This window comes from Mauremys mutica, chromosome 8, assembly GCF_020497125.1.
Source record: "Mauremys mutica isolate MM-2020 ecotype Southern chromosome 8, ASM2049712v1, whole genome shotgun sequence".
NCBI lineage: Eukaryota > Metazoa > Chordata > Testudines > Geoemydidae > Mauremys > Mauremys mutica.
The window spans coordinates 63,354,059-63,485,328 of NC_059079.1; the positions used below are offsets into that span (position 1 = coordinate 63,354,059).

General features: G+C 47.0%; 1 protein-coding gene across 3 annotated transcripts; it reads right to left on the reverse strand.

Annotated features, from left to right (window-relative positions):
• Positions 1 to 8,237: 8,237 nt before the first annotated feature.
• On the reverse strand, positions 8,238 to 119,502 carry RXRG (retinoid X receptor gamma). Of its 3 annotated transcripts, none has more exons than XM_045028129.1 (10): positions 119,343 to 119,502; positions 41,652 to 41,911; positions 28,989 to 29,133; positions 28,051 to 28,230; positions 18,169 to 18,329; positions 16,514 to 16,643; positions 15,052 to 15,184; positions 14,484 to 14,575; positions 10,701 to 10,806; positions 8,238 to 8,719 (listed from the first exon to the last, which is right to left on the reverse strand). In XM_045028129.1, the coding sequence occupies exons 1-10, from the start codon at positions 119,386 to 119,388 to the stop codon at positions 8,572 to 8,574; spliced, it is 1,401 nt and encodes a 466-aa protein (XP_044884064.1). In that variant the 5' UTR covers positions 119,389 to 119,502; the 3' UTR covers positions 8,238 to 8,571. The 3 variants fall into 3 exon arrangements, with proteins under 3 accessions (XP_044884064.1, XP_044884065.1, XP_044884063.1); XM_045028130.1 differs by lacking the exon at positions 119,343 to 119,502 and adding an exon at positions 115,364 to 115,472; XM_045028128.1 differs by lacking the exon at positions 119,343 to 119,502 and adding an exon at positions 63,840 to 64,160.
• Between the last annotated feature and the right edge of the window lie 11,768 nt (positions 119,503 to 131,270).

The window sequence follows — 131,270 nt, forward strand, 5'->3', positions numbered from 1 at the left end:
GCATCATCCACAGATAGCTTAAGGAAGGGGCAGACTTCCACATGTCTGAGAAGTGGCCACGTCCTCTTGCTAAGTCAGGTATAGATAATGCCTCCAAAACATCCCTGTTACTTGCTTTAAGCAATCAAGATGGAGAAAGATCTGAACCACTATTGGTGGGTTTTAGGAAATCCAGAAGACATGGACTTCATAATCAAAACCAGCACAATGGTTGGGAGACAGTCCATTGGAAGCCAACGGTTCTTGAAGTGAAAAGGCCAGAAAAGATGAGCCAGGAGCTGGAGGTTTTTAAGAACTGATTTGACAAACACCTGACAGGGATAGTCTAGATAATATTGTCCTGCCTCAATACAGGGGAGTGGACTAGATGACCTATCTATGATACTCTCTTCCCTGTTTAATGAACCAGTCACAGTGAGCAACAGAAGAGAGAGCTGGTTGAGCACAGCAGTCTTGATCAATAATGCTGAATGGCCAACCTTCCAGGATTGTCCTGGAGTCTCCAGGAATTAAAGATTAGGTCATGTGATGACACCTCTAGGAATATGTCCAACCAAAACTGGCAACTCAGAAAGAGTTCAGCTGGCTGGTTCTTTGTGTTGTCTACAGGTGAGGATAAGTAACATCCCAGAGTCTCAGTCATAGCTCTTATGTAGAGCTGGTTGAAGTTCGTGCTAAACTTTTATTTTTAATTTTTAAAAAGGTCTTCTTTAAAACTGAAAACTTTGGTGAAAAGTTCTTGGTTATTTTGAAATTTTGGGGGGGGGTCCATCTAAACTGAAATTTCTGCTTGTTGGGTTTTCTGCTTGTTGGGTTTTCCCTCCCTCACCCTGTTTTTGCCACTGAATGCAGTAGACTGATTGGTGTCTAATTCCCCCCACACACACTTTTTTTTTCTTTTTCCTTTATCTTTTTGCCATTGTAACTTTTCAAAACTTCCACAACTTTTGACAAGTTTGAGTTTCAGATTTAAAGTTCCATTTACTGTCACCTAGGTCCCTGCTCTAATCTCTAGACCCCCAATGCCTCTCAATGATCTTTGGGCAGGGCAGGATACAAAGGGGGAATTAATTAACCAGTACATATATTTATTATTGTTTAAGCTATATATGAATTTATAGGTTTCCTAAATTATTCTGCAAGGATAAACTCCACTTAGAGAATGAATTCATTTCTTTAACTCATTTATGCTAATTAACTCATTTAGAAAGAAACCCCCAGTGCTACCCCTTTTGGGGAGGGGGGTGCGGTAGTGCAGTTTTTAAGTGGCATTTGTTAGCTTTTCTTAGACTCTTTCCCAGTGCAAGTTTCACAATATTCAGTCTTTTTTTATTTCTTAAATCCCCAGCTCCTGGAGGCATGGGATTATGAGAATCTTTTTTAAAGGTCAATTTCTAGGCCTCCTGGTTGCAAAGAAGAGCTTGAAAATGTGACCCCTAATGGGTCAGGAAAGAGAAGGCAAAGGATACGAATCCCAAATGTATTTGTTTTTAAAAACTTGTGATTTTTAAGTCAATCTCATGATATTTTAGGGCTGACTAGATTAGATGATTAACTCTTTGGGGCAGAAACTGTCTTTGTTCTGTGTCTGTACAGCACCTAGCACAATGGGGTCATGATCCATGACTGGGGTTCCCAGGCATTATTGCAATGATATAATAACAATGATGATGATGGTTTTTGATTGGTTGGCCCTGGCAATACTGTGTACTAGAATCACTGATGCTTGACTAGGGTAACATTTGGCAAAACCAGGGGTCGGCAACCTTTCAGAAGTAGTGTGTCGAGTCTTCATTTATTCACTTAATGTAAGGTTTTGCGTGCCAGTAATACATTTTAACGTTTTTAGAAGGTCTCTTTCTATAAGTCTATAATATATAACTAAACTATTGTTGTATATAAAGTAAATAAGGTTTTTTTAATGTTTAAGAAGCTTCATTTAAAATTAAATTAAAATGCAGAGTCCCCTGGACTGGTGGCCAGGACCCAGGCAGTGTGAGTGCCACTGAAAATCAGCTCAAGTGCCGCCTTCGGCACACGTGCCATAGATTGCCTACCTCTGGTCAAAACTAAGGTCAAAAAGTGTCTATAAGCCATGGCCCACACCAAGTAAGGAGGGGGTCTCCACTAGGGGGCGTTACCTTGCCAGCTGACTGGAGGTGGGGTAACAACTCCATCTCTCTTGTCCACTAGGGGGTGCTGTTCCCAAACCAGTCACAATGCTCCAGGGAATGCTGGGGGAGTGGGTGCCAGTGCAGGCCTTGTTCCCACCTTTCCCATAGCACTGTACCACTGCCCCCTGCCCCAGACCAGCCAGGCACCACTGGTCGGTGCAATGGGGGCAGGGCCAAGTGCCTGCCCACTTCTGGGGTGTAGCCTGTGCACATGAGACTCCCCCCACCCTTTCAAATGTGGAGCCCAAGAATCAGGTTGTGCTGGGTTCTAGTGCACAAGGGAAGGGAGAAAATTTCCTTGTGCTTTCATCTCCCTCATCTCTTGTGCCCCTCCCCCCCATACAGGGCCAGACCACGAGCAGGTGTAAACAGACTTCATCAGCACTACACCAATCTACACCAGCCGAGAATCTGACCCAACACCTCAGCAAGCTTTTCTCTTCGCCCTCAGCTCTCCTCCTCCTCCTCAAGCGTTGTTGGCGATGGCAATTAGAAAGGGCTCAGCAGCCATTCCATTGCCGTGTAATGCTTCTAAAGGCCAGAAATCGGATTAGGGGACTCAGCTGCAGCAGGAGTGAAGGCTGACCCCTGCCTCTGCTGAAGGTAGCCAGCTTAGTGAGGGCTGCCTGCTAGTACAAGCTGATTTCAGTGCCTGAAAAATCAAACCGGGAAAGATGTGTCCTAGGGAGCCCCCTAGTGGAAAACAACTGAAAGTATTTAAAACTAAATGTATTTGATGCTAGGACTTCAATAACTCAGACATAGCTTAGGGGTTTGTTATAGAAGTGGATGGGTGAGATTGTGTGGCCTGCATTGTGCATTGTGCAGGAGGTCAGACTAGATGATCATAATGGTCCCTTCTGACCTTAAAGTCTATGAGTCTATGAGGAGAGATCAGTATTGAAGGTTGATATTAAATAATTACCAGACAGTTAATAACATTGCCCTACTATACTAGCCACTTTCCAGTCACCCAGGAAGACACAGTCCCTGCAGAGCTGGCAATTAGTATTTGTCTCTCAGCTCCCTCGTTGGGTATGTCTACACTGCACACACTTAAACCCATGCTTGTGGTCTCTGTGTTTCCAAGCCCAGATTTACACTGCCGGGCCTGGCTCTCACAGCTGTGCCAATGCGTCCATATGGCACTACACAGACCTTCTGACTCAGGCCTGTGGCTTCACCTGCATCCACACTGCAAAAATGACAGGGCTCGGAGTGAGTCATTGCTGAACTTGGGCTCTGACCTACCCCTGTAGCAGGGTCCTAGGATCTGGGTCCTGAGTGCTTGCTGACCAGAGTCAGACTGATCTGTGTGTGGACAGAAGGGAAGCTTGGGCTCATACCTGAATCAGAACCAAGGTTTAATGTGCAGTGTAGACATGACCTCAGGGCGGTTCTTTGTAAGCCTGTCTATCATGGAGCACAGTGACCATTGTGGAAGCTCAGGGGAAAAGTCTCACATTCTTGTCTTCCTTTGGCAGCGTTTACCTGATGGGTAAGAAGTTCTCCCAGGAGCAGATCGCGCCAAAGTACAATAGACTGGGGAGGACGTACTGTGTGTCTGGAGGAAGCAAAAGGAGCCAAGGGGCAGTGTAGAGTTTTTGTTCTGTGTTTGTGCTGGGCCTCTGCCTAGGGCTCCTCAAGGCCACAGTCATAAAACTAAGAGACTAGTCACTGATGCTTCCCAGATCAGGCTCGGAGTCTTTAACAGCACAGCGATCTCCCTGGGGATAATCGTTACTAGACTAGGAGGAGCACATCAGAACAGATCAGTTCTCAGCTGTCCCAGAGCTCATGGTTCAGGCTGGTTGCAGACAGGCAAGTATCACTCCCCCATTTTATTTGTGGAAGGTTTTCTTCACAAGGGCTAGAAACTTGGGGCTTTTCTTCACTGCAGTGTTTGCTGGACTCTTAACCTAACTTCTGGCCACACACCAGAATGGCTAGTTCAATTTCCATGGTGCTTTCAGTTCAAACTAGCTGGCCCAGCACAGATTGAACCTTAATTGCTGCCAATGCTCCAGCTAGTACAGCTGTGTGGGGATGCAGCCGCTGGAGCTCCTCAGCAGCTAATCCAGTAGGCTCTGCTAGGCTAGCTTGGGTGAAATAACTCCAGTGTGTTAACTGGTGTGGCAAAGTCTAGTCCTTTGATTCAGTTTCCTCAGGTGGAGGAGGGGTTGGTGGGAGGCTGAGTCAGGATTGCAGTGATTTTATTGTACGTCTCACAGTATTTGGTGTTTTAAAGCCCCAGCTCCTGAAGTCCTGGGATTATGTGAGACTCTCAGCTTCCATTTAAACTAAAAAAGCAAGTTTCTAGCCCTCATGGTTGCAGAGAAACACTTTAAAACCAGACCCCAAAGGTAAATACAGAGACTCAACATTTTGTTTCAATCTCATGATTTCTGAGGCCCTGGCTTGTGATTTTTTAATTCTGAGGGTTGGCAATACTCGTGCTGGGATGATGGGGGTGGGTTCAGGTCTCATCTAAATATTAGGATCCCCACAAACAAATATCCTGTAGCTCTAAATGCCAGTACATTTGTTGGATGGACTAATAGCCATGTGAATGAATGGCCTAGCATTACTGCAAGGTGGTCCCAGCGCGCTGGTTTTTCCTTTACTGATTATTCCCTTGGCAGCACGGCTGCCTGGAGTCTGGGGAGCATAAGCCCAGCTCATGTTGGTAGGATTACATGTTGGTGATAGTAGGAGGTATATGGTCAAGGGTGGACCAGGGCTCTGGTGGCTTCTTGCACTGAGGCCCTCTGCTATGTGGACCCAGGAGGTTGCCAGCCAAGCCCACCTGCATTTCTCTCCATTAGCCACTGGGTTTCCAGCACTTGATCCTTACACCAGGTCACATTTAAAGCCAGGCGAATTATTCTGATCTGTGCTGAGCTTTTCCTGGGTTGGGGGAGGTGTGGGGAATGGGGCCATTGCTCTAACAACAGCATTTTTAGTCACGATTGAAGATGCTGCTAAGGGATGGACAGCTGTGCAGCTTGGGGGACTGGCTGTCTTAGGAACCACTCAGCATGCAGCTCTGTTCACCCCCACTGGGAGCCAGGGCTGCTCTGCGCACTCAGAAGCCAGGCCCAATGGCTCTTAGGCTGGACCTGCAGAAACCAGAGCACCCACTGGTGGAGGCAAAGCCCATCTTTCAGAACACCAGGCTGCTGCACATCCCAGGTAGCTCTTATTTCTTTGGCATTACCCCAGTGTCTGTCTCTCCAGGTACCCAGCAGGCCCCCATCACCCTAGTGCCTAAGCACCTCATCATATTTACCGTCACACACCCGCTGCGAGGCAGGGCAGGGCTAACATCCCCACTGTACAGTGGGGCACAGAGAAGCTAAGTGAGATGCCCAAAGTCATCTTAGCAGACCAGGTAATCAAACCCATGGGTCCCATGTCAGTGCCCTAATCACTGGGCTGTCCTCCTGCCACAGGAAGCTGGGGCTTTGGCTCCAATTGTTAAGCCTGGCCCTGGACTGGGGCTGCCCTGGTTACACACTTCGGCTGAGTGAAAAGCCATTAGATGGATGCTATCAGCCAGCGCTAGGCAAGGACACTGGAGCAGCACCCACGGAACTGGTCCAGCATGGGCAGTGACCCTGCATGTTCCATGTGTACCCCCCTGACCCTAGCATGGAGGGACCCCACTCAGGCGAGGGGGTAGATCAGGCCTCAGGGTTTGGACTGCCCACAAAAGGTGCCCATTAGTAGTGCTACCTGGGCGCTGTGAACATCCGTCGCCAAGGAACAAGGCTCATCTCCAGAGACCGCTGCGGCCAACCCCCCTGCAGAAAATAACAGCGCTCCCACAACAGTAAGGGCTTGGGCCTGCAAGCCACTGGGTGCTCAACTGTGGGGCCTGTTCCCTCCCTCTCCCCACGTTGCCATACAACTCCTGTACACTGGCCTAGGGCAGCCAGGGCACTCAGCACCTTGCAGCCTGAGCCCTACATTTGCCTGCATTTGAACCAGCCTCCTCATGAGGAAAATGGCTGCATAGCCCATGACTGCCCCCTCCTCCCCCCACCCAATCCACCCACCCTCATTGCAGCCAACTGGTTGCTTTGTGCGCTTTAATTCGGACCAGTTTCCAGCCGAGAAAGGCCGAGCCCCTTTTCAGCCGCTTACAATAGCTTAACAATGGCCAGCCAGAGCGAGTGATGTTCATGACTGGAGTACAACGGGGGCAAGCCCTACCCTGAGGGCTGGAGCCCCCTAAGCTGGCCGTGACGAATGGGCTCAGGGCTAGTCTCCGCTGGGTAATTACCTTCACTGGGGCCCTGGCAAGCCAGTCTCGCTGTGGTAGGGTGACCAGACAGCAAGTGTGAAAAATCGGGACAGGGGGTTGGGGGGTAATAGGCACCTATATAAGACAAAGCCCCAAATATCGGGACTGTCCCTATAAAATCGGGACATCTGGTCACTCTACGCTGTGGTGGCAGCAGCGCTTCTGACACAAGGCGGGCTGGGGAGTGGTTAGAACTCCCCTCTATGCCTCCGCCAGGGCGTGGGTGAGAATTGCAGGTTGCACAGTCCACCTTTACTGTGCATTGCACTCGCCATCTCCCTGGCTGACTCCACGTACTGTCTCCTCCCTCCCGAGATAGGGGAATTGCTGCTCTCCATTGCCTATTACTGTCTTCTCCCAGCCTCTTCTCTGCCACCTGCTCCCTTCCCCCTCCATCACTGCCCCCAGGAGGGCTGCCATCCAACCCTTTCCCCCATCACTTTCTTTCCACTTGCTTCCACCCCTCACATTGCCTAAATCTGCCTCCTGCTTCTCCCAGTGCCCTGCCGCCCCCCCTCCTTTCACCCACCTTTGCCAGTGTCTCTCCTGTCCCTCCTAGGCCCTGCGTCTCATCCTGGCTCCTGAGCCATCGAGTGGCAGCCATTTTGCCCATGGGCATGGCTTCTGGTCCCGTTGCACTCAGCTGGGTGTGGGTCAGGCACTGGCGTTTTGCAGCAGAGGGCTTAAAGGCTCAGGCTTTGCACAGGCCCCCAGCTAGGGAATGGTGCTTTAAGGCGAGCCCTGTCTGCGCTCACCTGCTGCAGCCTGGTTCCTGGCTCATGGGACGTGGCAGGCCTGTATGGGGAGGAGAGGGTGCAGCTGTGGGGGTTTTGCGACATGAGCACAGAGAGTAGGGTCACATGTGATGGCGTCCTTCCTGGGCTCATGTGCAATTTGGCACCAGACGAGTTGAAGTTCTGGACTCAGGTACTGCACTGGTGGATGCTGCAGCAAAGCCTGGCTGAGCTAGTAGGCAGAAGGGGCATCAGCTGTGCAGGCTCCCTCCACCCCAGCCCATGAGGGTCCCACCACACCCGCCTGACAAAACGAGCCATTTCTGAGGAGGAGAGGGAAGATCCCTCTCCAGGTACCAAATGCTGGAAGAGAGGGAGGACAGTTTTGTACCCAGAGTGCTGCACTGGGGCTCAAGAGAGCTGAGTTTAATTCCTGGCTCTGCCACAGATGCCGTGTGACCTTGGGCAAGTCACTGAATCTCTCTGGGCCCCAGTTCCCCATCTATAAAAATGGGATTTTCTCCCCCCTTGTAAGACCTGTGTCTGGTCCCCAATCTCCATGGCCATCTCTAGGTGCTGCTACAATAAAATCCTTAGCATAGCTGCTCAGATGACCCCTGCAGCTAGTGCTTTTGTGGTGGAGACCCCCCCTCTCTGCTAGGAACTAATCTGGGACTCCCCAGAGAAGCTGTGATGCCTGGAGCCCCCAGCCAAGCTCAGAACCTCCTGGGGCTAGGCCCCACACACATCCCAAAGATCTTACAAGCTAGACAAAGGGTGGGTGGGGAAATGGAGGTAGACAAGGCCCTACAGCAAGTTGGTAGTAGAGCTAGGAACAGAACCTACATCCCCAGAGTCCTAGCCTGGTAGGCTATCCACTGGACCACACCAGTAACTGCTTCTTAGTGTGTTGCTTCAGATCTAGCCCATGCCTAAGCCCCTGGGTTATCCATCCCCTTCCCTCTCCCAAACTCTGTGTCAAATGCATCCCAGCGTGACAGAATAACACACTCTCGGCTCTGATCCAGGCCGATCTCGTATATATTATTTTAATTTATTTTTTTGCTTTTATTGCAAGTGAAAAAATAATTTAAACCGATTACATGTACAGGGGGGAAGGGTCTTGTTAGCGCTCTGATAAACTGCAGCGATTCCACAGCTGGCAAGGAGAGGGTCTGATGAGTCAATTCGTCTCTGTACAAATATTCCCACCTAAAAAGATCTGAGGGTTTATAAAGCCTCTCTCTTGATTACAAGCTGTCGCAGTACAGGGCAGGGGCAAGAAGACTGGGCAGGAGCTGATGTGGGTCCACGATATCCTAAACTGTCCTCTACCATCTCCCTCCCAGGAACAGGGTCAGGTGATCTGGAGTGGGGTCTCGAGCATCTCCATGAGAAAGGTGTCGATGGGCGTGTCCCCGATCAGCTTGAAGAAGAAGAGGTGCTCGAGGCATTTCAGCCCGATGGATCTCAGCGCTGGCAGCCGGAGGAGAAGTTTGGCAAATCTGGAAGAATAGCCCACGGAATGACAGAAGTTAGAGATGGGAAAGGACTATTGTCATTATTATTCCAGTAGAGTGTAACCAAGATCAAGGCACCATTGTGCGGGGGCTGCACAAACTCACAGTAAGGAGCAGCGCCTGCTCTGAAGCACTTACAATCTAAATAGACAAGATCTGTGAAGGAAAGGAAACAAAGAGGTGAAGGCCTTTCACCCAAGGTCAGTAGCAGAGCCAAGAACAGAATCCATGTCTCCTGATTCCCAGCCAGTGCCCTATCCATTAGCTCACATTGCCTCTTCTACATGTACCTCTACAGTCATAGCACTGTATCCCTGTCAATGCAGGATTGTCCCCCACACTGCTACACAGAACTGAGCAAATAACTGATTTTTTTCCATTTCAGGGACTGAACTGAAAAATCCAGGAGAAAAATTCAGTTAGGTTCAAACAAGAAACTGATTTTCTTTTTCAGTTTCTCTCTCCAAAATCGGTGGGGGGCGAGGGGGGTCCCCAAACAATACCTTTTTTCTGACCTGAAATGATTTTGTTGTTTTTCTTGGTTTTTTTGTTTTGGGTGCTTTTCACCATTTTTTAAAATAGTGAAATTTCAAAATGAAATGCTATTTTGAACCAAAAAGTCAAAACAAAACGTTTTGATTTTTCTTACATTTTTTTCAGCCAAAAACGATTCACCGATTTGACCTGAATTTGCAAGGAGTTTCAGTGCCCCCCAAAATGCAATCTACTATTCACCGAAAATATTTTGCTACATGGTCTAGTGTTCTGTCCAGTCTAGTTTTAAATAAGACAGGGATTCTATGACGTCCCTTGGGAGATTATTTCACAAGCCACATACATCTGGAAGCTGTCTGATGCTCACCCTACATTTTCCTTCTCATAATTTCATCTCACAGTGGGAAAGCCTGTCACTTAATTCAGCTGCTGGTTCCTTTGCTCCTCTGTTTAATCTGATCAGAATCCCAGGGACTCAACTCAACTGTGTTAAAAGCACTACAAACCCCTCTCTTTATTTGGAACATTTGGGGCAAATTTCAGCAGCTGAGCAGGATACATGGGGACAGCTGGATGGTAAAAACCAGCAGGTCTTTGGAGAACAAAAGAGGGAGAATTTTTTATCCCACATTTTCAAACCTCCAAGGCCAAAAACAGTTTGGAGTCTCCCCCAGCCAGGGCTTGAAGTAGTGATCTAGAGCTAAAACATGCCACTAAAATCATTGTTGAACTGTTTAAAAATGGATTGCCCCTAAAAAACCTTCATAGCCTATTATCAACCTCCTCTGCCCACCCGCTTCCATTGTATTATGGACCAAACGTGGCCACATTTACAGCTGACTGAACTTTATCCACGTCCCACTTCCTGTCTGTAGCACACAAATCTGTAGCCAAAAATCGCAATGCTGGCAGCACCTTGCTTCTTAGGTGGCTTAAATAGCAATATGATGTTATGTGCGCCAGCATTTCTAGAAACTAGCCAGAAGAGGGTAGTGTTGTACAACCCAGGAGAACGAATTGCAATGGGCTCCTGTAGTGGCAAGAGGACACTGCTGGTGTAGAGGACCAGAGATAGGATCAGGTGGGTTACAGAAATGTCTTCTTTCCTTGAACCAGCTATAATTTGTCATCAGAGAAACAACAAATTTCAGCCAAAACCAGACCTTTTTTTTTGGTTTTCAGCCTAAAATTCTCCAGTTTGGGGCTGCAATTTTGCTGACACAAAGTCATTTTATTCTACTGAAAGTGTTGGTAAAATGGAACAATTTTTACTGTTCATCCAAATTTCCAGCAGGGAAAAAACATTTTCTAGCCAGCTCTCCACAGATTCCTGCACTCCTAGCAGAGGCGGAACAAAGAATTGCTTCAGAACTGTGATTGGTGCAAATCTCACTATTCCACACCCCTCAGGGAGTGTGCCACATGTGTCTGCTAGAGACAGAGATGCAGCACTGTGCTACTCAATATTTACCTTCCAGGTTGTTCAGGGTACTTCTGCTTTGTATATGCTTCGAGCGTGGCATAGACCTTTTCTCGTAGGGACTCCACCTCGAAGGGACTGGACAAGCCCTTGGCATCTGGACCAGGGAGAAACCCAAAGCAAGAAGGAAATCATTGCAGAGTTGACGTTTCACACTTTGTTTGGTTCACAGCTGAACAAGATGATCAATCACTAGAAAAGAGCTGGAGATGGCTCCTGTGAGCTGGCAGCAGTCTCTCCCCTCCGGCAGACTTTCTTCATTAACATTATCTGTCATATTATACAGTGGCACCTAACAGCTTCCCCAGGATGTTAGGTGTTGTACATACACATAGTTAGGGACAGTCTCTGAGTGTGCATTATGATACAGTCTTTAATGATATGATCTCATACTGCCTCATTCCGCACACAGGCTGGACAGAATCAAGGCTGTGTGTGAAAAACTGTAAATCGGATATTTCCTAACTTTCAAGTACTTCCCTTTTGCACCCTAAATCATGTTCTTTTTATGTAGATTTTAGCATATTTACATATATTTGTACACACACACACACACACACACACACACAAAGACAATATCTGTCTATCTATTCCCCACCACACTGAAAGGATCTTAATCGGTTTGGGGATTGAACCTGCCATTCTTTTCCATACAAAATAGAAGTTGCTCTGGAACGTGAAGTGCTCTGAAGTATGGCTGTAATTTCCAAAGTGATGAGCCCACCCCAGGCTGCCCTGTGCTACTCCAACAGAGCCTGCAAGTGGACATAACTGGTCTCTGCAGGTAGCACAGTTGGTTCTGTTACCGGGTACTGAGATGGCCAAGGGAACAGAGGGCAACCATTCCAGTAGCACAGGACCCCGGCCACCACACTGGGGGGAGAACTGTGGTCTGATGGAGAAAGCACTGAACTGACAGTGATGAGAGCTGGCTTCCATACCTGGATCTGCAACCTTGGACAACTCTCTGGTTCTCCTCTTGTCTCTCTAGAGTCTCAGCTCTCCCATGTGTATGCATACAGCACCTAGCACAGTGGGACCCCACTCTAGCTTGGTGAGCTATTGCAGGAAAGGAAGATAAGAGTGCTACCTACCGAATTCCCAGTACCCTGGCATGGAATTCGGCCTCCTCTTCCACAGCTACAGAATGTGCAATATCACGGAAAGGTTCCTTTCTGAGCAACGCTTCGGATGCACTACTGAGGTAGGGCACAATCTAGGTTTCACCCAGGGCCAGGATGCTCTTTGTCAGTGATTAGTTCCAGAGTTGGATTACCCTTTAGTGGGCCCCGCCCCCCACTCCGCCCTGAGGCCCCACCCCCGCTTGGCCTCTTCCCCCTGAGGCTCTGCCTGCCACTCACATGGGGTGGGAGGGGGAAGAGGCAGAGAGGATGGGGCCATGGTTCAGGCGCCGACCCTCTTCTGAGTGTGGGCCTGGCACCCTGGCACCATTGTAAACCTGGTAATGATTAGTTCTTTTTCTTTACTGATTCAGTGAAGCTGGATGTCGCTCATAAGGCTACTACAGTGATTCATTGATACTGAGACTTAAGCACATTCTTTCCAGGCACCTGGTAACCCAGGACACAACATTTTTCTGGATTTTCAGGACTAGATGCTTGTTTTTGTCAGCAGTCCAAGGAACTAACTGGTAGCAACTTGCAGGGAGGGTGACATGAGATGTGTTCTTTACAATACAGGGGTTAAAAAGCCAGCTCCTGAGCAACCACTGGAGCTAGCAAACGGGAGTTATGAGATGCAGATACACATAATAAACATACTGTAAGGTTAGGCCAATGCCCATCCCCCAAAACAAAACAAATCCCTGCAAGAGTACAAAGACTGCAGGGAGACATCCAGCAGCAGAGTGGGCTATCCAGTGTATGGCACTGGATGTAGCAGGTATGATATCTGCCTTGTGGGCAAGTGGGGTGTGTGTGCATTTGGTGCAAGCAGCTCATGGCCCTCAGAAACTGAGTACAGGCTCTGGAGACCAGAGTGATTGAACTGGGGGAGCTAAGGGAGACAGATAGGTACACAGAGGAAACTTTCAGGGTCACAGTACAACGGTCCCACCCCCAGTCTGACAGCCTCTGTGCTGTTGAGGAAGGTGAAAGTCTTGGGGAAGGAAAACATAAAGATGGAGCAAAGGGAAATAATCCCATAGTTGGGACCCTCCTTTCAGGTGATGTCATGGTACCCTCTTACACTGAATATACCCCTCGGGAGGAGGGGACCCCTGTTATTAGGAACATACAGGTAATAGTAATGGGTAGGGTGACCAGATGTCCCAATTTGATAGGGACAGTCCCAATTTTGGGGTCTTTTCCTTATATAGGCTCCTATTACCTCACGCCCCCTGTTCCGATTTTCACACTTGCTGTCTGGTCACCCTAGTAATTGGGGTATTTTATTATTAGAAATATCGATAGTTCAGTTTGTGAGGACCAGGAGAGCCGCACGATGAATTGCCTGCTGGGTTTGAATTGTACTCATGTCTGTATGTATACTCATCTTTTAACCAATACTCACTCTTTTCTTTTTGAATAAATTTTAGTTTAGTTGATAAGAATTGTATTTGGGTAAGATCTGAAATATTAATTAACCTGGGAGGTAATGTGTCCAATCCTTTGGGATTGGTAGAACTTTTTTATATGATAAATAAGATTTTCAGTAATCCTCATCATATTTGACTTGGGTGTCTGGGTGTCGGCCTAAGGTTGGGTTGCTTTATGGGAACTGTTGTTGGCTTCTGGGTAACCAGTGAAGCTGTTTTGTTCTGGCCTGGTAAATCTAAGTTTTGGAATATCCACCAGCTTTGGGGATTGTCTGCCCCATTCTTTGCAGTTCACCCTAATTGAGTGACTTCAGTTGGCTCCCCTGGGACTCCATCACACCTGTCCATGACTTTTACTAAAAATACCCATGACTAAATCTTAGCCTTAACTCACCAATCTATCAGAATTCTTTGAGCGGGTCAAGAAACATGTGGCCAAGCATGATCCAGTGGATATAGTGTACTTGGACGATCAGAAAGCTTTTGACAAGGTTCCTCACCAAAGCCTCTTAAGCAAAGTACACAGTCATGGGATAAGAGGGAAGGTCCTCTCATGGATCAGTAACACTCACTTTTGTCTAGCCATATTAGGGCTTACATCTCCTGGAGGTTGCAGCAGCCAGATGACAACATGATCTTAACATGCTCTAAAGAAATCAGAGCAGTAGCCAGGAGCGGCTCCAGGCCCCAGCACGCCAAGGACGTGCTTGGGGCGGCATGCTGCGGGGGGTGCTCTGCTGGTCGCCGGGAGGGCAGCAGGTGGCTCCAGTGGACCTCCCACAGACGTGCCTGCGGAGGGTCCGCTGGTCCCGCGGCTTCGGTGGAGCATCCACAGGCACGTCTGCGGGAGGTCCACTGGAGCCGCGGGACCAGCAACCGGCAGGGCGTGCCGCCGTGCTTGGGGCGGCAAAATGGCTAGAGTCGCCCCTGGCAGTAGCATATGCACCATATTTAGCCACTAGAGGATGACATATTCCTACACCCTTGAGAGAGTCTGACCTTCCTCCTAGTAGATGGTAATGGTGAACGCACACCTTGTGTTGGGACACACTCACAGACACAGCATAGTATGAATGACCATAACAATAAGAGGATGCATAATAATCCAGAAAGCATCTCCCCTGGATGTTGCTGAATGCCAATAAGAATTATTAGAGGGGGCCTTTGAGGGTGGTACCTGAAAGAGCCTTGAAGCATCCATTACCACCAAGACTTACCTGGGTTAAACAGGACAATGGCTCGCAGGCATCCCAGCTCAGACTTATCCATCTGCATGTCTTTCATTTTAGACACTAATTCTGTCAGAACTCTGCACATTGAAGACACAAGCAGACAGACAGAGACCGTATGGATGGCAAGGTCTGCATCTAGCATTAAATGCAACACCATGGCAATCTGGGGTGGAATGCTCCATAGATCAGCGCTTGCAAAGCACTCAGATGACTCTTGTGAGATTACAGGTTTATTGGCATAACCATTGTCTAGGCTGGTGCATTCAGGCATGGCCCAGCTGTGGGGTCTGCATTAGCAGCAGCTGAATAGGAGCCTAAGAAAATGGTGATCTAGCTTGGAATGGAAGCTGCTATCTTTATTATGGGGGGGGGGGACCATGGAGATGACATGGGGGCAATGCTGCGTACATGGCTTGTGAAACACCTGGGGGCAAAGGCCCAGTGTCAAGGGGAGATGTTAGCAGGAATACGTGGCAGGTCTCCCTTAGGCATGACCTTGCATGGAGGGGAACAGATGTCACTCTAGGTGATAGCAGAGAAACGGAGGCAATACCTGTCGAAAATGGAGCCCACGCCGGCACTGTGTGCACTGCTGCGGTGCACGTGTAAGCCTGTGGCGAGCAGGATGCCGTCTTGCACGGTCACCGAGCGATGGGAGAACGAGGCAATGAGCAGCTCATTCCAACCTGCAAGAGCAAGAGACAGGTGAATGTGCGATGCCAGCAGCTCCCCACTGAAACACAGGGCACCGTCCCTTTAAATCAGGGCTGCATGCAGGGACCAGTGCAGGCTCCATTACACCAGCCCCTCTGCAGAGATGTAATGGGAGAGGTGTCTTCAGCCCCATGGCATCTTAGGAAATTCCAGCCCTCCCGTGTTATTAACAAAGGGCTGAAAGGGAGGCTGGAGGCAGGCAGTGAGGAGTAGGATGCTGGGACGTGTGGGGGGCTGGAGACAGTGGGGGATCCCAGAGGGGCAATGTGAGGCCAGGAAGCTGACAGAGAGGAGTTGGGAGGGACGGACAGGAGTGTGATAAGGAGATTCTCCACCCGCAGCGCTTAGGAGAGGACTAGAACAGCAGCTCCCTCAGGGCAAGCAGAGCCCCCTCTGAGCAGCCAGCGTTTCTGCACACACAGGTAGGGATGAACTGGACCCTGAAATGATCACACCCAAAATGAAGATAGGAGGCATCTCCCGAGAGGCGCATGACTCAGAACCCAGGTGAAGCCAATGGCTTTCAGGGTGACAGGGTGGGGGGAATCTGACTCATGATTTCTGAGTCCAATGGCTGGCGAAAGGGCAGCCAGGAGGGGATGGGGCAGGTTTCCCAACAGCCCAGAAAACACAGGAGAAGCAACAACAGAAAACGTTTGGGGAAAAAAAAATCTGCTTCTTCCTAAAATCGTGTCCCTCCAATTTTCTCTTACCCTTGTACTAGAAGCAGTTTTTTCGTACAGGAGAAGGACACATTCCGTAGCTCCATTAGCCAAACAAAATACACTTTCATGAACAAGGAAAGAGAAGGACTGAGCCATATTCTGTTAGCAGCCAGTCTTTCCCAGATGACATTAGTAAGTTACTGGGGCCCGATCCAAAGCCCCTGAAATCAATGGGAAGACTCCAATGGGCTTTGGATCAGAGCCTTTGCACACCCCTTTAGCACCTCACAATGCCTGCACCACTAGCCCCAAGGCTGGTGGTTCATTGCTAAGGCCCAATTTTTCCAAGCTCTGCCAGTTTGGCTCATGGCACAATTAAGGAGCCCCTGTTTTATTATGGACCTTGCAACATTGCTATGTAGCACCAATACATGAGGCCACTGACACCAGAACATGAGGATACTGTCACCATGGTGTTTGGTGCAGCGTCTTAACACAATTATTTTGTTCCCCAGGACTTTGCACCCCAAAGAAATCAGCAGACATCTCCAGGATGCTGTAGGGAGAAACAAAGGAATAATGCAAGATTCAGATAAACAGGAGCATTTGGAGATTCTGAGAACCAAAGAATTTTACCTGCCCGCAGAAGAATCACTTGGTCTTCCAGTGTCAGCTCTGAGAAGTGGGGGATTCGCTTGGCCCATTCAACTAAGGTGAAGAGCTGCTTGTCCGCTGCATGGCATATATTGGTGACAGGGTCATTTGTCTAAGAAAGGAAAGATATAAAGAGAGAGAATGTGCCACTGAGAATTTCAGCAAATCAGTGACAATAATCTTGTTCCCTGCAGCCAGTATTGTGTCAGGTTAATATTACTCGGAATCACCATCCAGGTGATCAAATCCTTTGCCAGCTACAATTCAAAATGTGCATTTAACATTCTGGTTTATTGCTAGGCTTGGCAGAATGCGATTTTTATTTTTTATAATTCTGACTCATAATATCGATGTTTATTTGTAAGCATTTTTTATTATTTTTATCTATTTAAATTTTCGCAGTTGTGCAAACTTATGGGTTACAAGCATTTTTTTCCAATTTTTATCTACTTAAATTTTCACAGTTGCAGTAAATTATGGGGCATCAGACAATGAGGGGGGTTAGACAATAATTATTTAATATAGTCAACACTGATTTAAAAAGTTAAAGCTTTATAACCTTTAAAACACAAATTGTCAACATCACGTCAAAATATACTACGTAAATATCCTTAAATGAAACTCTAATGTTTTCAAGCAGCTTTTTCCTTCCTTTGCCGATCTGAAATGTTGAGCATCATCGATGGAAATATTTTTTTGTCTGTGTGTGTGTGTGTGTGAGTGTATGTGTCTGTATGGCAAAATTAACCTTTATTGACATTGATAAAAATTGAATCCTTCCAATTTTTACCTACATTTCTAGGGTGTCAGTTCAAATCCAGCCGAAGTTAGTAGCTGATTACAAAATGTTCCCTGTTTGTTCAGTGTCCTTTGTGAAATAAGACACTGAATCTCAGTCTAGGTCTCACCATACCATCCAGTTCACCCCACCATTGGCAGTCCTGGCCAGTGGCTGAACAAGCTCAACCGTCCTGTTCTACTCAGAAAAATGAGTCAATAAAATCCGACACCTTTCATCCAAATTCCACCCGCCACCTCACAGATGCCAATTTAACAGAACACCTGTGTTCCAGACACCGCAGTGCCCAGTCCAGCAGGGCGCACCAGAGCACGGTAGTCTTCAAGATCGGCCTTACTCATTATTAAATGCTGAGTTGGTTGAAAAAACAGGGGGGAAAATTCACACCCATGGTTTGTGACTTTCTTTCCACATGATTTTTTGTAAATAGCTGGTCAATGACTGTGGCTGATTCTGTAAAAACCTTCTTGGAAAATTTCTGCCATTTTTTTTTAATCAGAATTAAAATTTTTAATAAAAACTTCCATTGAGAAACTTTAATTTTTGGCCAGTCCTACTAAACAGTCTGTCAGCCACAGCAGCTCACTAATGGCCATTGGAAAGTGACTCTGCTGCAGATCCCAGAATCAGTTAACAATCACGTTGCTTTGATCTGGAGCTGCCACAAACAAGATGCGGGTCTCACTCCCAGCAGTGGTTCCTTCCTGGATATACAGCCCCATCAATCAGTTATCTGCTGTCAGTTGTAAATACAGGGTAGAACGCTGTCATCACAAGCTGCAAGTGGCTTCATCAAACCTGACCCACATGCAAAGGCCTGACTTAAGCAGACACTTACCGAGTTCTCAGCATTCACGTCGCTGTACAATTCCGTCTTTGGTTCAACAGCCAGTTCAGCTTCTAAAATCCTCTCCACAGGCATATCCTCATTGCCATTGCTCGTGGACTCGGCTTCATTCTCGCTGCGCTCTCGGCTTCTCTGTCTCTCCTCTTGCACAGCTGGAACACAGAACAGTCCTCTGTACCATGCGGGAGCTTGGGAACGCTTCCCATCTTTCTAACTCAGCAACAGCAGGGGGACTGATCCCTCAGATAAAACCCCGCTCACTACTGAAGACCTTGGTGAGGAGGATAGGAAACAAAACAGAGGCAGCAAGATGCAAGGCTCTGTTGACATGGTAATACTGGAAGCAGACTTTAAGGGCCTGATTGATCATTACCACGCACCTTGTGATCATTAACACCAGTGCAACACAACCGCAAAATATGACCACTCTGACATGAGTGGTGTGTTACACCTGCCTTGCAATGGTTTAGAATGACTGTGCAATGTGCCAGGCACCACTCAGTCATGCTCTTTTGGTGGACAGAACCAGGAGAGGTTTTAATTTGGCAAGCCTGCATCATGTCCGGATTTGGTTTTGCAAACCCCAAGCCAGGCATGATTTGAACAAAAGGCCCAATTTTATCTAAAATCTCAAAGTTGTTGGGGGTTGTGAGGATAGGGGAGAGTTCAGCGAAATGACTCTCGCTTGGGGCCATCGCTGTTCACTAGAACGTTGCATTGGAAAAGCAGCCCACAAAAGTCACAAAGAAGCAATTGTTCGAGAAGTGACACGCTGCTATTCCTGCAGGGCCGTGTGAGAGCAGCAACCCTCCATGGAGCAAAAGCAGAAGATGATGCATTTGCAAATGTCAAGGATCCAATGGGGAAGTTTGTCAGGGCAACTGCCTCAGTTGGTTGCAATACGTCAGGCACTTGGAATCCATCATTTAAAAGAGTGGGGCTCAACCTTTAGCAGTCAAAGAGCAACTTGGTCACTGACTAGAGTGAAGCAGGTTGAGACTGCAACCCACAAACAGGGGCGGCTCTAGGCATTGTGCCGCCCCAAGCACGGCAGGCAGGCTGCCTTCAGTGGCTTGCCTGCGGAGAGTCCGCTGGTCCCGCGGCTTCGGCGGACCTCCCGCAGGCGTGGGAGGTCCGCCGAAGCCGCGGGACCAGCGGACCCTCCGCAGGCAAGCCGCCAAAGGCAGCCTGCCTGCCGCCCTCGCGGCGCCGGCAGAGTGCCCCCTGCGGCTTGCCGCCCCAAGCACGCGCTTGGCGTGCTGGGGCCTGGAGCCGCCCCTGCCCACAAACATACGTTACACGTTTACTGTAACTCAGCAAACAATACACTCATCAAACCTGCCAAGTAAAGGTGACACAGCACTTTTCACTTAATTTAGCCGCTGATGCTAATACAGATTCAACCTGCCTGTCTACGTGTCTCTTTTTCTGGATTTAAATTGCCACACCTGCCATTACACACTAATTTACACAACAGCTAAGGATGAGCCCCAATACTGAACAACCCAGAGCTTTAGAGAAGAGCAGATCCAGGTTCAAATTTTGCTCATGGCCTCTCTCTAGTGAGCTGCACTGAACGTCCCTGAAATTTGGGGCCTTAGCTCCAAAATGTGTGACGCAGGGAGACCCTCTGCTAGGACCAGTGTCCTCCAAACTGGAACTCAGGTGCACATTTTTAACGCTTAGAGTCATTTACCACTGGGACAATTTACTAAGGGTTGTGGTGGATTCTCCATCACTGGCAATTTTTAAATCAAGATGGGATGTTTTTTCTAAAAGATCTGCTCTAGGATTATTGTGGGGGCACGTCTCTGGCCTGTGTTACACAGGAGATCAGACCAGATAATCACAATGGCCTCTGTTGGCCTTGGAATCTATAAATGAAACTGGCAGAAAATGGGAAAATTTATTTCTAGATAATTATATCATCTCACAAACATTGTACTGAGTGAGCATTAGCATGGACAGCAGCGGTTCTCAAACGGCTCTCCAGGGGTCTCATTCACAGGGCCACCAGAAATCCCAGGAGTGACTGCCAAGGAGAAGGTGGAGCTTGTGAAGAAGCGTGGGAAAGGAGGTACTCCATGAATGTCCATCTTATGAAAAATGAATTCCATCTCTCAGTTGAGGGCAACTGCACATGTATTGCCCCCTAGTGGTTCAGCAAGGGAACCCACTCTCAGGTTTCTGGCTCCTTTGGCTGTCAGCTCTCTTGGGCAGAGACACGCATCTCACTCCCTCCTGATTAGGGTATGTCTAGGCTGAACTACTCTGTGAATTCAACCAACAAAGACAGTCTTCCTCTACAGACCTACTCACTTCCTCTTGCGGGGTCTGATAACAGTGTAATGCCACAGGTATAAGTTACTCCCACTGCACTTCCTATGTATGTCCATTTTATTCTTAACATAAAAGCACCACAGAATCCAAACATGAGAAGTGGAGGTTCTCTTTTCTGATATTCCCCCACCCCACTCTAGGAGATGCTAAGAGATGGGGCTTCCCAAGGACTATCACAGAGTCTGGTCTGTTTCTACGGTTGTCACTCAGTGTTAATTTCCATCACGTTTGTCCTGTTGCATCAGCTGTAAACATGGCTTAAACCTGACACCACGTGGTCCAGTGTGTCAGGAAAGATCTCCTTGGAAGCATCTGAAGGTCTCCCTGTGGGTAAAGGGAAAAGTTGCCCAAGGATATTTCCAATAAAGTGCCTGATAATGGATGACCCTCAAAACGTTCATTGGACCAGGATGGTTTTGAAAAATACCTCAAAATCTGAGTGCTCAGCCAAGCATTATTCACACTCTTTGCCTCTCCTGGGTCTGCATAATTGGGCTGGGAATTTCGTAAGAGATGTCTTTCTGAGATAACCCTTTTCCATCTCAGCTGAACATTCAGAAATGCACAAATATTTTTATTAAAGGCATTTTTCAAATTAAATGTATGAAATATTTTAAAAAATCTTTAAAGTTAGATATTCAGCCTGTGTAAATTGACATAATTACAGTGAGGACAGCTGTGGAAAACCTGTGGTCTAAGATTTGGTGAAAGATTGAGGCAAAGGTTTGCCTCAGTTCTTATTTATCCAAATCAGTTCTATCTTAGATATTTATATGACCCCCATCCCCACAGTACCTGAGCACTTCACAATCTTTAATGTACTTTTTCTCCCAACACCCATTGTATTATATTCCTGTTTTACAGACAGACAGACTGACTTGCCCAACTAAAGTATTTCTCTTGAGCAGTCTAATCTCAATGTCCGTTGGGCAGGGACACGAATGCCTTTACTCTAAAGGAGATTGACGTAATCGGTATGACATAAAACAATGTTAATGATAATTAAATGGCGCCTTGGCTTTGATTTTGATGTGTGCGCACTGGAAGAGGAGATCTTTTCACATGTGACCCTGTAGGCGGTTGTAGCAAGAGCATCAGTGTGGGGCAGAGCAGGGCTGGGCTGGGAATCTGGGTAGCTGTCATGTTATGACCAGATTATTATGTTAACATACCACATTTTTCTGCACAATTACTTTTCTGCAGAGATAAGGCTAATGAGGAGAATTCTTGCAATGGGCTTTAGCGAGGTCTCCTCCAGCACTCATGGGTGAGGTGGTGATGCATAGCACCCATTCCTCACCCCTTTTGGGGAGAACAAATGAGATGTAACCACTAATCTGCATGGCACGGGTTCCGACAGAAGTGGTGCTGTCACTTGGAATCAGCTCTGCCCTGACCTTCTCCTATGCATAATTGGCAGGTGTGCTATCCAATCACATGGCTCTGGCACGCCATGGGATGGTAAAGTAGCCATGGTGTGGTAAAGCTGGTTTCAGAAAAGCTTGATTCTGCTGGCTTTCCCTTTTCCAGCTGAAGGTGGGTCAATGGACTCAAGATTCTCCCTTTAACCCAGCAGGAGGGGAGTCCTGGATGAGGGGCTACATGAATAACTGGAGTGGCCCGAGGAATGAGAGTGTAAGGTCCAGCTGGTATAAACCAGCATAACTCCTCTATAGCCAGTGGAGCTCCAGGCTTCCCAAGTAGCTCAGTGGGAATAAAAGCCCTGTCTCAGCTCTCTACCTTGCTCTGAAACAATCTGTGGCTCTCTTTGTTTTTTATTCCCGTGTGATTTTGCACTCCTGGGTTCACGCACCAAGGTACCATGAAAAAGCCCATTCTCACAGCATTTCTCACCCAACCAGGAAGAGGAAGGATATGAAGGTTCACCAGAAAGTCTGTTCTCGTGAGATCTGTAATCGGCTGCGGAGGCCTAGGAGGTTAGCCAACTAGGATGTAATTCTGGCCCTGTTGATGTTAATGGCAAAACTCTCATTCACCTCAATGAGGTCTATTTATCTAAAATGCTTATATGGCCCTTGTCACCAGAGTATCTGAATGCCTCTGTCTCTAATGTATTTATCTCTACAACATCCCTGTGCAGTTGGGCAGTACTGTTTTCCTCACTGTACAGATGGGAAACTGAGGCACAGAGCGATCAAGGCCTTGTGTACACAGGGAAATTTACCAGCATAATTATACTGCCATAGTTATACTGGTATAACTGGCATAATGCCCTTGGTGGATACTCCTATTCCAGAATAGCGGTATAATTGTACTGGTAAATTTCCCCTAGACAAGAACCTAGCGGCTTGCCCTTGGGCACACAGAATGGCTCTGGTGGAGCAAGAACAGAACCACAGTCTAACTGCCCAGGCCAGAACTCTAACCATTGAACCATCCTTCCTCACTCAGGTCAAGCTCTCACTCCTGATGTGTTGTGATTGCTGCTTATTACTCTAGTCGTAATGGTCTCCCTCTTCCCTTGTGCTTCCCCCATCTGCTTGCTTGGCCCATCCACCTGTGGTCCTAGGTTGTAAACTCTCTGGAGCGGGGCCGTGTGTACCCAGCGGCTAGCAGAGCAGGGCCCCAACTCCTGAGAGAGTTTGGGAAAGGTTCTGATCAGCTTCTGATCTTTTGGATGCTTGGCCAAACTCTGACCTTCCTGAGGTTCACCCATCAATATCTTCCAGTTCTGCTAGGCAGCGCTTGTCTCTGTCTCATGGGAAGCTGCCGTTGCCCCATGAACACCGACACTTCGGGATCCCGTATTCAACTTCTTCCTGTCCTGTAGGTCCTGGAACCTGTCTGAAGCCCCAGTGACTATTGCAGAAACCCCCCAGCAATCTCATAGATCCTCCAGAGGCTCCTTCTCATGCTGTCTGTCTGTGGAGTTTATTCCCCCGGCTTGCAGCCTGCTGTTAGCAATATAATTACTTTAAAAGAAAGCAGCAGCAATTTCTAACTCCTTGAAATCACTTGGCACCTGGCTGGTGCGGACAGCTGTGCTTGGAATTAGGTTTTGTTTCACAACTGGCAGCGTAACCTCCCACTGGCAGTGGCTGCACTAAGCCGCTGAGATAGAGCATCATTAATCACCCTGCAACTAGAGGAGTGGCCTAAAGACTGAGGGCAAAGCTCCAGTTCAGCCTTACCCTCCGTCTGGCTTTCAGGCCACCTGGGCAAGGCTTAGATTGTCCCTCCCCTTGCAGGGGGAAGTGGGGCGAGAGCGAGGACTCTTCTGTGTGCTCCCTTGCGCTAGCTCAGCTGGCTACACTGATTTTCAGCACAGGCATCCTCCAGCGTAAAGAATCACAGGGGGTACTAGAGAGAGGAGGTGGTCAGGGGTGTGGGCCTGCCCTCACACTTACCATGACAACAGCAGCTGGGAGAAGTGCAGTGACAGAAAACTCATCCCCAGAAGGAAAGGAGCATCCTATCGCTCGTAGTTTGTCCCATCAGTTCCCCCATCCCTGCTGGCTGGTTTAGGATCAGCCCCGGTTGGCTCTGAAGGGAAGTAGGGATAATCCTAACCAATCAACCATGCTCTTGGCGAGTGTATAACTGCTGTTGTGAGGCCTGCATAGTCCCTGCTACAGCGGTATCCAGTTCTAACATGCCTAGTCATGCCCTGAGCAGGAAACAGGCTATGCTGTAAGGCACAATTGCCCTTGACACCAGTGTCACAGAGTCACAGCAATCAAGGCCAGAAGGGATGACCAGATCGTGTGCTCTGACCTCCTGTATATCACAGGCCACCAACACCACCTGCTCCCGCACACTACAGCCCACAACTGAAATGAGACCAAAGTGGTACAGCTGCTCAGTGGTGGAAGGTTGCTCTATCCTTCTGCTCAGTCAAAGCGAGAGGAGGCGAGTGTCACAGGGTCTATCAGGCCTTCTCCGCCCCCAGGCTGGAGCCATCAGTGTCCTCACACATCCCACCCAAGGAAAATCCACTCAGACCAGGTGACCAGCAACACAATCTCCCAGAGGAGTAAATACTGACCAGTCCAGAACCAGCAGGCCAGATAAGAAGGCAGTGGCACGGCTGGATGAGAGGATTTGCTCCTCAGTTAACCCAGAACCCAGGTCCAGGCTAGGACCTTGCCCTAAGCACTGCAGCTAAGCTCTTGTATTTTGAAGGATAGTTTTTTCCATCTCTGTTTAAAGGTGCAGACTGACGAATCCTGAATTGCTGTTTCTGTCCATAGAGTGACGCCAAGTGTCCCCTTCCCGTGGCCAGAGTTTGCCAATTAAGGTGGGGAACGGCTGCAATACCACATGTGGCCCTGAAGGAGGCACTACAGAGCAGTCCTGCCTGCCACAGGGAGGATAACAACAGGTTTGAAACAGCCAGGATTGTACAGCACCCACCTGATTGTGCGGTGTTGTATAAAAACCAGCTGGCTCTGTCTTTTCCCTACACCAGGAGACACCTGTGCAGCTGGCTGGCTGTTCATGCCTACTTTAAAAGGGAATAAATGCTTCTAAAGGTGTGGGTGGAGGACAAATCTCCTCTGAAAGGAGAGTCACTGGAGCAGAACTCTGCTCTGGCGGCTCAGCAGAGCTGGGTAAGTGCACGTGGACTCAGTCGCTTTGCTGAAGTGGAAGGATGCTGCTCCTGAGCTATTTGCATCCCCAAGTATCTCCAGACACACGCTCTGGGCTGGAGAAGAAAGGGAGCCCTTTGAAACTATAGCAACAGGGTTCTCACCAAAAACAATGGAAAGGGACAAGGAGAACAAAGTGCAGGCGCTCATGGGGTCAGATCTCAGCTGGACTGAGCTGTATGGCTCATTGCGTCGTTCCAGCTGGAAGGGGCTCAGCTCGGTGCTCTGACAGCAGCTATTTTTGTAGATAGAGCATGAAGAGTCAGACATTTGTGCTCTCGGTGTGGAGAAGCGGGAAAGGGCAGCATGCTCCTTTCTCCCCGTGCTCAGACGCCCAGCAGTCTGCAACCGCCGTTTGCTTAGAGTGTGCAGCAGAGAGTAACCGTACATACCTGTGAGCACAAATATAGACCCCCTAGCTTTGCAGGTAAGGGCTTCGTCCCCAAACTGCACCCGTACAAGGCTGAAAGGACATTGCGACTGGCTAAGGGCCTGATCCAAAGCCGAGTGAAGTCTATGGGGATCTTTGCACTGACTTGAATGGGCTTTGGATCAAGCCCTCTATTAACATTCCTGACTCATGGCCAGATTGTGGCCAGCTGCCTGCATGGCAATGCAAGGGTGGAGAAGCAGGTGCATGAATTCTCCTCCGCCTTGCACTCCTGCCTAGCACCCTAGCCCAGTGGTTCCAGCCCCACTTGGGGCACAGAGGCTGCTCTGTCCTAGCTCTGCCTGCAGCACAAGGCTCCCCTTGAGGAGGAGAGAAGGGAGGGCTGACTCAGCACACATGAGGAGGAGATGTGGCACCTCCTGGAGGGGTGGAGCAATGGCCACACTGCCCCTGCACAAACCTGTGGCTGGCCTAGCTGCACCTCCCTTTATAGGGCTTGCATGAGACACAGCCACCATCACTCCACCCATTGGCTGCCTGCTTCTCTCCGTAACTGCTCCAATCAGCCGTGGGACACTCACTAATCTCCCAGACGGCCTGGCAGGGTAACTCCCTGCCCCATTCACTCAGCACCCTGCAGCTGCATTTCAGCTTTGCCCATTTCCCCTTTCCTGCCTATTTGAGCTGGTCTTTGCATAATTAATTCCCTGCCTAATTTCTTGATTAACTCACCTCATAATTAATTTGTTCCTTAGTCGATCATGCCCCGCATTAGCAAAGCTCTGCCTGCCTGACTGATTCTGCATAACTGATGTTCAGCCTGCTTGATTGACAGGAAGCCACCTCTTCGTGGTTTCTCTACCTAAGTGATCGGTGCTGAGTCACAGGGGCAATGAACCAATCTGAGCAATGTTCACAATGCCCCTGACTCTCTCATCCTCTGCTGCACTGCCCACTTCTCCTCCCAGCTTACGCCTCCCTTGGGCCCTATCTCCCCATCTCATTCCCCTTCCCTACCACTCCCCATCCCACCTCCACACCCTCCTTCACCTCCGGTATCGCCTAACTCAGCCTCTCTGCACCCTCCGGCCGTTCCCACCTCTCACGCTGCCCCACTGGCGCCTGCCTTGACAACCTCACCCGCCTCCCCGTCTCCCTCCATCCCGCCTGCCCCCTCTGGAATGCTCACTCCATCTCAGATGAGATCACGGTCACCCATGAGTTTTTCATCTCCTGCTCCTTGGTACTTGCCGAAGCCCTGCAGCCATGACCCCTCCTTTTCTCACATCCCAAGTTGCCCCCCAAGAACGGTGGGCTTCTCTCCCAGTCACGATATTCTAACCTCTTCCCACTCCTCCTCGCCTGAACTCCATTGGACTCTCCTTCCCCACCCCCAATTCTTTCACCACTTAGCTCTTTCCCTCCCCTCCTCACCATCTCCCTCAGTGACCGCACCCTACATGATGCTGTCCCATCTCACCCCTTAGCCCTTCTGCCTCCTCATCCTGTGACTGTCCACACGGATTACCTTCCCCCATCCCTAAAATGGCCCCTCCTGACCTTGTCCTCATTAAACACCACTCCCTCCCTCTCTGATAATGAGAACCAGGGCTGGAGGACAAGAGGATCATTGGGAAAGTCACAGGGCACTTGAATCTGCGACATTAGCGCAGTGTGTGAAAGGAAAGGCCTAGCACAGTCTCATTATCTGCAAGCCAATTTCTACATGTAGAGCAGCCTAAGGGCTGATCTAACATAGGCCTCTGAGAAATGGCTGGGCCACACAGAGCCGGTGCAACTTATGTGGCATGTGCTCAGTGCCTGATCCACAGAGGATGCGAGTCATCTTGCTACAGTTCCCGTCTTGCAGACATGGGTCCAGATCCTCAAAAGTATTTAGGCTCCTAACTCCCAAGAGATGTCCCCATAGGAGTTAGGCACCTAAACACCTTTCAGGCTCTGGGCTTTAGTCCTTTAGTACAAGCTGCAAAGACTCCTGCTTTAGCTCTAATGCTCCCTGGTAATGACTAAACTGGAGGTTGTTGCAGACACATACTAGGGGAGGAAACCTCGGTGATGGGTTTCCACTGTGTGTGGGTCTGCCAAGAGGAATCCCTCAGAGCATGAAGCTGTGATGAACCTCGTTATAGATTTTAGATGCCTCTGGGAGGCCACCGTCTACCTTTCCGGAAAGGAGAGGGCTTGGGTTGCTATGAGAATCAGAACCAGCCAAGGGCTGACGCAGCAGCGGAGCAGTACGCAAAGATGCTCTGCCCGGACAGTAGAACCTTTGGAGCAGAACTGGGACCCATAGCTCCAAATCCGAGATGAGGCTGTGCTTTGGGTGCCTGCACAGTTAGGGGCTGAGGAAAGGGTGTGTCCTCAGACTGTCTATAAAGCTCTCCTGAAATACCACCTGCCACTACCTGGAATCCCACCAGTCCTGGAACGTAATGAGGAGTCCACTTCTTCCTCACACTAACACCCAGCATGTGTATTTATATACCCACCCTGGTGTATATTACTACCTACCTTCTCTCTTCATACCCATAGCCAGGCACTTCTGATAGCGGCAGTACTGGCAGCGGTTGCGCTGACGCTTGTCTATTAGACAGTCTTTGTTATCGCGGCATGTGTAGATAAGGTCCTTTCTTATTGTCCTCTTGAAGAACCCTTTACAGCCTTCACAGCTGTACACCCCGTAGTGCTTCCCTGAGAACACGAGGAGAAGAAGTCACAGATCAACGTACTGTGTTTTTCCCTTAGTCAGAGGTTCACTTTAAATAAGACCAATGAGGGAGGAGTTTGGAATGGCTCTACCGATGCAGTTTTGGAGCCTTGCTTTCTAGTCCTGACTTTGGGCGGCAGCAGAAATGCTCTTTGCTGGTCTCGGCCTAGTCCCTGTTTGTGCACATCACAAAACCAGCACAGAAACAGGCAGTGTTCAGCATACTTAGCGAGGCCAAGAGAGACCCTGGATTGGAATAGTCGGGCTATTGCAGATTGCAGTGGAGGTGCATTAGTACAAATTGTACAGAGTGTCATACCAGAAAAACAGCGAGTGCTGCTGGCCAAGACTGAGGTGCAGTGACAAGGATGGGTGTGGGGTGGGGGAGACAGGACTTGGGTTAGAAATGGTCTGGGATATTCCCACCAGGATTGAGGTGTATTGGTACAATGCTCGCTAGGGGCCCAGACAGGAAGAGCAGCATGTGCTAGAGGGCTCGGTAGAGAAGTGCATTGGTAAAACGATAATGCTACTGCTCAGGGGCAAGGTGCATTGACAGAGCTGTGTGCAGGAAATTTGCAAAATAAACCTGGTCGTGTTATTGTGGCATCAGTATTTTCTAGCAAGATCCCTCAGCAAACCTCGTTAGTGTTGCTTCCTATGCAAATTTCACATCACGGCCCAGGGAAGGCTCCCTTTGCTTAAAGCTGCTCCACTGAAATAGCGAATCGGAATCATGTACCTGATGATCTGTCCCCGCAGATTGCACAGATGTGTTTGGCCAGGGACCCTGGGCTAGTGGAGGGATAATTCACGTTTCCAATCCCTGGGAGGCCTGGCAGGGGCTTAACGTCTTCAGAGCTGCTGACATTGTTCATGACATTGAGCTAGAAAAAGAGGAATTTACAAGAGACAAGCCTGATTTATGGTGATTTAAGATTCACATTGCAGTAATGTTCAAAGATCTAAATATTGTGCTAGGGGCTGTCCAGATACATATCGGGACATATTTTTGGTTAGACCTGGTTGGCATTTTTCCTGAAAAAGTGTTTTTGTTACAAAACAGTCTTTTGTTTAATAAAAAGGTTTAAAAGGAAAAAGATCATTGTTGCAGTTTTTCATGAAAAGTTTCGTGATTTTTATGAGAGATGTCTGGAGGACACCAATTCCATTTGGCGGCAATTTTCAAGGTTTTGAAATGTCGTTTGTTCATAAGAACATAAGAGCGGCTGTACTGGGTCAGACCAAAGGTCCATCTAGCCCAGTATCCTGTCTTCTGACAGTGGCCAATGCCAGGTGCCCAGAGGGAGTGAACCTAACAGGTAATGATCAAGTGATCTCTCTCCTGCCATCCATCTCCACCCTCTGACAAAGAGAGGCTAGGGACACCATTCCTTACCCATCCTGGCTAATAGCCATTAATGGACTTAACCTCCATTAATTTATCCAGTTCTCTTTTAAATGCTGTTATTCCTCACTGGGAACGAAAACAAAACCTTTGGGACATTTTCAATTCAGGAAAGATTTTTGGGTCAAGGTCTCCGATCACAGCACAGCACAAATGGGTGGTTGGGACATGGGGCTGGGGCAGACCCAGGTTCCAAGCCGCTGCTCTGCCTGATTCAGAGCCCAGTTCTACATTCTGGATCACTCTAACTCAAACATGTGAATCTGATCTGCCCATACCCCAGTCACTGGACTACAGAGTGAGACACTGGCTACGTCCACACTACTGCGGTAAGTCAACCTAAGTTACTCCAGCTATGTGTCTACACCGTGCGGGGTTGACAGGAGATGCTCTCCCGTCGACTTACCTTCATCCTCTTGTTCCCGGTGGAGTACTGGAGTCGACCGGAGAGCGCTCTGCCATCGATTTAGCGGGTCTTCACTAGACCCACTAAATCGACCATTGGTGCATCGATCGCAGAAGCATCGATCCCTCGGGAGTGTAGACGTAGCCTCTGCCTTTCCACTCAGAAATGACCACACTCACCAGATTACCCTGGACCCAAAAAACCTTCCAGAGGAAAACTTAGCAAAAACAAATTCCTCTCCAGGGAATTTTTTCAGCTTCAGTGTAATAGCATATTTCGACCAAATGAAATTGGGTCAAAAATGTTCCAGCCAGCTCTCCTTTTTATTGACATTTTTAAATTTAAAAAAATTTCAAACCATTTCATTCATCGACGACAAAGTTTTTGATACATCCGTTTTTTAGCCATTTTAATGCTGTTTGCTCATACAAAAATTGAAATAATATTTGATTAAAATAATTGTGAATAATTTATTTAAAAAATTGAAACATGGCTCCAGTTTGAACAATACTTGAAAAAAAAAAACACCTTTGAATTTTTTCATGAAATTAGTTCAATTTTTGACCCACTCTAGCGTGCACCTTGAAGAAATAAAAGCAAAAACGCACATTTACACATACACCCCCCCCTTTAAGATGTTAAAGATCTTGTCAATGTTGCCCCTCCTGCCAAGTGATGGGGGTTCTGGGGGTCTTGCAGGTCAGCTTCCAATGGAGGAGAAATTGGCAAATGGAATTCAGGCCTAGCCTAAGTGTAACTTGCTTTATTTATGTATATACACCAATCCCGGAACAGAGGTGGTCAGAAACAGCATGCAGGCAATGGATAACTCCAAAGCATGGGAGTCTTTGGAGCCATGGTTTTGGTTTGGTCCGTTATAGAGATGAAGGGCCATTTGCAAAATTTAGCTCCAAATTCAAATACCCCTAGAGCAGTGGTCCCCAACGTGGTGCCCGTGGGCCCCATGGTGCCCGCCGGGGCATTTATGTGTGCCCGCCTAGTGCCCAGCAGGGGAGAGAAGCCGTGGCCCCGCACCTGACGGGGACAGAGAACTCAGGCTGTGAGCATGGTGTTCTCTGTTCCCAGCAGGCGCAGGGCCCGCCTAGTGCCCAGCAGGGGAGACAAGCCGCGGCCCTGCGCCTGACGGGGACAGAGAACTCCAGGGCTGCAGGCTGTGGGTGCCAGTGTTCTCGGTCCCTGGCAGGTGCGGGGCTGCGACTTAAGCCAGCGAGAAGCCACAGCCCCACACCTGCCGGGGACAGAGAACTCCAGGGCTGCAGTCTGCAGGCACTGGTGTTCTCTGTGCTCGCGGCTTCTCTACAGCTTCTCTCTTCTCTCTGTATTCATATAATATGTTATATTAAATATGATGTTTTTCATATTATTTAATATACAAATACAAAATAAGCCTTGAAAAACTGTTGGCGCCCGCCACACTCTTCTGAAAACATGAATGTGCTACTGGCCACAAAAAGGTTGGGGATCACTGCCCTAGAGTGTTTTGATGTGCAGGTTTGATTCCTGATTGTACCCAGCTCCGCTTTCTATCTCAGTCATTTTTCCCCCAGTTCCTGTGAGGTTTGTTATCGTAGGGCTGCTTTTAACTCTAGAGCTGCTGAAATTGACTTTTCTTCTTTTAGAGAAAATGCTTTGAGCATGTCTGAATCCTCCTCTTGTTATGGCTCAGCTCAGTTTGAAACACCAGTAGAAGGGAAGACCTTTTCCAGCCTGCAGAGCCATAGCTCTTTTGTACTGAGAATATAGGCACATGACAGCCAGTTTACATCCTTCAGTGGATGGGCACACTTTGAATCCATGAATTAACACAGGATAAAGCTCTAGCATGTGTTCTGTCACTTGTGATGTCCCTGTGTTCTCTGACTGTGCTCTAAACCTGAAATGGTGACTTTGGCATTGCTTCAGCTTGCAGCAGATGAGTTTGTGGAATGCAACCCCCAGGCTGGCAGGTCGTCTGTGTAAAATGTGTCAAGCATCCATAGCCTCCGTATCCATGAGACCCAAGCACGGGCAAATGGCAGACGTGTATGCTCCAAACATCAACCCCTCCTCTTGCAACATCTGCAGGACTTGTTCAGAGACACAGGTGTCTCTCGCATCCCTCCGGGGCTTTACAAAGGGAGCTTGGCGCAGCCAGCCTGCTCTCTTCTGAGTGCACTGCCTGCTGCGTCTAGGGAGCTTTCCTTTGTGCAGGTCAGAGTGCACATTCCAGGCAGGATTCAATGAGGAAAACGACAAGCTGCCACGGGAGCAGATCAGTGTGTGTGCAAGCTCCAGGCAAGAGTGCAGACATGAGTGATAATCCGACATACCAGAGGCAAGGGAATTCCCCTGTTTCTAACACTACACATAGAACAGCAGCATGGACACCGTTCTGTAGCTGGAATTTAAATCCCGACTCCAAGAGCATCTTAGCATTTAGGAAACTGGCTAAGAGTTTGCTGCTTACAGCTTGAAGTGCTAACTGCTTAGCAATAAAGCATTGTATCCATCAGACAATCAGAGCATTAATTGCTCAGTGGCTGGTGGAGTTCCAGTCCACAGTGATGGTGATTTGTGAATAAAAGGCCCTTTCCATGAAAGTTCTCCTCTTAAACCAAAAACATTTTCAAATCCCAATTTTTTTTTACCAGTTTTCAAAAATTGCTTGAAAAATCTATTTTATTTTCCATGAAAAATGTCAAAGATGAAGAACATTTTTCGGTTTTCCCAAAATTTTTCCAGTTTTCATTGAAAAATCAAAAATAATTTCCCCTCATTTTCGAAAACCAAAATTTTTTCCAGGGTTTTGCTTTTTCAACAAAAAACAAACAAAAAATTATTAAAAATGGAATGTTTCTAGTGAAAATTTCTGTGTTGTGAAAAAGTCATTTTTCACTAAAAAAAAGGGGGCTTTTCATGCCCGTGGTCAATTTTGAACCATCGCTGCACATTGCATTGGCAGATGTGCCCGCCCCCACCATAATGAGGATTGAAGTACAATCCTGTTTGTGACTGTGGAAACGGACTGTAAACTTTTGAACACCTCATCAACCAATGGTTCAAGCAGTGATAGTCCTGCGATTCTTTTGCCATCCAATCCGCGTCACCCGAGGCAATTAATTAGATCACCAACCTAGACTTGACGATCTGACATTGCTGTTTTTAAGGAATGAAGGAGAAGACTGGAAAAAGGTTGACCACTCCTGTTCCCAAGAAACATTCTGCGTGACAGAGGACTCGCCCCCATGAATGGACGGTAATAAACCCAAGTGTACTGAGCCCTAACCTCATTCAAAAAGTGGAAAGAACAAGAGAAATTCCAGCAACCCTCCCTCCCTGGGTGGCTTTCTCCCACCAGGACACTGAGCAGAGGAATTCTTTATGGTTTTAAATGTTATGTGGGGATGGGTATCACGATTTTTTCCTCTCTTTTGCTTCACTCATAGATCACAACAGCAGCAAAGGGCACAGGTAGGTTTAGCCATCAATGTCTTTGGAGCTTGGTTCCTGCATATTAAGTGCAATGATGTGTGATATTTGGGACAACTGCTTGAATCCAAATCCATTAGCAGCCTGCCTGCTGAATCCCTGAAGTCCAGCTGTCTCATTCTGTTAGAGGGAACACAAATGAAGTGCACTTTTCAGAGTTGCTAACTCGACATGACAGGTTAGATCTGCTGCCCTGATCAGAGAAGCTGCTTCTGGATTTATCCTAGGCGCTGAAGAAAGGACTCAAACTCCCTTTTTTCCCCCTGTGCAATAAAAGTTTGACAGTAGCTCTGCCCCAGTAAAGTAATAGCAGCAACTTTCATCCTGAAATATCCTACTATACAAATATAATCATTCACTCATCACTGAAATGCAGTCACATCTGGGGTGCAGGCCAGCAGCTGGTTAAGAATGCAAGGCTATAGAAGTATTTGGGCCAGGAAGTGCAGAAGACTCTTCTACTTGAAATTACAGATGGAATTTAGGCAGGCAGGATGAAATTAACCAGGATGCAATTTGACCAAGACACTATGGCTAACACACTTATGGGTGGAACAATATTCTCATGGGCTTCCAAATTCAAAGTGTGGGGCAGTAGGAAACACAGGTCTGGAGTGTCCCTATTCTTACACACTGGTTTCCACTCACACAAAGTATCCACCTTAACCCACACCACCGTCTTGCTTTCCCCAAGGTCCCTGATGGCTCTGCCCCTCCCCAAAACCCCAACTCCACTCCCAGCTGGATGTCTGGCCTTTTATGGCAGTAACTGTCAAAAATGGCTCTCCTGGCTCTTCCAACATGTTTCGCCCTGGGCCACGCATCAGGCAGGTAGCTGTGTGTGCAGGTCCAAAGCAGTGTCCAGTCACTTCCCCCTCATTCCTTGTCAGTTGCTGGAGCGAGCTGAAGTTCAAGAGGAGATGCGACTTGCTATCCCTCTGATGCATCCTCTGCCTGTCCCTCCTCATGCCAACAAACCCCTTGGGTGGGATTCTCCCCACTACTGTAGAGTAGGTCTGGAAGAATCCCTGGATGCCACTACTCTTCTGAAAGGTACCATGGGACTTCCAAGAACCTCGAGCCATCAGGACCATCACTCCACAGCTCATCCCAAAGGTGTACGGAAACCATCGGCAGCTTTAAATCAGCATTGCTGCCATAGGAATGGCACCGAGCTGGCTCAGCAGGGTCAAGGATCTGGCCCCATATGTTTATATTCTAACACTTGGATGCTATTGTTAGGAGTAGAGCTAGTTTTATTTAAAAAAAAGGAAAATGCAGAAATGTCACCATTGGGTCCCTTTCTAGGCTTGACAGAACAATTTCATTTTTTTCTGATTTTTTTAAATTTTAATATGGACTAAATTCCTAATATTCCCTTTCCCCTCATCTTTTTGCCTCCCCACCCCACTGAATATAATCGAATTAATAATATCCAGGTTTGCTTCTTTTTTCCCACTTTTTCATTTGTGCTCTTGCCATTCTCTCGCTGTTCACAAATTAAGGCCATTTTGAAAAAGCGACAGAGGAACAAAAGGAAAAAAGAACCCCAGATATAATTCATCCCACTGCATTCTGCAAGAGAAAAGGGGGAAAGAACATATTGCACATTTTTACATTTTGACTAACAACATTTAAAATAAAACTAAAGTCTGGGGTTTGGAAAATGGCCATTTTTCATGGCGGGGGAGGGGGAGAGTTTTGACATAAAAGATTCCCAGTAGCTCATGTTAGAAGCAACTTAAAATTTTGCATTTCTGCAGTAATTTGCATTTGAGGCTCTCAAAACACTATAGAACAATCTAATCCAACTTGTCCTTGTTTTCTGCAGTCATGTTCCCTGTACCACCTCCCTCGGGAACCGTTTCTACCACCTGCTTTCTCTTACACTTACAGACATTTACCTAATATGCAGCCTAAGCTTCCCTTTTAGTTTCAGGCCATTAGCCTTTGTCCTGCCATCATCTGAGCATAATTCTCTTCTTCCATTTATGTTACCTTGAAGCTATTGATACACTGTTATCCTGTCCTGTCCTAGAGCCCTCTCTTTTCTGGACTATACAAATGTAGCTTCCTCATCTTAGCCTCTTGAATCTTTATATTATTTTCCATGCCCTTATTTTTAGTTGCTTCACACACACAATATTCTAGCAGTGGTCCCAGCAACGATGAGGCGAGAGACACAACTGCTCTCCCAATTTTTACATGTGATTCTACTGTGGCCTCATGGCTAGGATGCCAAGACTTAGGAGACCTGAGTTCTAATCTTGGCACTGCCACTGGGTAACCGTAAACATGTCACTTTATTGCCGTGGGCCTCAGTTTCCCCATCTGTAAAATGGGGACAATGATACCAGCTTCCTTTGTCAGGATCTAGGTATGATTACACTGGTCTACAATTTTTGAGAAGTCGTCTGCTTCAGAGATAAAATGTGCTATTTATTATGTATTTTGATGTGCTGAATTCAAATATGACAATTAAAACAACTGATTGGCTACCGTTTCTAAGATATTTAAGATTTTACATTTTATGTCTATGTATATTGTGTAGATAGTAGAGTTTTAATCATAAATTGTAAACCTAGGTCTTTTCATGTGTTTATGGTTGCTTTACATGATAATATTTCACCTGTCCTGTTTATGTAACACTTTAAAAATCAGCAAAAGGGTTATATAAATAAAATTTATTATGAAACAAAAGGCAAAAAACTATTATGTACATAATTTAGTCCTATTCAGTGTCTACTCGGCGCTTCTTGGCTTGTCTCTTGTATTCATTAAATGGAGCATCTCTTGTCACTGTCCAGCAATAGTCTGCAAGCATTGATGGGCTCCATTTGCCCTGATAGCGTTTCTCCATTGTTGCAATGTCCTGGTGAAATCGCTTGCCGTGCTCATCGCTCACTGCTCCGCAGTTCGGTGGAAAAAAATCTAGATGAGAGTACAAAAAATGTATCTTTAGTGACATGTTGCAACCAAGGCTTTTGTATGCCTTGAGGAGGTTTTCCACCAACAACCTGTAGTTGTCTGCCTTGTTGTTTCCGAGAAAATTTATTGCCACTAACTGGAAGGCTTTCCATGCCGTCTTTTCCTTGCCACGCAGTGCATGGTCAAATGCATCATCTCGAAGAAGTTCACGAATCTGAGGACCAACAAAGACACCTTCCTTTATCTTAGCTTCACTTAACCTTGGAAATTTTCCACGGAGGTACTTGAAAGCTGCTTGTGTTTTGTCAATGGCCTTGACAAAGTTCTTCATCAGACCCAGCTTGATGTGTAAGGGTGGTAACAAAATCTTCCTTGATTCAACAAGTGGTGGATGCTGAACACTTTTCCTCCCAGGCTCCAATGACTGTCGGAGTGGCCAATCTTTCTTGATGTAGTGGGAATCTCTTGCACGACTATCCCATTCACAGAGAAAACAGCAGTACTTTGTGTATCCAGTCTGCAGACCAAGCAAGAGAGCAACAACCTTCAAATCACCACAAACCTTCCACTGATGTTGGTCATAGTTTATGCACCTCAAAAGTTGTTTCATGTTGTCATAGGTTTCCTTCATATGGACTGCATGACCAACTGGAATTGATGGCAAAACATTGCCATTATGCAGTAAAACAGCTTTAAGACTCGTCTTCAATGAATCAATGAACAGTCTCCACTCATCTGGATCGTGAACGATGTTGAGGGCTGCCATCACACCATCGATGTTGTTTCAGGCTACAAGATCGCCTTCCATGAAGAAGAAGGGGACAAGATCCTTTTGACGGTCACGGAACATGGAAACCCTAACATCACCTGACAGGAGATTCCACTGCTGTAGTCTGGAGCCCAACAGCTCTGCCTTACTCTTGGGTAGTTCCAAATCCCTGACAAGGTCATTCAGTTCACCTTGTGTTATGAGGTGTAGTTCAGAGGAGGAGGATGGGAGAAAATGTGGGTCCTGTGACATTGATGGTTCAGGACCAGAAGTTTCATCCTCTTCCTCGTCTGACTCAAGTGAGAATGATTCTGGTGCATCAGGAACCAGCAGTCCTTCTCCGTGGGGTACTGGGCGTATAGCTGATGGAATGTTTGGATAATGCACAGTCCACTTTTTCTTCTTTGACACACCTTTCCCAACTGGAGGCACCATGCAGAAGTAACAATTGCTGGTATGATCTGTTGGCTCTCTCCAAATCATTGGCACTGCAAAAGGCATAGATTTCCTTTTCCTGTTCAACCACTGGTGAAGATTTGTTGCACAAGTGTTGCAGCATATGTGTGGGGCCCACCTCTTGTCCTGATCTCCAATTTTGCAGCCAAAATAAAGGTGATAGGCTCTCTTAAATATAGTGGTTATACTGCGCTTTTGTGATGCAAAAGTCACTTCACCACAAACATAGCAGAAGTTATCTGCACTGTTCACACAAGTACGAGGCATCTCTGCTCACTTTGGCTAAACAGAAAAACTATAGCCAATCAACAATTTTAAGCATCATTTTCGTTCTCTGTGACCCAGAATTAGTAACGTTTGACTACATTTATTTCAGAAGCATTTTGGCTGTAGAGCAGTGACAGCCAAGAATGCAGTGGGGGTTCAGATAACACCCTGGGAAGAAGGTTACAGTTATGATCCTTGTTTCAGTGACAAGAGTGACTTGCCTAAAGTCACACAGTGCATCAGTGGCCCAACCAGGACAGTGACCTGAGAGTCCTGCCTCCCCACCCCTCCACTAACAACTTAACAATACTCCCTTTGCCAGGCTGAAGAGACAGAGCAGGGTGCAGCTGCGTAACTACAGAGTCACAGCTGGCAGCACTGGCATAGCACTGCAGAAAGTGACCCAGGACAGGCTGGAGTCAGGGATAAAGAAGTATATAGCTGAAAGACACCAGAGGACTTAAACCTTCTCTGTGACGGACTGTGGGGCTGTTTGGTGTGTAGGTGACAGGGCTGTGTAAATGGTGGGTGCATGAAAAACCCCAATGGCTTAGCAAATTCCTTCCCCAAGGTGTTGGGGCCCTCTGGGGACTACTCTGTGATAGATTGTCCTTGGCCCTGGGACAGGCATGGCTTAAGGAGGGTAGGCAAGGAGCCATGCCCCAGAGCCAAGAGCAGCTGCAGTGTCTGCATGCAACAGACAGCAGAAGCTGCTCTCTCCTAGCTATCGGGGGAACGGGGGCACAAATCAGCCAAAGGTGCAGCCCCCTTAGTGTAAGGCCACTGGGCCTGATTCTCCACAGCATGGCTCTAGCACACTGATGTCATGCTGTCAAGATCAATGGAGTAACACCAGCATGTCACCAGGGTAGTGCTCGGAGAACGAGGCCCAGTCTCTTCAGCTGCGTTAATCCTCATTTCCCCTGATCTGAGCGCAGAATCCCCCCTGCATCTACTGGGGATACATGACGTGGTGGAGATGAATGAAGTGTTACTGGTGCTACTTCGGGATGGCGTGCACAACTCATCACTTGTGAGTGACACGGCCACTCCAAACACAGGCTAATAAAATGCATAAACCGTGCCCAAGCCATGTCCTCACCTCCCTCCGCCCCTCAGGCCTCAATCCAGAAAAGCACTTAAGCACGTGCTTAACTTTAAGCATGTGCTTAGCCCCATTGAAGTCAATGGAACCAGAGATTGGGCGGGTGGGGCAAAAAGAGAGGAACCTAAGCGTATAGCCCAGTACAAGGCCACTTGTGCCCAGCTGTGCCTTTCCTACTGCTGATATCTTGTGTACAGGAGCCTCATAGTAGCTGCTTGCCTGGGAGAATGTGCAGTGGGCAGGTAAATGTAATGCTCTCTTGTGTCACTCAGCAGCATTTCTCTCCCTCTGCTGCCTGGCTCTCTGGGATTGCTCCTTCATGACCTGTCCCTGGTGCTGAATATTAACCCCAGGCTAACTCCAGCCAGTCATTTTCACTTATGCAAAATACCCTGGACCTGGTTCTCAGTTACTTTGTTCCTGCACTTGAGACAGAGAGGGAGGTCTCTAAGCTACCTCATATTCTGGAACTATGTGCACATTTGATCCCTGGTGCAAATCAGAGGTGCCTCAGGGCTGCTGGAATGTAAACTGCTTCCCATGACTCCCTATAAGCCCTGGGAAGCAGAGAATAACCACAGAGCACTGCACTGCCACTGCACGACCAATCTACCCCCTACACTGGGGGCCAGGAGTCAGCGCTGGTGTGGAGCTCTTAGGCCAGCTCTGAGGATCGGGAACCCTTAGGCCAGGGAGGTTCCCTGCACTGGGATTTTCTGAGGGGGGTGTTGATGGTCCCTTTATACTCCCAGAGTGGCCTAATGGGGCCTTAGTGTAACTGGGAATCAGACCCACCACTGTTGGCATTAAGTTGGGAAGCCCAGTTACCAAATGGGGTATTTCAATCCACTCGTGGGCTGTCTTCATTGGCATCCAAACATCTCCCAAGCCAATTCAAAGTGCCCCTGGTCGCACCAGAAAACATGTCTTGTCATCTCAGCACAGTTACAGGGATGCCATCATGGAGTGTAGGCCGGAAATAGACAATTGGTTTTTAAATAATAGGGTTCACATGAAGCTTAGTATGATAACAAATCAGCAACACCTACATACTTCATCATGGCTGCCATTAAGCCCCTCACCTGCCAGTTTTAGCCAGGGCATTTATTTAACAATGGACCGAACAAAGCAATCACAAGAATGCTGTAGAGCAGAGGTTCTCAAACTGTGGTCCGTAGACCACCATTGGGCCGCAAGCTCCATTCAGGTGGTTCCCTCTAAGGTGCGCGCCTGGATGGCTGCACACAAGACAATGAAGGGCCACCCACCTAATTAGTGGAGCCGCGCAGGGATGGCTCCACTGATTAGGTGCCTGGTTCCTGGAGAAGATGCACATATAAGGTGAGGTGGTGGCCTTGGGGGGAAATAGGGAGTAGGTGGGAGGGGGCAGTGAGGTGATAAGAGGGGATGGGGGGAATTTGAGATGTGCAGGGCTGTGGCAGCCAGAGAAGGAGGAGACTTTCCCCAGCTCCAGGGCTGCAGCTACCAGGGATCGACAGCCCTCCTTCCCAGCCTCAGATCTGCGGTGTGGGAGAGAAACCCCTTCTTCCCAGCCCCTGTTCGGGGGCTGCAACAGCGGAGGAGAGAGGGCACATCCATTGCATTAGAAAGGTACGACTACTGATATTCAAATATGAGTTGTGTGCTCTTATATGTAGAACAAAAAACGTTAATTATTATTAAGGTTTCTTATATATAGCGCTTTTATCCAAAGCACTTTACAATAGTTAGTTAACAGTACAAACAACATTTGGAAAGATCATTAAGTGGTCCACTGAGATCCTCAGCAATTTTCAAGTGGTCCGTGAAAAAAAAAGTTTGAGAACCACTGCTGTACGGTTTGATCCTGCCAGGGCCAATTATAGGCACATAACTAAAACAGGTTGAAAAAGATAGAAAAAAAAGTTGCAAAATAAAATTCCTGTTTTTGTATTTGAATTTGAAAATTCTAAGACAATTTTTCATCAGTGTTGCAAATTGTGAATATTTTTGACTGTCCCTCTCTAAACAGTATTATTAAACTCAAACACAAGCTGGGTGAAGGTTTTCAAACAAATAGTTTATCAAACCAAAAATGCAGTTTTGGTCAACCCAAAATATTTGACACAAATAGTTTTGCCCAGCCCCAAAATGGCCAGAGGAGGAGGAGGTTCTGTTCATCTTTTACCCCTCCCCTGTGACCAAGAAGCCCAGGGGTTAGCACTGTCAGCCGGGGTGTAGACAACCCAGATTCTCAGCCCGCAGCTGGAACAAACCTGAAACAGAATTTTCTGATTCCCCCAAAAATTCCAAAAGAATTCAGATTTGATTCAACTCAAACTTTTTTTTTTTCATTTTTTTGGAATTGCCACCAAACTGAAAAATCAATTATTCACCCAGCTCTAAATTAAATAGAAAAGGGCCTATTCTCCCTGTCCATATTAATGGGAGTTATTCAGGAACAATCAGAGGGCCTCTTTAGGTCAGATCCTTGTAAATGGCTAAACATGCACAGCTGAAAACTAAGTGTTCAAACTCAGTCATTCATCCCAGAAATATAATGAGCTGTAGCAAAAAGACAGAGTCACTGGTACCCACCTGAGGGCTGGTGTGTGCCACAAAATTCATGCCAGGAGCTGAAGACAGGGAAACAGAATGAGATCCAATGGACGAAGCAATGACTCTGTATGGCGAGCCTAGCGCATTTGCAGGTGACCCTGTTGTGTTCATTGGAGACGCAAGAGTCCTCGAAGCACTCACTGGAGCCTCCATGTAGCTGGGATGGCCATCCACTGAATTCCCTGGGGAAAAGCTTGATGATGAGCTCACCGATGTAGAACTGGTGTGAACAGGGGAATCTGAAAGCACAGGAGAAAAGCTTTAGTAAAGGGACGGGGGAAGGGAAAACAGACCAATATCTTCTCCATATCGGTCATACTCTGGATCACCCTGTTGGAGTGGCTCATGAGTGTGAGTGCCAACCTCAGGGCAGACCGCTACAAACCAGGCCACAAACCTCAAATTGGTTGTGAGTTCTATATTTCGATTTCACCAACCAGGTATCAAGCGTGAACTCCTCAAGCACTCTAACAGCCTTTATAATGGAGTCACAGATAGTCCCCTTGGGTACGCCCATCTGCCTTGTCACCCAGGTGAGCCTGTCTTTGCCACAGATGGACCCTTACACCAAAAATCACAAAAATATTCAGGATCAGTCACTTACCCCAGGTCAATTTACCTCAGATCTCATGCCAAAGACAATACTTGTAGCCAATCCAACAGTAAGCTAGCTAAAGATTTATTAACTAAACCCTGGTCTACACTATTAGTTCAGTATTACTGCATCACTCAGGGATGTGAATAATCCACCCCCGAGCCATGTAGTTATACCAACCTAAGCGCCCATGTAGACAGCGCTAAGTCAGTGGGAGAGCTGTTTAATGAGTGTTTAATGAGGCCTATGCATGAGCTGGCATCTGGTCTGCCAGCATCACACACCCATGGCAGTGTATACAGAAAGGAAGGAGGAGCTGCACTGGTTGAGACCATTGGAGCATTTTGCTGGTACCTCGTCTGGCCTCCCGCCATACCAGACCACACCACTGACCCATCTAGTCTTGCATTTCACCCCTCCTCAACCAAGAGCAGATTGTTGATCCTTCTAATCAGCATCTTTCCTCCTGCAATTCCACATCAGATCACTGGTATCTCACCTCCTGCCATAGAGATCAGAACCTTGACCCATCTAGTCCGTATCTTGCCTCCCATGATACTGTTTGGGTCATTTGTCCATTTAGTTTGGTATCAAAATGCTCCAGTTTCAAGAGTTATTTCAGACTCTTAATACAACCTTTGCTTTGACTATCATGTTGGAAGATATGCTAAGATAATCAGTGCCAAAAAAGCTGGAATTGAAAACTCATGCCAGTTTGCAAATTATATATCATTATCCTCTTCTGTTGAATGAATGTGGTACTGATAAAAGCTCTTTGGTTGACATCTCAAGCTAAATCAGTGCAATGGATTCTGGGTAAGATTTCAAGTTACCGTACTTACAATACCGAGAAACACAGAGTCTGAAAAGTACCTTCATTCTTCTGCATTTAAAACTAGAACAAGTCAGCTGTGTTCCTCTAAATCCAACTGAACAACACAAAAAACAATAAATGGATCTCTCTGAGCTGAACATTTTTAGAAAGTGTGCCATGTTTTGAAGAGGCTGATTGAGTTAGATAACAGTCAAGGGCCTGTCTCCTGAGGGGAAAGTGTTCTTACTTGGAAACCATCAGGGAACAGGACATTTTCCTTATAATTTCTCTTCCAGCTGAAGAATCACTATATCCCCCGCTGCGGATACTGAGGAAGAAATAAGTGAAGTGACTCCCTTAAGGTCACATAGGACTTTGGTATAAGCAGAGCAGAGCAGAGCTCGGATGAGAACACAGAAATCCTGCTTTTCATGCCTTTGGTCTACCTATTAATCAAGACCACCTCTCTTTGCCTTGAAGGCTTCTGTGGTTGTCATTGTATCCTTTTGGTATGTGTTCCTTTCCCACCGGGAAAATTAATCCAAAAAGCAAAAGTAAGAATTGACAAAGACCTTTTCCCCTCCCTGTGCAGAATTAAATCTGAAATGGGTTGATAACAGCAAAATCCAGTCCTCCTTGACTCTGACAAATGTCTTTAATGTTATTCAGGAAGCTGACCTTTTCCCATCTTTATTGTGCAGCTTCCCTCTGAATCAGATTTGATTGTTACTTCAGGTAAAATAACAAACACTGTCACATAAACAACTTTGCAGCAACGTTAAAAGAAGAAAAGCTGCCTTGCCTGCAAAGTCAACAGAAACTAACAGTCATGCTCTAAGCTAGTGGCTCTCAACCTTTCCGGACTACTGCACCCCTTTCAGGAGGCTGATTTGTCTTGAGTACCCCAATTTTCACCTCACTTGAAAACAACTTGCTGACAAAATCAGATGTAAAAATACAAAAGTGTCACAGCACACTAGTACCAACAAATTGCTGACTCTCTCATTTTTACCATATAATTATAAAATAAATCACCCGGAATATAAATGTTGTACTTACATTTTGGTGTATAGTATATAAAGCAGTATAAACAAGTCATTGTATGAAATTTTAGTTTGTACTGACTTTGCTAGTGCTTTTTATGTAGCCTGTTGTAAAACTAGGCAAATATCTAGATGAGCTGATGCACCCCGTGGAAGACCTCTGCGTACCCCCGGGGGTACACAGACCCCGGTTGAGAACCACAATGCCAGCCATGGAAAATCAGTTGTGATGACCTTTCCCCTATGCACCCTCATCTCTGCATTCAGAGTGGAATACTCTAGGCATGAGAGTTCTGCTTTGAGAAAACCAACAGAAGAAATACCACTCCACTGGAAGGTTAATGGTAGGTAATACAGACCACAGATGGGCCAGCTAGATCAGAAAACATTAAAGATGGAAAATCAGACAGCAAATCTAAGGCTGCTCATGCAATGAAGAGAAATGACCACACATTGTGAAATAAGAGTTCAGTCCAAAGCCTTGCTACAGATTTCCTGTGTGACCTTGGGCAAGCTCATTTCACCTCTCTGGGCCTTGTTATCCCCAGCTGGCAGATGAGGACAATAATGCTTACCTACGCCTTACAGGGTTACTGGGAGGCTTAATTCATTAACGTGTGTTAAAAGTATTGAGAGTCTCGCTGCTATAGGAAATGAGTATCTTGGTCTGATAAAATCATGAAATCTATCTATCTATCCAGGTACTTACACAGCCACCATCATTGCAGTATCTGAACCCCTTGCAAACACCAGTGAATTTATCTTCACATCATTCCTGTCAGCTAGGGAAGTATTATTGTTCCTTGTGCATATATAACAAACTGAGGCACAGGAAGATTAAATGACTAATGGCTTGTCCACATAGGGAAACTGACTGGAACAGCTATTCTGAAATAGCTCCCTTTGTGGACTCTCTATTTCTGAATAAAAGTCACTTTATTCCAAAATAATTAGTGTGCTTCCAAAGGGGAGTAATTATTTTGGAATAAAATCACTTCTATTCTGGAACAGAGTGGTCATACAAGCATCTCTTCTACCATAGCTTATTCGAGTCCATTTCCCCATGTAGACGAGCCCTAAAGTCATATAGGAAGACTCTAGGAAAGCCATGAATTGAATCCAGGCCTCCAGAATGCCAGTCCAGTGCCTTAACCTCAAGACCAACCTTCCTCCCTTTCGTCAAAAAAATTAACAAATCAGTTTATACACAGTAAAGCACTGAACATCCTTCACAACACCCACCCATAAATTGTTTTGTTAGGTAAGTAAGCCATGAGATGTGCCAGGTCTGAAGACAGCGAGGAGACAAAATATCTAACATCCTACACTGCAAACACAGATGCACTGCCACTGTTCTAGCCTCTAGGCATGCCTAGATCTGACATGGATCAAACGGATAATGACAATGGGGAAGATCCCAGGTCCAATGTCACTAATGCCTGTTAAGACAGAAGACAGAATACAAATACACATTTCATGGATCAGGGAGAATTCCTGGGGAAAACAAGATTAAAATGGACCTCAGTCTACTGGCTGAAGAAATTGAAGATGGAAAATTTAGGGATAATTGTCAAGTTAGATGACCCTACCAAGGGGATAAATTTCCTGGTGGTCATGCAGAAACCATGCACATTACAACTATGACAGTGCCTAAATCCACAAGACCGGAACAGAGCTGTCAAGCAATGGGATTACATTTGATAAGGTAACAAAATTGACTGATGCATCCTGGGTGCCAGACAGCAGATAAAACTGGACAAAGAAAGGTCACTGCTAACCACAGTTAATACTCCACATGTAGAGCTGGCTGGCCTTGTTCAAAGTAAATGGGATGAATTTTTATAAAAAAAGACTGTTTTTTCCACCCAAAGAATAAAAATTGTGAAAAAATTGTTAACGTCGTCTAAATTTTTTGGTTTCCTCTAAAATTTTCTGCAACAATTTTTATCCAAAATGTTATTGAAATTTTGCATTTATAAAAAAAACTGGTTTTCAGAAAAGAAAAAAGAAACATTTATAAGCATTTCAGTAACTGTTTTTATAGCATTTTTATATTAGTTTTTTAACCCAGTGAAATGGAAATATTTAAAAAAAAATACAAAATTAAAAACAAAGACCATTTAGACCATCTCTACCAAAGGGCAGTATGGATTTACCTGCTCATCTCTCAGTATTCATTCATCCTAAGACGTGCTTCAAAAAGAAAATGGACTAAAGACACACTGAGCTCTGTGGGCTACAGCCATTGGCGATGACATGCATTGGTGTTGAGAGCCATGGCAGAGGAAATGCTGTGGAGTGACAAAAGGGAAGAACTGCCCCCGGTACTTTGTGCACCTTTTCAAGCATGTGCTTTTTGTAACGCTTATTGGCAGAAAAGCATAACAGCAGCACAGACCTCACTATGCATCTGTGGTCATTAGATACTTTGCAGACAGTGTTCCCACCTTTCGCAAATTTATCAAGGGTGTCACTTTTTTTTTAAGTCTCCCAGAGTTCTGTGGGTATGGGAGAATCTCAGCTTTCATGAAAGACCAAAAAAATTATTACAACATTTGTGGGTTGTTTTTTAAATTCCAGCTCATGGAGTCATGTTAATATGTGAGAATCTCCATTTGCATTGCTTAAAAAAGTAACTTTCTAGCTCTCCTGACTATAGAGAAAAGCTTGAAAACATGAACCCTAAAGATTCAAAATCCAGAAGGCAAATTTAAAAAAAAAAGTTTTAAAAATCGCATGATTTTGGGGGACTGACTCATGACTTTTGGGCTGGCAATACTGCATGCCATTAAATGTCTCCGTGCGTGCATGTGTGTATGAGTGAGCACCCATATAGGTGACTGGCTTCAGAGAATGAGAGAAAAGGGGGTCAAGTGAGATCCAGCCAAATGCATCAGCAGAGTAACTGAGGATAAATATATCGGTCACATGACACAGCAGTGGCTATCAAGCCCAACCCTGCAGAGATAGCAGCAATCACTAAGAGGCGGCCACCAGGGAATCGTGTAGAGCTAGATAAGATGTCAAGGATGTTAATTTTACCTCTCCACATTCACATCACACTTTTTAGTGGTGACAAAACTCCTGCAATCTCCTTCTGAAAGTGTCAGTGTTTCAATCAGACACCCAGCAAGACATTACCTTGACCCAAATGAAAAAAATGATTGCCAATGCAGGCAAACACTGGTGTAGTATGATCTAAATAAAGAGGCAATTGTTCAAGTGGACACATCTAAGAGAGAACTGGTGGTTGCTACTACTGCAAAACACCACTGGCTTTCCGTTTATGTCCAAGTCTCTCCCATCCATGGAAACACAACTGTGCACAGATTGAAAAGAGCAGTGTGAAGGAGCAGTCTGCTGGGCAGGGGCAGATAGCGCTGTCAGGGGAGAAAATTCACAGTGGAGTTTTAGCACAAGCCTTTCAAAGCAACCATGGACCAAAAAAAGTACAGAGAACCACCAGCTCACCAAAGAATGGTATTGCGCTTGCGGAAGTATGACACTGTGGTTAAACACAGAGCAAGAATGGATATGACAGATGGTTTTTGTCAGGGTTTGACACTATGAAACTGTCGTTCAAGGCCCAGTGTATTTAGCTGAAGAAGAGCTCTCTGTAAGCTGGAAAGCTTGACTCTCTCACCAACAGAAGTTGGTCCAATGAAAGATATTACCTCCCCCACCTTGTCTCTCTCATATCCTGGGACCAACATGGCTACAGCAACACTGCAAACAGTTTGGCTGTGTCAGGCAAGATATTGTCAGTGAAGAAATCGGACTAAGCAACAGCTCCCAGTTGTCTACATGGCTGGAGACTATCACTGCTGGCTGGTCAAAAGGAAAATTATGGGGGTCAACCACGCATGAGACAGCTCCAGACACTGAACAAGGAACTACCCTTCACAGAACGTTGTGGCTGCTCGGACAGGCTTCTGTGGCGCACACGGCAAAAAGAAAGGTTTGTTTGGACTCCAGCTGCGTTGTCTGAGTTACTGTTAATGCACAGTGACTTATAGGAACCTGAAGAACGGATGGCTCAAGGAACTACCATTGGCACCCAAGACCCTCTGACCCACTGGTTCTCATCACCATGGGGTTAGCAGCAACCAAAAGCTGCTGCTATCTATTAGCCTCTTCAGTGGCACCACACTGAAGCATAGGGATGAGATCCTTACCCCACTGAAGTCAATGAGAGTTTTGCCCGGTCACAAATTAAGAGAGTAGTCTCACACTTAGGAGTCAGGGGCACGCCTAAGATCTAGTCCCAGCAATACTGCTGACTCACTGTGTGACCCAGGGCAAGTCACTTCACCTCCCTGTGCCTCAGCTTCCTCATCCCTAAAATGGAGACAATACTCCTGAGGTGTTAGGCTTTAGTGTCTGTAAGATGCTTTAAGATTCTCAAGTGAAAATGTCGTAATTTGTATCAAAGTAAGGCCTAGAGGCCCCAATCAAGATCAGGGCCCCACTGTGCTAGGTGCTGTACAGACACGTGGTAGGAGACAGTCCCTGCTCCAAAGATCTGACTGTCTAAACAGACACAGGAAGCATTTTACAAACAAGGAGCTGAGGCACAGTGAGACTAAATGACATACCCAAGATCGCACAACAAGTGGATGGCAGAACCAGGAACTGAACCTAAGTAACCAGCATCACAGCCCAACCATCTTGCTATGCAAGTGTGGCGTGTATAGCATTGTTATGGTGGCAATCACTAGATGGCGCTGTAACACATAGTTTTACACGTTCTTTTTGTTAGCGGGGAAGCAGTGTATCTTCTTTGACAAAATACTGTAGTTGGTTTGCTGATGTAGTTGGTTTGGGGGAGCTGTTGCAAACAGCAAGAGTGTTTGTCATTAGCCTTAACCTCTCTCACTAGAGTCATTTTTTGGCGCAGATTTCTTTGCTGGGACCTGAGCACTGGGGTTTGGGTGAGAATCCTGAATGAGGGGATAGCCTGTGTGCAGTCTGTGACCACCTCTCTTCCAAGACAGGTGTATGTAGCCTAAATAAAACAAACTACGCTAGCAAATTACACTCAGGCTCCACATCCCTGATTTAACAAGGCCCTGACACTTGTAACAGCTCCACAGAGGGACAGCAAAATTATTCTTATCCTTCAGTTGGCAAGGAGAAAATTTCAGCCTAGAGGGGATGGGGAGAGTCAAGTGGCCCAGCAAGAAGATGACTTGCTGTAGAGACTGTGATGTTATTGTGGAGGTGAATAGACACTAAATCCAGGGGAAAAAATTCTCTGCACCAGCAGTAGCCTGGAGGGATTGAAATCTCAGCCTTTCCCGACGACTTTGGTACACATGACATTTAAACAGGCTAACGTGGTCCCAGAGTCTGTCTGTCAGGTAATGAAACATGACAAGTGAATCCTGGAAATTCTGCCCGACTGCAATGTATCAGTGTGAAGGGGAAGGGCGGGCCATTGGCTGAGCAAAACAAGAATCCCAGCCCCACTGCAATTTCAGGGAGGGGAAAGAGCTCAGATCTACCTGCCTCAGCTCTCACCCTCCTACAGGAAAGCCTGGCTCAATTTTCATATTTACTGGACTCCAGATTAGCTTTGCAGCCACGCACCAAACATGAGGCGTGATTTTCCCTGACGCACGTTGGTTTCACGCTGGTGTAACTCCGCTGACTTCAGTGGGGTGCCTCCTGATTCACACCAGCATCAGAAAAAGATGAACTGAGCCCTTATCCTTCTGTAGCATTTATTAGCTCAGGAATGGCTGGACACAAGTTACAAAATCAATACAATGATGTTAACTCTCTAGCGTCTGAATACTCGGCAGGAACACAGCCAGGTATTGCCATGCTGGAAGAGAGCACAGATAATCTGGTATCCTGCCTCTGGCAGTGGCTGATACCTATGAAGGAGAGCCAGCCTCCTAGCCAATGGTGCAACAGTGCACAAAATTTCTTCCCATCTCCTGCAGAGAGTAGCTGACACTGCAGCATGCAGTCTGGTGACCCTGTCTGAGCACGGATAACTACAAATGTGATTAGCGCGAGCATAAAAGTATCTAGCCCTTTGTAAATGCAGCTCCAATAAGTTCTAGATCCAGGATTGGGTCTGTTCATTTATTTATTTTCAGTCATTGATCAAATGTCTAAATGCTGAAGTTAAAGGGAGGCATTGAGTCAGTAGTTTGCCTGTCTTGGAAATTACAGCACATTTCTCTACCTCAGACAGCAACACTTGGTTTTGAAATTCATGTGTCGATTAAATACATTGCTACAGCAAAACTATAGAGACTAGGGGAGGAGATTAGCGATGGCTAAAATCTGCCCTACTGGCAGAAAAATACCTGACAGGAAAGCCAATAAATACTTGATTTTAAATATTTTAACAACATTACAGCTTAAGGCCATCATGACCTATGGTACCACCTTTACCAGCCAGCTACTGAGATGCAGGAAAAGGACAAAAAGCTTTGATTCTCAGGTTTTGTCAGAGGGGAGGGGGCGGGTTTAGCTATTGGTGTGGTGCTGGTGCACCCATGTAAACCATATGAACCTGATTTAGGCTGCACCAGTGCAAGTCACAATTTACACCAGTGCACTCTACGCAGGGCCGGCTCTAGACCCCAGCGCGCCAAGCGCGCACTTGGGGCGGCATGCCGCCGGGAGGGCGGCAGGCGGCTCCGGTGGACCTCCTGCAGACGTGCCTGCGGAGGGTCCGCTGGTCCTGCGGCTCGGGTGGACCTCCCGCAGGCTAAGTTTGCCACAACATAGGTGTGCTACACAGATGAGTAATCCTCCATATGGACAAAGCCCAAAAGCAAAGGTATCCAAACTCAGTGAGCTAAAAGAGCAGCCCTTATTCACAAGCCACGTTCCACCCAGCAGAAAGCAGTCACATGTGCACTCTCACTCACACAAATATCAAACGCACCATGCACCAAAACAAGCATCTAATGCAGGGACCTGAGTTAGAACCAATTAAACTGGCCAGGTTTGGACACCTGCCTGCTTCTTGACATGTGTAAAAATATCAGATGCCTCTCTCCCAGCCACTGAGTTTGTAAATTCTAATCCTTGTTTTTGTCTAGGGACCAGAAACATAAATGGGGATTGCTTCCCAGGGACCTTCACAGGAGTGAAGCTGCTAAAGGAGACAGATTCAGTCAAATACATGGGCATATGCGTGCTCAGGGATTCAAAAGTACATGTAAGTGTGAGGGTCTTGATATAAGTGCATGCTAGTGTGTGAGTGGGGGATGGTATGTCTTCTCTACCCCAGAAGAGTCTATAGTAAATGGGAAACTTGGGAAATTACAGCACTACAAGTGACAAGTCACTGAAAGCTCAGCACTTGACCAGAGAAACAAGACTTTTTTAGTCAGGCTGTTGTTGTCAAGTTTGCTTTTGCTAATGTCTATTTAACTCCAATACCTAATATACTCTTGGGAGAAAGGATGGGTGTGTTAAAGATTTGACTGGCCCTTCAGTTAAGGTGTAAACACCCATAAGAAACATCTCTGAGACTCTCTAGAAGTCCATCAGTAGGTCTAGGGATGACCAGGTTTGCCAGTCCTGATATTTCTAAGGATCCTTTTGGGCTTTCTTTATGTATCACAATGAAGGAAAAGGGGCACAAGCTCTTTTTAAAAAATCATTTGTAGCTTGCTTTTAAGAGACTATATATCTTGGAAATAGTTAATTTCTATGGAGAAAGAGATCCAAGACTTTGCTTCCCAAGACAACTGTGCCTTGCCCAACATATAACTAGGAAATATTTACAGCAGGTCTTGATTCTCAGAGGACCAGAAAGTACTAAAAAAATCCTTGGAGGTGTGCACAGATGAACACAGTGGGAAGGTCAAAACAAGAAGAGAGAGCTTCTCAGATGCAGGAAGTGTGGGAACCTTCCACTGAGTCTACTGCTTGATAGACATCCATCCTTATGGGAAAGTCTTGTAGAAAAAATAACCAGGATAAAATCAACAGGGTGCTATCAAAATGTAATACAGTTCTGTTGAAAGGACTCTAAAAGCTAACTGCAATCCAAGAGGAGTTTTGCCACTGGCCTCAAAATGGCCAGGATTTCATCCATAGAAATGAACAGAAAACAAGACATTTTCTATACGGTTTTATAGCCATCCAACAAAATTCTATAGAAGAGATAAAATTCTCTATTAAATTCTACAGGATGGTTTTAAAACAATCCTATAGAAAGGTTATTGTTTTCTACACAACCCTACAGGACTAAGGGCAGCATCAGTCTCTATGCATCAGCTCTAGTATTCAGTAAATAATTCATACTTCCCATGACAGAGGGCCATCGCAGGGGGAAAGCGATGTTATAGCACCTTCTTTCACACACACCCTGGAAATCTGAGTAGATCATACAATGATTAGAAGAAAAAATAAAATAAGCTTGAGGAAAGGAAGACAGTTTCCCCAGGTGGTCGTGCCTGTTTGAGTTGTGGCGATATTTGCATTCTCCTTTGGCACCATTAGAAGTAAAATATGATGCACTGTTGTGACAAGAATATAGACGAGCTCACAGCAGCTCTTATGTGTTCCCAACTCCTTCTCTGCTGGGTTTCCCAGCTCAAACCATGCTAACCCTATTTGCTGAGTTGCCCCTGTCTTTTGTCATCGTCCTCTGCTCAGGCCAGAGTTCCTGTCATTTCCCATTGTGTTCCTTTCTCCAGGTTCAGATCTGCACTGTCCCATTGAAAAGACCTGGTCCCCTCCAGCCCATTCCCACTCTAAAGTTCAGATCCACTCTGCAGCATCACAGAAGCTGTCCTGATCAGCCACGTCTCTCCAGCACTCTGAGGATGTCTACACTGCAGCTGGGCATGTGCCTCCCATCACGGACAGCTGGATTTGTGCTAGTGTCACTCAAGCCAGCAGTGCAGACATGGCATCGCCAGCTGTGACTCAGGCTATACCACAGGAGCAGCCATGCAGCCAATCAGAATGATCAGCGAATCAAGGATTTCCTGGCCTGTCTCTTCCTTCCCTGGTTTTCTCAATCCCAAAGGTCTCCTCTCCCTGACTCTATACAGTAGCTGCCTTTTATTCATTGGCTGAAGTGGGTGGAGAATAAAATTCAGGAATCCTGCAGGCAGCAGTAACACATTTGGGCTTTGTCCCAGAAAAATGTAGGAGGCTGAGCCCGCCTGTGAATTATAGCACTGTGCCAGCTCTGTTGGAGTTCAGGTTGAGCATCGCTTTTTGTAAAGGTCGCCCATTCCAAGCACTTTGAAGTCCACATTCTTACTGGGATTGTCTTGAAATCTGCTGTGCCTCATGTTGGTGCAGAGTAGGAATTGCAGACCAGGTTTGGGGCAATTTAGAGCAGGGGGTTCCCAAGAAACAGCCCTCTCCCCAAATCAGCTGTTTACAAAATCACCTGGTTCTTCTATTTATTTATTGCATGCACGAGGGGCACAAACTGTGGCTCATATTGTTCCCAAATTTGATCCCAATTGGGGACTGATCTCAGCCAGTGCATGGCACCCACTGCCCTTTTGGGGAAGCAATACTGGAAAAGTCAAAGGGTAAAGATTGTAACTCCAAGTCGGCACAAGCTGAACTGATGCACCTAGACGCGTGAAATGCTCCTGACAGCAGGACTGGACTCTCTTGAAGCCAGAGGCTTTGCAGGCAGTCTGTTGTGCCAGTAACTGTGTGGCTCAAGGTGACATCCTGTGGGACGTGAACCTGAGCTGACATTTTGAGCACTGCCTTTGGCGGTTTTCAGAGGAGGTGTGCTATGCACGTCCTCCACCCCCATTCTGCAGGGGCTCCCTTTGGAAGTCAATGGGGATTTGGGCATTGACTTCAATGGGGCCTAGGTGGAATTCCTTAGCAACCGCATCCTCAGGGAATAAAAGCAAAACAACGCTTGTAGCCAATCAAGGTCGAGTGCCCCTTTGGCTACCATTGCACTGTGTTGGAGGCAGCAATTTCCCACACAAAAGAGTGGAACTCAGAGATTTTAAGGCCAGAGGGGACTGCTCTGATCATCTAGTGAGACCTCCTCCAGAAAACAGGCCAGAGAACTTCACTTAGCAATTCCTGCATCAGGCCCGTTGCTTCTGGTTGGGCAGGTGCATCTTTTCTAGAAAGAACTCGAGTCTTGATTTAAAGGCTTTCACACGTGCTCACAAGTCTACCACATCCCTGGGTAAATCATTTGGATGGTTAATTACTCCATTGCACCTTATTTCCAATCTGAATCTGTCCAGCCACTGCTTCTTGTTATGTCCTGGCCTGCTAGTTACAAGAGACCGCCACCGTTCCATTACAAATGTGTGGCCACCACTACCACTGCGAGCTGCAGAGATCAGAGAATTCTTGTCCTTCTGTTCCAAACACCACAACCCTCTAGCACACAAAGTACTAGCATTTGAACATATATGTATGGCCACTGGAGGTATACGCTATGGAAATCCCATGTTAAAGCATTGATTTTTTGTAGACTTTTATTGGCATGTGCACCTCCAGCACCACAATGCCCCCTACTGAATCGTTTGCAACACCACTGCTTGCAGCGCCTGGGTTTTCCTGGGAGATTTCCTAGTCAAAGACTGACCTGGACTAACCCTATTTAACTTGGGAGAGCTGACAAGATTTCAGCCTGAGGCGGCATGGCTGCAAGCCAAGCTAGATGAATACTTATAAAGGAGACTTTGTGGCAAAGCCAAATAGTTCTCATCTCCGAGCAAATATGCCAATGAGCATCAGCAGCAAATGAGACAGCCACTGCAGCACCCCTTGGAGACGTATTCTTTATCACATGTATCCTTTTAACAAATAAAAACGTGTACATTTAAAAACCTTTTCAGATCCTCCCAGCCTATACAGCGAGAATGGATGAGTCCATGGAACATCCTTATCACATGAAACGACACCTTGTATCTAGGAGCACACGTTGCAGCAGGACAGCTAATGGAGCGACCCACGTGGCTGATGATTATTTGAAGTGTTGTTTGCAAATAAGGCAAATTCCCATGATATTGCAGGAATTGTTGTGATAAGAGCCGCTAACATAGAAAAAAACTGTTTTGTTACCAAGCTCAACAATGGACAGGTTTCTTCTGGGTTTTAGCTGGGCTTCAGTGATTCCATAGTGAAACCCCAGAGCATCCACCAAGTCAACCCTCACTTCTTCTCTGAGGCAGGGAAATCTGTCCCTCCCCAAACAGAGTTCAAGAACATGCCATAAATTGGAACACCTCCTCTCCTCTATGTGGGTTATTCCCACTTAGAGAAGAATGGCCCCACAGTATCTTTGGTTTAGAGAAATTAGGGTAATCAAATGTCACGTCTTGGCTCCTACAATGGTTAGGAAGGATTTCACATATCTCCCCCAGTACCTTTACTACCTGAACTGCAAGTTTTCACAAACAGCTGCCTTAGACAAATCCTTCACATCCAATGGCCATAAAAAAGATCACAGATTAAGGGCTTTGGAGAAGGACAAAACCAATTGATAGGCCAGGAAATTATGGAAAGACGAAGGTGGTGGCTAGGACACACCTGCAGGAAAGAACCGAACAACATAACAAGACAGGCATTGGACTGGGCTCTCCAGCACAAGAGGTGACAGGGTAGACCAAGGACAACTTGGAAATATACAACAGAAGCAGAAAGGAAACCTATCAACATGACTAGGGAAGAAGCTACAAGTAGGTCTACGCTTATGGTGGTGTCAGGGCTGCCCAGAGGGGGGGGGGCAAGAGGGGCAATTTGCCCCAGGCCCCGGGTCCCGCCAGGGCCCCCACGAGAGTTTTTCGGGGCCCCTGGAACGGGGTCCTTCACTCGCTCTGGGGGGCCCGGAAAACTCTTGCGGGGCCGGGCCCCCGGAGCTTCTTCCGCTCCCGGTCTTTGCCGGCGGGGGGGTCCTTCCGCTCCAGGGCAGAAGGACCCCCCGCCGGCGAATTACCATCGAAATGGGACCCACCACCGAAATGCAGCCAGGTCTTCGGCGGTAATTCGGCGGCGGGGGGCCCCTTCTGTTCCGGGACCCACCGCCGAAGTGCCCTGAAGACCTGCGGCGGGGGCCCCTGCTGCTGAATTACCGCCGAAGACCCGGCTGCACTTCAGCGGCGGGTCTCGCTTCGGCGGCAGGGGGCCCCTGCCGCGGATCTTCGGGGCACTTCGGCAGCGGGTCCCAGAACAGAAGGGGCCCACCGCCGCCAAATTACCGCCGAAGCAGGGGCCCCCCGCTGCCGAAGACCCCAGGCCCCCGGAATCCTCTGGGCGGCCCTGGGTGGTGTGTAGGGTACAGACATGGCATGCCCATATAGCAGGGGTATAAAGAACAGTATAGATGGTGAGGCACAGCTTAGGCAAGTAGAGTAGAGCAGAAGGCCCTACAGGCCTGAACCCCTGGGTACATACTCTACACAGCTCTCTACGTGCCCAAGCAGCGCCCACCTCTGTGCTATTTTTAGCAGTATAGCGTCCCGCTGCCTCCTGGCTACCGGAACCTCTTACTGCCGCATGTAACTACACACCATAGTGAGTTTGGATGCAATCTGACATTCAGTATGTCATGTAGCTACATGAACCCTACATGCCACCACAAGTACAGTCAAGGTCTAGACCGCAGCAAGAAACCGGCAAAGAATGGAAGGCCTGGGTGAAGGCCCGAGGGTCTGCATGGAATAAAGCAAGTTTACCAGAGAATCTCAACGTACATTACCAGCATTGACACATTCAGCCTCCCAACCCCCTGGTAGGCAAGTGTCACCATCCTCATCTCACAGGCAGGCAGCTAAGCTTCTGAGAGACAGGGGCAGGCAAGAAAGAGCTGAGGAGGCATCCTGCAGATCTGAGGAAGATGTGGATAGCCTGGTGGGAAGGGGACAGGCAGGAAGCAAAGGGGTTACCACTTTTGCTCCTCAGCCTTGGTCAGGAGACTCTGAAACCAGCTGATAGGGGCCCTCAACTCATCACACACTGCTCCTGAGGGCAATATCACTTGGAGGTTCAGGGGGACCAACTGCATCTCACCTACAGCTGGTAGTGACTGGGTAGACAGACACCTCTGGCTTCCTGACTCCCCTGTCTGCCAGGTGGTGTTGCTGGGTTTTAGCCAATGGCTAGCATGGAAGCGGCCAGCTCTTGAAACCCCATTTCCACTCTCGCCTGCCAGTCAACCAGCACCTTGCCGACCCTCAGCGCCTTCTCCCTACTCCAATGAGAAACAACTCAAAGGCCCCAGGGGAGAGAGTGCTTAGCATCTGGCAGGGCTGCTGATGTAGCAGAAGCTGCAAAGAGGCTGACCCAGAGTGAGGGGTCTGGACAGGGAAGAGGAGTTGAGGGACTGAGAGATGAGATGGGTATTGGCAGATTTTGGCAGACAGGAACTCATGGATTTGAGGCAGGCTGTATAGTAAGGCGTCTACTCCATAATGTATGCAGATTTCATGCACAATTTGTGCAAATGGGATTGGTAAACGCTGTACACTGTTTCTGGCTTTTTCCATGGCAGACTGGAGGTAGATTAGACAGACTCTGTGGGGTTCTATCCAACAGAAGCAGATGCAGCAATTCTGACCACTGCAGCTCTCTCTGGATTGCTACCACCTGCCAGCTTTTGAACTAGCTACCTCTGGATGTACTTGCCCAATCTGCCTCTGGAAATCAGCCATTAATGGAGGTGTCCATCCACATATCCAGCCACCTCTTCACAGTCCCAATTTCTGGCAGGTTGTTTTGAAAATCTGGCTCCTCATGGGACATTCTCACTATTCTCCTTCAGTCTTTGGTATTAATGTAAATATTTGTACGCTAAGCAGTTGTATGGTATTGACTCCCAGGGTGACCAGCAGCTACGAATAAGATCTAAAGTTCGGGGTTTAATAACAATAGTCCCAATTTGATAGTGTTGTTGTGGATTTTTTTCAGAAAGGACAGAACTGCCTGGGCTTAGCAAAGAGTGAAACAAAAGTTCAGGAGAGGACAACAGCAGTACATAATTTCCATGATAGCCTAGTTACTCATGCCCTAAATATATCAGGATTACCTTCTTTTTCTGCTTAGCCACTTTGCAATTAGCCTTTCACACCCAATAAGTGGAAATGCACAATAAATGAATTAACTGGCAGCCAGAAGAAACTCTGCTTATGGCAGCCAAACAATTGCATACGCTGCCTGGGGGAAAAGGTGTGCTAACTAACTCTGGATTACAAGTGGTTTGTAAGTGGCTATTTTATTATTAAACATAAAACATTCACAAAATACCTAATGATAAATCGTTCATACCATTTCACACTTGCAGTGCATTTCACCTTCGAAGACAGTGATTGATTTGCTTATGTATGTAGGCAAAAAATGACATTAAGACTAAGGGTAGGTCCATACTTACCGCGCGGGTCGACGCGGTGAGTTCGACTTCTCGGAGTTTGAACTATCGCGTCTAATCAAGACGCGATAGTTCGAACTCCCCACACGCTCCGGCCGACTCCGGAACTCCACCGCCGCAGAGTCGACCTTGGAGCCGCAGAGTTCGACCCTGCCGCGTCTGGACGGGTAAGTCAGTCGAACTAAGGTAGTTCGACTTCAGCTACGCTATTCGCGTAGCTGAAGTCGCGTACCTTAGTTCGACCCCCCCGCCCCGTAGTGTAGACCAGACCTAAGAGATTTCAGGCCAGCAGGGGCAATATGGTGATAATATAGTCTGACCTCCTGCATAACACAGGCTGTAGAATTTCACCCAGTGATTCCTGCATCGACCCCTGGCTGAGCTAGACCCTCTCTTTTAGAAAGACCTCTAGTCTTGAGTTAAGGATTCCTAGTGATGAAGAATGCATCACATCGCTGGGTCAGCTGTTCCACTGGTTAATGATGCCTATTGTTAAAAATGTGTGCCTTGCTAGTGTGAATAGAATACAGGTGATATTAAGGGCGAGAGTACATATCAGTAACCTGCGGGTTAAAAAAAACATTACAGGGAGGTGGGAATTATCCCTAAAACAAGCATTAGTAACCCAGGAAATTCAGAGTCACAAGAAATCCAACCATGTTAAGGTCTGGAAATGGGCAATTAGGGCCCCCAAACCACCAGACTTTTGCCTTGTAGTGATACCGTGCAATCATGAGGAAGACATTTTAGTGCTTGTGATCCCAGATTAAACCAATTTTTAAAAATAAATTAGGGTGGCTTTTTTTTCATATTTTCTCACACCTGGTGTCGGTGCAGGTAGAGGATATGGGTAGGAGGAAGGGGCTAGTAGCAATGCCAAGGTGGTGGGTGGAGACCAAAAATGTGCATGAGGTCTAGAGGGGAAGAGGGTTGTGTGTTGCGGGGAGAGCGGGCTATACGGTATGCAGGGGTGGGGACAACATTCCTGGAGGAGCCCTCAGAATGCAAAGACATCGGCGCTCAGGCACTGGACTCCCTAGGCCCCCACTTCACATAACACCAGTGTCCCATCAGAGCCCCCCTACCCGCTAGGCCCACATACATCCCTGTGTCCCCATTCCAACTCCCCACTGCATCCGACACAGCTGCTTTATTCTTCCCCCATCCCCATAACACTCTCCTTGCTCCCCCAGTACCCGAAAGCAGCACTATGGGGAGCCAAGAGGAGCAGGGAAGCTGCCATGTGGTGACACTGTGGGGTGGGGGGCATGACTAGGGATGTGAGGAGCAGAGCAGGGCAGAGGAGCAGGGCTGTGAAGGTGCAGGGTAGTGTGGGGCAACATCTCTATCCCCCACTTGATGGCCACATGCTTCAGAGGAAGCAGAGCCCGGCGAGGGTCCCACACCTGTCAGCCCAACAGCCCATTCAGAGCAGGGCTCCCCTCTGATGGAGCCCAAGAGCCTGAGTACAGCCATGGAACCTTTAAAAAGCTGCGACAATGAGGGTTGAGCAATCTGCCAGTGAGAACCCCCACACATCTACAGACCCCCTCATGCTGACTCATTACAACTAATGGAAATGAAGCATGCAAATTAGTTAGGGAAGAAGGGCCATGATTGATTAACCTCCCATGTGACACTGCCCCCCCTTAATTTAAAGGAAAGTTTAGAGTTAACCATTATTTGCAAGCAGGGGCGGCTCTAGGTATTTTGCCACCCCAAGCACAGCAGGCAGGCTGCCTTCGGCGGCTTGCCTGCGGGAGGTCCCCTGTCCTGCGGATTCGGCGGCACGCCTGCGGGAGGTCTGCCGAAGCCACGGGACCAGCGGACCCTTCACAGGCATGCCGCCGAAGGCAACCTGCCTGCTGCCCTCGCGGTGACCGGCAGAGCGCCCCCCATGGCTTGCCGCCCCAGCCACGCGCTTGGCGTGCTGGTGCCTGGAGCCACCCCTGTGTGCAAGTCCTATAGAATTTAATAAACAATAACAACTTACTAAAGCAACCCAGACATAAGACAGCGACCATGTGTGTTTGTATCCCCGTGCGGCTGATCCACAGCGGTTTGCTGCTTGACTCAACTAATCAGCTTGGTCCCTTAGCTCAACTGATAGTTGTCTTTACTGAAGAACTAGAGGGCCAAAGTTTGATCTCTGCTGATGACCAGATCAGGGAGTCCTTCCTTACAGATTCCTACAGCAGCAATATAATTGTCTACTAAATGCTATTGGGTGATACAATTGAAGAGAGAGAATATTGTTTTCTAATATATCCTAAAGCCCTATTTAATTTCTATACTTCCCTATTGATTTCCTCCCTATTAAATTCCATAGGGCTTTCCCATAAGGGTGTGCAAAATATGTAGAATACAACAAACATTGCTGACAGATCCTAAAATTGCAGCTTTTACGATTCCCCTACACACACAAAGCCATTGCTTCCTCTTGGTCTTGAAGCTGAGACAGGGTTTTGGAGAACTTTGCTATGTGTGTTTAAATAAGCAGTATTGCCAGCTCTCACGATTTGATCATGCTTTGCAATATTTGGTGTGTTTCTTAAAGCCTCAACTCCTGGAGTCACATGAATACATAAAAATCTCAGCTTTCATAATAAAAGTTTCTAATCTTCATAGTGGCAGAGAAGAGCTTAAAAATGGCTCAAGTGGACCCCACATGTTCCACACAAAAAAAATTAGATAAAAAGAATCCCAAATGTATTGTTTCTTTAAAGTCATCATTTTAAAGACAATCATGATTCTGTGGAGCTGATTAATAGTTTTTGAGTGCTCAGGCTTTGCAATACAGAGTCACACACAGTCTCTCATTCACAAATTGTCCCAGCAGCCGTCCAGGCTCCTACCCAACCATCCGCTCACAGGCAGGGAGAATATGCTGTCAAACAACACACATGGCTCATTGAGTATTCTCTGAAGTGAATTTGCAGTCACTTATAAAGCTTTCCATTCAATCCCCAACCCCCAAAAGCATTTATCTTTGTGTGGGTCTCTCCCTATGTCAGTGTAGAGTGCCTAACACATTGCGAGAGCTGCTAGAATACAAAGAAATTAATAATTATTAATAATGATATTGAGCGCTGTCAAACCCATTGAGTTAAATTAAGGTGTTATAAAGGACAATTTCTATTCTATCCTTCAACCACTGCTGAGTTGGCATCACAGTTTATTGTGCCTCAATCGACAGGCGCCTCTCAAAGTGGACAAACAGATGAAATAAACTGGTTTCAGACAATGCTAGTGCTACCTTTTCCCTATTACAATTAAATTCCCTAAAGTACTGAGCTCTTGGTAGGGTGCAAAACATCATTATAATAAAAGCTGCATTTATCTTCGTGGGTGGAGCAAAAATCTCTCTCTTCTTCCTCAAACCACTTCATTCACATTTAAACCTCACTAACAACTATCATCCCAACTCCTTGGCAGCAGAAAGCGATGCCCTGGTGGAACTCACTTCAGGAGTAGGGCCCTACCCCATTTTAAACTTCAGCATTTGTTTTATTCATTTATTTAGCTATGTCACCGTTCAAAAACAAGAGTGTGGTGGGTTTTTTTAATAATGGGAAAAGTATGGGTTCCCCCCTCCCACAACTCAGAAATGGATTTTATTCTGATTTTCCAAACAAATTTCCCCTTTCTGCCAAAACCAAATCATAGAAAAATTCAGACTGAAAGGAGAATGTTTTGGGCAAGTTAAGGGTGTGTGAAAACAAGGAGACATCATCATCAGCGACTGTAAAGTGATATGGAGCCATTGACTTCAGTGGAACTGTAAGCTGGCTCGAGAAGACAAAAAAGGTTTGGTACTTCAACTTGTGAGCCTTGACACTAGCTCATGTAACTCTGCTAGCTGAGAAATCGATGCTATGCATTGCTATATAGACACCTCATAGGTGCCCTCAAAGTATGGTGTGGAATCATTTACACACTTAAGGTACATGTTTGGAAAATTACCCCGCATTAGCAATAATTTGCATACTTATGGTAAATATTTACAACACAATCTACACTTTCACTTTGTCATTTAATTGCAGATTTTGTTTAAGCAGTCACTAGGAAAGTTTAAGTGTGAGAAATGCTAAATATAAATATTGGAAGAGCCAAATGAAAACCTCTCCAGAGCTTTGTATAATGGAACACAGTGGTTCCCGGCCCCATAACCACCTCCTATCTAGCCAAGACCCTCTCCCATTTAACTCAGACACCTCTTCCCAATGTCTCTATAAAACTCAGATGCCAGGCTGAGAATCCATGGTACAACATATCAGTACATTCAACCCATTAATGGCAATATCTTCAAAAAGTGCCCAATATTTCTGGGCAAATCCCCAATTTGAGATGCCTACTGCACTGATTTTTGTGGGTATCACAAAAATACTCCCAGAAAACATTCATTCACACATACACGAGTGCCCAATTTGAGTCACAATGGAACTGATCCATTATTACTCTGCTCTGCATGTGGTCATTTACTCTAATGCAAAGCAGGTGTAACACACAAATATACTGATCTGGCAGCATTTTATACCCACTCTGCATTCGTATAAGTGCCCGCACCAACTGCAGGGCAAAAAATGAATTGGGCCCACTATGTCTTACGTTTGGCACCCAAACTGAGCGGTTACAGCTGAAAGCTGTCCTTCATCTCCTTCACTCACACACAAAGAGTAACAAAAATGATCAACCTCAAGAAATTCAAAGCCTGCAAGAGTTCTGATTCCTGCAGCTCAGAGCTTCCCATTGGCATGCGGCATATCACGGTGCATCACAAATTATAACCAAAGTCCATTGCAGATGCCTGCCTCACTTCACTTGAAGTCCCATTTTGCTACATTTGTCAATGTGTCAAACTATTATTTATCAGTGTCCAGGGCGTGGGGGCAGCTGCGCTGGACAGAAAAGAGAATGTTCTCTATGGGGTTTTTTGAGGAAAAACTGCTGTATTAAAATAATTTGTTTCCTCCGAAAACACAAACAGGTAAAGAAGTCCAATTGGAAAGATAATTATATGATATTATCCTATTGCTTTGATTAATATCCACCATTCACAGAACACACAAATAAGTACATGCATCTTTCAAATGTCTTGTCCAACCAATGCCAAACTTTAGAGAAAAAATCCTCTGGCTTGGACCAAGCATGCATAATTTCTAGGCAGACTAGTTCAGTTGTGGTGCAGTTGATGGGGTTCATAATAATAAGACAGTTTCACTCTCAAGCATGTAAAGACCGTTGTAAGGTTACGGCTATCTAGAAGCTAGGTAAATGCTTTAATACTTCCCATTCACATACTCTGGCAATTTAAACGGTCTGTCTAGCTAACCCAGAAGGCTAAGATTGCAAGTGCAAGTGTAATACTTACTGCCAAAGCCAGCAGGAAACTTAATGAAGTGAGGATAATTCCCATACATGTTTAATCTTCAGTTCATCCCTTTCTTTTTTTTAATACAACTGCCTCTCCTCCGACTTCAAAGATCCTTAATATTCAGTGCAGTCTGGCAAGCTTGGGGCAGTGCTCTGTGATACCATGGAATCCCTGACAATGCCGGGGCAGCTGCCTCCTCGAGTCTATAAGAGATCCTCCAGACGAGAGACTTCATAGTATCTTCAAGACGGTAGCAGCTGCCGCCTGTAATTTGGCATACTGTTCTGCTGCTTTCCGATTCAGCTCAGGGCTGGGCTTCCGCACTCAGCTGTTACAGCTCCTTGCAAATTCACACTGCACTATCCTGGTGGCATAATCTACCAGCTAAGAGAACAATCGATGTATGACAGCACTGGTATAGGTCAGAAATTCAAGGGGAGGGGGAATGAAATTGTTTGGGGGGTTGTGTTTTTTTGCACCAATAAAAATGTGATGCAGGTTATTGTAACTACTATTATTATTATTTATTTACAGTTGCACCTGCTGTGTGGAAGATGCTTTCAAAACACTTGGGAAGGAACAATCCCTGCTTTAACAAGATTGCACTCTGCAGACAGATTGACAGACAAGCAAACACAGGTTAGGGGATGGGGAATAATGCATTTCCTCCAAAATTTCAAACAGTTTGATACATATAGGATTATAATTGTGACAGGGAAAAGGTCACACTCACGGTATCGGAAACTAAACTTTCTACAGTCCATCCATCCATTGGGTGCCCATCATAATGGTCTCAAGGTGCTAGACACTAGAATGCTAGAATTTGGTTTTATGTAGCACTGTAAGGTTTTTCAAACAGGTTTTACAAAGCAATTATTTATTTATTTTGGAAGGGGTTTTCATAGGGGCCTAACGATGTTAGGAATCCAACTCCCACTGACATTCAATGGAATTTGGGTGGGTAACTCCTTTACGCACCTTTGAAAACACTGGCCTTGTTTATTTGCAGTCAGTGGCTCCGACATTGTGTAAAGCTCTGCCCATTCACAGACCCTGCCTCAACATGCTTACAATCTAAGAAGCCAAGCAACTCAGAAAGGGTGAGTGGTGCAATAGTTATACGTAGGGCCCTACCAAATTCACGGTCCGTATGGGTCATTTCACAGTCATGGGATTTTAAAAATAATAAATTTCATGATTTCAGTTATTTAAATCTGAAATTTCACAGTGTTGTAATAGTAGGGATCCTGACCCAAAAAGGAGTTGGGGGGAATCACAAGATTATTGGGGCAGGGTTGCGGTACTGCTACCCTTACTTCTGCACTGCTGCTGGCGGCAGCACTGCCTTCAGAGCTGGGCAGCTGGAGAGCGGTGGCTGCTGGCCAGGAGCCCAGCTCTGAAGGCAGAGCCACCGCCAGCAGCAGGGCAGAAGTAAGGATGGCACGGTACGGTATTGCCACCTTTACTTCTGTGCTGCTGCTGGTGAGCCACCGCTCTCCAGCCACCGCTCTCTGGCCACCCATCTCTGAAGGCAGTGCAGAAGTGAGAGTGGCAATACCATGACCCCCCTAAAATAACCTTGCAACTCCCTTTTCGGTCAAGACCCCCAATTTGAGAAACGCTGTATAGTATAGGGTAATAGCACACAAAAGACCAGATTTCACAGTCCGTGATGCATTTTTCATGGCCGTGAATTTGGTAGGGCCCTATTTATACATATTATACAGCAAGTGTTAAGTCTATATCTGCTATACCCAACTGCCCCGTAGCTTAGCCATTTCCAATTTCTAGTAGGCATCCCAGCGGAGGGTGCTGAAGACGAGATCTGAAGGAGGAGGAGGTAGTAGATAAGCAAGCAGTCACGGCTGGCAGAGTAGAGCAGGCCAGGGTGATGTGTTAGGAGACATAAGCAAGGAGGGATAGAGCTGTGGAGGGCTGTGAAGGCAAAAGCAGGAAGTTGGAATTTGAAGCAATGATACAGGAACGTGCTAATGGAGAGATTCTAAGACAGGGTAGGGGTGGCGTGTTAACTGGCCAGAGTGATAGGATACGAAGGGGATCTTAGATGGTGGTGCAAATGAACTAGCGGTTGGGTGGGTGAGGGGTAGGCCAGAGGGGAGAAGGGCTGGATATGATGAGGAGGTTGAGGAAGAGGTTGGGCAAGTGTTTTAACTGTATGGCTAGGAAGAAAAGCTCAGATGCTGAGATTATTATGGAAGAAGCTAAGCTCTAAAGGTAGCTTGGACGCATGGGTCAAGCAAGGTGTCAAAGATGGCTCTCAGGCTATAGGTCTGAATGATGGCAGAGTTGTTTGTAGCAGCAGGAACTGTGGAGGAGAGAAGAGGGCTTGGGATAATTCAGTTCAGGCAATGTTGCTAGCAAGTGATCCGACAGATGTCAAAGATAGGCTGGGAGGCAGGATTGCACGGAGGGTGGGGAAGTAGATTTGCAGGGTTTCAGTACAAGGATGGTAGCTGAAGCTGCAAGCGGATGAGATCACCCAAGGAATGGAAAGAAAGAAAGAAGCGGGGGCCAAGAACAGAGCCTGGTGGGATAAATCAATAAGCAAATGGATTAAATCAAAGCTGCATGACCTTTCGGACATCATGGGCCATGCTGGCTAATTGCCAGCAGCGGTAGGGCTGCAACACAGTTACAGACATATTCAGCTCATCAGTCTACGTTTCCCCTCCCCAGAGAGTAAATGAACCGTGTACAATAGAAAGGAACACAAGGAGCCAGCTCCTCAGCTCGTTGAGTTCAATGGCATGGCACTCCAGGAGTCCCTGGCTTCTCTCGGTCCTTGGAGTCTAGAGATGGGCAGAATGGATCTAATTCTAGGATGAAGGCTGATATCCCTATGAGACTAGCCCTGGCAGAGGGAGAGAGACAAGGGGGTGCAGTGGACTAATGCACTGGCTTCTGATCACTGGTGGTCCTTGTTCAAATCCTGACAAGGGAAGAGCGGTAACAGGACGTTAGCTATTGGGGGATTTATAGGTGGGCTGAGGTACTGAGACAAGCTGACTGGTGTGCGGTACCTTAGTAGAACAGAATGTAGGATGAGCACAAGTGTTGGCAGGGGCATGATGAATCTGGACCCACGCACCTACTTCTAAAAACAAGTGTAGTACAGGTGGGTCAGCAAAGAGCACTGCCCCCATGAGGGAAACACATCTTTGGTCAGCTAGAGTTCCAAGCCAGAAGGGACCCCCAGCTCATCTGGTCTGACCTCCTGTGTTTCATAGGCCACCCAGCCAACCACCAGAAGAAGATCAAAGGATTAGAATCCTCAGGAGACTAAACTATAGTGAGTCACAGCCAGAGAACAGGAGGGCCTGAGGCCCTCTGGAAGCCAGGAAGAAATGAACCCCACCTAACGTGACACCCTTTGGCCAGCTCTGTAATCAATCAGAGGTTGTTATGATGCCAGACGGACAGAAAGAGGAAGAGAACAATGGGAGGGAAGGGAAACCTTGAGTGCCCTGGGTGCAGCTCACAGTCCAGTGCTCTGGGTTCACCTCATCAGGGCTCTGCCAGGAGATCTAGTAGCTACACCCTGCGGATGCTGCGCGGGGAGACTGCGGAGGAAGGAACACTTGACATGCAAGCAATAGTGAGGGAGAAGTTAATACATTGCAAACTAGACTCGGGCAGACCTGGTGCTGTCAGCCCTAAGGCATTCTGCAGGCAGGAGAGGGAAAGGTTACTCTTTGCAGTTCTAGTTCTTCCGCCGCCTGCAGACAGCCCCAGGCCCCAGTGTCTCCTTTAGCCTTAACCAGAGTGTTTAGAGAAACCCTTTTTAAAAAGAAAACACTGTTATCCTGGCCCCACGTACTCTGTGTGTGGCAGCATCTACTGGTGTGTCTCTTTGGGTATGTGGCTGGGTGTGCGTTTCAGCGGGTATCAGCCAATGCCTCTACGTAACTGTGTGTGTCTGGAAGTGCAGGTGTGTCTGTGCTTGCAAGTGTGCCACTGTGTTGCAGAACAACAAAGGGCTACTGAGATGAGCATTTGGAGTAAAAGGTGTAGCTGAAGATAGAAGCCGTGAAGAATATTAACCCTACTAGATCTATTCTAGCTGAGTGGAGTCTATGCTATGGAATAGAAAATCATATTCTGCACAGGTTCTATTGAATGCAAAAACATGTCATTCCAACATTAAATCTGAGAAAAACACACAAAGAGACAGACAGGACATTTTTTTTAAATCAAGATTTTCAACAATACATCAGCAGTCCCATGGTCTCCTTTTACATCCTGTTTATTTTATTGTATATATGTAGCAACATAAATGACAATATAATACGGTTAGCTTTCAGTAGGGGGGGAAAAAACACAAGTATAGGCCTGCTTAAGTGCTTTGCTGTATCGGAGCTATAAAGTGCCACTTGTGCAGAAGGCAGACAAGTAAAGGCTCAATATTCCAGATGAGAGTATATCTGTTTATATGACAGAATATAATGCTATCTCATTCTATACAGAAACTAACATTGTGTTGTTTTTAACCAGCACCAAGCTGCTCACAAGAAAGGTCTTTCTCCTGAACGCCTATAGCTTGTAAGGCACCCAGGAACATGGATATGTCATTATTCCATTTCGGTGCGTACTGCTTTGCCTTGTGTCAACTGAATTTTATCTGCTATCATGATGCACTATTTCCTAGCATGGTTCGGTGCCTTTGGAGTCCCTGCATCTCCTCCAGTTTTGACTAACCTAACTGATGCTTTAGGGAGGGGAGGGATAGCTCAGTGGTTTGAGCATTGGCCTGTTAAACCCAGGGTTCTGAGTTCAATCCTTGAGGGGGTCATTTGGGGAACTGGGGCAAAAAATCTGAGGATTGGTCCTGCTTTGAGTAGGGGGGTTGAACTGGTTGATCTCCTGAGGTCCTTTCCAACCCTGATATTCTATGAGTAGCAGCTGTGTTAGTCTGTATCCACAAAAAGAACAGGAGTACTTGTAGCACCTTAGAGAATAACAAATTTATTTCAGCATAAGCTTTTGTGGGCTACAGCTCACTTCTTCAGATGCATAGAATGGAACACACAGACAGGAGATATCTATACATACAGAGAACATGAAAAGGTGGAAGTACGTATACCAACTGGAAGAGTCCAATCAATTGAGATGAGCTATCATCAGCAGGAGAAAAAAAACTTTTGAAGTGATAATCGAGATGACCCATAGAAGGTGTGAGGAGAACTTAACATGGGGGAAATAGATTCAATTAGTGTAATGACCCAACCATTCCCAGTCTCTGTTTAAACCTAAGTTAATTGTATCTAATTTGCATATTAATTCGAGTTCAGCAGTCTCTCTTTGAAGTCTGTTTTTGAAGTTTTTTTGTTGCAAAATTGCCACCTTCAAGTCTGTCACTGAGTGGTTAGAGAGGTTGAAGTGTTCTCTCACTGGTTTTTGAATGTTATGATTCCTGATGTCAGATTGGTGTCCATTTATTCTTTTCCATAGAGACTGTCCGGTTTGGCCAATGTACATGGCAGAGAGGCATTGCTGGCACATGATGGCATATATCACGTTGGTAGATGTGCAGGTGAACAAGCCCCTAATGGGGTGGCTGATGTGATTAGGTCCTATGATGGTGTCACTTGAATAGATATGTGGACAGAGCTGGCATCGGGCTTTGTTGCAAGGATAGGTTCCCGGGTTAGTGTTTATGTTGTATGGTGTGCGGTTGCTGGTGAGTATTTGCTTCAGGTTGGGAGGCTGTCTGTAAGCGAGGACTGGCCTGTCTCCCAAGATCTGTGAGAGTGAGGGATCATCTTTCAGGATAGGTTGTAGATCTTTGATGATGCACTGGAGAGGTTTTAGTTGGGGGCTGTAGGTGATGGCTAGTGGCGTTCTGTTATTTTCTTTGTTGGGCCTTTCCTGTAGTAGGTGGCTTCTGGGTACTCTTCTGGCTTTGTCAATCTGTTTTTTCACTTCAGCAGGTGGGTATTGTACTTTTAAGAATGCTTGATAGAGATCTTGTAGGTGTTTATCTCTGTCTGAGGGATTGTTCTGTCACGGAGGTCACAGGTCTGCGAGTTCAGGCTTCAGCCCTGGGTGGCGGGGCTCAGGGAGGAAGCGCCACCTCCACCCCTTGACTCACCTCAATGGGCCACCCAGCTCATGGGTCAGTGTCAACGGCTCCGTGTTACACTGGAATACTTTATTGTTAAATTGCTACACATTTGTTTGCTGCTGTGACCATACCCTGATTTTTGTACATTTTTACCATGACTGTTCTGTGAATTTTGCCTAATTTTACCATGACAAAATAATCTCCATCGTCATCAGCAAATTTCATTACCTTATTGCTCATCTTTTTGTCCACATCATTGACAAGTATCTTAAACAGCACTGGTCCTAGTGCAGAACCTTAGGCACCCCCAGGGTTGTTCTTCAACATTTATCGCCGCTTTCCATGCTGAGCATTGACCCTGTTCTCTGTCCGGTAAGTGCCAGTCCAGGCTTGTACAGAGGAAGCCTTCGTAGCAGACCAGCAAGTTCTACTTCTTTGGCAACTTGACCTCCAACTCTTTCCCTCTCCCCTTTCTTACTAGGAGGGGCTAGTCTGGGGGAAGTGGGTAGAAGGAGACAGAGCGAGTTGTTGGCCAAGTTGCCAAAGAAATGGAGGTTGAAGGTGGGGCTGGTTGAAAAATCTTCCAGCTAAACTTTACTTTGCACAGAAATTTGGCTTTTTCAACTGAAACTAGTTTGGGGAGGCTGAAAAGCACCTGCTCTCTGAAAAATTTCCATTTTTCATCAAACCTGAACATCCAATTCTCAGCCAAAAAGCCAAAAATTTGGGTGTTCACTTGCTGAAAACAGAAACAAACAAAAATTAGGGGGTGGGGTGTGTCAACAAAAAAGTCAACATTTTCCGTGGGAAAACAACCAACCAACCTATTTTCTAACCAGCTCTACTTTCAGGTCTGCTCTAGAGGCAGTCGCTCCCTCTGCCAAAGCTGCTGCGGTTTGTCAGACACAGCCTGCATCTGACATGCCATAGGAAATACATCAGACTGCCACTGATTTAGAGACCATACAATTCCACCTACTGATTTCTGCATGGAACCTGTCTAATGGGCATGGGGGCAGCTAGCTACATGTGCTGATGCACTTCCTGCTGCACCACTGGAAGGCTTAATCTAGCCTCATATTTCTCCTGTACAAATAACACCACCCAGCGTTTGTGGGTGAGAGAATTTAACCTTGCTAAGATCCAGGTTAATTTTGTATATCTGCCTGTGACTGGGAGAACTGGGCGTATGCTATGTGTGTGAGTGGCTCTGTGTTAGAACTGGAAACAAGTCTGCTGTGAAACTGGGAAGCATGTGAGGGCACTTAGCGACTGCAAAATCTAGGTGGTGAAGAGTGCAAGTCGAGGTTGGTTTTTAACAGGACTTGAACAGCTGACTTTTTAGTGGTTGCCTTGCTTTGGAGCAGTTGCACGAGATCTGTGCCAATTTTTAGTAGTCAAATTGATTTTTAGTGCTTGCATGAGATCTGGGCAACCTTAACTTTAGGCTAATGAAGCTTTAGTGGGGAATTGCATTATTGACCAGACGTGAGCAAAGAGGCTGATCTAACCATGCCTTTCTTTTGCTCAGAGTCTGGAAAGAGGGAGAGAGAGAAGAAAACAAAACAACTCTGAGCGCCTTAAAAAGGCGGAAGGACCAAAGTAGTAAGTGGATTACTTTATTGATTTTTAGTGGATCTAGGTTAGCATCTGTCTGCTTTAGGGTGACCAGATGTCCCAATTTTATAGGGACAGTACTGATATTGGGGGCTTTTTCTTATATAGGCTCCTATTACCCCTCCACCCCGTCCTGATTTTTCACCCTTGCTGTCTGGTCAGCCTAGTCTGCTTAGTTACACACATTCTCTCTCCCACCCACACACATACACAAAAGCCAGGAGAAATGCATCTCAAGATATGATTATATATTAAGGCCAATATTTTCAGTCTTTAGTGCTCAAAGCCGCCTGTCAGTTCATATTTAGGTACCAGTTAGTTCAATGGAAGCTGCAGATTATCAGCACCATGGAATAATCGGGCCACTTATTTAGGTGCTTGAGCAAGTTTGAACAGACTGGCCTACATCAATCAGTGGAGGTTTTGAGAACAGCAGCATGGGTGATCTAATCTAAGTTGGCCTGACCTGCATTAAATACCCCGCTAACACTGTCCCCTCCCCCCGCCCCCCCGCAGCTGCCTTCCCCTGCTTTTCCTTCCCCCCTATAACAAAGGGGTGTTAATGGGCCATTTCACCTTGGATGGTCCATTGAGATATGAGTTAACTACTTATGATAAACAATCTGTTCCAGCTGCTATTTAGCTGTGACACTGAGTACATTTCCCAGACCCAAAGAAGAGCTCTGTATAAGCTGGAAAGCATGTTTCTCTCCCCAACAGAAGTTGGTCCAATAAAAGATCTTGAGACCAACCTGGTCTCTCTGCATTAAATAACAAATACTCCAGTATTCTGCAGAGATATCCCCAAATGCCGTAGTGACACTTCTTGAAGCAACAGCACAAAGAGCTATTGCTGCAGAATAGTGTCAGTTTTGTTAATTTGTTTGTTTTTTTAGTGAAGAGGAAGATTCAGGCTCCATCATCAACATCCAGGAAAAGCAAAACCAAAACACGGATCCCAACCTGCAGACAGTGCAGCTTGCTGTTCCAGTCATGTGGCCACAAGAGTCCACTGACTTCAAGAGCTGCAATGCTGATTAGCATCAGCTGAGCATCTGTAAGAAATCTGGATCTGAAGTTTGCAGCTCGGGCCCGTGTCTAGCTCTGATCCAGGGGATGCTCAAGGCCCAGTAATTTTGAGGCAGATATAGGGTATGGCTACACTTACGGTTTGCAGCGCTGGTCATCCAGCTGTGCAGGGCCAGCGCTGGTGTGTGGCCACACTCACAGCTACCAGCGCTGGTGTGTGGCCACATTTGCAGTATTTGCAGCGCTGTTGGGAGTGATGCATTATGGGCAGCTATCCCAGCATTCAAGTGGCCGCAACGTGCTTTTCAAAAGAGGGGGGTGGAGTGGGGTCTAGTGTGACAGGGAGCGGGGGAAAAGAGAGAGGGGATTTTTGGAGCCAACACTGTGTGTTTAGCTTCCTGCATTGAAAAATCAGAACATGTTTCCGACCCCTTAGTCTTAACTCTTAATTGCAAACAGCCTGCAGCCAACACGACTCCCCGCTGTTTCACTCCCTCCCTGCCTGCCTCTCATTTGATTGTTTACAGCCAGGTACAGATGATCACAGCAAACAGGAGCTCTGTTTATTTTTTAGATAAGCAACGGAGCTCCGATCGGAGCTCGTTCATAACAAAACAAAGAGAGGCTGCATAACAAAACAAAGAGAGTAATTTATAAAAGCATTCTGGGATACATCCTTATACCCTGGAGGCCAATCACAGCGCTGGTGTGTGGCCACACTTGATGACCAGCGCTGCAGCACCAGTGCTGGAATCCTTATTCCCCATGCCGAGTGAGGTGTACGGCCAGCGCTGCAGCCAGGGAGTTGCAGCGCTGGAAGTGCCCTGCAGGTGTGGCCACTTACTAATTGCAGCGCTGGTGGAGGCTTTCCAGCGCTGCAACTCGCCAGTGTAGCCATACCCATAATGTGTCTGATTCTCCACTCAACTCTACTCATTGTAAGTCAGTGTAATTGAGCGGAACATTAGACCCAATGAGTTACATGAAGTTTTTCAGGCAAGACCTTTAAAGACCTTGGGACAAGACCTTTAAAAACAGAGACAAACACCCAATCCCACCGCCTTGAAAGCTAAAGTGTCCTCCGTATGCCATCCAACCTGGGTTTGGTTTCCCAAAACCAGAATCCAATTGAGGAGTTTCTGAAGAATCAAAAAAAAAAAAAAGATCTGACCTCCCCATCCCATCTCTTCTTAAAGGGAGAGTGGTCCTGTGTGAGCTCATGGAGCTTTTCTAGTGTATTTGGTGAGAAATATCACATCCCATCAGTGGCTTAACCAGATTCCTCATAAATGCAAATACCCTTCCAGGCAGCTGGCCAATTATAAGAGCCTTTGGGAGGAAATGTGGTGTGGAACATATTGCTTATTTTTATAAGTGGGCTCTATCTTAGAGAGTTATAGCACCCTCAACCCTCGTCATAGCCCCTCACAATCTTTAACGGGTTTATCCTCGCAACGCCCCTGTGAGGGAGGGCAGTGCTCTGATCCTCAATGTACAAATGGGGAATTGAGGCATACAGCAAGTAAGTGACATGCCCAAGGTCACACAGGAAATGAACCCCTGTCACCCAAGTCCCAGGCAGTGCACTAACCACTGGGCCATCCTTCCCCTCGCTCAACCTTGCTCTCTCTGTTCTGTTGCTTTCCAATTCAGAGCTCACCCTGCTGCACCCTTGGGAGTGGAGAAATTATAAAAAGCAAAGCTGTAATTACTGCCCCCCGGAAGATGGGGGAGGAAAGGAAGCCGGCCAGCATGCCACCCGCTCCTCGACTCCTCAACCCAGGCTTGCCCTTTACCTCACTACTGCCTCATTCAGAGAGACAACTGTTGACATCAAGCTAATGAAATTAGCCCCACCAGCTAATGCAATTACCAACCACAACATGTTCAAACAACGGCCTCACGAAGACACCCCCTTCCTCCCAGTACCCTCACCCCACCTCCCTGTCCGCCTCCACCGCAAGCCCACACTGGGCCTGGTAATCCTGCGACACAAAGCTCCTCCTGAGTACGCAGAGTGAAGGACCCACTAGAAGCACTGAACTAAAAACAAGGCCCAGGAGAGACCCTGGGCAGTTCCTACCTTGCAGAATGCACCAGCCCGCGCAGGCAGAAGCAGACACTGAGGGGAGATAATTCCAAGTCCATTTAAACATCAGGGGACCTTCAATTCCTCCCTTCATAATGAGGCCCTGGACACTAATCAGCGGTGTCACTGAATCCTCTTATGTCTGCCTAAGTACCTCCAGCAGCTTTACCCATTGTGTGTCCAGCTGCCAGGGAATTACCTACTCAATCAGACACAGTTGGCGGTAGGAGGTTATTTTGACACACACTCAGCTAAGGGACACCCTAGCTGGGTATTTTTACATCTCCATCTGAAGCCTCAGGGATGTGCCACAGCTAGAGATGGGACACAGGGCAGGGAGGGCCAGGGCTCTGAGGTGGCACCAAGCGTCCTTTCTCTTGGGTGCTTGGCCAGCTGCTTCTTGCTCATGTGCTCAGGGTCTAACTGGTTGCTACATGTGGGGTGGGGAAAGGGATTTTCCCCCAGGTCAGATTGGTAGTGACCTTGGGGGGGGGGGTGCTTTCCTCTGTAGTGTGTGGGTTGCTCTGGGTATCATGCACTTAAGGCTTGTCTACACTTAAAACGCTACAGCAGCACAGCCGCTGTAGCCTATGGATGAAGATGCTACCTATGCCAATGGGAGGGGTTCTCGGGCCAGCATAACTAATCTACCTCCTGGGAGAAGGTAGCTAGGTCGACAGGAGAATTCTCCTAGCACTGCCTACGCTGGGGGTTAGGTCGGCTTAACTGTGTTGCTTGGCAGGGTGGATTTTTCACACTCCTGAGCGATGTTGTTATACCAGCCTAGTTTCCTTGTGCAGGCCAGCCCTCAGTCATTCCTCTGCCATTGCGGGCTGCCTCAGGCACTGGCACACCTCGGTCCTGCCTGGGGCATGTAGTAGTCTAGTCTCCATGGGGCTGGAATACTTTAGTCTCTTTTAGGTTGTTGGGTTTAGTGTGCGGGTGCTGGGTGGTGCTGGTGGCCTGTGAAATGCAGGAGCTCAGACTAGATGATTTGCTGGTCCCTTCTGGCCTTCAAGTCTATGACTGTGTTGCATGGTTACGGGCAAAGGAAAACCTGTTCATTTGCTGGCCTGCACATCTCTGGACAGGAGACCATGAATAACTCACGATGGTGTGGCAATAGATCAGCTCCTTGGCCTTCTGAAAATCTGAGGGGAATTACCTTGCCACTAAGGCATGGCGTGACCTTGAATTCCCAACAGTGCAGGAGGCATTCACGTCCCATCATTCATAAATTCAGAATAGATTAACTACATTCATGCCAGAAGAGTCCCATCAAATCCTGGTGTATCTGGGTGGTCACCCCGCTCCTGCCCAGAGGGGTTAAAATCAGCCCTGGAGAGGGCTGTGGCTGGGGAAAGGCTGATTGGGGAAGCAGCCACAGCTGGCCCTATAAAAGGGCTGTGAGCCATGAACTCAAGAGGACACACTCTCTCTAGCTTCCTTAATAGAGAAGGACCTGGCTGCCTGGAAAGCTGAGGAGGGTACCTAGGGTGGAGCAGTGCTGGGGAAGGGCAGAGGGAGCTGGGGAGCTCCAGTCTAGCAAAGCCCCAGGCTTCAGGCTGAGTTAAGGGCCCACAAAAGGGTACTAGGGCTGCAGAGGGGCAGCCCAGGAATAGGCAGAGGCAGCTGGTCCAACCCCCCTTACTGACGATGAGTGGTTTACAGACTGCCATCTGCCCTAGTGAGCAGGGGCTAGATGGAGACTGGCAGTAGCCACTGCGGCAAGGTGGGGATAGGGGGTTGGGGGTTCCCTGGGGAGGGGAGACCCAGATAGAGGGGGTACTGCGGTGGGCAGAACCCTGAACAAAGGGCACTGGGGTCTGGGAGGGACCTGGGGCCAGCAGCAGGTGAGGCCAGCAGCCGGCAGAGGGTGCTCCTGAGCTGGAAAAGAGATAATTCCCTGGAGAACCAGCAGGAGGCGCCGTGCCAGTGAGTCGATGCCCCGCCACACCTGGGTGCGATGTTTAAGAGCCCCCTGGAGAGGAAAGATGGTCTTGGGGTTACAGCACAGGCCAAGGAATCAGGGAATCCATGTTCTCTCAGAATTCCTGTGGCACGTTGTGTTCCAATTTCCACAGCAGCAACATTTCTATTAATGTTTCTCTGCTTCAGAGCACTGTAAAGGCCAATTTGTCTCTAGGCACCTAAATAAAGGTGGCCTGACTTTTCCAAACAGAGCTGGCCTGGGACCTCAGGGATTCCTGGTCTAGCACTTCTAGCAATTTCACCAGGCCATAGCAAACTTTCACCAGGCTGACAGTGGGTGCTGCTGGCGTTCTTCTGGAACGCCACAATTATCGCCTGCCAGGCAAGTGTTTAGTGCAGTGCTCCCACAAAAACATCCCCTCCTCTGCTCTCCCATCAGGGGAGGAAAAAAGGAATCACCAGTACCCTCTATCTCCTTGCTCCTTGTCTTGCTACGACTGCTTCACACTGGGAGTTTACACATCGTGGGATCACGTTCACCTCTGCAATATTCTGGTTGCAGCCAAGGCAGGAGACATGGTGGGAACTGTGGTTCCCAAAGATCACAGGCAAGGAATGCTGGGGAAGGGGGTGGGGATATAAATAAGGGACATCAGTTTGGTTGGACTTTGATTTACCCTAGAGGGGAGGAGGCTTGGCTGGAGCACCGCTGAACTAATCTCTCAGGGGAAGGGAAATGAGGGAAGGGAGAAGGTATAGTGGGCCACCATTAGCAGCCTTCAGTCCTAACTCACCACAGGTGCAGCTCAGCTGGTGGCAGCCACAATGTCATAGCCAGGGCTGGTGGTGAATTACCAAGCTGAAACTTGGTAGTGGAGATAAAGCCCCAGAAATTCCCCACTCCCAGCCTCCAGGGCCCCACTCCTACCCTGCCACCCCCCCACCCCCGCCCCACACCCACACCCACACACCAACCTGAAGAGGAATGGGCTCATTTCCCAGGTAAACTCTCTTTGACCATAATGAAATGCTGATGATAAAAAATGACTTGGCAGAGGGGGCAAGTTTGCTGTCAGAGGATTCAACTACAGACACTTTCATTTAAAAAAAAACCCAACACAATAATTCCGTGTTAGGTGAAGGGGGGTGGCTCTTTGACCCTGCTGCTATTCTGTGCGCTGTTGAAATTAACGACAGCACTCATGGAGCTACTGTCCCATGCACCATCGTTCTGATGGCCTCTGACGCACCAACATTTTCCTCTTCTCCCTACAGCAAGCAGCCGTTAACGCGCTCACCCTTTCAGTTTCCCAGCTCCGTGGCAAGGCTCGTCCGGGGGGCCCCCAGCACACCCCTTTTGACTCACACTCTGCTTCAACAATGCACTTTTTAATATACTGGAGGGGCAAAAACAACAGGCCCACTATGACGCCGAGATAGCCTGAGGCAGAAAAGCCATTCGGAGCCCAGCTAGAGAGATCTGAGTCAGACACTTTCTCCAGCACAGAGCTGCCAACAATCCCAGCCTTTGTGAGAGCAGAAGAATCGCAGCCTATGTGCTCCTCTGGTGACTCCTCTTTGCCAGAGCAGAAAGGTCAGCAACAGAAGCCTCCTGGGAAAACATGCAGGGAAAAAAATGTTCTCTGGGAAGGTGAATCAGAAATAGCCACATGGGCACTGTAGAAAATGCCTCTCGTTTTCCAAGCATCCATGCACGGGGCTCTGGGCATATGGCCAAAGAACCCAGGCTGTGCATTGGGGTGACCAGGCTGTGCTGGGTAGCCTGGAAACCGAATGCACTGAGATTGAGGGTAAAGCATGAGGATGATTCACTGATTAGGGCACTAGCCTAGAAATTGGGAGTCGTCTCTGCCACAGGCTCGCCCTGTGAGTCTGGACAACTCACTTAGCGTCCCTGTGCCTTGGTTCCCCATCTGTGCAATGCACTTCCCTGCCTGTTGTGAGGATAAATGCATTAAAAGGCGAGAGGTGCTCAGATACTAGGGTGAGGGGGTCCATGTAAATACCTTAGATAGGTAAGATGCAGAATAGCTGTTCAGATAAGAGCCTGGACTGCACTTTTGCCAAGAGCCTATGGCAGAGGTGCCAGGGGGTGTTCAACCGTCTGCTCCACCTCAGGCTCCGCCCCCACTTCACCCCTTCTCCCAAGATCCCCCTGCCCTGCCTCTTCCCTCCCCCACCCTGCCCCCCCCGCCCCATTCCATCCCCTCCCTCGAGCACACACTGCTCTCACTCCTCCTCCCCCCCTCCAGCGCCTCCTGTACACTGCTGAACAGCTGATCCAGAGTGAGCGGGAGGTGCTGGGAGGGACCCACCGGTGGGCAGGAGGTGCTGGGAGGAGGGAGAAGAGCTAATGGTGGGGGGCTGCTGGTGCTACTACTTTTTTTTGTGGGTGCTCCAGCCCTGGAGCACCCACGGAGTTGGCACCTACTGCCCATGGCCACCCCTGAAGCTAAAATCCTGAGTTGGAATGAGGATGCAGTAAGGCCAGCATTTTCAAACTCGGGTGCCTAAAGCACCGAAATCCATAGGCAGGAATCTAAATAAAGGGGCCTGGTTTCTAGTGGCAACTTCAGGGGGAACTCGGGTTGAATGCTCAGCACTTTGGAAAATCAGGCCACTTCATGCATGGATTTGAGTTCTTTAGCCATCCAAGTTAGAAAATATTGGCCTATGACCTCTCTGACATCACTTTGCAAACAGACGTTCCTATCATGAGTGTCAGCAGGTTGCTCCAGTATCCCATTTTAATCCTCCTCCAGTGGCAAGTGATCCATGCACAGAGCTTTAGAGCTGGTGAAAAATAATTTTCCACAAAAACAAATTGAAGACAATGAAAGGGGTTTGGGTTTTGTTAATGGTTTTCATCGAAATTTTCATTAAAAAAAACAAAAAACAAGCATTTCCCATTTGTCAGTGAAAGCCTAAAAAAGCTTGACAAAATCCAGAAATGTTCTTGTGAAAACTTCTGGGCCTGTCTACCAGACCAAGTTCCTAATGTTGGTGAGGGGACTTGGTAGAGTCAAATGTACGTCAGGGCCTGGATTTTGGTACAAAATATTCACCATACCTACACAAATTCTGTCTTGGCAGTTCTCTCCCTGCGTTTATAACCGTGCTGCTGTCTCTGACTCAGTGCAAAGCAAGAAAGGGAACCTGAAGGGCACAGTATCCTACAGTGTTGCCAGAAACTCCTCTAGGCCTTCAGTCCTTCTGATGCCATTTGGTGGCCCTGATGCACCCAGTTTAGATGCAAGCCATTTGCTTGCTGCTGTCAGTTGCTGCTTTTAGATTCTTCTGCAATACGGTGAGTGCAAAACTCCAGAGACAACCTGTCATTTCCCATCACATCCATCTGCCTCAAAAGTTCTATTTATACCGAATAGATGAGTGTGGATCTGGGAATTCAAGGTAAGAAGAGTCATTTATGGTTTGAATGGCTACCTCTTCCCTCTCAGGGGAGCCAAGAGTGGAGGAAAGCCAGTTGGAGTAGCTGCCCTGCTCCCAGGCTGTCAATTATTCAGTCACGGCCAACAGCAGTTGAGACCTGCCATCCAGTGAAGCACTGCATGGTTCTAAGGGTCTGAAACAGCCAAAGGCAAGTTACAGCTTCTAGAAACAAGAAGGGAGCTCTTGTTCTGGGCAGCACATCACAGACATCTGTGTGACCTGCCATGATGTGCTGATGGGCTTGGCCCAGGAGGCAGCTGTGTGGAGAAGAAAACCCTCAAGTCTGTTGGGACCATCTCTTCTTCAGAGTGTGCCACATATAGAGGAGAAAAATGCAAAGAACCGTGGGGACAGTAGCTTACCCTCCCCACTCTTTTCACTCGGTCTCTCTCTCTCACACGCACTTTTCTAGGCTCCCTCCCACTCCTCCAGGTGTTATCCTGCTCCACTTCCCCAGCCGGATGCCCTACATTCTTCCTTCAGCCTACTCTGCTTGCCCTTTACAGCTGATTAGCTGGGGTGCAGGAAGAAGGAGGAAGTAAATGCCACTCAAAAACCAGAATGAAAGTGTGTGTGTTGTGGGGGGAGGGGAGTGTTGGGCACACAGTCTTCCCACAATGCTTTGCTGTTTTACCTAATGAATAATGATCTTGTATATTTGCATAATGACCATGCTCTTCCCACTGAGGGGATTTCCCTTGAGTCCTGGTGGATCTTAATGTGTTTCCCCTGCTCTAAGTGCCCTAACAGGCCTCGCTGACCTACAGCACTTAAATGGCCATAGCAGCGAGGCTAAGTGTTTCCAGCCACTAGACCAACCAATTTATCAGGCACTGGGAGCAACAACTCAAAGCCAGTAACAGCTGGGCCAGTACAGCTCCCTGCATGGAACTACCACCCTAGCAGATACCTCCCCCCAGTGACATGTGCCATGCTAAGGTGGGCTCTTGTCAAATACAGGCAGTGATGAGCTGCCAAATTTTTAACAACGGGTTCCCTCCTCCCTCCAAAATTTTAACAACGGGTTCCCTCCTTCCCCCACCTCCGTGGGGGGGGGGAGAGAGATGCTTTTTTTACTCAAATGTCCCAAACACGAGGGCATGCGTGCAAGAAAGAGTATCTTCCTCAAACATCAGGACCCACAAGAGATGTCTCATCAAAAAGCAAAGAGGAAAAACTCTGCCTGATCCTGGGAGAAAGGAGAGAGATGAAATTGCACTATAGAGGCACCTGCCCCTGTGTCAGGAACAGACAGTATCAATAAATGGACACAAGGGATCAAATCCCAAACATGGTGCGTGACCTTATCCTGGAGAGGTCCTACCTGCCTCTGACAGACACCCACGGTCATGTCTATTTCTTATACTCTGGCAACATGCTTACATGATGGGGGAGTCTATCCTGGGAGGCAGTGACTCTGAAAAAGATTTGAGGGTCCTGGTGGATAATCAGCAGAACAGGAGCTCCCAGTGTAATGCTGTGGCCAAAAGGGCTAATGAGATTACAGCCAAGGAGTACAGAGATAGGAGTACAGAAGTTATTTTACCTCTGCACTGGGCACTGGTCTGAGGACTGCTGGAATCCTGTGCCCAGTTCTGATGCCCACAATTCAAGAAGGATGGTGATAAATTGGAGAGGGTTCCAAGAAGATCCATGAGAATTATTAAAGGATTAGCAAACCTGCCATATAGTGGTTGAATTCCTTGAGTCTATCTAATTTGCTTAACAAGGAGAAAGTTAAGGGGTGACTTAATCACAGTCTATAAGTACCTACAATGGCTCTTCAATCTGGCAGAGAAAGGTCTAACATGACCCAGTGACTGTAAGTTGAAGCGAGACAAATTCAGACTGGAAAAAAGGCACAGTTTTAATAGTGAGAGTGATTACCCATTGGAACAACGTACCAAGGGTCGTGGTGGGTTCTCCATCACTGACAATTTGTAAATCAAGATTGGCTGTTTTCTAACAGATCTGCTCTGGGAGTTATTTTGGAGAAGATCTCTGGTCTGTGCTATGCAGGAGGTCAGATGAGATTATCACAGTCATCCCTTCTGGCTTTGGAATTGATAAACACCTATAGCACTTGTCAGGCCAATAATCTCACTGATCTGAAAGGTATAGAGAAGGGCTACTAGGATGATCCGAGGAATGGAAAACCTATCTTATGAAAGGAGACTCAAAGAGCTTGGCTTGATTAGCCTAACTGAAAGAAGGTTGAGGGGGGATATGATTGCTCTTTATAAATATATCAGAGGGATAAATATTAGGGAGGGAGAGGAATTATTTAAGCTTAGTACCAATGTGGACACAAGAACAAATGGACATAAACTGGACACTAAGAAGTTTAGACTTGAAATTAGATGAAGGTTTCTAACCATTAGAGCAGTGAAATTCTGGAACAGCCTTCCAAGGGGAGTAGTGGGGGCAAAAGACATATCTGGCTTTAAGACTAAGCTTGATAAGTTTATGGAGGGGATGGTATGATGGGATAGCCTAATTTTGGCAATTAATTTGGCAATTGATCTTTGATTATCAGCAGGTAAGTATGCCCAGTGGTCTGTGATGGGATGTTAGATGGGGTGGGATCTGAGTTACTACAGAGAATTCTTTCCTGGGTGCTGGCTGGTGAGTCTTGCCCACATGCTCAGGGTTTAACTGATCGCCATATTTGGGGTCGGGAAGGAATTTTCCTCCAGGGCAGATTGACAGAGGCCCTGGAGGTTTTTCGCTTTCCTCTGCAGCATGGGGCACAGGTCACTTGCTGGAGGATTCTCTGCAGCTTGAGGTCTTCAAACCACAATTTGAGGACTTCAATAACTTAGACATAGGTTAGGGGTTTGTTACAGGAGTGGGTGGGTGAGATTCTGTGGCCTGCATTGTGCAGGAGGTCAGACTAGATGATCATAATGGTCCCTTCTGACCTTAAAGTCTATGAGTCTATGAGTTTCCCCATCCTGCTGTTACCCGGTGGGGTGAGAAGTTATTTGGGGGGTGAGGTGAACAGGCCTCATTCTCTGAAGATGGTTCCCAGGCCTTGGGAGAAAGGGATGGTGGCTTTTCCTTACCACCCTCTTCAAAGGACAAAATGAGGTAGACTGCCATGCAGAAGGCTATGAGGAAGAAGGGTCCTGGCTCAGGGTGTGACAAAGCAACCTTCCTGAGCCATGACATGAATCATTGCTCTAAGATCCAACCTTTGATCGAGTCTCCAACCCGTTTGTAAGAAGCTTTATCTTTTTTCCTCCATGCACCTCTCTGCACCATGGTGCTCCGATCTGAGTGGTAGGTTAAAACGCCTGTTCTTGAACTGGTCAACAATTTCAAATTTTTTTATTTTTCTATAAGTTTCTGTTTGGGGGGTTTTTTTGGTCTAAAGTTTTAATGTTGGCCAAAAAAAAAATCAGCACCTAAACAAGTAGTTGCGATGGAAATGTTCTTTCTAATGTTTGAGGCTTCTCTGTAGCTGGTTGAAGCTTTACAATTTTTGAACAATTTAATCAACATTTTGAAAAAATAGCACAAGATTTTTTATTTTTTTTACTGGTTTGTCAGCTGGCTTTACTGTTCTCCTGAGTTTTCTGACTCACCTGAGCAGCCCCAAGAGGCTCAAAAAAGCTGGACCCATGGTTCTGAAACCCAGCGAGAGGGGTGGGCCGCAGCCCAAGTAGGAATATCTACACTACTATTTTTAGCCCTGCAGCATGAGCGCAGTGAGCCTAAATCAGTTGACTTTGAGACACTCTGCTGCCAGGGTCTTTTTACACTGTACACATACCATCAGATGTTACCTAACTGTACCGCAGAACAGTTTGAAATTCACCCACTAATAGTGCCAATGTCATAGACTGACAAACAAGCTGGTTTTGCCCTGGGCTTTACAGTCGGTGCCTCCGTGACTTTAGGTTGCCAAAGATCTTCATTCAATCAAACTAGAACAGTGGAAGAACTGTAAACCCATTTATTAGTGAGGACCTGCCCTTTTGCTAAGTGCCAGAGGCCCACACATTGAAAGGAGACATACCCAAGGATGAATGGAATCAGATCCAGTCCCAAAGGGGCCTAACATTCAATGAGGCTGTGTTTGTACAAACTGTTTTCGTTGTAGCAGTTGCTGTTGATACAATACCTGATAGATGGGAAGCGGTTAGTTAAATATATCACTACACTTGGAGCGATGCAAAACATTGTTTTTAAGACTGCCATTCAGTTTAAGTTCAAACAGAAGCAAGCAACCAAAAAAAGCTTTATATATATCAGGGCTGCCCAGAGGATTCAGGGGGCCTGGGGCAAAGCAATTTCGGGGGCCCCTTCCATAAAAAAAAGTTGCAATACTATAGAATACTATATTCTCATGGGGGCCCCTGCAGGGCCCAGGGCCTGGGGCAAATTGCCCCACTTCCCCCCCCCCCGCCTGCCTCCCCCGGGCAGCCCTGATATATATAAGCTTTATATATAAGATTCTGCATCAGCCACAGAATTGACTTGAAACTTGCTTGGGTATTTTTAAAACAAAAAATCTGAAAATCAATTCCTCTGCCAAATCTCAGAGTCTGTTTCTCCAGCAAGATAACATCCCTAAAACTGAATGGAAAGGCTTTCCCTGCATTCCCGGAACTGCCTTTTTCTTAATAGCTTTATTGCCATCAACTCATGCAGAACACAATCCTGAAGTGAGATTTTGGAAGGTAAATGGAAAGCATAGCAAAAAAATTACTCTAAAAATCCCTAGATCAGAATAGGCAATGAGATTCTTTCTTTAAGCTTCTGGATCATTGCATAGAGAAGATCTGATTCCCTATTACATTTGACAGCATTAAATTTGATCACATTCTATAGGACTTGCCAATAAGGGAGGTGACCTTGAGCCAGTCATGAAACCTTGCTGGGCCTCAGCTTTCCTTTCTGAAAAAGTGCAATGCTTGTCATCTCCCTCCTTAGGAGCAAGCTAGGACAGTGTGAAGTTCATGGTATTATTTAAGACCAATCAGTAGAAGAGATGAGCCTAGAACTCCCAGTCTCTGGTTCCTGAATATTGCACGCCCCCTGTGCTGTAGCAGGTACAGTTTTAGCAGGCCCCTCCCAATAATTTTGAAACCCATCTGCAGCAATTCAGGGAGTTAGGATTTGGGTATTCGGCTGTGTGGAGTTCAGCCACATGCCGAGTGCTACCTGCTGACGCTTGGAAGATTGCCTAAGCCCGCTAACCCTTCAACACGCTCTACTGCACTCACACAATGGTTGCTTCTCAAGGCCCATAACTCAATCACATCTACCTTCAGTGGGACACTGAAAGGCATTTGCGCTGGAGATGTTCAGCGCAGACTAGGAGTTTCAACCACACTGCTCCTGCTGAAAGCATCAGGAGTTGTGTGGCTAAGGCTATGTCCACACTACAGACCTTACAGCGACATACCTATACCACTGCAGTTGTGCCATTGTAAGGTCTCCCGCATAGCTGCTCTTTGCTGGCACCCACAGCGAGCGGCAGTAGCTGTCAGCAGGAGAGGATCTCCTGCAGACATAGCGCTAGCCACACTGGCACTTCTGTCGATAACACTTAAGACTGTTGGTGAGAGACACAAGCTTTCGAGCTATACAGAGCTCATCTTTAGGTCTGGGAATGGTACTCCTCCACCAAATGACAGGGTTCTAGCCCAAGCCGATGACTGCGTACCACAGCTGTGAAAGAATAAGTCAGAAACTTAGTGTTATGAATGATTAAAATATTTTGGTTTTCACCCAAATTGTTTTCGGGAACAGTGAAAATGTGTGTGTTTGTTTTGTGGTGGGTTTTTTGTGGTTAAACTGAAACCACTGAAAAGCAAGAAATGAGGAGTTCAGGCAGTGGTCCTCAAACTTTTTGTTGTTGTGGGCCCCCGCCCCACACCCATAATGCAATCTGTCTGCGCCCCATTGGGAGCCGCAGTCAGGAGCCGGGGCCAGAACCAGGGTCACGGATAGGGCCAGGGGCAAAGGTCAGGACCTGAGCTGCAGCTGGGACCAGGAGTGGGGCTGTGGTCAGGGCTAGGGCAGAAGATGGAGCAGGACTGTAGCCAGGAGCCACAGCCAGGGCTCAAGACATCGGCTGGGTCGGAGCAGAGCTAGGGGCAGAGCGGGGCTGGGTGGCGCTCCCTCCTCTCCCCCCATGGGGAGTAGCACAGGCCCTGCCACTCTCCCCTAGAATGTTCCTCTATACCCCCCCAGGGGGTGTACTCCCCAGTTTGGGGACCACTGAGTTAAGGTGACACAGTGTGATGCTGTATGACTGAAATGTGACCAGGTATATCTTTGATATTGCCACTGATCTACAGTTGGAACAAAAGTTGTACAAAGGATATCATGTAAGGCGTCAATGGAAGAGTTATGATTCGCTAAAGATGACTATCCTTTTTAAAAAAAACAGGAGTACTTGTGGCACCTTAAAGACTAACAAATTTATTTTAGCATGAGCTTTCGTGAGCTACAGCTCACTTCTTCGGATGCATAGAATGGAACACACAGACAGGAGATATTTATACATACAGAGAACATGAAAAGGTGGAAGTATGCATAACAACAGGAAAAGTCTAAGCAATTGAGATGAGCTATCATCAGCAGGAGGAAAAAAACTTTTTGAAGTGATAATTAAGATGGCCCATAGAAGGTGTGAGGAGAACTTAACATAGGGAAATAGATTCAATTAGTGTAATGACCCAACCATTCCCAGTCTCTGTTTAGGCTACTCTGAAACCTATCCTTTTTAAATCCATGTATCATCACTGTATCTGAAGTTATTAATATTGGCTATATAGATCTGTATCCCAAGCGTGTTTGTTCCTGGGGTAACACCCACGAGGTAATACCTGTATTGAAACCAGACAGCTAGGTGTTCATGGCCCATCAAAGGCAATTAACTCTCACAATGGGCCATAGAAGAAACTCATTCCGCCCAGAGGGCTCTTCCTATGGACACCTTATCTTCCAGCTGGCCATTGGCTGGCCCTGTGAGTCAGCAAGTCATGTAAGGGCAGGTGACTTGCTCATGTGACCCTGGTCTGCATCTTGTGCCAGTAATTTTCCATAAATTGTGCTGTGAGCTTTGTTTTGGGGCAGTAAAATTCCAAGGACATGACAGAGGGTATAAAAGACCCTTGAAACGTCCCCATGTTGCCCTTTCCTGTCCTGATTCTCTGGACTATGGACTTACAACTAAAAGGCGCATATTTGAACTATGGACTGTGGATCTTCCAACCTTTTGGAAGCTACCAGAGAGTTTACAAACCCAGCTGTCTATAACATCACTGCTCCAAACCTGCTATAAGAACTTTCCAATGATTGCATGTATGTGATCTCTTAACCATTTTAACTCTCTTCTTCTTTTCTTTATAAATAAATCTTAAGATTTTAGCTACTAAAGGATTGACAGCAGCACAATTATGGGGTTAGATCACAGAATCATAGAATATCAGGGTTGGAAGGGACCTCAGGAGGTCATCTAGTCCAACCCCCTGCTCAAAGCAGGACCAATTCCCAACTAAATCATCCCAGCCAGGGCGTCGTCAAGCCTGACCTTAAAAACCTCTAAGGAAGGAGATTCCATCACCTCCCTAGGTAACCCATTCCAGTGCTTCACCACCCTCCTAGTGACAAAGTTTTTCCTAATATCCAACCTAAACCTCCCCCACTGCAACTTGAGACCATTACTCCTTGTTCTGTCATCTGCTACCTTTGAGAACAGTCTAGATCCATCCTCTTTGGAACCCCCTTTCAGGTAGTTGAAAGCAGCTATCAAATCCCCCCTCATTCTTCTCTTCTGCAGACTAAACAATCCCAGTTCCCTCAGCCTCTCCTCATAAATCATGTGCTCCAGCCCCCTAATCATTTTTGTTGCCCTCCACTGGACTCTTTCCAATTTATCCACATCCTTCTTGTAGTGTGGGGCCCAAAACTGGACACAGTACTCCAGATGAGGTCTCACCAATGTCGAATAGAGGGGAATGATCACGTCCCTCTATCTGCTGGCAAGGCCCCTACTTATACAGCCCAAAATGCCGTTAGCCTTCTTGGCAACAAGGGCAGACTGTTGACTCATATCCAGCTTCTCGTCCACTGTAACCCCTAGATCCTTTTCTGCAGAACTGCTGCCTAGCCACTCGGTCACTAGTCTGTAGCAGTGCATGGGATTCTTCCGTCCTAAGTGCAGGACTCTGCACTTGTCCTTGTTGAACCTCATCAGATTTCTTTTGGCCCAATCCTCTAATTTGTCTAGGTCCCTCTGTATCCTATCCCTACCCTCCAGCGTATCTACCACTCCTCCAAGTTTAGTGTCATCTGCAAACTTGCTGAGAGTGCAGTCCACGCCATCCTCCAGATCTGAGTTATACATTGACCTGGCTGTGTGGCTGATCTCTTGAGATCAGAAGGACCCTTGTTTGATGAAACTGGTTCTCAATAACCACCCATCATATCGTCTAGTGTCTGGGTGGTGAAATGAGGGCTGGGGTGTCTAAGGAGATGGCATTTTTGACTTCTTGTTAGTCAGTGCGATGAGACAGAAATTTACTTTTGTTACCGGCTTGGTATATCTAATGGTAGAAGATACAGCAGTCTGGGGTGAGTCTGCCCTATGTTTCAGCATGTTGTCCTGAATCTGGTGTTCTCAGCTGTGACCCACTGAGGGACCGTGACACACAAATATAAACTGAAATAAAAAGTTCAACGACAGAACCCTAGTCCTGCTGGACATGCTCACTTCACTCTCTTTGACCCGTCCGTTTGTCTCCATGTAGGGTGTAGTTCCCAACTTTACCCTGAATGACTTTTTCAGCAGCGCTTGCCCCAAGGGGAACTAGATGCCGGACATGAGCTGAGCTCAATCCTGAGATCAGTTTGGGGCAGACTGAGCTCCAGGTGAGTGCAGACCAGATCTAAGAACCGGACGATTTTGATATGACAGGATACACAGAGGGGTGTTGTATCTTGGGGACCCTTTGCTCAAACAACCTCAAATTTGAACCAATAGCCTTACCCCGATCCCATGACGCAGAGTAATTTTCAATACAACCTGCATAATCCTGTGGATCTTAGAGCACCTAGAAAGCTGGCTGTTAAACAGTAAATGAGAACCTTAATTACAGTAGAGCTTCTGCTTCACTATAATACTGCAGCCATCCCCTAAATACTCAGCACATTTTTCACACTTTTCACCCTTAGGTTTCAAAGCACTTTACAAAAGTAGGTAAGTATTAATAGTCCTAATTTACACATGGAGAAACTGAGGCACAAAGAGGTTTGACACAAATTCGCCAAATAGCTCCTGGAGAAAAAATTGGGACTTTGGTGCCATTCACAAAATGGCCAGAGGAGGCAGCATCCTTATAACTTTTAGCCCAGTGGTTAGGGCAGATGTGGGATTCATGGGTTCAATTCCTTCCTCTGCCTGATGTGGAGAAGGGATTTTAATTTGGGTCCCCAGTTCACTGAACCTCAGTTCCAACATGCAGTGCCTTATTATTATGTAAGTGATGGCAGTGGGTCTCTTGGGAGGAAAGATGAAGAGATCAGTGTTAGCCATGCTGAGTTTGAGCTGGCAATGGGACATCACAAAGGGAGAAGGTGGGACACTTGTGAGTCACCAGCAGAGAGAAGACAGCTGGAGCAATGTGTAGAAGATGCAGTCACCCAGGAATCGGGGGTAGAGGGGAAAAGTGGAGTGGGCTAAGGACACAGGTTGGAGGAGAATGTGAGACAGGAGTGGAGAGGAGAAAAAGCATCTAAGGAAATGCTGGAGAAACATGTCAGAGGAAAACAAGGAAAGGACAGTCATGGAAGCCAAGGAAGGGCAGAAACTTCAGGAGAACAGAGGGATTGACTGTATTAAAGGCAATATCTAGATCAAAGGAGATGGAGAATGAGATGATGCCCTTAAATGTAGCCAGAAGGTGGCACAAAACAGATTGCAGGGGATTTGAGAGGAATCAAGAGCTGAGGAAATCGAGGCAGCAGGAAAGGCAGCACTCCCGGGGAGCTCTGGAGCATGCAGTGACATGGAACGTAAGCAGAGGAAATAGCTCTGAGGTGTGATCTGGGGTTGGGTATGTGTGGGGAGAACACAGCATTGGGGAAGGGGGGTGGAGCCATCAAGCCTTGAGGAGAGGATGGGACTGGTGGTGGACACCATGGAACTAGGCAGGCAGGAGAGAGCTAATAGCCAAAGGGAAACCAGGGATGTAGATGGACTGGAGATCACAAAAAGATAGTTGAATGGGCAGAACTAAATTGTGGCCTGAAACACCCTCTGCTTTCCCAGTCCTGAGACTCACATGACTGCCAATGCATCTCAATCCTAACCTGTAGCATCTGCTGCTATTCTTGTCCTAGACCCACATACAGCTCTGCCAATGCACCTCAATGACAACTTGAAATAACCCTGGTATTCTAGTCTCACCCCGCAGTTCCCAGTCCTAGCAACATGCCAAAGTCCTGATCTGCAGCCCCCTGTGCTTCCCAAAGTCCCAGTTCTCTCTAACTCTGCAGGTCAGGATGGAACCGCCTTGGCAGCAACATCCCCAGGTCTCTCTCGAGCCCCGAATGCCAGTCGTAGTACATTCTACAGTACTTTTCTGACATGGACAAACGTCCACTAAAATGTTCCTTTTCCTCATCACTCCACAGCAACAGCACGGACATTTCATTGATAGTCTAGCTCTCTCTCCAAAAGCCCTATGCAGACATCTCCTCTGAGCATCCATGTTCCTCGCCTTCGTCAAGAGCAATCAGCAAGGAAAGGTCAATTGCTTCGATCAATACGCGAGTGGCTGTGAGCTGGACCGTGACTGAAAGGACACACAGGTGAGGAAGAGCCCAGCGCTAAAGAGCTGTGAAGGAGACTTGTATTGACAGAAATGACATTGCCATCAGCTCACTCTCTGTCACGCAAGAGGGAAGTCGGCCTCTTCTGCACTGCACTCTGAGAGCTGGGCAGTGGGACCAAATCAGCCCAACTGGACTCAAGAGGATAGACCAGGACTGGCATCGGGAGAGTTCACTGAGCAACACCATGTGGCTTTCGTGGCTCTCTGAACTTAAGTTTGCCTCACTAATCAGAGTCTCCATAGCAGGCTGGCAGCAGGGCTGCATGGAGCTTCCATTCTGTTACACAAAATCCAGACAAGACTTCCATGGTATTAGACTGGAAACACAGAACTCATCCAAGATTTACTGAAAGCAAGTCTGAGATTTGGGAGCCTTCTGCTCAGAGAGGGGTCAGAGCCAAGACCTCAGATCAGAACTTGGGGAACATTCTGAACTTCAGCCTTTCTCTAGCACAGCTCTAAACCAGAACCCCAGTTCTGAACCTCGGCCTGCACTTGAGGAAAGCCCATGTCCAATTTTGCTGTAAGTCTGGATACGACCTTTGCTCTTTTGGCCCATCACTGCTCCTGTGTTGAACAAATCTGGGCTGAGTGCTGAGTGCATCTGGATACACTTTATGCTGCAGCGTGCAACCCAGGTGATATTTGTCCATTTCATCAGTTTGGTTTGACTGTTGTAGTTCATTTGACCCTAAAACTTGGAACACAGCCCAGAGGGTGCAAACCACGTGAACCTACAGCAGAAAGAGACTGCTTGTTAACACTTAAGTGCTGGCATTTTCCAGACAAATTAATTCCTCAGGAGCGTATGTATTCTCTCCATAGCATTCAGCGAGTCAATTTCTGCTAGATCCTCTAAAATTCTCTTAATTAGGCACCTAATGGTCCATATCTGCTTTTACTTACACTAGTGTAGATCTCCAGAGTTTCCATGAGCCCTATAAATGGAAAGTGCAGACTCTCACACTGCTCTAGAGGGTCAGGAAGGTGCATTTCTGTCGTACCTAGTGTTTAACACGTGTTCCCATAGAGGTTACAGATGGAAAAGACTTAGGAGGACACTGTTTGTCTCTTCTCTTGGCCAGTGCAGAATTGGTCCCTATGGTGTATTTTCTAGGTCTTCCTATTTGATATCTGGGGACTGCTCCATCCCTGTAAGCCCTGTAGTGATGCGGGACTCACCCCTGTGGCGCCCCCTGCTGGTCTCCCAGGGAATTAGCGTTCCAGCTGTTGGAGCGCCCTCTTCAGGTCAATGTCCCACTCTCACTGGCCCCATGTCCCTCCCTGACCCCGGTTCCCCTCTCCCTTGGGTGCTGCCCCCTGGCAGTACCCCCACTCTCTGGGCTCCCCTCCCAGGGGAATTCTACCCTCTATCCCCACCTTGTCTCAGTGTTCACTTGCAGTCTTCATCTAGCCCCTGCACTCTGGGGCAGACTGCAGTCCGTATCACTCATCATCGGCAAGGGGGGTTTGAACCTGCTGCCTCCACCTACCCCCGGGCTGCACCTCTGCAACCCCAGTACCTTTTTAAGCCTTTGGCTAGGCCTGCAGCCTGCGGGTTTTCCAGGTGGGAGCTCCCCAGCTCCCTTGCCCTATTCCCCAGCACTGCTCTACTGCGGTACCTTACTCAAGTCCCAGGCAGCCAGGCCCTTCTCTATCTGCACCTAGAGAGAGACTGCCTGTGCTCCCGGCCCACAGCCTCTTTATAGGGCCAGCTGTGGCCTGATTGGGGCATGGCCTAGCTGTGGCTACTTCCCCAATCAGCCCAGGTTTTCCCCTACCACAGCCCTCTCACAGGGCTGTTTTAAGCCCTTCAGGGTAGGAGCGGGTGGCCAACCCACTACAGCCCCTAACTGATACAGCAATAATATGCTGAGATAAATTAGGAGCAGCCCAACTTATGAAACCGAGTGGGCCAGATCCTCTGCTCTTGGCTTCACTGGAGCTGCTCCAGCGATTTATATCAGTGTAAAATAGGAAAGACAATGCCTGTAACTATGAAAATAAGAGTTTGGGAAGACAGTGTCTAGTCTCTGGCAGCCTTTCCCCTTTTGCTCTATGGGTTTGACCCATGGCTGTCTTTAATGATCCCTTCTACTGGTCTCCAGCGAGAATCATTCACTAAAGCATTCAAGTATGAGACTGACAAAATGATACATTTGTCCAATCTGACACTAGCTGTGGAATTGAGGATAAACCAACCTCACTTGGACGACTCACTTTCAATACATTAAAAAGGAACTTAAGAACATAAGAACGGCCATACAGGGTTAGACCAAAGGTCAATCTAGCCCATTGTCCTGTCTTCTGACAGTGGCCAATGCCAGATGCCCCACAGGGAATGAACAGAACAGCTAATCACCAAGTGATCCATCCCCAGTAGTCATTGATAGACCTAGTTTCTTCTCCCAGCTGCTCCACCCTAGTCCAGCAGGGCCCTGAGCCACAGCACATGGTATCTCCCATGCCCAAAGACCCGTTCCAGTTCCTCTGAGTGGATGCAGCTCCCATGCTTCTTGGGGAAGGCAGGTGGTGCTGTTTTGAGTCAGATGCAAAGTGATCTTCATCTGCTGTTCCAAACTGGGTCTGGGCATATCCCTTCCATCTTTCCACCTCCAGATGTCCCCAGTCCCCGCTACGTGCACCCTTCTGACAACTTTCTGAGCTTAACGCTCTGCTTTCTCAGCTCTTCTGCAGGACATCCCTACCCAGAACAGTAACGCATCCTTTGCCCCAAGAGGGCTTTCACTCCAAAAGTGCAGAAGCCCCAGCTGAGCTAAGTGGATCTATCGGCCAACCTGACTGTATACAGCCCTGAACACGAGTGTATTTCCCCAAGAGTGTACGCCCTCCTCCCAGTGCCTGTCCTTTGCCTGCTACAGCTTTGACCTCTTGCCCAAGTTTGCGCTTCAGAGCCAAGGCCCCACAGAACATAGGCCTCCTCTTTCCTTTTCGTACCTTTCTCCTGCTCTTATCTTCACACCGATCCTTAGGGTGGGCCCAGTTTCCTCTTCCTTGGCACCAAGCAATCTTCAAACCCCTCCTCAAATCACCCCTCTTCTGCACACCTTTCCAACAGCAACTCCTCCCAAGTCCCCGCACCACCCTGGAGTTGCTCAGATACTAGAAATGAGCGATTTCGGGCCTGTGTGTGCGCGAGAGAGATCCCGCCTCAATTGCATACCCCCCCACCCTAACTGCACCCCTGGTGCCTGGCCTCAGCATACACAGCCCCCTTCCCTTGCCATGTGTCTTTCCCCCACCCCCCAGTATGCCTTTAACAGTTTGCTGGATTACGGATGGCCACTAAAATAACAAAGCTACAAAAGGAGAGAGGGAACAAATGAGACATTCTGCAGCAATTAGGGCTACAAGGGATAAAGGGGAGAGGAGACTGAATGGACAATGGCAAAGCCGAGGACGCGGCAGGCCAGAATCCAGCTGGGTGTGCAAATTGCCCTCAGGAGGCCAGGGTCCAAGCCCACGGGAGTAAGAAAGCAGAAGGACACAAAAAAAGTTATTTAAACAAGCACTAGGCAGTCCCTGCTGGGCCTCCCTTGGACTGAGCTCCGTCACACTCTTCCCAGTGAAGACCTGTTAACAGTTTCCTCTTCACTGAGTCCTTTCAGGTGGGTCTGTGTGTGGTTGGGCACCGGGGACGCTGTCAAGCTAGAGTGGGTATGTTCTTCCTCAGCCATTCAAAGGGAAGAAATCCATTCATCTCCCTGATAATTACTGGCACACATGGGTTTGCACAATTACCCTCCGTTTAATTGGTTATCACAGGCGAACCAGATTGATCGGACAGAGTGCTGGGGCTTTAACTCTTTTGCTGCCACTGTAGGTGCACGTCACAGCCACTCGCCAAAGAAAGCCTCATGTCATCTTGTTAGAGAAGCATTTCAATGCTAACTTGACCCTCCTACAAAATGTTGCTCTAGTTCCTTATCACCTGCGCAACCCTGCAGAGTGGCTGAGGACCAGTACAACTTGCGTTTTGCTTCTGGATTCCCCCCCCCCCCCCACACACACACACAACCCAAGACACATAGGCCAAACATTTCCAGAGTGGCCTCTGATCTCAACTGAGATGTCTGGCACCTGATTTCCCAAAGGTCCTGGGCTCTCACAGCTCCTACTGCCTTCGCTTCAAGTTGTGGGTGCTCAGCACTTTGAGTGTCTCCGGCTCAGCACTCAAAAATCAGAGGCTGCTTTGGAAATGCCGACTCGTTCAGCCCGAGGAATGGAGTGGGAGTTAAAAATTAGACACCTGAGGCTAGATTCTCTGCTCACGTACCCTGGTATAAAACAGGAGCAATTCCACTGAAGTTAGAATTACACTGGTGTCTGAGTGGACTTGTAGGCTCCAAAGTTTTACATTGTTTTATTTTTGAATGCAGTTATTTTTTGTACATAATCCTACATTTGTAAATTCAACTTTCATGATAAAGAGATTGCATTACAGTACTTGTGTTAGGTGAATTGAAAAATACTATTTCCTTTCTTTATTTACAGTGCAAATACTTGTAATAAAAATAAATATAAAGTGAGCACTGTACACTTTGTATTCTGTGTTGTAATTGAAATCAAAATATTTGAAAATGTGGAAAACATCTAAAAATATTTCTATAAATGGTATTCTATTATTAACAGTGCGATTAATCTTGTAATCACTTGACAGTCCTAGTTAATCTATTAATGACCAAAACTTTTTGGTGTGAGGCAGCTAGTGGTGCTACACACATACCATACCCCACACAAACATTAACCCATCGAACAGCCCATGCCCTCTGCTCCTCCACCCACAAACACGCATGTCAGCATTACCACAGCTACTGTACACCACAGACTACAATTCCACCACCTCCCTTGTCACACATCTTCTTATTGGATCATTTTTCCACAGCGCCAGGAGCTGTGGGTGTTCCATGGAGCAGCTGATTGCATTGGACAAAAGTAATTCAGTAAAAGACGGGTGTGCAAACAGATGGGTAAAGGAAGTGACTAGCATCCCTAATGGGAAGAGATAAGTTTGTGGTGCATGGTCTATGGTGTTCCATAATTGCGGTACTAGTAAGGTGTGTGCTTATGGATGGAGGGTATATACGCTTAGGTAGCTTAAGTTGTCATTTCCTTGGTTTCGTGGGTTGTGTCGGGTATGTTGTCTACTGCTTCCTAACAAAAGTTTGTGTGTATTAATTTCCTAGTGTTTTAAAATGTTTAATTGAAGGGGGATTGCGAGGGGGTGGGGGGCAGATCAGGGAGGGAGAGGGGTAGAAGTGAAGCTGCGCATGAGCCCTCCTCTATCGTAGGATAAAATATGACAGAAAAGTGTAGCTGCTGACTTAGAGGGTTTTATGAAAGCTGAGCCCCAACAATCAAGTCTGTGTGCACCCAGCCTGTCCCATTTAATCACACTTGTGTGCACTGCCCCTCCCCTCCCCAGCAATCATGTGTGTGCAGCACACGAACATTCAGCTGCAGTTCAAATAGTGAATAAAACTGAGCCTAAACTCAACATCGGGGGGGGGGGGGGGAAGAAAAAGAAAAAAAATCGCCACCTACTTTTTTTTTTTTTTAGAGGAAAACCAGGAAATTACGCCTCACTTTAGAACATAATCCTAATGATGGAGTCCTGGTCTGTGCCTCCATAAACCATCACATCTCGGGCCAGATTCTCTGGCCAAATCCAGTGTCTTTGCACCATTCAAATGGCACCGAGGGCCTGGATTCTGTCCTTAAATGGCTAACAGAAGATTTCCACAGCAGAGGGGAATCGTCCACTGGCACAAGCCCCTCTGCTGGCTGTAAGTTGCAGCCTGTTTGGTTCTTGATCATTTGCAAAGACAGTTAGTACAAAAGGCAAAAGATGCAATGAAGTTTCAGGGGAGTCTCTCGTACTGCCGGGAGCTTTCCTCCACCTGCATCCCATGCTTCCCAATTTCACTCCACAATCTACCGCCTTTATGCTTCTAATTAACAAAAGCAGTTTTCCCTCTTCCTCATTATAGCATCACTTTTATGCACTCCCGTCTCATCCTCTCTTCTTCCCCATTGTATCAGGGAGAGCCTAATACTTCATTCCAAGAGTATTAAGCATAGCTCAGTTTGCACAGGGTGGGACAGAACCAGGCTGTGAATTCATCCACTGGGAGGAAGAAGTTAACGAGTTCACAGGCAGACTGGCCTGGCTGTCAGCAATGCCAGGACAGGAAACAGAGAAATGGAGCAGGCTGGCTTCATTGGGCACAGACCAGGGAGGCACAAAGGGGATTTAAGAATTCTCAGCTGACGCACATCAGGATGGTGCTCTGAGCTGCACTACACTGCATGTCGGGGAATTCTCCCCTGGCCAGCTAAGGGGCTTACTGCTCCGAGACCTTACCGCGGCGGCATACTGGGACCAGGACAGTGTGGGAAGAATCCTTTAAATAAATGCTAGGGGTCAAATTCTGCTCCCATTGAAGTCAGTGGGGTTGCACCCATGAAAACAACAGCAGAATTTGGCCCTATGCTTTTAACAACAGTGCCAGAGTGGGGCATTGTCCCTTTAAAATCAAGGAAGCAAACTGAGTTGTGAATGTCCTATCTTAGATCTCCCTCCCTCCCCCCAGACCTACCCTCCCAGCCCCTGTTCTCCACACACACACACACCTCCCTCCCCCAGCTATCAGACAGCCAGGCTGCTCCGAGTGATACCTTCCCAAGGATCAGAGTACAATTGTGTCAGGGTCTCTTGTTTAAACAGTTTGTGTGGCTGGGAGGTAGATCTCTGCTCAGGGCCACAGGTACTGCTGCCAAAAGCAGCAGGACTGTGCAGGAGGAAGACAAAGTGGGTCACCGCACAGACCGACCACATGCAGGAAAGAAAAAAAAACGTTCTCCTTGTTCCACACCAAAGCTTGCTGAGAGCCGAGGAGGCAAAGCTAAGCCGGGAGGGCGGGCCAATCATCCAGAGATATGGCTGGGCTTCGCCGTTATGGGAGGAGAAGAGGGGAAGCAATGATTTGATCTAATATTATTTAAAAATGAAACTCATGCATTTTCACGGACCACGTCACTCATAAAGGAATGGTGTGGCCACCTGCAAACGAAGCACCACAGCTCTGTGTGAGTTTAGATAGATACCCTGGACCAGATCCTCAGCCGGTGCAAATCAGCACCAGCTCCAGTTTACACCTGCTGAGGAGCTGGCCCAGACTCTTTATAGCTCAGATCATGCAGGGGCAGCAAACAATTATCCAATAATAATCTTATTTGCTACTCACCTGAGTTGCATTTGCCCCCTGGGCTGCTCCTCCCATTCTCTAAATTAAGTTTAAATCCTGGAAGTACAGGATTTCACTTGTGTTAAAGATGACCTACAAAAGGAATTTTTTTAAAATAATTAGGTTTCTGCCTTTAGTATGGTTATTATTCTTTACAGTAGATAAAGGGGGCCAAAAGGTTTATTTTAAAAAGTCTGCTTTTTCTTTTTGATCTTCAAAATATCAGGAATGTCAAGTGTTCTTTCCCCTGGCTTTGTTGGAGGACTTGTTTGCCAGCATCAGACATGTGCACCATGAGCTCGCATGCTTTCAATGAGTCTTTCACAAAGGCATCCTTTCTCCCGGATGTTCATTAGGCACTGACATTAAATAACTGTTTGCTAAAACACAGGAACTTTAAGTTCTCTGACAATCCTACCCTCTCTCCATTACTCACAGTTCACTCTCTTGACTCTTGTAGTGTCATAATTCCTCTAGGTTTTCAGTTGCCAGAGAGTCCTCAGTCCTCCTGCTGCTGCCTGCTCAGATCCCCCTACCTGGGGAGTCCCTGCTCCAGAAGCCAGTGAGGAGAGGGAGCATCCCAACGCCAGAAGGGGGAACACTCTCTCTCTTTTTAACAGAGCAAGGAGAGCCATACAGCTCTTTACCTTCACCCCTGCTCAGCACCTGGAGCTTGCAGGGCTGGTGACCAGTTCCTAGCTTGCTGTGCGTGGGCAGAATGCCCAATATTCCCACGGTATTTGGTGCAGCACCCCTCTCTTCTTCAGTTGATGTCAAAGCTCAAGCCTGAAGGTCATTGGCTCAGCTGCTTGGTGCAGCTGATGGTCAGACTCAAGCCTGCAGTGGCTCAAACTTGCTGGACTTACATGAAAGGTGACTCATTCCAGACCTTGTGCTTGCTGGGCTGATTTCCACGTAAGGGTCTTGTGAGTTCGGTGGGTTAGCAACACAAGTATCCAGCACTGTTATGAAGGCGCAGCCCCTGCGAAGTGACTGGCTCAGCCCCTTTTCCTTCCCAATCGAAGGTCACAAGGCAATCATAGAATCCTAAAATATCAGGGTTGGAAGGGACCTGAGGAGGTCATCTAGTCCAACCCCCTGCTCAAATCCTCTGTGCTGGCACTGTTCAATGCTTCTAGCTTGCTGGCCTGATGTCAAGGCACAAACCTTTGTGAACCACCAGCTCAATCTCCCTAGATTGCTGGTCTGGAGCTGAGACACGGGCCTTTGTAAGGTTGGCTCAGCACTGGAGTAATTCCATCGCCATAATTGGATTTGCTCCCGATTTGCACGAGTAGCAGGGAGCGGAGAACCAGGCCGTTCCATTCACTTCACTCTTCTCTTGCATAAGTGACAAATAGATGCACTGGAAGCAGGGCCGGCTCCAGGGGTTTTGCCGCCCCAAGTGGCCGGGGGGGGGTGGGAGAGAAAAAAAAAGCCGCGATCGCGATCAGCGGGAATTCGGCAGCAGCTCCACCGCGCTGCTTTCCTCTTCAGCAGCAGGTCCTTCCCTCCGAGAGGGACCGAGGGACCTGCCACCGAATTGCCACTGAAGAGCCCGACATGCTGCCCCTTCCCCTTGGCCGCCCCAAGCACCTGCTTGCTGAGCTGGTGCCTGGACCCGCCCTGACTGGAAGCTGAACTGGTGCTGACTGAGATCCCAGGAGAAATGACTGACTTGCACTGCTGAAAGAAACTGATCTTGGTCCTCTGAACCAGCTAAGGAGAACACGACGGCCTATATGTGGCAAGGGCACCCACAGCGTGGCACAGGCTGCCCTCCAAAGCAGCATGACAGAGGGATTCAGAGTGGAAAATATCCGAAGGGTACCAGGCACTGTCACCACCAGCCCTGCCCAAAGCTGCCGCATTCTGAGCTATCTGCACATGTTCTAGCCACGGACATGGAGCCCTCTTTAGAAAAGTGTGTGTTTACCTGCTGTGTGTAGGTATCACTGGGAGATCTGGTAATATCCGGCCATCTGTCACACGCAAAGAAAGGGGAGAGATTGTTTTCTTCTGTCCCTTTGACTGGGGCCCGGAAATGCAGCTTTAGTGAACCGTGCCATCTCCCCAAAACCAATAATAGCTGCTCTGTTCAACATGAATCTTCACAGCTGTCAAAGGAAAGAGCGGGCAGAATCTGAAATCATGGTAAAAGGTCACTTGGTAAAAGTCATGCCGGGAAGGACAAATGCTTTATTGACAAAGACAGAGTGGAACGGATTAACCTGTAAATCCTTGAGACTTGATCCTGGGCGCTCTCAGCTCACTCTAGACTTTAGGTTAATTCTCTGCTGTTTGCCACACTCCATGATGCATCACACAGCAGTACCTTACGGAAGAGAGTCTAAAATGGTGGTTCTCGCTTGCACCCCAATCAGCACACAGCTGCAGCCCATATGACATCCTCAGGGCCATACAAGTAGTATATATAGAGTGTGGATGTGGCCCACATAACACAAAGAGAGCAGTATATGTGGCCCACAATGGAAAATAGGTTGAGAACCACTGGTAGAACAACAAGGGCTTGGAGACCCCTTTCATCATTGTTGTTTCTCCACTACAGTGCGACAACGACATAGACAAGACTGCCCCAGGCCACGTAGGGAGATGAACTCGTGTATCCTAGGCAAACCATCCTTCCCCTTAGATAAGCTTAGAACAGGTATTTTTAAACCCACCACACAAAGAAGATAATATAACAGTTTATAACCACTTCCATCAGCTGATTGTACTAACACGAACTCAGAGAACAGAGGGTTGAGAGAGTTGGGAATTGAAAGATACAGTGAAGGTAGTTTCAGGTGTTTGGTTAATATTGAAGGTCTGGCTGATAGACACAAGCATCTCAGTAGGATGCATTTGGCCAGGTGGGCTGTGATTTCCAAAGGGCCCCAAGGAAGGGAGGTGCCCACTCCCACTGGCTGCCAATGGGATTTGGATGCCCGAGGCCTCGTCTACACTGAGATGATTTGCCAGTGTGGCCATATAGGGGGTATAGTTATTAGGAAAAGAGTCCTTTTGCCAATATAGCTTATATCAGTTCTCCTGGGCGAACTAAGCTATACCAGCAGAAGGACATTTTCCCCAGGGTAACTGCATTGACACGAGGGCTTTTGTTGCCATAGTTATGTTAACCAAACGTAACATCCCAACCCAACATTACTATGCCAGCAAAACTTTAAGCATAGGCCTGGCCTCAGTGCTCCTTTGAGAAACCCCAGCTTCAAAACAGCATTTCATCATGTGTGCCTTCTTCAAGCCTCTCTTTAAACCAACATTCTCCCATGAGGCCTGCAAACCTGGGTACTCCTCCTCCCTTAGTGACAGTGTCATGGAAAGCCAAACCCAACCCCAGAAAACACCTTCCCAACCTTCATCACTCAGGCACAGCTTATCCAAGCAACCACATGGTCTCACACCCTTGTCCTCTCCTCCCCAGCCGCTAACATTTGTTACCTCCCCATATTGTGTCTTTGCTCTTGGCCGGAATCCTCATGAAAGCTAATGAGCATCCTCAACTCCCATCAGCTTCTGTGGGACCTCAGGGCGCTCTGCACTTCCTAGGAGTCACTCAGCACCTCGCAGGATGAGGGCCTCTAATCACCTCAAAGCAGGGACTTTGGACCAAATTCAGGAATGATTCTAAAGGAGTCTGCACTGGTGAATTTACATTTTCCTCTGACCCCTTCAGCAGGTCAGTTACACTAACGTACTTAGACTCTCACCCGCTTATCAATGCGTAATTTTATAGTACCTTGCACATCACCTCTGCAACCAGCTCACTGAGTCTAGCTGAGCCTGAGAGAAGTGGTTCTCAGGAGGTACGCAGAGGTCTTCCAGGGGGCACATCAACTCATCTAGATATTTGCCTCATTTTACAACAGGCTACATAAAAAACACTAGCGAAGTCAGTACCAACTAAAATTTCATACAGACAATGACTTGTTTATACTGCTTTATATACTATACACTGAACTGTAAGTACAATATTTATATTCCAATTGATTTATTTTATAACTATATGGTAAAAATGAGGAAGTCAGCAATTTGTCAGTAATAGTGTGCTATGACATTTTTGTATTTTTGTGTCTGATTTAGTAAGCAAGTAATTTTTAAGTGAGGTGAAACTTGGGGTACGCAAGACAAATTGGACTCTGGAAAGGGGTACAGTAGTCTGGAAAGGTTGAGAGCCAGTGCCTTAAAGAGTTTAAGGGTTTGTCTAAACTGTTATAAGATAGCACATGAATTTAAACCAACACAGTTATACTGGTGTAACCCCCGGTGTGGACTAACTTATTCTGGTACAAGAGAGCCTTTTTTCAGTTTAACTCATGTTGCTTTGGAAGAGGTTTAAGCAAAATGGAAATAGGCCACTCTTACACTGGAATAAGAGTAACTCTCCTGTAAAATCCCAAGCCCTGTTGAAAAAGGAGAACTGGCATCAGGCTGGCCACCAGCCATAAAACTTTGCCAAAGAAATCCATGACATGAGTCCTGAACTTAGAAGTGGAGAGTTAGAGAATGGTTGGAAGACCCCAAACTAGACAGATGGATGTCAAATCAAAAGCATTTGATTGGCTGCAGAGTTTCTGAGGAACTGCTTCAAGTCAGGCTGTAATGGAGAAGGATTTGAAAAGCCAGCCCCATAGAGATGGGACTAAGTCTGGAAGAAGAGGATGATGCTGGAATGAGAGTGTCCACATGAGGAGTATTACAGGTATAACTAGATCAGTTTAACAATCCTGGCATAAGTGGTAAAACGTTCCTGTATAGACAAGCCCTAAGCTGGTGTCACTCACACACCCAGTGGCTGGGCTGTATCGGGCAAAGCAACTAACATGAGTGGGTAAGAAGGTGCCAACTAAAGTAGGGAGTAGCCAAATTTCCGATGGCAGCATTCGTGGGGTTCTCAAGCTTTTTCACAGTGTTATTCACTTCTCTGCATACAGTTTGAAGATACCCCCTCCTATTCGTAACTGAATTCTCTCCTTCCTCCTCCCGTGCATGAATGAGCCACCAGATCACTTCCTCTCCCATTCATGATTGTGCAGACCACCTCCTCTCCCATGATCATTGCACTATGAATTATGAATGAACAGCAAAGAGTCCTGTGGCACCTTATAGACTAACAGACGTTTTGGAGTATGAGCTTTCGTGGGTGAATGCCCACTTCATCGGATGCATGTAGTGGAAATTTCCAGGGGCAGGTATATATATGCAAGCAAGAAGCAGGCTAGAGATAATGAGGTTAGTTCAATCAGGGAGGATGAGGCCCTCTTCTAGCAGCTGAGGTGTGAAAACCAAGGGAGGAGAAACTGCTTTTGTAGTTGGCTAGCCATTCACAGTCTTTGTTTAATCCTGAGCTGATGGTGTCAAATTTGCAGATGAACTAAAGCTCAGCAGTTTCTCTTTGAAGTCTGGTCCTGAAGTTTTTTTGCTGCAGGATGGCCACCTTAAGATCTGCTATTGTGTGGCCAGGGAGTTGAAGTGTTCTCCTACAGGTTTTTATATATTGCCATTCTTAATATCTGATTTGTGTCCATTTATCCTTTTCCATAGAGACTGTCTAGTTTGGCCGATGTACACAGCAGAGGGGCATTGCTGGCATATGATGGCGTATATTACGTTGGTGGATGTGCAGGTGAATGAACCGGTGATGGTGTGGCTGATCTGGTTAGGTCCTGTGATGGTGTTGCTGGTGTAGATATGTGGGCAGAGTTGGCATTGAGGTTTGTTGCATAGATTGGTTCCTGAGCTAGAGTTACTATGGTGCGGTGTGCAGTTACTGGTGAGAATATGCTTCAGGTTGGCAGGTTGTCTGTGGGCGAGGACTGGCCTGCCACCCAAGGCCTGTGAAAGTGTGGGATCATTGTCCAGGATGGGTTGTAGATCCCTGATGATGCATTGGAGGGGTTTTAGCTGGGGACTGTATGCGATGGCCAGTGGAGTCCTGTTGGTTTCTTTCTTGGGTTTGTCTTGCAGTAGGAGGCTTCTGGCTCTGTTGATCTGTTTCCTTATTTCCTCGTGTGGGTATTGTAGTTTTGAGAATGCTTGGTGGAGATTTTGTAGGTGTTGGTCTCTGTCTGAGGGGTTAGAGCAGATGTGGTTGTACCTCAGTGCTTGGCTGTAGACAATGGGTCGTGTGGTGTGCCCGGGATGGAAGCTGGAGGCATGAAGGTAGGCATAGCAGTCAGTAGGTTTTCGGTATAGGGTGGTGTTAATGTGACCATCACTTATTTGCACCGTGGTGTCTAGGAAGTGGATGTCCCGTGTAGATTGGTCTAGGCTGAGGTTGATGGTGGGGTGGAAGCTGTTGAAATCGTGGTGGAATTTTTCCAGAGTCTCCTTCCCATGAGTCCAGATGATGAAGATGTCATCAATGTAGCGTAGGTAGAGAAGGGGCATGAGTGGACGAGAGCTGAGGAAGCACTGTTCCAGGTCAGTCATAAAAATGTTGGCATATTGTGAGGCCATGCGGGTGCCCATAGCGGTGCCACTGATCTGGAGATATATATTGTCAAATTTGAAATAGTTGTGTGTGAGGATAAAGGCACAGAGCTCAGCAACCAGTTGTGCTGTGGCATCATCAGGGATACTGTTCCTGACAGCTTGTATTCCATCTGTGTGTGGGATGTTTGTGTAGAGAGCCTCTACATCCATGGTGGCTAGGATGGTGTTTTCTAGAAGGTCACCAATGCATTGTAGTTTCCTCAGGAAATCAGTGGTGTCACAGAGATAGCTGGGAGTACTGGTGGCATAGGGTCTGAGTAGAGAGTCCACATATCCAGACAGTCCTTCAGCAAGTGCGCCAATGCCCGAGATGATGGGGCGTCCAGGATTTCTGGGTTTGTGGATCTTGGGTAGTAGATAGAATAACCCTGGTCAGGGCTCTCAGGGTATGTTGATTTGTTCTGGTATTAGTGTAGGGAGTGTCCTGAGTAGATGGTGCAGTTTCTTAGTGTATTCCTCAGTGGGATCTGAGGGAAGTGGCCTGTAGAATTTGGTATTGGAGAGTTGTCTGGCGGCCTCCTTTTGGTAGTCAGACCTGTTCATGATGACAACAGCACTTCCTTTATCAGCCTCTTTGATTATAATGTCAGGGTGGTTTCTGAGGCTGTGGATGGCATTGCGTTCTGCACGACTTAGCTTATGAGGCAAGCGATGTTGTTTTTCCACAATTTCTGCCTGTTCACGTCGGCAGAAGCATTCTATGTATAGGTCCAGACTGTCATTTCGACCCTCAGGAGGAGTCCATGTGGAGTTTTTCTTCTTGTGCTGTTGGTGGGAGGTTAACTGTGTATCAGTGGGCTGTTCAGTGTGATCCTGAAAGTATTCTTTGAGTTGGAGACGGCGAAAGTAGGCTTCCAGATCGCCGAATGAACAGACCACGCCCTTTGCCCATTCACAATCCCACTACATCCCTGTGGCAACTACAGCAATTTCTTAGAAGGAGAATGACATAAGGGATGTACGTACAATAAACTTTAATGCCACGTTTTCCCCATTTGTTAGAAAGCCAATCACACTGTCTATTTGTGCTCTTAATTTCATCTCCCCCTCCCATCTGTCCTGTCCTCTCTTCCCCCATTGATTCCTGCCATATTTGTCTGACTTCTGCTCCTCCCCCTCTGCCCTTGCACATTTCCCTGCCATGTGGTTCCCTTCACCTTTGGCCATGCTGCCCAGGTGCCTGATCCTGTTTGCCCCTGAACCCCGCATCATGCTGCCTGATGCCTTTCTCACTGAACATTCCTCTCTTTGCAAATAGCCTGCAGCTATCACTCTAGTCAGGGCTCCAGTCCATGAGGGCAGCTCTTCTTTCCTCTCCTCTTTTGTAGTAGCAGCCCTTAAAGCCACCTGGTTTGATTCCACCTCTTTCTTTCCAGTTGCTTTTACAAGCATCCGGATTCTTATTTGCAAGGAAGGAAGAGAAACCAGCCCCTTGCTGCTAGAAAGCTCTCCACAGGCCACAGTATGGGAACTACTGGAATAATTAATTATTAAGCTAGTCAGTGAACATTTGGGACTTGAACTCAGGAATTCCTTATTCCTAACCATACCCCTTGTCTGGTCTATAAAGAGGCACTTTAGTGGAGAAGGAATCATCCTGCTAACCCCATTTTAATTGATCCTGGGTTTCCCAAAACATTTGGCTGGACAATTACATCACTAGACCAAGCACTTAGCCACCTGCTTAACTTTAGTGATGTGAGTAGTTCCATAAATGCTTAAAAGTAAGTATGTGCTTCAGCACTTTGCTGGATCAGGTCCTTAAATATACATGCACAACACAACCAGCATCAACACCCCCGCTTATAAAGTAATGGGTTTTCCTACTGGGCATGTGCTGGGATACATTTTCAAGTGTTCATCCTTCTTATTTTACACCTGATTTAAAATAAACTCTGTGCAAAGCTGCAGACTTACTGTTCACTAGGGAATTATTCAGAAAGCACATTTGGGCTTGTAAAGCTCAAGCATCTAAGGGCTTCTGTTGGTATAGCTATTATCATTCAGGGAAGTGGTGTAGCTATGCTGGCAGAAGAATGCCTAGTTCTCCAGAATGCCTAGTTCTCTGTAGTGTGACATGCGCCGGTGACTTGCCCAAAATCACACAAAAAGAAATCTGTGGCAGAGGACTTAAATCCAGGTCTCCTGAATCCCAGTCCAGTGTCTTAACTACAAGACTATAGCTGCAAAGTTAAATTTCAGAGAGTCATGTGTAGTTCTAATGGACACTACTTTGCAAACTAAGGTATAACATTTGCCACCAGCTATAATACAATACAACTGAATTGCTCTTCAATACAAATCTCAATGCTATAAGGAAAAAAATCATAAGTCAAAGATGTTCTATATAAGGGGCAAAAGATGAATAAGCTTCAATGCCTCTTACATTTCTATTTGCCTTAACTCTCCCTAATTATAGCACATTAAAAAGACTTTTGAGCTGTCACCGGACAAGCTACTTAACTGTCCCCTACTAATGATATGGCATCAAACCCTTTAATATCCTCCCTCAGGACAAGATGCATATTTAATTATTTCTCATAAATCAGTTGAATAGAAAAGTGTTACTTTCATTGGAGATCATGGTAGAGTTTCAGCCAATCAGAAACTGAATTTTGACCCTTTGCATGCATACATTTTGTTTGCAAGAATGTGACCGGCAAGCTGTGTAGTCTTGAATTGTATTGGAATGTTCCATGTAATGCTACGTAGGATGCGGGGGAGGGGAGAGGAGATTAGCTCTCACCCATGATTTTGGCAGGCTGCCTTAATTGGCATCAGGCCAACAGTCTCAACACTGATTTCAACCTGAGAGTGATCTAACCCTCCATCTTTCCAGCCATTCAACTGGAATAAACATACGGAGTGGCATGGAGATTAATAATACACTGAGTTTGGGAGCTGACAGCTATACAAAACTGTTGCCATCCCAAATTAGTAGATAAATCTTATAAATTGTGGGTTTACTTGATTCAGTTTAATCAACCTGATAAGTAGATTTGGTTGAGGATTTGATATAAACTCACACTGTTAATTTGATGAGTTTAGATGCATTTTATTTTATGCTTTTTGCTCAGCTATTTAGTTTTGCTAATAAATTATATAAAATTGGAAATCAGTGGGGTTCAGATATTTCTTCCCCAGATGTCTGGGGTCCATACCTGAGGAGTTCCAGGCCAGATGACAACTTTGTGACCCAGCTAGAGGCAGTCCATAGATCTGTCCCATAGTCCTCCTATAATTGGTATGCAATCAGGGACCCTGATCTTTTGAAGGGAAACCAACATCTATATTGATCATGTCTTTCAAAAGCAACAGAGATTCCAAAACCTTTGAGGGCCTGGGGTGGTACATACCTAAAAGCTGACCAACTCCCCTCACTAAGGCCTAGGGTGACCAGATGTCCCAATTTTATAGGGACAGTCCCAATTTTGGGGTCTTTTTCTTATATAGGCTCCTATTACACCCCACCCCCATCCTGATTTTTCACACTTGCTGTCTGGTCACCCTGCTAAGGCCATGTCTACACTACAAACTTATGTCAAGGGCCACGGCTGTGAGTATCTCACTTGTGCGCATACATACTTGGTTCCTTATGCATACTCACCAGGAGTACTTGTGTCAGTGCAAGGACAGTGCACCACAGTTAGGTACTCAGTGTGCAACCTGCCACCGTCCAGTGCTCTGTCTTTTGGGAAGTTATGGCAATGCTTAATGGGGCCAAAATGAGTTGTGCAGGGGTGACTAGGAGCATGGGGTTAACTTCCCAGTGTGCAAGTCTCCAATCCATCCCATAATGACAACTGTATCACATAATTTTCATGCCTTTTTTCAAAATCCCACAAACCCACTTGACCTGCCTCACTCTCTATCATCTCCAGCGTGTAACAGGTCGGACTCACCCCTGCGGCGCCTCCTGCTGGTTGCTCCGGGAATTAGCTCTGTTCCAGCGTTTGGAGCGCCCTCTGCAGGCTGGTGATCCACCTGTCTTCTGGCCCCTGTGTCCCTCCCTGGACCCGGTGCCCTTTCACATGGGGGTGCTGCCCCCTGGCAGTAACCCCTTTCCCTTAGGGTCTCCCCTCCTTAGGGAACCCCCACCCTCTATCTCCACCTTGCCTCAGTATATGGCTACTGTCAGTCATTGTCTAGCCCCACATGCTGGGGCAGACTGCAGTATCAGCCTACTCATCACAGGCAAGGAGGGTTTGGACCTGCTGCCTTGGCCTACACCTGGGCTGCCCTCTGCAACCTCCAGTACCTGTTGCCCTATGCTAGGCCGCAGCCTGGGGCTTTCTAGGCTGGAGCTCCCCAGCTCCTTAGCCTTCCCCAGCCCTGCTTCACTCAGGTATCTGGTCTCTAGTTCACAGCAGCTAGGCCCATCTCCCTCTACATGCAGAGGAAGACTGTCTGGCTTCTGGCTTCCCTGCCTTTTATAAGGCCCTGGGCTCAGTTTGGGGCATGGCCCCCAGCTGCAGCCATTTCCCCAATCAGCCCAGCCAAAAAGCCCCTTCCCAGGGCTGTTTTTAACCCCTTCAGGGCCGGAGCAGGGTCCACCTTGCTACAAGCGGAAGCATGGAGCCTGCATATATCTCTGTACTATTGCCATGAGCATCACAAGCACAGGACCCACAATCCTGTAGTATTTGCAAAGCCACAAGAACCATCGAATCAGCAGGAAACATGATGATTTCTTGGAGGACAGATTGTTGTGGTTGGTGGCATTCACAGAACAGCTGCAAATGGTGGAGCCCCACTTCTGGGCTTGAGAAATGAGCACTGACTGCTGAGATTGCATCATGATGCAGGGTTAGGATGATGAGCAGCAGCTGCAGAACTTCTGGATGCACATGGCAACATTCCTGGATCTATGTACCAAACTTGCTCCAGCCCTCCAGTACAGGGATACCAAAATAAGAGCTGCACTAACAGTGGAGAAGCGAGTGGGGGTGGCACTGTGGAAACCTGCAATCCCAGATTGCTGCCGGTCAGCTGGAAATCAGTTTGGAGTCAGGCAATCCACTGCAGGGGCGGTTGTCATGCAGGTGTGCAATGCCATTAATCACTTCCTACTACACAGGACAATGACTCTTAGCAATGTGCAAAACATAGTGGATGGATTTGCAGTAATGGGATACCCGAGCTGCGGTGGAGCACTAGACAGCACACATGTCCCTATTATGGCACCAGAACACCTTGCCATAAAGTACATCAACAGAAAGGACTATTTTTCTATGGTTACACAAGCATCCGGGGATCACTGGGGAGGCTTCACCAACATCAGTGTTGGTTAGTCAGGGATAATGCATGATGCTCGCATCTTCAAGAACACAAGACTGTTCAGAAAGCTACAAGCAGGGACTTTCTTTCTTGACTGGTGGATTACCATTGGGAATGTTGAAGTGTCGGTAGTGACCCTGGGCAACTCAGGCTACTCCTTGTTCATGAACCCATACTCAGGGCATCAACAGCACCAAGGTATGATTCAACTATTGGCTCAGCAGGTGCAGAATGACAGTTGAATGTGCTTTTGGTCACTTGAAGAGACGTTGGCGTTGTTTACTCACAAGATTGGGATATAATTGGTCCAATGGTTATAGCTGCCTGCTTTGTCCTGGATAATATCTGTGACGCAAAGGGGGAAAGCCTTTCTGCCAGGGTGGAAGGCAGAGGTGGAGTGGCTGTCTGCTGAGTTTAAACAGCCAATACAAGAGCTCATTGAGTAGCTATATGGCTCAAGGAGGCTTTGAAAGAGCATTTTATCAGTGAGCCATAGTAACGTGTTTTGCTGCACAATGCTCTATCCGGCCCTGCTGTTTTGTGGCCTGTTAGGAATTGTGTGGTGATTGTTGTACATGTAGGAATATAACATTGCCAATACCTCTATTAATTTTGTTTGTGGCTTATCCTATGAGCTGTGTCACACTATCAGTAACAAGTAATTGGTTACTTTCAGGCCTGCTAAGCATTCGGTAGCAGGTGTTACAAACTAATAAAGATGAGTTATGTTTTAAATAAGAGACCCATATTTTCTAACAGAATTCAGTGCAAAAAAGAAACCATGAATTTTTAAAACAAATGTATTTAAAACTTACTAAAACTTAATAAATTAAGAGTGAAGAACTTATGAAGGGAAGAGAACATTCATGTTAATTTCAGCTACACATACATGGTAAGTCTTGGGCAGACACAGAATTTGCCCCACACGCACGGCTCCATTGGTCTGGCTGGAGCTGCCCCCTCCGCCCCCATATAGAAGTCAAACTATGCCTATGAGGGTGGAATAGGGAGGTCCCAATATTGAGTTTTCAATGGGCTGCAGAGGGAGGCGAGCCCAGGATTGTTGAACCTGTAGGTCCACCAGAGTCTGCAGCATCTATGTTTGCTGCCGGAGAAGCCCCATTATGTCTGGTGCTTCTTTCCATTCTTTCCTTCTCCAGGCTCTCTGAAATGTTCACTCTCCAGGCCTTGTGCTCACGGTCCAATGCAGCCCTGGCTTGCAGGATTTCACTGAACGTCATCCCAAATCCTCTTCTTTCTCCCCCTTATCTGGCTCAGGCATTCCGCGGGTGTGGAGGAGGAGGCTCAAGGTCACAATGGCAGCAGCTGCAGATAAAACACACACAGGTACCATTATCACTATCATCATGAAAGAAAGCAAACGTTAAGAGGCAGAACTCACTCCCCTTGCTCCCCTAAAGTTTTAAGCATTACCTGCTCATTCACAATTCTGCTTGGGATTACTTGTGCACGGCACCAGTCACAGCAGCAGCCACGGTGAGTATGGCCCACAGGAGGTTAGGGAAATGAGGAGGGAATTGCTTGGAGGCCTATAACTAGTACCATAGGGCAATGGCACTGAATACTGGCATTGGTGATTTTAGCTGATCTCACTCCTGAGGGTAGCAAAGGTGCAGAGATCACAGTTGCTGCTGGTGTCCTGAAGCTGCCTGGACCCATATGCTGCTAACTTCTATACTGCAGTGGTGCCTGCTGAAGTTATTGCTGACTGACGTGGAAAAGCATCCTACCACAGAAGAAGAAATAAAGCTGCCATCCCTAGAAACCTTTGGGAGAGGATTGCAGAGGACCTCCATGGAAGTTTCATTAAGATCTCTCAGAAGAATTCAAGGGACATCCCTGTGTGCATAAATAAACTGCTCCACGTGGTGGTCATCGTCCCCACCCCTCGCCCCCACTGAACTCTATAGGCGACTGAAAAGCAGATAGCAACTCTACCTATCTTGGTTGGGCCACTCCATCTTCTAGCACAAGTAAATTAATGAAAAGTCAAAAGCTGTGTCCTGCTATTTGCAGGGGCCGGGGGAGCATCCCTGTAATGGAAAATTTATGTATACACTTACCCAGGGTTCTTTCCCCTTTATCGGACTCAACCGTGCTTGACTGGTGGAGTCAAAAACAGATCCTGGCTTGTTGCGCAGCTGGATTCCCCGGTTGCCATTCTCCTCCTCCTTTTCCTCATCCACTTCACAGTTCATGGCAGAGTCCTATGACTCGGGCTCCTTGGAGATATCAAAGGTGTTGTGTGGAATGGTGGTGGGGTCTCTCCTGAGGATGGCATACAGCTCATTGTAAAAGCAGCAGGTCCATGGCTTGGCACTGGATCGATTGTTGGCCCTCTTGACCCTTATGGTACATCTTCTGCAGCTCCTCGGCTTTCACGTGGCTCTGCTGCTGATCCCTGTCATAGCCCTTTTCCTGCATCCCCCAAGCAACCTGCTTACAGAGGTTCACATTTCTGTAGCTAGTCTAGAGCTGTGGGTGCATAGCCTCTTCTCCCTACAGGTCCAGGAGATCCAATATCTCATCTACTCCAGGCAGGAGCACTGCTGGAGCATGCAGCTGGCATGGTCGGCTGGGCAGTTGCACACAACAATGAAGAGCTGCTAAGTGTGCTCACCAAGCCGGGCAATCAGGAAAATGAAATTGAGAAATTTACAGGGCTTTAAGGGGAGAGTAGCTGCTGGACTCCAGGACCCCTGGGCAGTGAAGTTCACAATGGTGACCAGAGCGGTCAATGTCAGGCATCGTGGGACAGCTGCTGGAGGACCGTTAGGGTCAACATAGGTAATGCAATGTCTACACTTGTGCTGTGTCTATCTCTGTACATCGACCTTGGCTCAACGCTGCTCAGGGAGGTGGCATTACTATGTCAGGGAGGTGGCATTACTATGTGTACTATTAAGGTGGGCCACTTAATCGTACACATACGCACAACTAGGTCGACGCAAGGCAGCTTACAACAACCTAACTTTGTAGCAAAGACCAGGCCTCAGCCTATATTCCTCCCACTACGTCCTGCCTCAGATGGTGACAGGGAAGTTTACACGTCACCTAAACATCTCTAAGAACACAGGACACAACAAAAGACTAGCTGAAGCAGACAGAGCATTCGACCTATACCGGGAACACTGGACACTCAAATGACTAGACTGAGGCAGGGCATGAAACACTGGACTTGGCCTTAATGTCTTGCTTTCTTCATGTTTAGACCAGTGTCTGAGGCCAGGATCATGAGAGAGATTTGTCAATCACTTCCTATGCTGAAAAGTGCTAATGGCTGGTAAATCGTATCCAAAAATATATCACAGATCTCGTTAAGCCAATGGGTGACAAGCACCCTCCTCCAGACTCAACAAAAGGAGCAAGCATAAACAGCCAGGGGCAGTGGGGACCACATAAAGCAAGCAATAGGCCACGTGGCAGGTCAGAGCTAAGCTGTGTGGACTGATGGGTTTCCCCAGTTGCAAAAGCAGGGCTAGGTTATCAATTGCAGGCGGTGTGTGTTTGAGCAGGAAGTCTCTGCTCTGATCATTTCCTGTATGATCTTACTCTTCCCATGACTCAGTTCTCCGGCTGTACAATAAGATTACCAGCAGGGCCTCTCTCACCAGGGTGTTGTGAGGGCAAGTATATGAATGATTGTGAGGTGCTCAGACACTCTGGTGACAGGGGCCATGTAAGCACCTTAGGTCATGTCTACATTACAAAATTAAGTCAATCTAACTTACATAGGCATATAGCTGCCACCGTAACTATACCGCCTGTGCGTGTTTACACTTTGGTCCTTGTGTCAGCAGTGTGTCCCCTCACCGGGAGCACCCGTATCTATTGTATTGTCGGTCTGGGGCATTGCAGGATGGCTCCTGAAAGCCAGTAACAGTTGACATAGGTCACCGCAGTGTCAGTGTTGCTTAACTACATCGACATTGACTCTGCGCCTCTCATAGAGGTGTTGTTAAGTCGGCATAGCAGGGCAGTTATGTTGGTGGGAGCCACATTTAAATGTCAGCACTTCCATAGTTAGGGCGACATAAGCTGCCTTGCATCACCCTAACTCTGTAGAGTAGACCAGGCCTTCAATGGTCACAGGAGAAGGTGTTACAAGCGTGATCCTGAGAAAAAACAATGGCAGAGGGCTTCTTGGGCACAGAGATTGCTGGAGTGGGATCTCAGCAAGGAAACTGCCTGGCGTTGTTTGTTCCAACTATGTTCTGGGAAAGAAGACTGTGAATAAACTGCAAGAAAATACCTGACTCACATCATTGATTTCTCAGCCTAATGGAAACAACCCTGCAAGACTCTGAATTGTAGCAAACCACTCAAGCCAAAATGGCAACACACTGGTCCTTGACACTCAGAATGCCACATATCTTACTCCTGGCAGCATGACGCTTGTCTGTTCCACACATGCTGCTAAGATTGACTCAGACATCCATAGTCAGGGGTGTTCTCCCATCCTCATAGCTCTCATGGGCAAAGCTGGCCTCAACTTTCCTGGGAGGTCTACAAACGTTACACCACCAGCCTCCTCCCCTGCAAAAATACTACTGATTCCTGTGCCTATCCCCCCCCCCCAAACCAAATTTAACTGGCTGTTTTCCACTGTTAATATCCCCACTGTGTTAAGGTGAATGAGCAACAGAAACATTGTCTCCGGCTATCAAACGATCATATAGGATTGCAGAAACTCAAACAACTCAGAGACACCTGTCCGGTTTGTGCACAAATTCATCTAGCACCCTGGTACACTGAGGACTTTTAGACAGTTATTACTGGCATTGAGTAGTACCTGCAAGCAGGGCCCCTTCCTGCTAAGTATTCTGCACACATGCTAAGGGACAAGCCCAAGATCTTACAGTCTACATGAACAGGGAAACAAGCACAGTGACTTAGCCAGGCTTACACAGCAAATCAGTTGCAGAGCCAGGGACTGAACCCCAGGTTCCTGACTCCCACTCCAGTGCCTTCTCCGCTAGACCACATTACCTCTCTTGTCCAACTGATATAATCACAAATCCTGAATGTTGCTTGACTCTGCAGCCTGTCAGACAGATTTCCCCCACACACACATTTCCTCCCCCTTCCTCCTATCTTCCAGAGTTACCCAGCACACAGCCTATTTCATGGGGTGGGGTCAGAGTCCCTGGATTTTGGACTTATATCTTTAAGGTGACTAATCACGCAGCAGTAACAACAAAGAGGAAATACACCTACCAGGCTCAGCTTGTAAGCAATCTGTGGGCTGAAATTTGTTTGCTCAGAACAAACCACCGATCACACACAAATTCATAAAAATCAGTCTGTTCTCAAACAAGAAACCAGCTGAATTTTAATCAAAAAATCATAGCCTACAAATAGCTCACCCCAGTTCTACTCTTCGTACAGTATTCTGCATCCGGTTCAACCCTCTGGTCTGGATTCCCCACTGCCCTGCGCCTGGTGTAGACATTTACAGCCATGCCAAGCGGCTGCAAAATGCTGCTACGATCACATGGCCAGACTAGTAGTTATACTCAGTATTCACAGGGTGCAGTTAAGGTGGAGAGGATATCCAAAGGAGCAGCTTGCAGCTACTTGATTCTGAGTCTAGTTCTACCTACCTAGTTCAGAGCAGCGTCAGAGCTGCTCTAAACCAGGCAGGGTGACTATGGACAGCATAAAGGGGCCAGATCACAGAAGGAATCTGACTTGTTTTAGAGTGTGACCTCCGGTTTGCAGTCCATTTGTGCAGGTGGGAATTAGAACACAAGGTACAAGACATAGGGCCTGGTTCTCCGCTGTGTGACCAGCTCCCATCAGTCATAGCATCTGTGAAAAACCAGACACAACACTGCATGACAGATGAACTCTACTCACTGCAATAGTTTGCACTATATAAAGTACGGATTTGAAAACAATATGTACACCTTGCCTATTATCCACTGGGAAATTCTGTTGACTATCTTGTGTCACACAACTATTAATCAGTTTACATAACATACAGCTTGTGAACCAATGAATCTTTCAATGCGCTCACTGATATCTTTGTTAACCTGACATTAACATCAGTTTACAGAACTCGATTTAGCAAAGAAGCAGTGAGTTTAATTGCTACTTCAATCCATGTGTGCTCCATCTTTGGAACCTTTTACTGACCCAAGATGGGTCATATATTTAGGGTGCATTTATAAATAGTTAGTAAGGGGTCAATAAACGATTGTCTCTCTCACCAACAGAAGTTGGTCCAATAAAAGACATTACCTCACCCACTCTGTTCTCCTAATAAATGATTGACAGTGTAATAAGCAGTTAGATCAGCTGTTACTAATTGTTAGAGTCCAGCAGCTCAACAGGTTGCTTTTATAAGCATCTATACCCCCTCCTACTGATGTACTTAGGGAACCAGGCTTGAAAAAAGCACCAGGGTAATGCTAGGCATAATATATTTTTCCCATTTTCCTGTACCTCAGTTTACCTTTCTGCTGGGGTACAGACCAGGAGTTTGATACATATTATAAGGTGGATTGATTTAAATCAAAGCTATTTTAATCATGATTTAAATTAGCAAGAAGGAAAACTTGATTTAAATAATCAATACTTAGTATTATTTTCCTAAAGAAAAGTCAATACTCACTGGTTGATAATCATTAAAAAACATTGATTTGCAACTAAATAAAGCTTTTACACTACATTTGGTACCTTTTGCTAACCAGGACACTATAGTACATCTATACACATTTATTTAAGCAATGATATAACTTAACATACATTTATTCAGATTCATAATTTTTATATTTTATGTTAGAAAATGGTGAATGATGCATTTCTTATTTACTAGATGATTATTAATTTTTTACTTGGGGTTTGTGTCAAGCCTTATTTGGACAGAAATTAGAATTCATTTAAAAATGTCAAAAACAGCATTTTTAACAGTTAAATAAAAAATACATTAAATATGATGGATACATCAGGAAAAAAGAGGATCAAAATATGTTTTGCATTTGAAACTAACTGATTTAGTAAACAAAGTAAGTATCATCTGTAGTTAGTGAATTGAACTAATTGTCTCTGGTTGCCATGCCCTTTGAGATTTTAGAACTAGTAGATTGCATCCCTTATACCTGATTTTTATTCATAGATTGGAAGAAAGGAGCGGGGGAGGGGGACAAAACAAGCTTTCCTGCTTTTTCAACTTTCAGTCGGTGTCTTTACTTTGAATAAACTAGTCATTGAACTGAATAAACTGAAATGAACAAAATAATCTTTCTGCACCTGCAGAAAAGACGACTGCTGTAAAAAGCTGGTTTAGCACTTTTTCATAGATTTCAAGGTCAGAAGGGATTTATTTGTGATCATCTAGTCTGATTGTAATCAAGTCACCCCTTAACCTTCTCTTTCACTTGAGTCTATAACCATGACTCTATCACTATCAGGCAGGTTTTCTAATCCTTTAATCATTCTCATAGTTCTTCTCTGAACCCTCTCCAATTCATCCTTCTTCAACAAACTCTGGTTCCAGGTGCTTAGCCAGACTTCCACCAGATCAGTGCTGTGACTTGCTTTAAAACTTCAGCAGGAAATAGGTACTGCTTAGCATTAGTTTTATTTCACTTAAATGAAATTAATAGATTATTGTAAATTTAGACCTTAACATAGACTGTCCTACTTTCAAATTTAATTTTGTCGGTTTATTTTTAATAACATTTAAATTTAAAAACTGTTTTAAATAAAGTCAGATTTAAATTACAAATTTGATTTTAAAAATATCAATTTTTTCCATGCTGATGTATAATATAGCATTAAATATGTAACTGGAGAGTGGCTCAAAATCACTAAAGATAAGCATATACTAAAGCTAGATAAAGTTATGCATACATAGCAGTTTGCTTATAACCCTTGAAACAATTATGAATATTATCAATAACAACTCTTGTTTATTGACTACACTCCTTCAAGGGGGCTTCCCCCCCAAGTTTTAGTATTTGTTACTATCATGAGTATGCAACGTATAATTAAGCACATGCACATACATACACTTCCCTGGGGCTCGGGCATGCCATCTCCTTAAAGCTGGGAAACAAGTGCTAGTCCCCCAGTCTCCTTCAAACTCCCCCTGAGTCTTTGCCACACCAGTCTGCAATCTGCACAGCCTACAGCCATTTTAGTCCTCTTCTATTTCTGCAGAGGGGTGGGGGAGCAAGCAGCCTGCTATCTAAACACCATAAACCAGGTAAAATCCCTGGAAAACAATCCCTATGGTACAGACTTCTGGTCCTTGTACTGCTCCCACCATAAATCTTCCACTCTAATCTAGCCCCCACTCTTCCTATTTATAAACTCCTCCCCTTCCCCTTGAGTTCCCAGTGGCTCTATCAGAGAGCAATTCTGAGCATGTCCTGCCAGGCTACATGCTCACAATGGAAATCACCTAAGTAGCTTCAAACAGCTCAGGAGCATGCCTAGTGACTGCCATGCCTCATTTGTGGAGGATTCTGGCCCATCCATCAGAACCATCCCAGCCAGCCCCAGCAAATCAGAGTGCCCCAAAACCAAACCGAGAAACTACAGATCTTCCCAACTGATTCTTCACTTGTTTCCACCACTAAATGTTGCAATACAAGCATGTGCTTACACTTACAACCACCTGTGCATGCCCATAACATCTATGAATCATTAACCCTTTATAAACTGTTTTATAAATGTACCCTTAATACAAAGTGAGCCCCAAGCTGTATGCATATGTTACAGAATTGCATCCCATTCCCGCTTCTTTTTCATGCATGTTATTGTTCATGCACTATAAGAGGAAAACATTTACTGAACACTGTGTCCCAGGCTCACCTCCCATTTATTCTTTTATGAACCCAGGCTTATCAGGGAGAAATAAATCAAACACGGAGCAACGGGAGATGTCAACCCAATGCAGCAAAAGCTTGTTTCTTTCCAGAACTTGCATGTTGGCACCCGAGTTACACTGCAACAAACCTCAACTTGCAGGCTGTCCAGGACTGCTACAGGAGGGCAGAGAAGAACCATGCTGTTGGAAAGCCCCAGGGAAAATAATGGAGCGTTGCTATTTGTAAAGACCCCAGGCAGCCCTTGTGTCTCATCAGCCCCTAGGGTGACCAGTTGTCCCGATTTTATAGGGACAGTCCCAATTTTTGGGTCTTTTTCTTATATAGGCTCCTATTACCCCCAACCCCGTCCCGATTTTTTACACTTGCTGTCTGGTCACCCTATCAGCCCCTCTCCTGGCAGAGTCGGATTCAAGGCAATGTGTATGGCCCTGCTCGCTCGGCTTGACAGTGTCAGCTCAGCAACATTCGGCTTTTCATTTTAAGAAAGGGTGAGATGGGGACTTACGGAAAGGAGGAAAGGAGCCCGTCGCCATGCACTGGGGGACCTGCATCTCTGAGCTGTGTCCCTGGCCTCCAGCTCACTGGCCTGGGAAGGGCGCTCCGGTCACCCTGACAAAGGGGACCCTCGGGGGAGGAGGGAGCGGGAAGCCTGTTTGCACATTATAACCTGCTTCCCGCAATCTGCCCCGAGTTACAAATTTACCTCCCAGACCTTGACCTGGGCTGGGTTTGGGGCTTTTTTTTTTTTTTTTTTGGCGCATGGGCGCGTGTTTGCTTTTTTGGCTCCTCTCTGTTGTGTTGCAACACAGTGCCAACAGCACAGCCAGACAAACCAGCCAGGGCTGGGATCTTCTCAGCCAGGGGCGGGGGAGAAAGAGAACAGGGGGATGAGTTGTTTTAAAACCTGGCTCATCGGGGGAGGGGAGCAGTTTGCTACTTAAAAGCAGGGACTGTTTCTAACTATGCCTGCGCCCGCCCCGCTCCAGTCTCAGCTTCCCCCTGCGAGATAACAGCTGACCTTTGAACCTATAGCACAGGTCCATAAACTATCCAGTCACATTTCTTCTTCTTTTACCGCTTCCTCTCTCTCTCTCTGGCTCTCTGCAGAAAGCTAACTAATGCACATTAGCTCTCTTGCTGTTAATTCCTAGGACAGACAAAGCACAGGTAGTTTTTACCTTGCTATTGCTACCAGAGGTCAACACTGTACCTCCACCCAGAGTCGACCTTGACTAGCTACATCAAGGTAAAGCAATACAGAACTTTGTCTCCCCTGGGATTTTCAGCTAACACATGCTATCACCTTATTTTGGCAGCGAAGGCCTAGCCCCCGTCTTTGATTGCAGCACATGTAGTGGCAACCTGCATACAATGCAAATGACTCTTCACAGCACCTTTCGCATTGTTTGCCAGCTCTGTTTCTGATCTGCCTGCCCCAGAAAGCGGAGGATAACCTAGCAGTGCTATTCTCAGGGTATTTGACTTTCATCTCTCTTCACTTTAGGTCAGCTCCAGCCAAGTGAGATGGGCAGTTGTGCTGTCAGTTCAGGATACTGACCCCTCTGTCTCCTTGGGCCATTTCCCAGTGTGCCCTGTGGCCACGCCTCTCGCGCTTTTCCCCAGCCGACTCTTCGGCCAGGCCCAAAACAAAAGGGGAGCCAAACTAGTTATGAGTTCAAAAAGGTCCTGCCCCAGGCCTACCTGGCCAAGGCAGCTTTGACATTAGATGTCTCCAGTTAAGCTCTAGCCTCAGCTGGTCCCTCCTTCGAGGCACCTTCAAGGCAGTCTCTAGTTAAAGCTAGCTCAAGAGGTCTCCTCCCTCTCACCAAGCTGGGCTTGTCCTCTTAGCTCCACCCTCCAGACTTGACACCTACTGCACTTATAGCAGGTAAGGGTGATTGTACCCACGGGCTCTCCTTAACCCCTTCAGGCCCAGTGCATGGCTGGTACCCCCATCACATGTTGGCAATCTCCCGCCCTTGTCTCAGATATGGGGGGTGGAATTGAATGTTTTCAATCTATTCACAACAGGTGTACCTTTGCATATGTATCTAACTGCATGTAAAACTTATTTTACAAGAACATTAAGATTATACAGATAGCCATTGGAAAGTCAGAAAATGCCAAAGTTAAGGCTATATGAGCAAACTTAACTCTGTCCATGTGTGTCCCTATTAGGGTAAGCCCAGGATTCAAACCCAAGCTCATGCTTAATCCCTCCCTTCCATTTACACACAAATAGCACAGACCCAGGGCTCAGATCCAGCACCTCATGGAGGTGGAGGGTCTGAGCCTGAGTCAAGCCAGAATCCAGGCATCAAGCCTTATTGCTTTGCAGTGTAGACATAGCCCTACTGGATTTGTGCTCTGGGAGTTAGCCAAAAGTATCCCACAGGCTGACTTTCTTTGTCCTAGGGACAATCAGGTTTGGTGGACAGCCAAGTTTTCCCCCGCTGCACTACGAGCAAAGTGCTAGAGCGGCCACATTTTGGAAGGGCTCTTGAAAGTCTGGGATGGGGGTGGTTGGACTCTGGCCCATGTTATGCAATGTAGAGACTGGAGCCCTAGGTTGAGACTCAGGGTTCAACAATTCCTAGCCTGGGTTTACAAACTAGTGTAAAAAGCGACAAAGAGTCCTGTGGCACCTTATAGACTAACATGCATCTGACGAAGTGGATATTCACCCACGAAAGCTCATGCTCCAATACATCTGTTAATCTATAAGGTGCCACAGGACTCTTTGTCACTTTTTACAGATCCAGACTAACACGGCTACCCTTCTGATACTTGAAACTAGTGTAGACACTCAAGCCCTAGGTTAAACCCAGGGTCTGCTAACTTGAGTTCTACTAACCCTGCACTTACATTACAGTATAGACATAACCTAACTGGCCTGATTTTCAGAAGCACAGAACACCCACAGCTCCCATGGACGATGTAATGATGTACTTGATGTATATTATTCAGCCACTGTGTGCTGTGCAGTTTCAGGATGAACATGGCTCCTGGTAAACAAAGATGACAAAACTGGAACTCAGATTGTGTGGAAACCTGTTTGTTTGTCCATGGTTGTGGCTATTTTCGTGAATAAATGTCTCGTTTAAGATGGACTGTGATTCTACATATCATGACATAAGCCAAGAGGAGCTGCTACAGGTGCTCAGCAACTCTGAAAACCAGACTGTACCATATTTGGTTACAATTTCAAATCATATCGTAGTATTTGAGAAACAGAATATCAAAAAACTCTTAGTTAAAAGCTTAATTACACATGTATAGCATTTTGCACTGCTGTGCAACCATGAGTGTAAGTAACAGGAAACAGTACATGCTCAATAATATGAAAATGCATAATAAAATGTAAGCAACATACCACAGCTACAGCATAGATACAGGCAAATGATGGGCACCATTGTAAAGGTTTTCATCTATAGTATAAAGATTTACAGTGTCACAACACGAATTATTTCAATAACTGTATAACTATAATGTATGCTTCTTTAGTATAACTTATTGATCCCATTCTAAAAACATGACTGGGGAAAATGGGACACAAACAACTAAAGAGAATTAATTTCTCTCTGCAGATCAGACTTACAGTTGCCCTTTTGAGAGGAGCCCAGGAATACAATGTGTGAAAGGATAGAGACAATGAGATAGGATGAGCTATAATAATCACATGTGATGGTAGATTTGAAGCAATGATCTATCTATTTAATCTAATAATGAAGCATTCACTCCAGATGTCCCTGGAATATGTTTGGCAGACATAGGATTTCTAAGGAACCCTCAGATACTGCAGTGACAAGCACAGTGTCAGAACCTAGAGAGAACAGAAATTATTTTATTGTTTTATGAACAAATGAGAGGCTATAAACCTTTATAGACCAGGTGGCAATAAAACTTTACAATGCAAAACCATGGGGGAGTTTGTTAATCCGCTCCGATTGCCAGTTAGTTTTCCAGGTAGAATTTAAAATGTTGGTTTTGCCCTATAAAAAATTCTAAATGTCCTGGTATCACCCTATTTACCAGGCTGCCTCTGTACCCATGCCATAGAGCCGGAAATGCAATCGGAGGAGGCATCTGAGCAACATTCTTCTGTTTATGATGTTATGTTCACTGTGTGCATACAGAGAGGTTAGATGAAAACATCAAATACACTGCAGCCTTCCAACAAGAGTAATATCACTTTAGCATTCAGAGCGAGAACCCAAGAACCCGTGAACAGAGAGACAAAGTACCCTGATCCCTAAAATAGAGAGGCATAACTCACCCCACTTCGATCTGACTCTCATCACACACTTCCCTACCGAGCCCCCGGCCTGCAAGCAGGACCAGGAAACCCTGTGAGAATTTAGTGATTGATCACTGTTTTCAATAAAGTGACAGAGGCAACTGCTCACAGGGCATTCACTGTGAGGGGCCCTTCGTTTAGGAATACACCCCTCCTCTTGATCTGAAATAGCCTGAAACCATTGAACTTCAGGGCATGCTGGCAGCCCCATTTCCTTTCTCCTGGCATTTGAGGCAGAATGGAGTGCTGGTGTTATGCTTTGATTACAGCTGGATTTCTACTGGGGGCAGAGGGGGTTTCATTGTACTCTGTGATTTGCTTGCATTTTAAGCAAGAGATTTTGCTTGGGCACTTTATTCGGATTTCTAAACAGAAAGCAAAGAAGCGAAAAAGGGTTATACACCAGCTCCCCTCCTCCCCTGCAGCTATTTGCTGACATCACCTTTGGTGCTGTTTTATACAGACATTTCAAAACAACTGCTCTGATTTGATTCTGCTGTGGAGTTTTGAACTACTCAGATTCTCATGATTTAAATAGCTAATAAGGGGGCATTAAACTAAGTTAATTAACACTGATGGGAAGAAGAAAAGGGAATTGTAATTTTATTCATTAAGGCCCAGATTTAGCAAAATGTTAAGCAAGTGCTTAGTTTAAGGACTTGCTTAAGTCCTATTAACTTCCATGGGCCTTACTATAACGTGCTTATGATTGCACCTAGGAACCTTACTCATGGACTGGTACCACATTGTGCTAGATGCTGTACAAATGTGCCTGGCTGAATCACGTCCCACATACTTTCCCTGTATCATACAGTGCACACTAGTTTGTTATTGCAAGGCTGAACATTAACACTGAAATATTGGTTTTGCCAGGTGATTTTTTTGTCTGTCTTTTAGTTTAATTAAATATAAATAAGACAGTTACAAGCACTTTTCAAACAAAAATACACACAGAGACACACACATTGATTTCTCTTGGGACTTTAAAAAACAGATTTAATCCAGTTCACGTGTCAGATGCTACCATGCCTGTGAACAATTTGCAAATAGGATCAAAGATCAGTACTAATCTTGGTAGGCTCTTGGGCCATATGTCCCCAGACTACTTTTGTTTTGATGAAACCTTGTGGAACATGAGCCACAGATAGAAACAAACAGAGGGCGCTGGATTCTGGGGGGCTGGGAGGGAAGCCTCACTAGCAGAAAGGAAGCTTCTGTACAGATTTGCAAGGATAGTGCTCATCTGTATTGTTCATGGGGCTATGGAAAAGGCAGGAACGCCAGACTGAATCCAAAATGTAACACCATGTTTTATTTAGCCAGCTAGCTACAGATTGTAGCTCTCTCAAGTATTCCAACTCCCACACTGACTGGTATATCCCATGGGGCCTCATATCACTGCATAGGGATCGTCATAAGGCTGTCAAACAATTAGAGCTGTACCTTAAAAATCAGACATGAAACATTTTTTTAAAAGTCATCAAGTGACTATTTTGGAGTGGCTCAAATCTGGTTAGGGAGCGGATTCAGATCTTCATCAGACTCAGGTAGGAGTGAGAAAGAGTACAGCCTACTGTTGTTGGGTGGCCTGCCAGGCCTCTTGTTGCCTTTCAGCCAGTACCTGCTGAGTTTCAGCAGAGCTGTGCTGCTGCTGGGCTAGAAGATTTATCAATTTCTCCATTGTCCTCTTGTTTCAGTCTGAAGAGATCCCACTTCTAGTACCAAGTTTTGACTGGCAGGTGGCACTCACTTCCTGAGTGCCTCTTAGCCGCTGGGTGTAGTACTGCAAGCTTTTTCCTTGCTTCTAGCACCCTCTCTAGGTGGCCAACCTCATTAGGCAGGTCTTCCGTGGCTCAGCTCTCTGGCCAAGTCACACAGTCAAAATGGACCCCTTCCACAGCAGCAAAGAGTTCACCAAACTCTCTGCCCTCACCAGGGTCTTCAACCCCATCTCTGGGGCCTCTAAATCCATCCTTTTACTCAGGCACCTGAGGCCAGAGCAGAACCCCCTTCTTCACCCCTCTGATCACAGCTAAGCACTGATTTGCTCAACTCCTGCCGCTCCTTTTATCTGAGCCCGCTGGGCTCTGATTGGCTGCTTCTATGCAGGGCCGGCTTAAGGCCGATTCAACCAATTCCCCTGAATCGGGCCCTGCCCCTAAGAGGGCCCTGCGCCCAAGCCCCAGTACGACGTACCAGCAAGAGCCGGTGCGCTGTACCGGGGTGGCCCACACCCCCTGCCCTGCCTGCAGCCAGCCCGTCTGCAGCCAGCTCTGCACCCCCTGCCCTGCCCACAGCCAGCCCCTGTCTGGCTGTCTCCAGCCAGCCCTGCACCCCCTGCCCTACCTGCACCAGCCCCTGTCTCCAGCCAGTTCTGCACACCCTCCCCTGTCTCCAGCCAGCCCCGCACCCACTGTCCTGCCCGCACCAGCCCCGCCCCCCTGCCCTGTTGCTGCCTGCAGCCAGCCCTGCACCCCCTGCCCACAGCCAGCCCCTGCCGCACCCCTGCCCCGTCTCCAGCCAACCCCTGCTGCACCCCCCTGCGGTCCTGCCCGAAGCCAGCCAGCCCCACACACACCCCTGCACCCCCTGCCCTGCCCGCACCAGCCCTGCACCCCCTGTCCTGCCTGCAGTCAGCTCCACACCCCCTGACTTGTCTCCAGCCAACCCCTGCCACACTCCCTTGCCTGAAGCCAGCCAGTCCCGCACTCTGTCTCCAGCCCTGCTGTCGGGGACTCGAACCCCAACAGCGAAGTTCGTTGTCTGACCGCAGAGAGACCAGGCAACACCAGCAAGGTCCGATCAAAAGTTCTTTATTGATAAGTGCACGTATCAGTAAAGAACAGCTCGTATCCGAAAAGAACCAGCCCCCTCTTTACAGCTTAGTATTAGCTTATATAGACAGTTTTATTACGTCATAGATCATTCACTAGAGCAATCCACCCCCTTTGTCTAACAACTAGAAATTAGACACCTTTTAATATATACGCATGTCTAGTCTCTACAATATTAAATTGTTAATATCTCAACAAGCGCCAAAGGTTAGGAATGTGAGGGAGTTAAAAACACACCGAACACTAAACCAGGGAGTTAGTCAGAACTGTGAGATGCTTGTGTTTCTTATCAGTACTTCAAACACTGTGTCTTAACACAACACAGCTGGCATCAGCCCCCTCACTTATCTTGCTCTTTCCCAGGGCTTTGTGAGACAATTCTGCCTGTCATTATTTCACTCTGGGTTTTCCCAGAAACCTCTGCTAGCCTGATTTTAGTCAGGTTGGCACAACTGGTTTTTGTGCTACATCTTTATTCAGGCCTAACACTGCCAACCCATGCCGCAGCCCCCTGCGGCCCTGCCTGAAGCCAGCCAGCCCACCCCACACCCCCATCTCCAGCCAGCCCTGCACCCCTTGCCCTGCCTGCAGCCAGACTCTATCTCCAGTCAGCCCCTGCCCTGCCTCCAGCCAGCCCCATGTCCACTGGTGCTCTGCAGTTCCCAGGGCAGTAACCCTACACACCTGCTTCAATGAGGGGGGCAGGGAGCAGCTGGGACCCACACATGTGCACACCCTAGGGTGACCAGACAGCAAGTGTGAAAAATCGGGACAGGGGGTGGGAGGTAATAGGATCCTATATAAGAAAAAGACCCCAAAATCGAGACTGTTCCTATAAAATCGGGACATCTGGTCACCCTAGCACATCCCCAGGGAGTGGCAGGGACCCACACATGTGAAACGGAGCTCATTTCTAGTTCAGGCCCATCTTTTTAAAAAAGAACTTTAGGTGGGGTTAACATATATCCATATTTTACCAGACATGTCAGGCTTTTTGGTTCTTAAATCACCATCCAGGAGGAATTTTTAAATACGGATGTATGGTAACCCTATTGGTACAAAAAATACATACTGTGGCACATCCCTTAAATCAGAACTTTTTATAGGGAACCAGCTGCTAGGAAATGAAAGGCTTTTTTTTACCTTTTTTTTTTTAGTCATCCCTGCCGGGGCCCCACCGAAAATGTTCGAATTAGGCTCCGCACTTATAGACTCATAGACTCATAGACTTTAAGGTCAGAAGGGACCATTATGATCATCTAGTCTGACCTCCTGCACAATGCAGGCCACAGAATCTCACCCATCCACTTCTATAACAAACCCCTAACCTATGTCTGAATTACTGAAGTCCTCAAATTGTGGTTTGAAGACCTCAAGCTGCAGAGAATCCTCCAGCAAGTGACCCATGCCTCATGCTGCAGAGGAAGGCGAAAAACCTCCAGGGCCTCTGCCAATCTGCCCTGGAGGAAAATTCCTTCGCGACCCCAAATATGGCGATCAGTTAAACCCTGAGCATGTGGGCAAGACTCACCAGCCAGCACCCAGGAAAGAATTCTCTGTAGTAACTCAGATCCCACCCCATCTAACATCCCATCACAGACCACTGGGCATACTTACCTGCTGATAATCAAAGATCAATTGTCAAATTAATTGCCAGAATTAGGCTATCCCATCATACCATCCCCTCCATAAACTTATCAAGCTTAATCTTAAAGCCAGATATGTCTTTTGCCCCCACTACTCCCCTTGGAAGGCTGTTCCAGAACTTCACTCCTCTAATGGTTAGAAACCTTCGTCTAATTTCATGTCTAAACTTCCTACTGTCCAGTTTATATTATGCATCCTTTCTAGGCAGGCCTGGAGGACCAACCTTCACAGCTCCTTCCTGGGGTGGAGTATACTAGGACCTCAGGGCTTCCAGCGGGGGTGGGGGGCCTCAAAAGGCCAGGTATACCCCATTACACACAATCTTCTTTTTCTGACTATAAAATGTTCAGGCTTGGAGAGTCATGCTATGCATTGTTAATTTTGTTATACGAGATTCTGGGTAGCAGGAGCTGTGCAAGCAGCATGATAGTTTATGCTCTGCCTCAGTCTCTGATGGGAGTCAGTTTCTGAGGCAGAATTGTTCCCTTGGAACTGCACATTGGTGAAGAGCTGAGATTCCTGAAAAAAGGGATTGCCTCTGTGCTGTTTGAATAATAGAATCATAGAATATCAGGGTTGGAAGACCTCAGGAGGTCATCTAATCCAACCCCCTGCTCAAAGCAGGACCAATTCCCAACTAAATCATTCCAGCCAGGGCTTTGTCAAGCCTGACCTTAAAAACCTCTAAGGGAGGAGATTCCACCACCTCCCTAGGTAACTCATTCCAGTGCTTCACCACCCTCCTAGTGAAAAAGTTTTTCCTAATATCCAACCTAAACCTCCCCCACTGCAACTTGAGACCATTACTCCTTGTTCTGTCATCTGCTACCACTGAGAACAGTCTAGATCCATTCTCTTTGGAACCCCCTTTCAGGTAGTTGAAAGCAGCTATCAAATCCCTCCTTATTCTTCTCTTCTGTAGACAAACAATCCCAGTTCCCTCAGCCTCTCTGCATAAGTCAGGTGCTCCGCCCCCTAATCATTTTTGTTGCCCTCCGCTGGACTCTTTCCAATTTTTCCACATCCTTCTTGTAGTGTAGGGCCCAGAACTGGACACAGTACTCCAGATGAGGTCTTACCAATGTCAAATAGAGGGGAATGATCACGTCCCTCGATCTGCTGGCAATGCCCCTACTTATACAGCCCAAAATGCTATTAGCCTTTTTGGCAACAAGGGCACACTGTTGACTCATATCCAGCTTCTTGCCCACTGTAACCCTTAGGTCCTTTTCTGCAGAACTGCTGCCTAGCCATTCAGTCCCTAGTCTGTAACAGTGCATGGGATTCTTCCGTCCTAAGTGCAGGACTCTGCACTTGTCCTTGTTGAACCTCATCAGATTTCTTTTGGCCCAATCCTCTAATTTGTCTAGGTCCCTCTGTATCCTATCCCTACCCTCCAGCGTATCTACCACTCCTTCCAGTTTAGTATCATCTGCAAACTTGCTGAGAGTGCAGACCACGCCATCCTCCAGATCATTAATGAAGATATTGAACAAAACTGGCCCCAGGACCGACCCTTGGGGCACTCTGCTTGATACCAGCTGCCAACTAGACATGGAGCCATTGATCACTACCCGACTATCTAGCCAGCTTTCTATCCACCTCATAGTCCATTAATCCAGCCCATACTTCTTTAACTTGCTGGCAAGAATACTGTGGGAGACCATAACAAAAGCTTTGCTAAAGTCAAGAAATAACACATCCACTGCTTTCCCCTCATCCACAGAGCCAGTTATTTCATCATAGAAGGCAATTAGGTTAGTCAGGCATGACTTGCCCTTGAAGAATCCATGCTGACTGTTCCTGATCACTTTCTTCTCCTGTAAGTGCTTCAGAATTGATTCCTTGAGAATCTGCTCCATGATTTTTCCAGGGACTGAGGTGAGGCTGACTGGCCTGTAGTTCCCTGGATCCTTCTTACCATTTTTAAAAGATAGGCACTACATTAGCCTTTTTCCAGTCATCCGGGACCTCCCCAGCTCATCATGATTTTTCAAAGATAATGGCCAATGGCTCTGCAATCACATCCGCCAATTCCTTTAGCACCCTCGGATGCAGCGCATCCGGCCACATGGACTTGTGCTCGTCCAGCTTTTCTAAATAGTCCTGAACCACTTCTTTCTCCACAGAGGGCTAGTCACCTCCTCCTCATGCTGTGCTGCCCAGTGCAGTAGTCTGGGAGCTGACCTTGTTTGTGAAAACAGAGGCAAAAAAAGAAATTGAGTACAATAGCTTTTTCCACATCCTCTGTCACTAGGTTGCCTCCGTCATTCAGTAAGGGTCCCACACTTCCCTTGACTTTCTTCTTATTGCTAACATACCTGAAGAAACCCTTCTTGTTACTCTTAACATCTCTTGCTAGCTGCAATTCCAAGTGTGATTTGGCCTTCCTGATTTCACTTCTGCATGCCTGAGCAATATTTTTATACTCCTCCCTGGTCATTTGTCCAAGCTTCCACTTCTTGTAAGCTTCTTTTTTGTGTTTACGATCAGCAAGGATTTCACTGTTAAGCCAAGCTGGTCGCCTGCCATATTTACTATTCTTTCTACACATCGGGATGGTTTGTTCCTGCAACCTCAATAAGGATTCTTTAAAATACAGCCAGCTCTCCTGGACTTCTTTCCCCCTGATATTATTCTCCCAGGGGATCCTGCCCATCAGTTCCCTGAGGGAGTCAAAGTCTGCTTTTCTGAAGTCCAGGGTCCGTATTCTGCTGCTCTTCTTTCTTCCTTGTGTCAGGATCCTGACCTCGACCATCTCATGGTCACTGCTTCCCAGGTTCCCATCCACTTTTGCTTCCCCTACTAATTCTTCCCGGTTTGTAAGAAGCAGGCAGGAAGAGGTCTGCCCCTAGTTGGTTCCTCCAGCACTTGGACCAGGAAATTGTCCCCTACACTTTCCAGAAACTTCCTGGATTGTCTGTGCACTGCTCTCCCAGCAGATATCAGGGTGATTGAAGTATTGCTCTCCCAGCAGATATCAGGGTGATTGAAGTATTGCTCTCCCAGCAGATATCAGGGTGATTGAAGTCTCCCATGAGAACCAGGGCCTGTGATCTAGTAACTTCTGTTAGTTGCCGGAAGAAAGCCTCGTCCACCTCATCCCCCTGGTCTGGTAGTCTATAGCAAACTCCCCCCATGACATCACCCTTGTTGCTCACACTTCTAAACTTAGTCCAGAGACTCTCCGGTTTTTCTGCAGTTTCACACCGGAGCTCAGAAAAGTCATACTGCTCTCTTACATACAATGCAACTCTTCCACCTTTTCTGCCCTGCCTGTCCTTCCTGAACAGTTTATATCCATCCATGACAGTACTCCAGTCATGTAAGTTATCCCACCAAGTCTCTGTTATTCCAGTCACATCGTAGTTCCTTGACTGTGCCAGGACTTCCAGTTCTCCTGCTTGTTTCCCAGGCTTCTTGCATTTGTGTATAGGCACTTAAGATAACTCGCTGATCATCCTGCTTTCTCAGTATGAGGCAAGAGTCCTCCCCTCTTGTGCTCTCCTGCTCATGCTTCCTCCTAGTATCCCATTTCCCCACTTACCTCAGGGCTTTGGTCTCCTTCCCCCGGTGAACCTATTTTAAAGCCCTCCTCACTAGGTTAGCCAGCCTGCTTGCGAAGATGCTCTTACCTCTCTTCGTTAGATGGAAC

Bases quoted from the DNA above. Each gene is read 5' to 3' on its own strand.
- RXRG (XM_045028128.1), bottom strand. From the start codon at position 63,888: ATGTATGGGAATTATCCTCACTTCATTAAGTTTCCTGCTGGCTTTGGC. The intron at 18,330-28,050 runs GTAGGTAGTAAT...TCTGTGTTCCAG, and splicing joins TATGGGTATGAAGAGAGAAG to CTGTGCAAGAGGAGAGACAG. The intron at 16,644-18,168 runs GTAAGTGTCTGC...TTCCTTTCTTAG, and splicing joins ACGTGAATGCTGAGAACTCG to ACAAATGACCCTGTCACCAA.